Source organism: Aotus nancymaae, unplaced genomic scaffold (assembly GCF_030222135.1).
Source record: "Aotus nancymaae isolate 86718 unplaced genomic scaffold, 86718_ANA_hifiasm-v0.15.2.pri h1tg000040l, whole genome shotgun sequence".
Taxonomy (NCBI): domain Eukaryota; kingdom Metazoa; phylum Chordata; class Mammalia; order Primates; family Aotidae; genus Aotus; species Aotus nancymaae.
In genome coordinates this window covers 125,597,334-125,741,512 of record NW_026988454.1, presented here as the reverse complement: position 1 = coordinate 125,741,512, position 144,179 = coordinate 125,597,334, and the positions used below count along the sequence as shown (strand labels likewise).

The 144,179-nt window shown below is 45.7% G+C and overlaps 3 protein-coding genes and 1 long non-coding RNA gene across 8 annotated transcripts; 3 read left to right on the top strand and 1 right to left on the bottom strand.

Moving 5' to 3' along the window:
- Positions 1-24,485: 24,485 nt before the first annotated feature.
- On the top strand, positions 24,486-33,127 carry CDKN1A (cyclin dependent kinase inhibitor 1A). Its single transcript, XM_012461565.2, has 3 exons — positions 24,486-24,570; positions 29,820-30,251; positions 31,359-33,127. The coding sequence occupies exons 2-3, from the start codon at positions 29,825-29,827 to the stop codon at positions 31,406-31,408; spliced, it is 477 nt and encodes a 158-aa protein (XP_012316988.1). The 5' UTR covers positions 24,486-24,570; positions 29,820-29,824; the 3' UTR covers positions 31,409-33,127.
- An 8,808-nt stretch (positions 33,128-41,935) lies between these two features.
- RAB44 (RAB44, member RAS oncogene family) lies at positions 41,936-77,473 on the top strand. 5 transcript variants are annotated; one of them, XM_064361115.1, is made up of 14 exons: positions 47,827-48,790; positions 57,977-58,088; positions 59,582-59,756; positions 61,422-61,568; positions 62,148-62,238; positions 62,609-62,704; positions 64,163-64,350; positions 64,955-66,528; positions 69,098-69,179; positions 70,513-70,627; positions 71,372-71,439; positions 71,635-71,736; positions 73,890-73,966; positions 75,532-75,617. In XM_064361115.1, exons 1-13 carry the CDS (start codon positions 48,518-48,520, stop codon positions 73,954-73,956), a joined length of 3,090 nt encoding a protein of 1,029 aa, XP_064217185.1. In that variant the 5' UTR covers positions 47,827-48,517; the 3' UTR covers positions 73,957-73,966; positions 75,532-75,617. The 5 variants fall into 5 exon arrangements, with proteins under 5 accessions (XP_064217183.1, XP_064217184.1, XP_064217182.1 ...); XM_064361113.1 differs by lacking the exons at positions 71,372-71,439; positions 73,890-73,966; positions 75,532-75,617 and adding exons at positions 41,936-42,047; positions 47,635-47,810 and having other exon boundaries at positions 48,572-48,790; positions 71,635-72,381; XM_012461557.3 differs by lacking the exon at positions 71,372-71,439 and having other exon boundaries at positions 47,830-48,790; positions 75,532-77,473.
- LOC135268386 (uncharacterized) lies at positions 76,668-93,839 on the bottom strand. Its single transcript, XR_010336732.1, has 2 exons — positions 93,769-93,839; positions 76,668-76,895 (listed from the first exon to the last, which is right to left on the bottom strand). It is a non-coding gene; the product is annotated as an uncharacterized LOC135268386 (long non-coding RNA).
- Positions 93,840-115,852: 22,013 nt separating this feature from the next.
- LOC135268385 (thyroid receptor-interacting protein 11-like) lies at positions 115,853-121,638 on the top strand. The gene is given in 2 exon segments (XM_064361111.1): positions 115,853-121,433; positions 121,436-121,638. Coding segments are annotated over 2 exon segments (5,640 nt in total). The 5' UTR covers positions 115,853-115,925; the 3' UTR covers positions 121,568-121,638.
- Positions 121,639-144,179: the final 22,541 nt, after the last annotated feature.

Below are 144,179 nucleotides of genomic sequence, written 5' to 3'. Positions count from 1 at the left end.
AGGTGTCCTGAAAATGTCAATCACTGCATGTCCCACTCAAATCCCTTCTAAGGGACTTCTCGCTTCCAAACCTGCCTTCCAGGGCTCCAGCTGATTGCTCTGTGATGAACACCTGACCAAGGTCAGTTCAGGTATAATTAGTCCAGCTACTTGTGCTTTATGGGACCTTGCTTAACAAAGAGGAGCTGTATTTTTTTTTTTTTTTTTTTTTTAAGACGAGGTTTCACCATGTTGGTCAGGCTGGATTTGAACTCCTGACCTCAGGTGATCCACCCGCCTTGGCCTCCAAAGTGCTTGGATTACAGGCATGAGCCACCATGCCCAGCGAGAAGCTGTATTAATCAGGTATATTTTTGAGAATTTTCAAACTGGGCACTGATCAGTAGTGGCATTTGTGTCATAGGTTGTGATGTAGAGAGGAAACTAGAAAGTAGAAAAGGGCCTAATGAGCCAGTGAATTGAGGAATTAAAAAACCAAGCCTATGAATGAGAAAAGAATAGAGTATATGTGCAGAGGGTAACAGAAAAGTTACAAATATGTGTATGTGGGTGTATACATACGCGTGTGTTTGTGTGTGTGTGTATATATATACACATATATATGTATACATATATATAAAACAATTGCCATTAGGCCATGCTGTGCAGAAGTTACTCTTCTTGGATTTCCATGAGCCCCTCTGAATCCTTTCATAAAGCCTAAAACCCCGTTTTCCTGAGATAAAATGGATGGGTTTCTTTTTTTCCTTTTTTGAGGTGGAGTCTTGCTCTGTCACCCAGGCTGGAGTGCAGTGGCATGATATCAGCTCACTGCAGTCTTTGCCTCCTAGGTTCAAGTGATTCTCCTGCCTCAACCTTCCAAGTAGCTGGGATTACCGGTGTGCACCACCACACCAGGCTATTTTTTTGTATTTTTAAATATTTTTTTCTTTGAAACCAAAGAGGTTTAGTCTAGAGTATGAGGAAACTTGAAATAATTTACAGGGCTTCAACTTCTTTACAATTGGCAAAGAAACCTCTGAATTAAGCTCCCAAAGGACTCCAACCAACATGTCACATGGAGCAGCTTCTTTTTTTTTTTGATGGAGTTTTGCTCTGTTGCCCAGGCTGGAGTGTAATCATGCAATCTCAGCTCACTGCAACCTCCGCCTCCCGGGTTCAAGTAATTCTCCTGTCCTAGCCTTCCAAGTAGCTGGGACTACAGGTGCCTGCCACCACACCCAACTAATTTTTGTATTTTTAGTAGAGATGGGGTTTCACTATATTGGCCAGGCTGGTCTCGAACACCTGACCTCAAGTGATCCTCCCACCTCGGCCTTCCAAAGTGTTGAGATTACAGGTGTGAGCCACCACCCCCAGCCCTGGTACAGCTTTTAAGCACAGTAAAAAGTGGTGTCATATAGTTATCTATTGCTGTGAATGATAACACCCTAAAACTTGGAGGCTTAGATAACAACCATCACTTCTTTTGCTCATAACTCTATACTTGGGACAAGGCGTGGTAGAGACAGCTTGTTTCTGCTCCACTTGGCATTAGCAGGGAAACGCAAAGGCTGAGGTGGAATCACAGGATGCTCAATCACTCACACACTCGCTCCCATTTGAGGATTGTTGCTGGCTGAAAGGGGCCTCGGCTGGGGCTGTCCGCCAGACACCTACACATGGTCTCTCCATGTGGTTTCTCCCCTTCCTTGTGGCATGGTAATTGGGTTCCAAGAACAATCATTCCTAGAGAATTGGGTGGAAACTATATCACCTTTTATGACCCAGCCTTGGAAGACACCTGACTCTTAAGGAAAGAGCGTAAATAATGGGTGGAGTGTTAACATTATGTTGCATGTTGGATGGGAGATATTGTAGTGCTTGTTTTTGGGAAATATAATCTACCACATATAGCTAATGAGCTACAAATGTTAGGAGGATGGAGACACTGGGGAAAGGCCCTGGCCCACATACAGACAACTGCATGTAAAATGTAGCAGTAGATTAAGAGGCTGATAAAGCTGCTGCTGCAGTGGGGAGACAGGACTCTAAGAATCTTAAAGACGTGTAGGCCAAGCATGGTGGCTCATGCCTGTAATCCCAGAATTTTGGGAGGCTAAGGCCTGTAATCCCAGAACTTTGGCAGATCACCTGAGGTCGAGGGTTCAAGATCAGTCTGACCAACACTGTCACTACTAAAAATACAAAATTAGCCAGGCATGGTGGTGCATGCCTGTAATCCCAGCTACTCAGAAGACTGAGGCAGGAGAATCACTCGAACCCAGGAGGTGGAGACTGCGGTGAGCCAAGATGGCACCATTGCATTCCAGCCTGGGCAATGAGAGTGAAACTCCATCTTGGCTGGGCGCAGTGGCTCACGCCTGTAATCCTAGCACTTTGGGAGGTCAAAGTGGGTGGATCACCTGAGGTCAGGAGTTCAAGACCAGCCTGGCCATCATGGTGAAACCCCATCTTTAAAAAATAAAAATAATGAAAAAAAAAGAAACTCCATCTCAAAAAAAAAAAAAAGACATGTAACACACAGAGGGCAGACACAGTTAGTGCAGATGCAAGCTGCCTAGCTGACCTCAGTAACACCTGAAAGTCTCACTATTCAACAGCACCAGAATGCTGAACCTGAGCCTTCTGTTAGGAAGGTAAGCATGGGGTGATATATTTTGGAATAATCTACATCGGAAATTATTAAAATAATGTTTTGGGTTTTAAATGGATGACATGAGATTAACTTTCCCTTACAATGATAGATAAATATTACTACAGTATCTCATAATTATTTTATGTTTTATCTTCCATGAGAAAGAGCAACCTCCCTTATAGAACTTTTTAAGATATTATTCCAGGCCGGGTGCGTGGCTCAGGTTCATAATCCCAGCATTTTGGGATTCCAAGGCGGGTGAATCACCTGAGGTCAGGAGTTTGAGATCAGCCTGGGAAACATGGTGAAACCATGTCTCTACTAAAAATACAAAAATTAGCCGGGCGTGGTGGTGCACATCTGTAATCCCAGCTACTTGGGAGGCTGAGGCAAGAGAATCACTTGAATCCGGGAGGCGGAGGTTGCTGTGAGCTGTGATCACAGCCCTGCACTCCAGCCTGGGCAACAGAGTGACTCTGTCTCAAAAACAAAAAAAGATACCATTCCATCATCTTCCAGCCTCTATTCATACTGAAAATAAGTCTGTTGTTACTCTATTTGAGTTCCTTTGTAAGCCATTGTCTTAATTCCCCAGAGGCATGTAAGATTTTTTTTTTTCTTTTTGGTGCCCTGCATTTGCTCTTACATGTGTGTCTACCTGTGGAATTAGAAAAATGATTCTGCTCAGGGCTCAATATGATTCTTCATTCTGATGATACATGTTCTATAGTAAAGAATTTGTCTGGTTTTCCTGAAAAGGAGTTTCTAAACCCTTGGAATTTCCCAAGTAACAGAAATGTTTTTGTTAATAATGGTGGGGCCCTCAGACCACACCAGGATTTATGCTATTGAGGGTAAGGGCTAGTCACACCAGAATGCCCAACTATGGGATTACAGGGGTTGGAGGTTTGAGTCATGTGGTATCAGCCCAACCTCCTTCAGGGAAAGGAGGCAGGGTGGAGATTGAGTTCAATCTCATGGCCAATGATTTAATCAATTATGCATATGTAATGAAACCTCAAAACTCTGGACACCCAAAACTCGGGTGAATCTCCTGGTTGGTGAACACATCAATGTGCTAGAAAAGCAGCAAGTTGGCTGGACATGGTGGTTCATGTCTGTAATCCCAGCACTTTGGGAGGCCGAGGTGGGTGGATCACCGGAGGTTAGGAGTTTGAGACCAGCCTGGCCAACATGGTGAAACCCCGACTCTACTAAAAATACAAAAATTAGCCATGTGTGGTGGCGCACGCCTGTAGTCCCAGCTACTTGGGAGGTGGAGGCAGGAGAATTGCTCGAACCCAGGAGGCTGAGGTTGCAGTGAGGTGAGATTGTGCCACTGCACTCCAGTCTCGGCCACAGAGTGAGACTCCATCTCAAAAAAAAAAAGAGAAAAAAGCAACACGTTCTGATTTCACAGGGAGGGGACATGAAAGCTCCATGTTTGGGGTGCTCCCAGACCTCACCCTAAGTTTCTTTTAATTTAGCTGGCCCTGATTTGTATCCTTATAATAAAACTGCAATTGTAAATATAGCACTTTTGTGAATTGTCTCAGCAAATTATGAAAGCTGAGGGGGTCATGGGAACCCTTGAATTGGTAGCCAATTCATGAGAAGTGTAATTGGCCTGAAGACCCCTGAACTTGCAGCCTGCGTATTTGTAGAGCAGTCTTATTGGGGACTGTGCCCTTAACTGGTGGAGTCCGCATTAACTCCAGGTGGTTACTGCCAGAATTGTACCGCAGTAGGGCTTGCGTCTTTCTTCACTTTGGAAAGATTTGTGTTAGACACATCTGCTCAGTAAATACTATACTGGGGGTTACTGAAAAACTTGTTATGACTTTTCATTGCCTGTTGTTACAATGGGAGCAAACCCTGGTCCCTCTGCCTAGCATCAAAGACATGCCGGCCGGGCACAGTGGCTCATGCCTGTGGTCCCAGCACTTTGGGAAGCCGAGGCAGGTGGATCACCAAGTCAGGAGTTTGAGACCAGCCTGGCCAACATGGTGAAACCCTGTCTCTACTAAAAATACAAAAATGAGCCAGGCATGGTGGTGGGTGCCGTAGTCCGAGCTACTCAGGAGACTGAGGCAGGAGAATTGCTTGAACCCGAGAGGCAGAGGTTGCAGTGAGCCGAGATCACGCCATTGCACTCCAGCCTGGGACACAGCGGGACTCTGGCTCAAAAAACAAAACAAAACAAAACAAAAATACATGCCATTAACTATGGGAGAAATAATGTTGTACCTTTAATGCTATAACGAGACAGTATAAAAAGAGGCATTATTGGTGCTCTGCCCAGATCTTCTCAGAGCTCTCAAGTTCCATTCTCTCTCGCAGTTTCTGTGTGATTTTGTTTCTAAGAGTCATGCACCTGTGACTCTTTTTGGAGGATTACTCCAGAGCCACTGGAGCTGCTTCACCCAGGTTCAGAAACTAGTTGCTTATGTCCCCTTGGAGCAGTACTTAGCCCATCTTAAGTACTTAACCAATTTGACAGCTGTGGAAACATGAAAGCCCAGCTTCCTTGCCTTGAGATAAACTCTGAGGTATAATTTAAACTCCAGGCAGGCTAAGCCCAGGACTTTGCCTGAAATTATAGCCTTTCTTGGCTTTGTCGACTTCTCTGTCCTGCTCTCCAAACTCCTTTTATGGATTCTCCTAGGAACACTTCCTTGATAAATCACTTGCCCACAGTCCTTGACTCAAGGTCTACTTCTGGGGAACCTATCCTGAAACAGTTTCCAATTATTCACGACCGAACAGGTCGCCATGTGCCTTGCAATGTCTGGGAGGAGGAGGAATCTATTTCTCAGCCCCCACTGAGTCAAGCTTAGCCATGTGATGTGCTTGGAACAATGGAATGTGATTAAAAAAAACAAACAAACCATATGCTATAGCTTACTTGACTCCTAAGATTCATCACATGCTACTGGGATTGCTCTTTTCTCTGGGAAATACTATGATAGGGGCTGTTCCTTCAGCGTGGGTCTCAGAACAAGACATGTCAAGCAGAACCACAACTGACAAACAGCTAACATGTAATATGAACAAGGACAAACCTTTATTATTTTAAGACACAGATTTTGGCTTTGCTTCTGCAGCCTAACCTAAAAGAGATAATACAGGCAGCATAGCATAGCAGTTAAGAGCCTGCACCCTGGAGTTACACAGCTTGGGCTCAAAGCCAAGCTCTACTACTTACTAGCTGTATCATCTTGGCCAAGTTACCTGAGCCTCAGTTTCTCCATTTGTAAAATGGGGATATACATGATATCCATCTCATAAGGTTATTGTGGTAAATGAGTTAACATATATAAAGTGCTTCAAATAGTGCCTGGCGTATGTTTAATAAATATTAACCAAAGTGCTACAGTTATGAACTGATGTGGTTCATCCCCAAATTTCCAATATTTTCTCCTACAACCACTGAATTTGTTGATTGCCTCCTGTCATGGGTTGAATATTTGTGTCCTCCCAAACCTTCATATGTTGAAATCCTAAACCCTAATGTAATAGTGTAAGGAGATGGGAAGGTTGGGCCTTCGGAAGGTGACGAGGTCACGAGGAAAAGAGCCCTCATGAATGGGATTAATGTTCTTATAAAAGGGATCCCAGGGAACTCTTTGACTCTCTCTTTCTTTCATATGAGGATACAACAAGATCACAACCTGGAAGAGGGCCCTTGCCAGAACCTGACCATGCTGGCACCTTGACCTTGGGCTTGCAGTCCCCAGAACTGTGAGAAATGCATTTCTGTTGCTTGTACGTCACTCAATCTGTGGTACTTGGTTATAGCAGCCTAAATTAAGACACCTCCAGAATCCATTCCAGTCTTTCCACAACCCTCAGTTTGCATTTGGGGATTTATGTGGTTCTGAGGAAACTGACTTCACTGAGACTTAATGTGGCCTCACGTGAGAGAAATAACCAGTAGCGTGCTGGTAAACCAGCTCCCTGGAGGGTGGGGAGGGAAGCCCAAGTTTCCATGCTGTAAATACTCCCTCATGGACAATGTCAGGCTACTAGTGGTTTAATAACTGGCTGGGCAAAGTTCCCAAATGTTTCACAATTGCCTGGTGAGCCAATACTAGCAGGCTCCAGCACACCACACGCCACCCCTCTAGCCTTAAGTGCAAGCTGCTCTAATCAGTGTGACTCTCAGGTCTTTTGCAACTCTCATCAAACACAAACAATTCCCCTGCAAGTTTCATCTGCTTGCAGATGGGTTTGTGCCGCGCTTTGTGCATGCTCCATGTACGGCCGGCAAGATGGGTGTGCAGTGGTGCAGGGGCTTTGTTGCTCGTGGAGAGATGAGTGTCATTTGTGTGCTGTGTGTGAAGATGAGTGCCAGTGTATTTGTGCTAGTGGAGTTGAGTGCTAGTGTATCTAAAAAAAGCTTTCAAAATGTAGTAGGTTGGACATATGAAATTTCAAGTATTTGATCAGTTTTGAGCTACATAAAGGGCAATTTCATATGATTCAACCTAATAGATCAAATACACATGAAAACATGGCAGAAGGAGGAAGGATGGAAAGAAGAAAGTGGAGGTGGAGGAGGAAGTAGATCTTACCAGAAGCAAATCTGAAGTATGAGCATTTGGAGTTTTGTTTTGTTTTGTTTTTGTTTTTGTTTTTGTTTTGAGACAGAATCTCGATCCGTCTCCCAGGCTGGAGGGCAGTGGCGCGATCTCAGCTCACTGCAAGCTCCACCTCCTGGGTTCAAGTGATTCTCCTGCCTCAGCCTCCCAAGTAGCTGGGACTACAGGCGCGTGCCACTATGCTTGGCTAATTTTTTGTATTTTTAGTAGAGATGGGCTTTCACCATGATAGCCAGGACGGTCTCAGTCTCCTGACCTCGTGATCCGCCCGCCTCGGCCTCCTAAAGTGCTGGGATTACAGGCGTGAGCCACTGCGCCCGGCGCACTCGGAGTTTTAAAAGCTATGTTAATCCCTCACTCCAAAAAAGCATTAATTTTGGACAATTCGCTACTTTACTGTCCTAATTCAACTACATACCCTCTTGGAAGTATCATAGTACCGTACAAGCTCACCTAACACCCTCATTCTTCCAGCCTTGGTGAGAAATTCAGAAAGGTCTCTGGGGAAAGATTTCGCCGAGCACCTTTTGACAGGTTTTGCGGGGAACCGCGGGGTCCCGCTATCCAGGGAGCTCGGTTTTCCCGCGGTCAATTCGCTGGCAGCCAGCGGGGCGTTCGAGACCCGGGTGGGGCGGGCCCCCTCACGTCCGGGACCCCCGGGACCCCCGGGGAACTCAGCGGTGCGCGGGGCAGGGAGGGAAATAACGACTCCCCTCTAGGCGGGCCAGGAGGATGAAAAGAGGAAATACACGGACAACAGGTGCCACTATTTTTTTTCTTACAGTTTCTTTACTCATGTCTTCAGTTTTATTCCCAATAGTTCCCTGCTTGGTTAGGAGTCACTATTAAGTAGGAAGAGGTAAACAGTGGCCGGCGCTCAGGAGACGAGCAGCGACCGTAGCGTTGCTGCGGCGGGGTCCCGGGGGCCCCACCAGCCCGGCACAGGCCGCCTCCGGCCTCCCCCGCGGTGGGCGTGGCCGCTTCCCAGAATGCCCCGCCTCCTGCGGCGCGGCCGTCCCGGAGCTGCTGGACTCCCGCCAGGTCACAACGCCTGGGCCCCGCCGCGCCTCTGCCCTCCGCGCCTCACTGCGCAACCCGCACGTGCGCAGCGTGCACACTCGGACACCCCACGCCCGGCACAGATACACTAGCACTCACCTCCACACACAGCACGCAAATGACACCTGTCTCTCTGCGCCCAACAAAGGCCATGCACCACTGCACACCTCTACATCCTGCTGGCCTCACACACAGCATGCAGAAAGCGCCGCACAAACGCATCTGTACGCAAATGACACCCACATCTCAGTCTCCACAGCAAACACAACTCACAATATACACAACACTCAACTCTGCTCACCAATGATACAAATACGTCCCTTGACACACAAAATACAGCACACACCACACACACATTGGTGCTTATACACGCACACACTACAAACGCCTGTATTTAGGCAAGAGACTACCTGAGTCACTAGCACCCACATACTGAGTTTCACACCACACACATACACACCACGGGCATTATTCCCTCCTTATACAAATGACATGTACGTTCCACACTACACCAAATACAAAGCATACATTTACACCGCTGCTGAAAAAACACATTCATCTCACACAAATGGCATGCATACAAAGATTACCCATATACACTAAATCTAACACACTATATACAAGCCTTACACATATTCATGCATCTTACAAACAACAGGGACACATACATAGCAACGTAAATCCAACACACAAATCCAAACATGCCACCAGATCCACACTAAACCCTCTACACCAAACATGAGTAATCACATGCATAACTGCACCTCAGCACACACGGCTTATATGCACCATGCCAAACAATCACACCATCTGACCTACACACCCCCAGGTACACCTAGAATGACCAACCATCGCTGTGTGCCCAGGACTGGCTCAGTTTTAGCACTGAAAGTCCTGTGTCCTGGGAAGCCCCTCAGTTCTGTGCAATCCCCAACAGTTAATCACCCTATACATTATTTAGATGAATTATTCCTGGGACCCCAGTAAACACCAATGATAAAACCTGAGCTCCTGCTGGGTGCAGTGGCTCATGCCTGTAATCCCAGCACTTTGGGAGGCTGAGATGGGTGAATCACCTGAGGTCAGGAGTTTGAGACCAGACTGGCCAACATGGTAAAACCCCATCTCTACTAAAACTACAAAAATTAGCTGGGCATGGTGGTGCATGCCTGTAATCCCAGCTACTCAGGAGGTTGAGGCAGGAGAATCGCTTGAACCTGGGAGGGGGAGGTCGCAGTGAGCTGAGATCAGCCACTACACTCCAGGCTAGGTCACAGAACAGGACTCTGTCTCAAAAAACACAAAACCTGAGCCATTGTGGGGGAATAGAGACAGGAGCTGCAGTGGCCCACAGCTAAGAGAACCCAGGTGTGCCTCCCAGAGCACCATGCAAGTCCCCGGCCTCCTATCTAGAGGGTGAAATGTGTTTCAGGGAGGAAACGCCTTAAGAACAATGAGGAGCTGTCAACACCTTCCAAAAAAAGGAGAGAGGCAGAGAGGCCTAACCACACCTGACTCTGGGGTTTTACCCTTGGCAAAGCACGTTTACTGAACTTATCTCATCTGATCCTTACAAAAACATGTGAGGTAGGTAGCATAGGTGCTGTTACGACAATGATGCCAGGGAAGTCCAGGTCAGGCAGAGCAGGTCTGGGAGGAGTCCTGTCCTTCTGCTTTGCCTACCCAGACTCCCCGCCTCTTGTCAGCTGTCTGTACATCCCTCTTTATTCCCCATCTTGGCTGAGACACCGTGGTTGGAATCAAGAAGCCACCTGTCTTGAGCTACCACCTTCAAAAGCCTTTCATTCCCTCCTAATGGGGCAAGGCGCCAAGGCTGCCCCACCCTACAGGTAGATTAGGCCTCCGCCTCCCTGTTGGGGTTTAAGGTACATCAAAAGAGCTCCCTGCACCAAAATAGCACTTGCAGGCCCTGCCTGGTAGCCTGAAATCACACCAGGAGAGTTCCCTTTTAGGTTAAGGCTTTGTACCTCAAAGGCCCTTGTTCTAAATGCACCAGTGTCCCTGGGAGGGACTCCCAGGCTGCAGCCTCCAGCACCTTCGTTGGCATTGTCTTGCCTGTCACTCTGTGCATTGCACAGACATTGCCTAATACCAGCTTGCTGATGGAATTAGATTGTCTCTAGCAAGGCCTGTGGGAATAGGGCACAGGATGGGATAGTTTTGATCCTGGGTGAGGGAGTGGGTAAGAAGGGTCAGTGACTCAGTGAGGGGGAAACAGGAGAGAAGAGGTAGGGGTGTTGAGAAGGGTGGGTTGTGTCCTTGGCAGGAGTGGAGGAGACCCTGAGTCTAAGAAGGAAGTCAGAGGGAATTACACGAGCTTTCCAGAGATGATGGGAAGTAGAAAAGGGCTGAGTGTAGAGGATAGGTCTATTTTGGGGAGTTAGGGGTCTGCGCCTGAGGAGGAGGCTATTTGTGGGGGACATTCTGGTTCCCCACAATCAAGAGCACTCCTCTGTGGAAGTTGAGGGAAAAAAAATGTAATGGCATGGGAAAATGTTGGTGATCTGTTGATAAGTGAAGAAAAAACAGAACACAGAGTGGGATCCCTGTTTTGTAACAATAGCTGGAAAGACATCAAAACATTAGTGTTTATATAAAGGTAACTATATCAAGGGTGACTTGCATTTCTTCTTGGAACCTTTCTATAGTTTTCAGATTTTCTACAATGAACTTGGAATATGATTTTTTTTTAAATATCAGGAAAAGGGTTATTTCAGAGGAGGAGCCAATTGATTATTTGTTGAATGCTTATTAAATTCTCCAGTGTTGACACCGCATGTGATGACTGGAAGCCATGATTATTGCTGCTCTCACATCTAGTCATGGCACAGCGGTACAGTTCAGTGCAGAAGGACATGGACTCTGGAACTAGACTGCCTGGTTTCAAATCCTTCTTCTGATCCTGTGTGACCTGGGCAAATGGCTTGACCTTTCTGCGTCTTAGTTGCCTCATCTGTAAAATGGAGATAATAACAGTATATGAAAGGATTAGTTGAGCTGATACATGTGAACACTTAGAAGAGCAACTGGTATAGGGTAATCACAACTGAGTGTCATCTGTTATTGTCATTAGTGGTTAAGAGCTTTGCCTCTGGAGCCAGCCTGTCTGGGTTCAAATCCTTGCTCTGTTTCTGTCTGGCTTGGGAAATGATTTCATCTCTATATCTATCTCAGTTTCCTAATCTGTAAAATGGGGATAAAAGTAATGGTGCCTCATTCATGAAATGAGTAATGGTGAAAATTAACCAAGTAACTATGTATAAAGTACTTAGAACAGGGCCTGGCACATAGAAAGTGCTTAGTAAGTGTGAACTACTTTAATTCTTATCATTACTCTTTTTTTTTTTGAGACAGAGTCTTGCCCTGTTGCCCAGGCTGGAGTGTAGCGGCACAATCCCAGCCCACTGCAACATCTGTCTCCTGGGTCCAAGTGATTGTCTTGTCTCAGCCTCCTGAGCAGCTGGGATTACAGGTGCATGCCACCACGCCCAGCTAGTTTTTCTATTTTTAGTGGAGACCGGGTTTTGCCATGTTGGCCAGGCTGGTCTTGGACTCCTGACCTCAAGCAATCTGCCCGCCTCTGCTTCCCAGAGTGCTGGGATTACAGGCATGAGCCACCACGCCCATTCTATTACTCTTGGTGGAGGCAGAGAATGAGGGTGAGGAACTACACAGCACACTGTGTAGTGCCAGCCTGGGGTCCAGGATGCATAAGACTGCTGTGGTGGGCACTGCAGGATGGCCCCATTCTCTCTCTCTTGCCTCTCCTGTGTCCTCCTTCAGCCTGGGTTATTCTGGTTGTCTTCCTGTTTGGAAAAATCATTCTGAATGGGAGTGACTTCATGATGTAGGTGGATGGGTGGGGCAGCTGGTCTGGGAGACCTCAGGAGGTCTTGTTTCTGCACCCCCTTCCCCACTTCTGAGCAGGCTTGGACTTAAACTTTCAGTCATAAACAAGCATTAGGAATGAGATCGCTGGCTGGGTGTGGTGGCTCATCTCTGTAATCCCAGCACTTTGTGAGGCTGAGGTGGGTGAATCATCTGACATCAGGAGTTTGAGACCAGCCTGTCCAACATGGTGTAACTCAATTTCTACTAAAAATACAAAAAATTTAGCTGGGTGTGGTGGTGGGCACCTGTAATCCCAGCTACTTGGGAGGCTGAGGCAGGAGAATCTCTTGAACCTGGGAGGCAGTGGTTGCAGTGAACCAAGATTGTGCCACTACACTCCAGCCTGGGTGACAGAGTGAGACTCTGTCCCAACTCCCCCCCGCCAAAAAAAAAAAGAATGAAGATCCCATTCCTCCTCTGCCTGGCTTGGGAAGTGATTTCACCTCCTCATGTTGTTAGCTGCATGTAAAACTATGTGTGTTTGTAATAACAAAAAAATTAGAGACCTCTGAAATGTTCACCCATGTGATAAAATCCAATGCAACAGTAAAAAGCAAAGGGCAGGATTTCTATGTACTGATGTGGAAAGGCACTAAGATAGATTGAGTGAAAAAACCGTGTGCCCAACACTGTGCTTCCATTCAAGCAGGTTAAACATATACATGTACATTGCCTATAGGTCTCCAGTCCCTCATCCACAATTCCCAAATCCAAAAGGCTCTGGAAACCAAAACTTTCTGTCTTTGGTTTGTGGCAAATTTATGTGGTAGCAAAACCAGAGCTAAAAGGATGTTGTTGGAAATAGATGTTGAAAATAGATGCTCGGTGCCACAAAGAAAAATTCGCACTGAGACGAAGGATCTTTCAGTAACGCAAGTTTTACTTCCTGGACTGCAGGAAGGGTACCCTGCTAGCCATCGTGCCACGAGAGTACAATGAATAAAGGAAAACAGACAAATTTATCCCTTATGCATTTGGGGTCGTCCTTACTACTGTGTCTGATCTCCGTTGGCTGGAGTCAGACCTCACAATCTAAACTAAAACCCGATTGGCTAACAACTTAAAACTTTTCTAAACAGGCAAAAGTAATGGAGAGCTGGGACATGCCTGTGAGCATGTCCAGCCAGCACAGGTATCTTGGTTGAAGTACAAGGACATGGAATGTACTACGTGCCTGTAAGCATGGCATGTCTAACAGCTACATAGGATAGGGCTTAACAAAGTTATTTGCACATTTATAATTTAACAAGAAAAGAAACTTTAAAAAGGAACTTTTCTACTTCCCACAGATGTGAAGCCCTTTGCAGTTTTTAATTATCCCTGTTAGTGTGAATACATTATAGCCCACACCTAGCAGGACCTACTGTCTTGGTTTGCCTGAGACTGAAGGGGTTCCCTGGACATGAAACTGGAACAGTCTGGGGCAAACTGGGGTGACTGGTCACCTTAGGCAGAGCCTGCCGGTGTTATGGAATACATGCTGTATGCACTTTATTACTTGTTGAAAATGCGAAAAGTTCTTGATTCTGCAACCCATCTGTGCCCAAGGGTTTTAGCTGAAGGACCTGGATGTTCTTAGACTATCTCTGGGAAAGGGACACAAGCCACCAGCCGCAGCCTCTGGGAAGGAAATGGGTAGCTGGAGGGTAGAAGTAGGAGGGAGAGTTTTGACTGAATATCCTTTTGCATCTTTTGACTGTGGACCATGTGAATGTATTATCTGCTCAAAAAATAAATACAGGAAACTATGGACAAACAAAACACACTGCACTTTTGACTAAACTACAAATAGAATTTTAAAGATTTTGGAAAAAATAAATTACTGTGATGCTGTCAAAGAAATGCTTGTCTTTCTGATTCTGCAGCTTCCGGTGTATGCTGTTCTCAGAGCCGCTTGTCTATTGATCCCTGGTCTGGGAGTCTGGCTTTTGGTTTTCTGAGCTCAGAGGGCTGTGCAGGTCTCTCCTAGAGGTAACTAAATGAAAGCTGGCAAACTAAAGCTCTTACTTACTTCAGCAGCATGCTCCACAGTCATGGGTGATTTTTTTTTTTCCTGGTTGGTAGTTATTATTATTTTTGAGAAATCCAGAACAATCATGCAAAGCAAGTAGACACAGGCTGGGCCAGCTGAGGTTGACCATATGCCCTGGGTCTCTTGGTGATACAATTAGCTGTTTTTTTTTTCCCCAGCAGTGAGTTGCAGTGAGCAGCAGCTCACTCCTCTGGCAGCTGGCAAGGCCACATGATGATGCAACAATGTGAAAAAGGCAAGCCCAGGCAAGGCCAGCGGGAGCTCTGCCGGCCAGAGTTGCTGATGCCAGAATTGCTCTGCCGGCTACTCACGGGTGTGGGGAGGGTGGGTCAGGACTGCAGGGAAGTGGGGGCAGCCGACTGCCCAGGGGGCAAAACTGGCGTCCTGCTCACTCAGCTGTGAACCTTTCCACTCCAAACCCTGGCTCGCTCCTCCCTTCCCTCCTTCCTGCTCAGTGGCAGAATCTATTCCTAGTTCCCGCACTCTCCCAGGGGTGAAAGGGTCCCTTGAGACTTCTAGAAGTGAGATAGAGGGGTCTGTGCAAGGAGAGACTAAATCAGGCTTCCCAAGCCTTGAGGATGGACGGTGGGAGCTTTCAATCACCTGGGGAGATTTTTCAAAATATCTGTACACTTGTGCAGCTGGCGGACCCTCATCCAATTTTAATTCAGTGGGTTCAGTAGGGCTGGGACTTGGAATATATATTTTGATTGTGTCATTATCTAAGATGGTAGTAACGATTTAAAAATATATATTATGATGAATAAGCCTACTTTACACCCCAAGACTGACAGGTTGTGCACAGCACAATTCCGGAAGTGCTGTCCACCCAGACTTCCTAATGGTACCACGGAGGGGGTAAAACAGTGGACCTGCTCCTCCCTCCAGAGGCAGCCATTGCCACTGTTTCTTGTCTCTCTCTCTCTTTTTTTTTGAGTCTCACTCTGCTGCCCAGACTGGAGTGCAGCAGCACAATCTTGGCTCACTGCAGTCTCAACATAGCAGGTTCCTACCTCAGCCTCCCCAGTAGCTGGGACCAGAGGTGTGCGCCACCACACCTGGCTGATTTTTGTATTTTTGTGTGGAGACAGGTTTTCACCATGTTGCCCAGGCTGGTGTCTAACTCCTGGGCTCAAGTGATCCACAAGCCTCGGCCTCTTGAAGTGCTGGGATTACAGGAGTGAGGCCGTATGCAGCCCCTCTTGTGTCTTCTTGCAGAGAGAATCTATGTGTATACAGGGCCTGAGCATTTGGCAAAAGGGGTTATCCCACCTGCTTTGTTGAGAATCACTGAGCTAGAGGGAGGAAGGCCCAATGAGGGCGATTTCAGGCGTATTCAAAAGGGAGAAAGGAGAATTGGGCTGGCCTTGAAAGGAGAATTGGGCTGGCCTTGAAGTCTCACTGCAGCAAGCCCCACCCTCTCTGAGTCCCACACACCGCATTAAGAAACTGTCAGGGTCTCCGTGCCTGCATTTCTGGCAGTAAAAGAACTTTTCTTTTTAATAATCCTTCTCCCAGGCCTTCAGGGAATTTTCAGATGGATTTGCTGACTAAGGGATTTTCCTGCATTTAAGTCCAATGGCTTCTTAGACTTTGATGTCGACTAATTTAAAAAGAAAAAGGAAAAGCCGTGTACCAGAAGGAGGAAATTGGGTCCCGCTGTGTGACTTCAGTAATCTCACTGTCTCTTTGTGCCCTGGTTTCCTCCTTTGGGAGCTGAGGAGGATCATGCCTACCTCATTTTTCTCAGTCTCTCCGGGGAATGGTGAGATTATAGCTATGAAAGCACCCATTTTAGACACGAAGATATCAAGGTCCAAGTTCATGTTCTGCACAGGTGGCACTGTTCCTCTTGTTGTGGCCACGTCCAGAGACTCAGCAGGAAAAGACCCTCTTACAGGAAGATGAGGGAGAGGAAGGAGTCCCATCTGCTGTGCTTCCGGCTGTGGTGGAGATGGCTAGCATGTCATCACAAACCTGTGCAGCCTTCTGGGGACTACATGGACCTGTGCATCCAGGGGTGCGTCCAAGTTCTCACCAACGGACCGTGGGTGGGAGATGACACCAGTCCCTTCTGAGCCAGGTGTGAAGAAATGCACGAGGCTCCTTTGTGCAGTTTCCCCTCCCTCCTGCTAGAGGCAGACATCGCGAGGCCCCAGGGAATGGTGGAACCACGTGGTGGAAAGAACCTAAGACCCGGAATCACCACATGGAGGGCGGCCACCTGCCCACCAGAACACCTCCATTGGATTCATATGTGAATGAGAAACAAACTTGTATTGGCTTGTCACTGAAATGTGAGAGTTTATTATAGGAGCTAGTGTCATCCTATCACATACCCCGACTTTTCCTCGTAAGTCCAGTCCTAAGCTGCTAGGATGTACGCAGGAGGAGACATCAGCAGTTAATCCTCCCAGCAGTTACAGGGTTGTCAGAAACCACTGAGGATAGGGAAGAGGGAGTAACACCTCCTCCCTGGCTCTGAGCTTGGCTCCAGCATGGCCACTAGCATTTGGGGCTTGGGGGTTGCAGCTGTCGCATTCCACAGTGGCCCTGATGGCATTACAATTACAGATGACACTTAGAGCCACGCTAGGGAAGCAAAGACTAAGGACAAGCAGCTGATGGGAGGGGGAGCAGAAGGGCTGGGGCCATAGACAGAGCCCTGGCTCTGCCCTGATCCCAGTCAGCGTCCCTTCAGCCGAAGCGAGCACTATCTAGGGCCTCCATTTCTCTGTCTGTATGAGAATCTAATTCACCTGTCCTGGATGGGGGAGGGAGGAGGGTGTGGATGGTGAGGAGTGAGAGAATGGATCTGAAACCTCACGCCACTAAGATTCCACACTGCTGTGTAATCAAAGGCCCCGAACCCAAGCCCCTTTGCACTTTGGTGTATGCTGAGGCTTTTTCTTGGGAGGGTCTTAAAAACAATATGTTAGGGAAGAAGAAAAATCAAAGAGCATAATTCTTATTATTTTGGAATCATGAAGAAGGCTGATGTGAGCTAAGGGCCTGGGCAGGGTGTCTTGGGAGCTTTGAAGGCAGCTCACAGGACTGAATTCAGAATCTGTGGGCAGCTCCCTTTGGCGCCAAATGTCCATTGCCAGGTGTCACAGTCGCTGAAACTCCTCCATTAGGGTTTCATTCCTTTGGATTACTTTTTGTTTCTACACAAAAATGCAAGCAATGATAATCCTCAATATGTGTTCAGGGCTTTAGACTTAGCCCAATAATCCTAAGAGACACAGATAGACAGTGAGGCCCGGATACCTGGTGTGGCTACTTCTCCTATCATGCTTCTCCTGACAGAGTGATTATGGGGTAATTCGACTCCTAGGTGTATATCTAGAAACTCTTGCACATGTGCCCCAGAGACATGGATAAAAATACTTATAGTAACCCTATGTATAATAACAAAAATTGGTGATAACCAATGCCCATTGATAGATGAAGGAATAATTGGATGTTTAAAAAATTGAAAATGGGCCAGGTATGGTGGCTCATGCCTGTAATCCCAGCACTTTGGGAGGCTGAGGCTGAAGTTTAAGCCCAGGAGTTTGAGACCAGCCCGGATAACATACGGTAGAGACGGTAATTAAAAAAATAATAATAGCCAGGCATGGTGGTGTGTACCTGTGGTTTCAGCTACTTGGGAAGGAGAAGTGGGAGGATTGCTTGAGGCTGGGAGGTTAAGGCTACAGTGAGCCATGATCACACCACTGTACTCCAGCCTGGGTGGCAGAGTGAGACACTGTCTCAAAATAAATAAATAAAAATAAAAACCTGAAAACGATTGAACCGTGTTTAAATTATGTATTACTGGCTAACAAATCATGTTAAAACACAGTGGCAACCCCAATCATTTATTTGCTCACATTCCATAATTTAGTCGGGGGTTTACCGGGGATAGCTCATCTCTACTTCATGTGGCTCCACCTGGGAAGGTTCAACTGGGGCTGAGAGATAGATTGACTCTCAAGATGGTCCTTGTATGGCTGGAAAATTGGTGCTGACTGTTTGCTGGGAGATCTGCTGGAACTCTTAGCTAGTGGGCCTTGGTTGTCCTGCATGTGACCTCTCCACGGGACTTCTCACAGCATGATGGTCTCAGAGTAATCAATCTTCTTACACGGGGGCTTAAGGTCCCTGAGAATACAAAAGCACCAGGAGTTACTACACCTTCTTAAGGCTTAGGTCTGAGATGGGCACAGGGTTACTTCTGTCCCATTCTATTGGCTAAAAGAGTCACAAGCCAGAAATATTCAAGGGGAGGCAACTACAAAAGAGTGTGAATGCCCAGAGGTATACCTCACTGGGTGACATTGACTTCCAAAAACCACAACCACCCAGAGCTACAAGGATAAATATTAGGTTAGGTTATGCTTCAGGATCAGATAACCTGCACATTTCAGTGACTTCACACAACAAATGGTTACTTCTTTCTTATATACATATCCCATAGCAGTTGGTGGGGCACTCTGCTCCACACGTTCACTCAGGGATCTAGGCTGATGGAGGCTCCACCATGTTGTAGTGGCACCATTGCACCATCCGGGACATGAGACCTCACTTTTGCCACAATTGTGAAGGACAGAAAGGCTAGAGAATTTCACCTGGCCTCAGCTCTAAAGAGACAAATGTCACTTGTGCTCACATTTCATCATCTAGGACTAGTCACATGACCCCATCTACGCTGTAAGTGGAACTGGGAAATGTAGGAGAACACCTGGAAAAATGGGTGAGCACTTCTGTCCTGGCCACATGTGATAGAACCACTTAAAACAAAAGAAAATTAGACATAAAATGCAAGGTAGTGTTTACTTTGGGGTAGGGGTGGAACACACAAGCAAGGGTCAGTGATTTGTAATATTCTAGTTTTTGGTTTCAGCAGTTAGTGTTAATTATTTTTAAAAACAAATGAATGAATGAATAGACACATTAATAAATAAAAGAGAGGGCTCAGAAGCAGCAGCACTGAAGCCTAACCTCAGAGTATAGGCCAAAAATGACCCTTCAATAAACATTTACTGAGTTTCCAGCTGAAGCTGGTAGGCTTCTCTAAAGTACAAAGATGAATAAAGTATGAGCTCAGCCCCTCCAGGTTCCCAGCTCAGAGGATTCAGTAGACGCATAAACCAAGCAGGTGAGCAAAGCACAGTGGAGAGTCTTGCTCAGTGGAAGCTCTGAGAGCCAGAGGGAGCCTCCAGAAGTCCTCACCTTCAAGTCACATGTATTGGGTCATGAAGTCTCAATAGGAGTTCAAAAGGTGGAGAATGGAGTGGAGGTGGGGCAAGTGGGTCAGGGCACTCATTTCACAAATGGGAAGATTTGTGCAAAGGCACAAAGAGGCCTTCACCCCTCAGGTGGCCTGTGTTCACAGCATTTCCTCACTGCCTTTTAGTCCTTAAATGATCTGATCATCTTAATCCCTCTGTACTGCACCACCCAGAACCTCCTGCAATACCCAGGCATTTGTCCTCCCCAACGGCTGCCAGGAGTGAGGAGGAAGCTCTCTTGCCCGAGGTCATACACTCCCCTACTGCAGGGGCAGTCACATCCCAATGACTGTTTGTAAACCCAGGGTGTAAGGGCCTAGCTCTCATGCTTCAATTCAGCAAACTCTGCAGGACCATCCCAGCTCCAGGGCTCCAGGTGGGATCAGCCAAGGCCTCTCTGGGCCTCCAGCCTCCATCAGACCCCAGTTCTTCTCTCTGCCCAATTCTGTTTCTTTTATATCCAGACAAGTGTGGATTGTGAATGCACTCCCCAATAAATTTCCTTCAAGCAAAACTCTATGTCAGAATGTGTTTTCTGGGAAGCTACCTAAGATACCCAATAAAATATAGATAATTACTAAATTCCAGGGGATGCCTTTCTTGGGGATGTTTGTACAGCAATTATCATTATAACTAATATTCATGGACTGATTTCTATGTGCCAGTCTAAGCACTTTGCCTTTAAGATAGTATTTAATGAAGAACAGAGCCTCACAGTAAATGAATGAATTTCTTTATTCTTTTTCTTTTTTATGTATTTTTTGGGACAGAGTCTCACTCTGTTGCCCAGGCTGGAGTACAGTGGCACGATCTTGGCTCACTACAACCTCCACCTCCTAGGTTCAAGCAATTCTCCTGCCTCAACCTCCCAAGTATCTGGAATTACAGGCCTGTGCCACCATGCCCGGCTAATTTTTGTATTTTTAGCAGAGACAGGGGTTTCATCATGTTGGTCAGGCTGGTCTCGAATTCCTGACCTCAAATTATCTACCTGCCTCAGCCTCCCAAAGTGCTGGGATTACAGGTGTGAGCCACTGTTCCAGGCTTATTTATTTATTTGTTTTTTGAGATGGAGTTTTGCTTTGTCATGCAGGCTGGAATGCAATGGTGAGATCTCAGCTCACTGCAACCTCTGCCCCCCAGCTTCAATCAATTCTCCTGCCTCAGCCTCCCAAGTAGCTGGTATTACAGGCACCTGCCACTATGCTCAGCTAATTTTTTTCTTTTTAGTACAGACGGGGTTTCACCATGTTGGCCAGGCTGGTCTTGAATTCCTGACCTCAGGTGATCCACCCGCCTCAGCCTCCCAAAGTGCTGGGATTACAGGCATGAGCCACCGTGCCTGGGCAGGCCTATTTATTTTTATTTATTATTATTATTTTTAAGGCTAGTCAAGTGAAGCAGAGTAGAGAAGGAACAAATAAATCTGTAACTGTTTGTGATCAATTAGTTGTAAACACCACTGCACTCAGACCAGTCTAAAGGAATGAATTTCTAATGGTGAAATTTCAGGCTTAGGCAGTAGCAGGCTTGGGAATCTGGAAGTGTTTGTGTTGCACAGATTCCATCACAAATTTCTCTGCCTTAATGTATGATCAGTCCTGGTCCTTGTGTTGATTGGGTAAAGCCCCCAGCAGGTCATGGTATTAGTTCCCAAAGTTATTCTTCTAAAAAAAAAAAAAAGCCAGACATGGTGACTCATGCCTGTAATCTCGGTACTTTGGGAGGCTGAGGCAGGAGTATCACCTGAGGTTAGGAGTTCGAGACCAGCCTGACCAACATGGTGAAACCTTGTCTCTACTAAAAATACAAAAATTATTTGGGCATGGTGGTGGGTGCCTGTAATCCCAGGTAATTGGGAGGCTTAGGCAGGAGAATCTCTTGAACCCAGGAGGTGGAGACCGCAGTGAGCTGAGATGGTGCCACTGCTGACACTGTCTCAAAAAGCAAAAACAAAAACAAATGAACAACAAAAACAATCCCAACAAAACAAAAACAAAAAGCCAGGGCTGCTTCTGCTCACTGCTCTATGTTCGTTCCACCTCTTCTCTAGGGTCTCACTTCTTGGGAGCCTGTGTGGAGGTGAATTCCTCTGAAAGCCGACTGCCCCTATTTGGGACTCCCCAGTCCCTTTCTGAGAAATGGTGACATTGTTCCCAGCACTTCCTCTCCCTTCTTAGGCAGCTCCTGCAGCCACTGCTGAGCTCTTCTCAAATCCTCCTTCTTGAGGCTTGGGCTTTCCACCTTTCCCCATTCCCCTACCCCACCCTGCTCCACCCCACTCTGGGGGAGGGCGCTGGTCTGGGCACTCTTGTCCCCCCAGAGGCTGAGCCTCCCTCCATCCCTAAGCTGCCTGCTTCCCAGGGAACATGCTCAGGCAGCAGGCTGTGTGTGGCTCTGACTGGTTTTCTGGCCATCAGGAACATGTCCCAACATGTTGAGCTCTGGCATAGAAGAAGCTGGTGGCTATTCTGTCCCTGGGGCTGGCTGTTTTCAGGTGAGGAAGGGGATGGTAGGAGACAGGGGACCTCCAGAGACCTCAGGTAGACCTTGGCCTCTTTCTCTGAACAGGGTTTGTGATCTGCTAGCAGATCCTTGGGACAGGGCTGGGATCTGGTGTATGTGTGCTTGTGTGAGTGTGTGCTGGGAGTCAGATTTTGTGCGTGACTTCTAACAACCTGCTCCGTTGCCTGCTGCAGGGCAGAGGTCCTCCCTTAGAGTGTCTGGCTACACATTCAAGTGCATGGTTGCAAACTTTTTTTTTTTTAAGCACTGAATAGTACTAGATACTTAGTAGGTACTTAAGAAATATTGAATATTGAATGTGGTGGTGAGCCAGAAGCTATAAAAAAATTGTTTCCCAAAAACAACAACACAAAGAATTATTTCATTGTGAAGCTCAGTACCACAAAACTTTAAATAATTCATTACAGGCCTTTATAAAAAAATTTTTCCCCCAAAATAAACAGACAGACAATGTCTCGTCTATTTGAAATACCTGAAAGCAGAGGGGCTTCAAGGCGGCGAGAGGAGCTGCCTGTCCTCTGCTGGACGTTTGATAACTCACTCTTCGGATGGTTTGGATGTATAGAGGGGAAGGTGGAGACAGCAGTGGGTCTGAGAGTGGGGTCCTGAGGCCGTGCCGTGGACTTTCTGGGCTTTAACCACAATCCTGGCCTGACTCCAGGGCCAGGCAGGCCAAGGGGATCTGCTCCTGTGTCCTCCCACCCCTACCTGGGCTCCCATCCCCACAGCGGAGGAGACAGAAGCCTCCCTCCCTGAGGCCAGCTATGTTAGAGGAAGAAACTATGCACTGGACACATTTTTCCCACAAAGTGGGCCTCAAGATTTTTCCCTCAAAGTGAGCCTTTTTTAGTTGGAGAATCACTTGGCACTCCCCAGGAGGGCACAGCACTGTTAGAATGAACCCCCTTTCTGGCCCACCACTGACCCACTATGGCAGGCAAGGATTTACTCAATGTAGCTGAAAAGATCAGGAGGATGACATTCGTAAATAAAAATCCATAAATAATAAAAAACGATGTGCAAAGAATTATTTCGTTGTGAAGCTCAGTACCACAAAACTTTATAATTCATTACAAGCCTTTATTAAAAAAAAAAAAAAAGGCTTGGGGCATGCCTGGGCAGAGATTTCCAGACTCTGAGCAGCCTGAGATGTCAGTAATTGTAGCTGCTCCAAGCCTGGGTTCTATTTTTTAGTGGGATTTCTTTTCAGATTAACAATCCATCCTCTGCAATTTTTTCAAAGCAAAACTGCAAATGTTTCAGGCACAGAAAGGAGGCGAAGGTGAAGTCCAAGGGAGGTCAGAGGTATGGGGTAGACGGGAGCAGATAGACACGTTACTCATTTCTGTGTCTGTCAGAAGCACCAGTAGACACTTCCGGAATTATCCTTTATTTATGTCATTTCCATAAACTGTCTGCAAATGAGGGTTATTGGGTATTTTTGTCATTCCGGAGCCACAGAAATAAAGGGTGACAAGCAGAGAGCCTTGGGCTGGAGGCAAAAGTCCTGTGTTCCAACCATAGTAATTTCTTTGCTGCATGATCTGAGTCAGGTCACTAGACTTTTCTGAGCCTCAGTTTCCCCAGTAGTGTATATGGGCCATGTGGGGAGTATTTAGGAGGCAGACAACTCACTCATCAAATCCTCCGCTTCCTGGCCAACAAAGCTGCTGCAATCACAGTGTTCTTCTGTTGAGGTGAGTGTACGGTGTACGGAGATTGGTTCAATGTCCAATTCCTCCTCGGTTTTCTGATAGTGTCTCCAATTCCCTCCTTCCTGGAAGCATGTGACAATCAACAACTTTGTATACTTAAGTTCAGTGGACCTTCAGTTGCCTCATCTGTGAAATAAAGGGGACTGAAAAATCATTCTGGCCTCAAGATGTTTTGTTGGGGTGTCTAGGTGCCCCAGGTGTGTCTGGGAGAGGTGACCTAATGAGGGATCAATGGGAATAGAGGTGGTATCGTGGGGCTTTTCTGGAAATTGCAGAGAGGCGCATCGTTTTTATTATTTATGGATTTTTATTTACGAATGTCATCCTCCTGATCTTTTCAGCTGCATTGGGTAAATCCTTGCCTGCCATAGTGGGTCACCGGTGGGCCAGAAAGAGGGCTTATTTTCTCAGTGCCCTCCTGGGGAGTGCCAAGTCATTCTCCAACTAAAAAAGGCCAAATTTGAGGCTCACTTTGTAGGAAAAATGTGTCCAGTGCACCGACGCACATTAGAGACAACGGGAGGAGGGAAGCGCCCTCCTGCAGCACGCGAGGTTCCGGGACCGTCTGGGGCTGCTGGAACTCGGCCAGGCTCAGCTGGCTCGGCGCTGGGCAGCCAGGGCCCCGGGCCTGGGGGAGGGCGGTCCAGGGGCGGCGCGGTAGGCCGAGCGCGGGTCCCGCCCCTCCTGGGGGTAGGTTATATTAGCGCCCGCAGAGCGGCACCAGTTGAGGTGTGAGCAGCTGCGGGAGTCAGTTCCTTGTGGGGTCAGAGCTGGGCGCGGATTCGCAGAGGCACCAAGGCACTCAGAGGAGGTGAGGGAGCGGCCGCAGCCAACAGGGGACCCCAGGCCGCCGGCACAAAGCCGAGCCGAGCGTGCCTGCTTGTGTCCGTGCGTGTCGCAGGGATGCGTGTCTGCGGGTGTGTGCTGCGTTCACAGGTGTTTCTGCGGCAGGTGAATGACGGGCGTGGGCCTGTGCGCGCTCGGCTTGCGCACACGGTGTCTGTAAAGTGCTCGGGTGACGGGGATCGGGATGTGCCGGACTCCGGGCGGAGAGCGGGATTACAAGTACAGGGATCCCGGGCCACGCTCCCCGCCCCTGGAAACCCAGCTGGGGCGAGGGAGGGCGTGGACGCGGCCGCTCTGGGAGCTCGCCTTCGGCAGCGGTGGGCTCCAAGCCCCAGGCGCAGTTTGCTCCTGGCGTGGGAATGAAGTCCGTGTCCCTGGAGGGGTCCAGGAGGGGCGAGGAAAGCGGAGTGGAGTAAGTTCGTCTGGGATCGGTCCCGGGCGGTTCTCGGATCCAAGCGGCGCCGCCCTGGCCCACGTTCCGGGGTTCAGGTCCTCTACGCCACTGTGTCCACCACCTGGCTGGGCGCTGAGGTAAGTGCGGGCTGTTTCCCGGCCCTTGGGAATGTGCCAGGACACGTCCCCTAAGGACAAGCGAGGAGCTGACTCATTGTGACAAGGAGACCCCAGGGAACATACTGTATAATATAAGGTCAGAACCTCGCCCGGGCTGGGGTACAGTGGGACCCCAGAAGCCCCCTCCCTGTCCCTTCGGGTCTCGCCCTCCCATCAGCACAGTGACCTATTTGGCTGGCACAGCGTGTTCCCAGGGAAGCCGGGCACTGGAGGTCCAGGACGCCGCGTCTGATCCCCGCTCCTTGGCGCGCCCTAGGGGCCGGGGAGTCAACGCCCTACGCTGGGCGGGCTCTAACCAGCCTGTCAGTCGGCGAAGGGCAGGGGTCTCCTCTACCTCTTTCCCACCGCGGCCGGGAGAACCACGGCCCAGCCTGCCCTGGAGTAGGGGCGCTGGACTCCGGGGCGAGAGCGGGACCCATGCCTGAGTGGGAGTTGGGGAGAGATCATGTCTTTGCGGGGTGGGTGGTGTTTCTGGGGGGCACGACGCTGCTCAGGGCCTCCATCAGCTGCCGCGGGGGCTCGGGGTGCCCCGACCTAGCCCAGATTCCCTCTCCGAAAGCGACAAGGCTGAGCGGAGCAGGGGGGTGAGCGCCGCCGCCGGGCGCGGACCACTGCACGTCCTCTCAGTCCCGAACCCCTGGGGGACACTTGCGCCCTCTTCGTGCGGAAAAACATCTAGGGGCTGGGTTTGGAACTTGGGGCGCCCAGACAGCTTCCCCTCTCCTTCCCTCCCCCCACGTCGTGTTTCTGGGAGAACTTCCGAGCGGTTTTGTTTTCGTTGCTCCCGTCTATTTTTATTTTCCAGGGATCTGACTCATCCCGTGCTTTGGGCGTGGAGATAAGGTGGAGGGGCCAGCTCCCGGCGCGCGGGGGCGCGCGTGTGTGTGTGTGTGTGTGCGCGAGCGCGCGCGCGTGTGTGTGTGTCAGAGACGGCGCAGGAGCGCGCAGTTTCGCAACAGCGGCGGGAGTTTTGGAAGCCTGGCCGGCCCAGCGTGACGTGTTTTAGGCCCTCCGGTCCCCTCCCATTCTCCCTCTCCCCACCCCAGTGTGACGCGCAGTCGGAGTGGAAGCGGAGTTTTGGCGGGCGGGCAGCGCCTTGCGGGAAACTGACTCATCACTACTCCCCCGCTGTCCAATGCTCTGCCCACGTACCTCCCACCCCGCGCATGATTTCCTGGAGGCCGGCGCCCCCTCCCGGCCCTGGCGCGAATGGCACACCCGCTTTCCCGCGGAGTGGGGCTGGCAGGCGGGAACCACCGCGGGTACCCTGGGCTCATCTGAGATCAACCCCTAAGCCATTCACCGCCTCTTCAAAGGAACACTCCTTAGGTTCAACAGTATTTACTGAGCTCTTACTGGAAATTAAAATATGACTGAAGTCTAAGGCAGGAAGGCCAACAAAGGAGGCTATTAGGCTATTAGTTATTTGTAAAACAAGGGTTTTCGTTTCTGAGTTTTCTTTGGGCTGAAAGTTATGAAAATGCGCATGAGAGCAGATTTGGATGGGGGAGGAGAGGCCTGTGAGAGCCCTAAGGGAAGGGGTGGTAGAAGAGGAGAGGGTGCCTGCCTAGATCCTAGTCCTGTCTTGAGCTCCTGGGAGCCAGGGAATATCCTTGATGAAGCCCTTCCTTGTGCCTATGATGTATTGAGACCCAGAATGTCCATTTCAAACACATCAGTGTCGCCCTTGTCTGGCACCCCAAGAGTGCCTATCTGAGGAACTGTGCTGAACACTTGCTTAAATCTTCAAACACCTACTTAAATCTTAAATCTTCAATCTGGATTAAGTTGGTCTCAAGTGGCAGGGCCTTGAAAAAGCTCCCTAAGTGATTTTTTTTTTTTTTTTTTTTTTTTTTTTTTTTTTTAGACAGGGTCTCACTCTATCGCCCAGGCTGGAGTGCAATGGCTTGATCTCAGCTCATTGCAACCTCCACTTCTTGGGTTCAAGCGATTCTCCTGCCTCAGCCTCCCCAGTAGCTGGGACTACAGGTGTGCACCACCACGCCTAGCTAGTTTTTATAATTTTAGTAGAGATAGGGTTTTGCTGTGTTGGCCAGGCTGGTCTTGAACTCCTGACCTCAAGTGATCTGCCTGCCGCAGCCTCCCAAAGTTCTGCGATTATAGACGTGAGCCACTGCGCCCAGCCCACCAGCTAATTTTTATTTATTTTTATTTTTAGTAGAGATAGAGTCTCTCTGTGTTGCCCAGGCTAGTCTTGAATGCTTGGGCTCAAATCATTCCCCCATCTCAGCCTCCCAGAGTGTTAGATTACAGGTTTGAGCCACTGCCCGTGGCCTCCAAGTAATTCTGATGGGACTCTCTGGTTAAGAAATCTAAAAATTAGAGAGGGAGTGGGTTCAATACTAGAGCACAGGACTCAGGGCAAACAGGCCTGTGTTCAGATCCTGGCTCTGCCACTTATGAACTGTGTGACATTGGGCAAGTTACTTAACTTCTCTGAGCCTTTGTTACCTCTTCTGTAAAAAGGGAGCTAATAGCTATCCACTTTTTAGTGGATTGACATTTTTAAACTGCTTAGAACAGCCCCCATACATTAAAATATACAAATAAATCCCAACTCATGCCTAGGAGAGGGTAGACAGAGGTTCCTTGAGGGCTCTGTCCACTGTACTGTGTGAACCCTTTACGGGGCAGTGGCCTTTGGCCTTTTTAGCTGTATGACTTGGGGGCAAGTCTCGTATCTCTTCCATCTCCTGCCCTTTAAACTCAGTGTGAGGTTACCAAGCGCCTCCTCTCCCAACCAGCTGGGACGTGAAACTGTGGGCTCCACTGATCACAAGCAGTGGGGTGAGGTGGGATGGAGCAGATGTGGCATGTATCCCAGGCTTCCTGCCTCAGAAACACTCAGCAGAGATTTCACCCCCCAGAGCCTGCAAGTTGGGACTTGTCCCTAGGAAAACCCAGTTGCTGCCAAGGTCGTGTAGTCACTCAGTCCTAGAGTCAAGCCAGAGTGGGCAGCTAGGTGCCAGGGCTCCCTCATGGGCAAACTCACCCTTGGTTTTCCCTCTCCTGAAGTGGGAGGAGAGGAGCCAGGTAGATCAGCCACCTTTAATTTTCTTTGTCTGCAAAACGGGTTCCTTGGACGCAGGCAGCACCGGGCAGGGGCTGCCAGGTGTCTAGACTTCATATCACCTGATGTGCCTGGCAGGATGTGGCTCAGCCTGGGAGAAATTCTGCCCCGCCCCGCCCAGCCCCGCCCAGCCCCTCCTTACCCCTAGGCCACCCGCCTGATGACATCCTTGGGAAAGGCCTTCAGCCTACAGCACCTGTCAGCTGCTGTCTGAAGGGGATAGTTGGCAGGGGGAAGTGATAGGGAGGAGGCTCAGTAAAACTGAAGGCAGAGAGAAATAATCACACTTCTATTTTCCAAGCACTTCTGTATATGAAGTGCTGCTGGCACCTTACCTACATTAACTCGGTTAATCCTCACAGCTATCCTCTGAGACAGTCACCATTACTATCTCCATTTCACAGACGAGGAAAATAGAGCCCAGACAAGTTAAGTTGCTTGCCCAGGGACACCTAGTAAAACCTGGACTTCAACCCAGGCGATCGGGCTCCAGAGCCTTCCCACTTAGCCACCAAGACACAGCCTTTCATTCAGCTCTGCTTCATCTGCCTTGCTGGATGGACTCCCCAATCAATTGCTTGAGTATGTGTCCACAGCCATGCTCTTTTTTTTTTTTTGAGACAGAGTTTTGCTTTTGTTGCCCAGGCTGGAGTGCAATGGCGTGATTTTGGCTCACTGCAACCTTCACCTCCTGGGTTCAAGTGATTATCCTGCCTCAGCCTCCTGAGTAGCTGGGATTACAGGCATGTGCCACCACACCCAGCTTATTTTGTATTTTTAGTAGAGATGGGGTTTCTCCATGTTTATCAGGCTGGTCTCGAACTCTGGACCTCAGGTGATCCGCCTACCTTGGCCTCCCAAAGTGCTGGGATTACAGGCGTGAGCCACCACGCCCGGCCCAGCCATGCTCTTTAAACTTGCATATGGCCCCATTTATGGGTGAGGAAACTGAGACCTAGTGGCTTTTTAAAACTTAGGTAGTAAGTGGCAGAGCTGGGACTACAACCCAGGTGCTTTTTACCCCAGAGTCCAGGGTACTTTTACTTGGCAGAGCAGGGTTACCTTACTTGGGCATCTGGGTGGGGGTTCAGGAGGCTGGAGGAACTGTCAGACCGTTTATTTATTTGGGAACTGACCTCCTGGCCAGGGCTGGGATTCAGAAACTGCTGGACTCTGGCAATTCACACGTATTTGGGGACATTCACACCCATGAGGGACATCTCAGGGGGGAAAACAAATTGATTTTAGCTGATAATACCTGGTGGTAAACAGGACCCTGATCCTCGCTTTTGCAATAAACTTGACTTTGTTGACATTACCTTGCCCTTCAGCTGCCTGCTCCCCCAGTGACCTTGGAGTGCCAGGCTGGCTGAGCTCTGCTGGTGGGGGTCAGGCCTCCTGTGGGAAGGAGGCAGGAAGACCAGCTGGAAGGAGTCAGAGAGACCCTGTGGTAGGAAGACCTCACCTAAGGTGACACAGTAAAGCCCGGTCAGGTAGCGTAGTGTCCAGTCTCCATGGTGACCAGGGCCTTCCTTGTGTCTCTGCTGCAGGCGCCATGTCAGAACAGGCTGGGGATGTCCGTCCGAACCCATCCAGCAGCAAGGCCCGCCGCTGCCTCTTTGGCCCAGTGGACAGCGAGCAGCTGAGACGTGACTGTGACGCGCTGATGGCAGGCTGCATCCAGGAGGCCCGTGAGCGATGGAACTTCGACTTTGTCACCGAGACACCACTGGAGGGTGACTTCGCCTGGGAGCGTGTGCGGGGCCTTGGCCTGCCCAAGATCTACCTTCCCAAAGGGCCCCTGGGAGGAGGCAGGCGGCCTGGCACCTCGCCTGCTCTGCTGCAGGGGACAGCGGAGGAAGACCACGTGGACCTGTCGCTGTCTTGCACCCTTATGCCTCACTCAAGGGAGCGGCCTGAGGAGTCCCCAGGTGGACCTGGAGACTCTGAGGGTCGAAAACGGCGGCAGACCAGCATGACAGGTGAGGACAGGTGCAGGGAAGGACACTGTAAGGGACCAAGATTCTCAGAGTCCATGGTCGAAGGGCTGACCTGTCCGGTCCTGGTCTAGTGTGCTCCTTAGGTAGAAGGAAACGGGCCCAGAGGTCACACAGCAAGTAGGCAGCCAAGACCAACTAGCTAACATTTGTGGGGAACTTATGTTATGCCAGGCCTTTTGCTAAGCTTCTAAGGTAGATTTATTTAGTCCTTATGCAATGTTATACCATAAGACATTCTTGTCACCCTCCATGTCTTTCTTTTTGAGACGGGTGTCTTGACCAAACTGGAGTGGAGTGGAGTGATCATGACTCACTGCAGCTTCAACTCCTGGGCTCCAGCGATCTTCCCACCTCAGCCTCCTGGGTAGCTGGGAAGCTGGGACTACAGGTGCATGCCACTATGCCCGGCTTATTTTTTGAATTTTTGTAAAGACAAGGTCTCACCATGTTGCCCAGGCTGGTCTCGAACTCTGAGCTCAAGCAGTCCTCCTGCCTTAGCCTCCCAAAGTGCTGGGATTACAGGCATGAGCCACCATGCCCAGCCCCTTACCATCCTTTTAGGAAAAGGAAACCCGGTTCAGAGAGGTAGAGTGATTCGTCTAAGGTCCCAAAGTGAATTTGCGTTTAGGTCAGGACTAATGGTAATAACAACAACTACTGACGTTTACATGGGCCTGGAATTGTGCCGAACACTTTCATGGATTTTGTAACAGAATCCCTAGATCAGCACTTTCCAGTAGAACTCTGCAGGGATGGGAGTGTTCAGTCCAGGGGCCACAAACCACATACGGCTGTTGTGCACTTGACACGTGGCTCGTGCGACTGAGGAACTGAATTTTTCATTTTATTTGATTTTGGTCAATTTAAACAAGCACACAGAGCTAGTGGCTCCTTTACTGGGCAGCTTGGCTTAGAGCAGACCCGTGGGTGCAGGTGCAGTGATGGATAAAATCACGTCTGTGAAGCACGGCGGGACGCTCCATAAGTACCCCCGCAAGAGGCAGCGTGGACGTTTCCCGAGCTCTTCCTGTCCTCTTCCACCGTGTCCTCTTCCTCTTGGCCTGGCTGACTTCCGCTCTCTCTCCTCAGATTTCTACCACTCCAAACGCCGGCTGATCTTCTCCAAGAGGAAGCCCTAATCCGCCCAGTCCTGGAAACGCGAGGGCCTCTACACCTTCTGCCTTAGTCTTTCAGTTCGTGTGTCTTAATTATTATTTGTGTTTTAATTTAAACTCCTCCTCATGTACATACCCTGGCTGCCCCCTGCCCCCCAGCCTCTGGCATTAGAATTATTTAAACAAAAACTAGGCAGTTGAGTGATAGGTTCCTCGGAGTGCTGGGCATTTTTATTTGATGAAATACTATTTAAAACCTTCTCATCCTATTTCTCCGTGTCCTCTCTCCTGGAGGTCGGGTGGGCTGGCTTCCCCCAGTTACTTCCTCCACCCCACTTGTCTGCAGAGTGGCACGGCACCCCCTGGAGGGACGTGGCTGCCTCCCCTTGCTGTCACAGGGGGTTATGAAATTCACTCCCTTTCCTGGACACTCAGACCTGGATACCTTTTAATTTGAGAAGTAAAGAGATGGCACTTTGAAGGGGCCTTGCTGAGTGGGGGCATCATCAAAACCTTCCCTGCTTAATCTTAGAGGAGGGCCCCTGACCTCTAAGGTTAGGTAGGGTGACCCTGAAGTGAGTGTGGCCTAGGGCAGTGCTGGGGACCTGGTACCCTCCTGCTCTTGATGCCCCTCTCTGTCCTGTGAAGGCAGGGGATCTCCCCGCCTGCCCTCATGGCCCCTCTGACCCGCACTGGGAGGCCGGACTCAGTGTTGGGCCTTCTCCCTCTTTGGCTCCTCCTGTACTTTTTGAGGCACCCCAGCTACCCCTCTTCTCCAGCTGGGCTCTGCAGTTCCCCTCTGCTGCTCTCCCACCCCCTGTCCTTTCCCTCCAGTACCCCCTCAGCTCCAGGTGGCTCTGAGGTGCCCATCCCCACCCCCCTCCCCCGGCTCAATGGACTGGAAGGGGAATGGACACACAAGAAGAAGGGCACCCTAGTTCTACTTCTGGCAGCTCAAGCAGCGACCGCCTCCTCCTCTTTTAGCTCTGGGGGTGAGGGTCCTGTGTGGTGGCACAGTCCCCCTTGAGTGGGGATCACTGTATGTTGGGGTATGTGATGGGGGAGTAGATCTTTCTAGGAGGGAGACACCAGCCCCTCGAATCGTCCAGCAACCTTTCCCATCCATGCCATCCCTCCCCAGTTCATTGCACTTTGAGTAGCAGCTGAACAAGGAGTCAGGCTTTTTTTTTTTGAGAGAGAGAGTCTCACACTGTCTCCTGGGCTGGGCTGGAGTGCAGTGGTGCAATCTCAGCTCATTGCAACCTCTGCCTCCTGAGTTCAAGTTATTTTCCTGCCTCAGCCTCCCGAGTAGCTGAAATGAACTAATTTTGGGTATTTTTAGTGGAGATGGGATTTCACTATGTCGTCCAGGCTAGTTTCAAACTCCTGACCTTGTAATCTGCCCACCTCGGCCTCCCAAAGTGCTGGAATTGCAGGTGTGTGTGCACCCCCACCTGTAGTCAGGCATTTTAACAAGGGGGCAGTAGAGGTTCTCGATAGGGCATGCCATGTGGGCTCATATGTGATGGGGGTGACCCCAAACACCTTCCAGTTCTTGTAACATCCTGGCCTCGACTGTTTTCTCTCGGGCTCCCCAGTTTAGGTGGTTCTTCTGTGTCTCCACCTAAACCGTAAACCTCTCGAGGTCAGGGACCAAACCCTGTACTGTTCCGTGCTGTTCACAGCTCCTCCTACATGCTGAATGTACAACAGGTGCTCAATAAATGATTCTTGGCAATCCTACTTGTAATATTACTATTGTGGTCATTATACCTTGTTATAAGAACAAATAAATGGGCTTTTGGGAAGGTTTCATAATTTAAAAACTAATTTTAAAATTAAACATTTCAATTTAGAAAATGCAGAAAACTTAGCAAACAGAAAGACTGTGCTTCAGAAAACAACAAAGCAAAACCTACCGTCACACCTCCACAAAGATCACCACGGTCAATATTTTGGTTTGTTTAATCTTTTTGTAAAGAATATAGCTTAACATCATTACTTATCAGAAAAATGCAAATTGAGATACCACAATAAGATACCACTGTACACTTACCAGAATGACTACAATTAAAAAGACTGTTAATGCCAGGTGTTGGCAAGGCTGTGGAGGAATCGGAGCTCTTATTTAAAAAACTGTTTGGGCTGGGTGCAGTGGCTCACACCTATAATCCCAGCGCTTTGGGAGGCTGAGGCAGCCAGATCAATTGAGGTCAAGAGTTCAATACCAGCCTGGCGAACACGGTGAAACCTGTCTCTACTAAAAACACAAAATTTAGCTGGGCATGGTGGTGTATGCTTGTAATCCCACCTACTTGGGAGGCTGAGGTGGGAGGATCGCTTGAACTCAGGAGGCAGAGGTTGCAGTGAGCTGATAACGCGCCACTGCACTCCATTCTCTTCCAGGGCAAAAGAGTGACCAGTGGGACAATTTCAGAGACTTCTAGTTGGTCTTTCTTTCCACAATGGCTCTTATTCCATAGATGAGTGAGAATGTGGCAGAATGTGAGAGTTCGGCCATCTGCAAAGTTATGCATCCCAATTTGCACTCAAGGGCTAGGAAATAACCACAGAGTACATCCACAGACTCATCGGGAGATGAACTTGGCTAGAACTCTATTTATCACCTGGCCTTCTATGTCCCCCCTCTCTAAAAGGAGGCTATAATGGTATTTGGGTCACCTGGAAGCAGTGAAAGCTCAGACCCTGTATCTAAGAGACCTCAAATGATCTGGTTATTCCCTGTTCCACACTGTACAGCTATTCTGGTAAATAGCCAGAGGGCACTTTAGGGAAGAATCAAGAAAACCTTTATTTTAGATATTGATAGTGGCATTATGGATCTTCCATCAGTGCGTCCTGGGTCAGAGCTGTAGCTCAAATCTGGAAACTAGGTAAGAGATTGTGATTTTCTATCTCAGCAGCTGACATCAGCCTCTGCTCACTCACCTTGATTTTGTGGTTGAGTCAAGCAAGACTCTCATTATGTGCTCCCTCTCTTGCCCTAGGGACACCACTGCTGCAGAGCCCTGGAGATCAAGGACCCCTTGGTTACCATTCAGGCCTTGCTGCCTGTCATTGTAATTGTGTCCACCTTGCCTCTGATGATTAAGTGGCCCTATGTGGTCTCTGCTGTTCCACTTAATGTCTCCATTGACAGTGGTATTCCATGGCAGTATCTCCTCTGTCAACCTGGGCTATAGAGGACAGCAGCACTGAGCTCCTTTCACTAGGGACTTGTTTTTTTTTCTTTTTGAGATGGAGTTTCACTCTTGTTGCCCAGGCTGGAGTGTAGTGGCGCGATCTCCGCTCACTGCAACCTCCACCTCCCAGGTTCAAGCGATTCTCCTGAGTATCTGGGATTACAGGCGCCTACCACCATGCCCCGCTAATTTTTTAAATTTATTTTTAGTAGACACGGGGTTTCACTATGTTGGCCAGGCTGGTCTCGAACTCCTGACCTCAGGTGATCCACCCACCTCGGCCTCCCAATGAGCCACAGCACCCAGTGGGACTTCTTTATTGCTTTGCAAAGGGAAGGCCTTCTGGGCCCTCCTCTCTGAGCATTCTGATCCCTCATTAGTACACATCCAAGGCTGTTTCAGCATTGCCACCTCACTACTGTAAGCCATCATTGGGTCTAAACCTTAAGGACGAATTCAGCAGTGTGTTAAGACCAGCTCCAGTGGTCTCACCAGGATGTTGAATTCCGAGTCCAAAGACAGTGCCTCCATAGAACACTCTTTACCTACCTTTGTATTCCTCGGCTCCCCCCAGCCCCAGCCCACATCCTCAAGATCTCTTCCTATATGTGTTTTCCTGGTCCTACTAATATGTATCAACCAGACCTGTAGCTTTTTTGGTAAATAAGCTATTTCCTCCAGCAATGGGGATGATATACTTTCTTGCTTGGGCAATGCTAAGACCTGACCCTAATTACTGGTCTAGAGCAGGGGTAGGCAAAGCATAGTTCCACGGACCAGCTGCCTGTTTCTGTATATAAAGCCTTCTTGGAATGCACACACACCTATTTGTTTCCCTATTGTCCATGGTTGTTTTTGCACTGTCGTTTTAAGTGCAAAAGTAGAATTAAATAGTTGCAACAGAGACCACATGGCCTGCAAATCTAAAATATTTACTCTCTTGCCCTTTAAGGAACTGTTTTTTGACCCTGGTCTAGAGGCAGTGAGGGAAGGAGGGATGGATCTTGAGGACGATAAGCATCATCTTGTGAGGCATCCACTTTAGGTGCGTTCTTAGTGTGGTCTTCAGGTCATGGGAGAATTCTCTAGTAAAAGAAGGGGGCACTTCTGCAGGCCTAGAAGGCTCAGAGAAGCTGAGGGTACAAGCTTCTCAAGTGCATCCATCCAAATGCCCCATTCTTTTCCTATCAGAATTCTGACCCTAGCATAGTAGGTCTGCTGAGGCTGTGCCTTTAGTCTCTCTTGAAGCTTCACCACTCTTACCATCAGATCCTGGGCCTGATTTTCAGCACAGCCTACACTTGGGCCATGAGAGATAGGGTCACTTTAAATGCTGTTATGGAGTTCTCCTGTCTTCACGACATACCCTGAGTTCTCTTTCTTCAAGGCTTCTAGGGCAATTAACAAAAGCCAACCAACCCCACAATCCTTGTTGTTACTATTTCCCTGTATCTTTCAAGTGTTAGACTTATGGCATAAGTCAATGTTGCCCCTGGAATTTCACCTGTACCTCATCCCAATCCACTGCACACGTTGTGGACACACTTTGTGATGCTGTAGTCTGCCAGGGGTTATCACCACCTTAGTCATTACCAGCATTTGGGTCTGCCTTGTCACTTCCCTGGTGAGGGATCTGTTTTCAGAAGCCCATCCTGCTTCTGCCATTTCTGGTAAGTGTCCTAGTCACTCCCCCACCCCCATCCCCCAAACAACTTGAGACAAGGACTTGTGTGCAGGTTGATTACCTGGGAGGTAGTCCCTGGAAGCGCAGCAGGAAAGTAGAGAATGTGAGAAAGAGAAGGAGAAGGCCATTGAAGGTGTCGGTGAGCAAGTTCCACTGTGCGTGACTAGGGCTGAAACCTGCTGGGGAGCCTCGAGGAGACCGTGTGGAATGCGCCCTACGATTGTCTCTCTAGAGTACTTACCTGGGTACCTGGGCTACTTACCTACCGACACTATCTGTGTCGGGGCTGCCTCTAGGGCCTAGTCCAGATCGCTCCTCACAGGGTGGAACAAATTCCTGTGGTGCTGAAGAAAACCAGAGGGATGAAGGCATTTGAGATGAGAAATTACTAGCCTGCCAGGAACGATCTACCAAAGCTTTGGGTGAACACAGATATGGGCCAGATAGTGCCTGAGTTCACGCCCCTAGAAGTGGTGAGGGGCCAGGATGTCCACGCCGATGACTCCAGATCACACTGCCTGCCCAATACACCAGAAAGGGGAAGTGCCTCGCCCAGGGCCACTACCACGTGACAATTCTAAGAGGAGGCTTGCAGGGACCCATCTCTTTCTGTGCCCCTCCTCAGTCTTTGATGTAACTTAGGTTTTCTCAACCTTACGTAAAGTGCTACCCAAATATGGCTCTGAAGCAAGCTCCCTGGGCCTGGTTTTCTGTGGGATTGCCCATCTGCCTAAGCAACTCGAGAAATTTTGGAGCCAGTAGCTGGAGGGAGGGAGGTCCTAGGTCACACCTCAGGTCCTAGGTCACGCCTCAGCTCTCCCTGCAGGGCCCCAGAATGGAGAGTATCTTGCTTCAGGACTGAACAAACTGTGAAGTGCTTTCAAGCATCGGTAGGGAATTAAATATTAGTGTGAAAACTGCCCTAATTGTAAAACAGTTTCACTGCCCTCGATCCTTGACCATTGATTCTATTTTTGTCAAACCTAGCTCTGAGCACAGTGTTTTTCAGTTCAGCAACACCGTATTTTTCAGTCAGCCTCATCATTTCTAAAAGTGCCTGGATCTAATCTTTTTCCTAGCACTTGGTATGTCCTGGCAGGTTTCTTCCCTGGGGCTCGTGCCGAGGATGAGGCCAAGCTGAGCTCTCACCGCCTGCAGGACTCCATGGCACTCCGGCTCCACCCGAGAGGGTGTGACCACTCCTGCCTTCTCCGTGTCCCTTTTATTTCCATGGTGGGGAGCAGGGCCGGTCAGGGTAGGGGGGCAAATAAACTGAGGATGCCTTGAGATCCAGAGGGCTGGGTTTTAAAAATCCAACCTCACTCTGTTCTCAGAGGAGTGGAGAGAGCCCTTTGCTGGAAAGAAGGTCCTGGATTTGTTGCATTTGCCCAGATCCAGCAGCAAGCCCTGTTGGCCCTATTTTCAGTCCATGACCCGAGTCCAGCCACCTTATCATGTCCACCGCCCCCCTCCGTGGCCAAGCCACTGCCTCTTGTCTGGATTATATTAACAGCCCCCTCACGGGTCTCCCTGCTTCTTTTTGCCTAGTCGGTCTCTTCTCCAGAATGAAAGCAGCAGGGGGCATCCCTTTCAAACCTAAGTCGGCTCCTGTCGCCCTCCAAATGGGCTCACACGGCCTACGGGTCCTGCCTGGTACCTCTTTATCTTCGCTGCTCTTCCCTCTCCTGCGCTCCCGCCACAGGGCTCTCCTCGCTGTTTCTCTTGTACACAAAACGCGCTCCTGCCTCGGGGCCTCCGCACTCACTGTTCCCTCCCCCTCGACACTCTTCTTCCAGATCTTCTTTCTCACGTGTTTTTTCCAGCATCACCTCCTCAGGCCTCCTGGGAGCACCTCATCTAAAACACACCTCCCACCACCATTCTAGCCCTTCAGTCTGCTTTGCTTTTCTTCAAAACAATTACCGCTGCTTGGCATTCTATTACATATGGCTTTCCCCCCTACATTTTTCTACATTTTCATATTCTCTGCATTTTGTATTCTACATTTTCTACCTTTCGTATTTCGTAGCAAAGTGTCCATCCAGCACATAGAAGTGCTTAATAAATATTTGTTGAATAGATAAGCCGGGCACGGTGGCTAGTGCGTGTAACCCAGCACTTTGAGAGGCGGAGGTGGGTGGATCACTTGAGTCCACAAGTTCCAGACCAGCCTGGGCAACATGGCGAAACCCCTGTCTCTACTAAAAATACAAAAATTAGCTGGGTGTGGTGGCGCATCCCTATAATCTTAACTACTAGGGAGGCTGAGGTGTGAGGATCACTTGAACCCGGGAGGTTGAGGCTGCAGTGAGCTATGATTGTGCCATTGCACACCACAGCCTAAGCAACAGAGTGAGATCCTGTCTAAATAAATAAATAAATAAATGCCTTATTTAGTTCACTAACACCTCAGAAACTCTAAATATCAGTTTCCTCAGAGAGTTGATTGTGAGAATATTCATTTTTTTAGAAGTTAAATTTATTAATTTTTAAAACTTCTTGTTTTGAAATAATTTTATACAGCCAGAAAAGTTGCAAATATAGTAAAATAATCCCCATATACCCTTAACCATTGTTCCTAAATGTTAACATTTTACGCGTTCCCTTCGTCAGTCTCTCTTTGTATATGTACACATTATTCTTAAATCTCTTTTGAATAGGTAATGTATACAGATGGTACAAACATAAAATATATTAAAAGTAAACAGTGAAACATAAATGTACCCCCTCCTCCATCCCAACACTTCTCTCCAGACCAACTCGACTAGTTTCTTGTATATCCTGTCAGAAATATCCTATGCATTTACAAACATAGACGAATGTGTGTGTGCTTATCTATTTTTTTTTCTTTTTTTGAGACAGGGCCTCACTCTGCTGCCCAGGCTGGAGTGCAGAGATGGAATCATGGCTCACTGCAGCCTCCACCTCCAGGGCTCAGGTGATCCTCCCACCTTGGCTTCCCGAGTAGCTGGGAATATAGGCATGCGCCACCACGCCTGGCTAATTTTGTTTATTTTTTCATGGAGACAAGGTTTCCTCTTGTTGCCCAGGCTGGTCTTCAACTCCCGGGCTCAAGCAATCTGCCTGCCTCGGCCTCCCAAAGTGCTGGGATTACAGGCGTGAGTCACCCCACTTGGCCTGTATTAGCCCATTTTCATACTGCTATAAAAAAATATCGGAGACTAGGTAATTTACAAAGGAAAGACGTTTAATTCACTCACAGTTCCACATGGTTGGGGAGGCCTCAGGAGACTTACAGTCATGGTGGAAGGTGAAGGGAAGCAAGGACCTTCTTCACATGGCAGCAGGGGAGGGAAGTATATAAACACAGGAAAAACCATTTATAAAACCATCAAATCTCGTGAGAATTCACTCACTGTTTGAGACCAGCATGGGGAAACTGCCCCCATAATCCAATCACTTCCCTCCTTTGGCTCATAGGGATTACAATTTAAGATGAGATTTAGGTGATGACTGAAAGCCTAACCGTATCACAGCCCTTATATTTCATACACACACACACTTTTTCCTTCATAAACAGCACACTATCCTCACTGTTCTGTACTTTACTTTTTTCATATGACACAATATCTTGAAGGTCATTCCATATCAGTCCACCTGGATCATTTTCTTCATGGGTGCAGAGTATGCCAATGTTAAGATTATGAGAGCTCACTTAACCAGCTCCCTATTGATGGAAATCTAGATAATTTCTAATCCTTCACTACTACAGACAATGCTGTAATGAATATCCTTCCATACGGTCATATTGTATATCATCTGTGGAACCGATGACTGAGAGTGAAATTGCTGGGTAGAAAGATTTTTGCATTTTGAATGTTGACAGATATTACACTTTTCTTTTTGTAAAAGATGTACCAGTTTGTATTCCTGCTAACAGTGTGTGAATGTATTTCCTACATCCTTTATGATATAGTATATCCTGTTTTTGTTCTTACTAACTGAATAGTTGAAAATGATATCTCTACATAGTTTTATTTTTTATTTTTACCCTCATCTTCTTTGTGATGGCATGTAGTTTTATCTTTTATTTCTCTTATTATATTTTTATAAACAGAAATGTTTATTTTTATAAACATTTTTCATATGTTTAAAAGTCATTGATATTTATTTTTCCATGAATTGTTTATTCATATTGGTGCCAATTTCTCTAATGCATTATTGGTTTTTCATTGATCTGTGGGAGTTCTTTGCAGAGGGAGAAAATTAACTTATTTTTTATAATATGTGATTTTTTTTTCACAATATTTGCCTTTTGACTTGTTAATGATGAACTTTTTTGCCATTCAGTTTTATTTTTAAAAAATTTCCATATAGTTGAATGTCTCAATCTTTTCTTTTGTGGTTTCTAATGCTTTGTGATATCTGGAAAAGCCTTGCCTAATCCAAGATTATTTAAAAATTATCCCATGATCCCTCCGTCTTCTTCCTTTTTTTTTTTTTTTTTTTTTAAATAGAGGCGGGATCTCACCACGTTACCCAGCCTGGTCTTGAATTCCTAGGCTCAGTCAATCCTCCTGCCTCAGCCTCTCAAAGTGCTGGGATTACAGGTATGAGCCACCGCACCCAGCCTATCCCATGACAAACTTTCTCTTTCTTTCCCTCTCTCCCTGCCTCCCTCCTTCCCTCCCTCCCTTCTTTCTTTCCTTCCTTCCTTTTTACCTTCCTTCCTTCCTTTTCTTTCCCTCCTTTTTCGGCAACCATGACAAATGAACTATTCCATGATTTTTTATGGCATTTGTTCAAACATACACAAAAGTAGAGGAATGTAATGAGCATGCAGTATCCTCATCAACTCCAGCAGTGATCAGAACAGGGCCAGAAACAGTCTTTTTCATCTATGTCCTATCTATTCTTCCCACTCTTCAATAATTTTGAAGTAAATCCCAAACAACATATAATTGTGTGATTTTGATTTGTAAAATGCTTATGCCTTTTAGCCATCTGGAATGCTTTTAGAGTTAGAGCTCTAGCTATTTTTTGCAGATACCTAGCCCATTCTCCCAACACAGTTCATTGAATAAACCATCTCTTCTCCAGTGATTTGAATGGTGCCTTTATGATACACCAAATTCCCACACATATTTGAGTCTATTCCTGTCTATTCATTATTCTGTTCCACCAATTCATTGGTCTATATTCATGCTCCAATTCCATACTGTTCTGATGGCTGTAGCTCTACAGTGTATTTTGGTATCAGACTAGATTTTTCCCTAAAAGATGATTTAGATGTAAGCCTCCCCTGGGGCTCAAAGACACTGTCTGAGAGTGAGGGCCTAAAATGAGGCAGGGTGGGCGGTTCTCCCAGTGCATCCCATACACTTAGCTTTAGTCACAGCTGTGCGCATCAATCTGCTGTCTGAGATAAGGCATTGCCCTGGCAACCAGAGACTCAGGCCCAGTCCTGGCTGTGCCACTAAGGGCTGGGTGATCTCGAGCAGTCCATTTCACTCTTTGGAGCCTCTGCTTAGGAGGGCCTCCCTGCCAGCTCCAGCATTCTCTACTTCCAAGACACCAACAAGGGTAAGGGTGCCTTGGGGTGCCAGGCAAAATTGTGAAAGCGCCGCCAGTGGTCACTTCCACAGGAAGTCCTGTAGATGAGCATAGGAGATTGGCTCGCTGGGGAGCGGAAAGGGCAATTAAGCAAGATAAGACTGTTAACAGTCCCAGAGCTTGTGGGCTCTGCAGGGCAGTGGTCACCCCACCACCAGGTCCAGGAGCCCAGGGCTGCGTGTTCTACTGGGAGCCTTGAGAGGTAGGAGCCATCCAAAGGTTGCAATGCTTCTTTTTCTTTGCAAGGATGAGGATGGGGGAGGGAGCTGGGGTCCCCATTTAGCTCCTATGTCAAGAGTGCAAAGGGTGGAGCCCTCTTTCCCCCAGCATTTGGAGCTCTCTGCGTAGCTAAGGGAGGGGACAGGAAGGCGTTTGGCCCGGAGGCTGGGGTAGATCACTACCGGTAAATGGCCGTGTGACCTAGGACAAGTCACCTGGCTTCTCAGAGCCTCAGTTTCTCTATTAGGAAGGGAGGATTGAGGATAAGTAGATTGGAACAAGACACTGGGTGGTCTCTCAGGCCCTCCAGCTTGGACAATTGGGGATTAGCAACTATTGCTATTATTTATAGCTATTGAAGCCAGCCGAGTGCAGAGCAGACCCAGTTCCGAGCGCCCTTTGGTGAAAGAGTGATGGAGACCCAGAGGCCCCAGGCAGGGCCCATGCCAGGTTGTAATCTGCCGCTGTCCCCCACACCCTTCTTCTCCGGCTTCCACTTCCTTGTGGGCGGCCTGTGGTGCCTGCTGCTTAACAGAATACCACAGTCGGAGGGGATTCCTGAGATGCCTGGGAGCAGGATTCATTTACTCTCATGTCTGCCTTCAAACTTTATGTGATTTCTTAGGTGAGAGATGTGGGGAGAGGTGGTCGTGCTGAGGGGCTGTGTGTGTGTCCTGGCCATGAAGGGGTCCCCCACTGTTTTTTTTTTTTGAGACAGAGTCTCACTCTGTTGCGCAGGCTGGAGCATAGTGGCAGGATCTCAGATTACTGCAACCTCCACTTCTTGGGTTCAAGTGACTCTCCTGCCTCAGCCTCCCTAGTAGCTGGGACTACAGGCATGTTACCACACCCAGCTAATTTTTTGTATTTTAGTAGAGATGGGGTTTCACCATGTTGGCCAGGATGGTCTCGATCTCTTGATCACCCGCCTCGGCCTCCCAAAGTGCTGGGATTATAGGCATGAGCCACTGCGCTCAGCTGGGTCCCCCATTCTTAAGGATGTGAGGCATGAGGAAGCACTAAGAGGAATGTGGTGGAGGAGAGGGTGCTGGCAGGGGTGGCCCTGCTGGCTGACTTGGAGGGATGTGTGCTGAGCAGTGGCATTCATACATGCGGCATGGAATGATGGAATGGCTGTGAGAGGTGCTGGGTCTGACCGAGAGGCTGTCTGTGAGGGAGTGGAGGGCGAGGGTGATGGCCAAGGAGGGCATGTGTGCGTGGACGTTTGCATGTGTACATTTGTGGATGGACTGAAGGATGTCCTTGCTGTCTCAGGTGCTGGGCCTGGCCTAGAAGGGGCACAGACTGTTTTAGGGTGTGCTGTCAGAGATCTGAATGTGAAGGTGTGCGGGGTGAACGCACGATTTCACCTGATGGTGCTAAGTGACTGATTTTGAGGTGGCGATGGCTGGAGGGCACCTGCTGCTTTCTGCCCCACGCCACCTGACAGGCACGGAGCGGGTGGCTGAGTGTCCCTCCTGGGAGAGAAGGATTGACTGGCAGAGAGGGCAGATGCTGAGGTGGGGCAGGCGAGGTGTCTGGAAGGTGCTATTTTCTTATAAAATGCCAGGGGACTGCTGGAAATGGGCTGTGGAGGTGCAGCTTGGCTAGGAACTCCCTGAAAGAAATGTCAAGAACCCCACATGTCCTAGGATGTGGCTGCAGGGAATTTCTTCCAGGATTCTAACTTCCGACCCTTGTGGGAGCCCGACAGGCAGCGATGTGACGCTCACATCACAGTGGACTTTGCTTTGGCGGCTTCTGCACAGGGAATCTTATCTTGCTCCCTCAGCCGTGTTGTCTCTTTCACCGGAAGTACACGAGGCACTGCTCTAGTTTCCCAGTACCACGACTGGGCGTCACCACAGGAGCCAAGCCTGTCCACGCCCGCCCTGCCCCAAAGCCCTTGTCCCACCGAGGGCTACTCCACTGGGCATTTGTCATCCCCAGAGGGGCCTTCTGCCCAGAGCGGAGTCACCTCTCCAGGACGTGGCCTTGGGGAAGTCCATCCCATGACCATCCAGGAGAGCAGAATCTGGTGTAGTTCTGACATCACAGCGTGGGCAGGCCACTCTGCCTCTTGGAACCTCCCTCAGTGTACTCATCTGTCAAATGGGATCAATTGTACCTCTATGGAACCTGGCTTTCATGCGTCTCAAATAAAATTCACCTTTTTTTTTTTTGAGATGGATTGTTACTCTGTCGCCAGGCTGGAGTGCAGTGGCACAATCTCAGCTCACTGCAACCTGTGCCTCCTGGGTTCAAGTGATTCTTCTGCCTCAGCCTCCAGAGTAGCTGGGATTACAGGCGCCCACCACTACACCTGGCTAATTTTTGTATTTTTAGTAGAGACAGGGTTTCACCAGGTTGGCAAGGCTGGTCTCGAACTCCTGACCTCAGGTGATCCACCCGCCTCAGCCTCCCAAAGTGCCGGGATTATAGGCATGAGCCAGCGTGCCTGGTCACTTTTTTATTTTTTTGAGACAGAGTCTCACTCCGTCACTCAGGCTGGAGTGCAGTGGTGAATCATAGCTCACTGTAGCATTAACCTCCTGTACTCAAGTGATCCTTCCATCTCAGCCTCTCAAGTAGGTAGGACTGCAAGCATGCCACCACGCCCAGCTAGTTTTATTTTATTTTGTAGAGACAGGGCCTCACTATGTTGCCCAGGCTGGTCTTGAACTCCTGGGCTCAAGTGATCCTCTCGCTTCAGCCTCCCAAAGTACTGAAATTACAGGCCACCATGCCCAGCTTATTTTGTTGTTGTTGTTTTATTTATTAAGCCCCTTCTATTCTACAGGGAGTCTTCTCTGAGTGTAACCTACAAGGTTGGAACTGCCAGGCCAAACCCCATTAGCCACTGAAGAAGGGTCATAGGACCATGGAAGGAGGGGGCTCCCCTCTTCGGGGTATGGGGAATGGAGACAGATGGTGGCTTTCTAGGTGTGGAGGGCCTCCAGGCTCAAGGAGGGCTGCCTATCTGGTCATTGTTTCCATGGGGTGAATTAGGGGTGGGAGATACAGGGTGAAGGCCAGTTAGATTAGCATGGGGACATCCCTATTCTAACCCGGGAATCTTCTTCCTCATTCTTGGCTTTTATGCCTCCCTGCTTTTTATTAGAAAGCCTTTTCTTTTGAGACAGTGTCTCGCACTGTCGCCTAGGCTAGAGTGCAGTGTGATCTTGGCTCACTGATACCTCTGCCTCTTGGGCTCAAGTGATTCTCCCACCTCAACCTCCTTAGCAGCTGGGACTACAGGCACACACCACCACGCCCGGCTAATTTTTTGTGTTTTTAATAGAGATAGAGTTTCAGGCTAGTCTTGAACTACTGACCTCAAGTGATCCACCCACCTTGGCCTCCCAAAGTGTTGGGATTACAGGAATGAGCCACTGCATCTGGCCCTGACATTTTTTGAGTCTATTCAGTTGTCTGGTAGAACATTCCACATTCTAGGGGACAGTGAGTCAGCAGAGGAAGTGGATTGAGAGCCCACTACATATCCAGAGCAAGCCTGGGCACTATGAGGACATCAGGGTTAAGTATAATCTCTCCTGCCCTGGAGCTCACTGCTGAGCTATGTCACCACCCCCAGGAAGCCCTCTCTGATGCCCTGATCAGTGAGTTGCTCCTTTTTCAGTGCTCTCCCAGCACCTGACACACAGGCGTGCTGCCCCTTCTGTGCTGCACTGTAATTATGTTTGTGTCTCCTGCATGAGGCTGTGAGGGCCCCTAGGGGAGACCAGGAGTTAAGTCACACCTCTACCTGCAGGACCGGGGACTCTGCTGGGGAATGCAGGGTGTGTCCTGCACAAGGGTGCCCAGACAAGGGGGTGCATGGAGACTGGAATTCACTCCATATTCCACTTGTCAAACCATGAGCCCCGGCACTGGGCTGTGTCTGCAGCAGGAAGTACCTTTTCCTAATTCGCTTAAAGGAAACATGGATTGTGGCAGGCCTGCTTGGCATTGTACCGGCATTCAGTTGATACTCAATAAATGCTTATTGCTCAAGTGCATGATAGAAGGGTTAAGGCAGATGCAAGTCTTCAGAAGAGGTGTGCTGGTAACTATTCTTTGGTGGGGGCAGGAGACTTGATTCATAGCATTTGCTGGTTCCCATGGTGCCAATACCCCCAGGCTGATTCCAAGCTGCCGAGATAGGAAGAGGTGTGCACAGTCAGCTCTCAGAGCTCCTAATACTGGACTCCAGCACGCCACTGCGGTTTTACATTTATGATCTTAAAACTGCATCTGAAACAGACTTTGAAGTGGTGGGGGAGGGGAGGGGGAGAGAGAGAGAGAGAGAGAGAGAGAGAGAATGAAAGTGTACTTCTGTTTGAAGTTTGGGGCCTCCTCAGGATGAGAAATTGCTTCATCCAAGTTCTGTGCAGCCTGTGCAGTTCTCCTTGCCCAAGAAGAGGCCGTGGGATGACGCCCTGGAATGAGCCCATTATGCCTAAAGCAGAGGCCTCTAAACACTCCACTCAGCCTGTCTGTGGCTTTGGCCTCAACAGAGAACTCCCAGGGGATGTGTCTCCTCCATCTCCTAGGCGTGAGCCTGGCTCTTCTGCCTCGATTCCTTCACACACACTGTTTATTGCCTCCAAATCCTACATGCCTCCTGTAGAATCTGCCCACATCCCATCACCGCAGGAAGCTGGCCTGTCTGTCTGGACATCAAGTCCTTCTCATCCCACAACTTTATGGGCCCCAGACTTGTTCCCCCAAGGCAGGCTCAGACACTATCCCTTCCAGACCACAGCCTCTCTTTTCCTCACCCCAGGGGCCTCACCTGGATGAATCCCCATCCATCAACATCCTTATCAATTGACTGACTGAACTAAGACATTCAGTGACAGATGAATGAATAATGAATTTGACACCCCTTTCTTAAGCACCTAATTGTGCTAAGGGACAGGGAGTACGGACCTAGATACACAGTGATATCCTCAGCCCGGGCAGCTTGGGGCCTGCCTTAGTCTGTTTTGTGCTGCTATAGCAGATACCATAGAATGGGAAGTTTACATAGAACAGAAATTTATTTCCTCACAGTTCTGGAGGCTAGAAAGTTCAGAACTGAGGAGGCAGCATCTGGCGTGGGCCTTCTTGTGGCGTCTTCCCATGGTGGAAGGCAGAAGGACGACAGATACCATGAGGGTCCGAGTCCATTCTTTTACAAGGAATTCATTTTATTATTATTATTTTTTTGAGACAGAATCTCACTCTGTCACCCAGGCTGGAGTGCAATGGCACGATCTCGGCTCACTGCAACCTCCGCCTCCCGAGTTCAAGCAATTTTCCTGCCTCAGCCTCCCAAGTAGCTGGGATTACAGGCACCTGCCACCATGCCCGGCTAATTTTTTGTATTTTTAGTAGAGACAGGGTTTCGCCATGTTGGCCAGGCTGCTCTCGAACTCCTGACCTCAGGTGATCCACCTGCCTCGGCCTCCCAAAGTGCTGGGATTACAGGCGTGAGCCATCGCGCCCGGCTGGAACGCACTTTTACAACAATGGCATTCATCCATTCATGAGGATGGTGCCCCCATGAACCAAACACTTCCCAACAGGCCCCACAGCTCCACACCGCCTCACTGGGATCAAGTTTCCAACACATGAACTTTGAGGAACACATTTAAACCATAGCAAGGTTGAGACAAGGGGCCACTGAACCCAGCTTGAATGGAGGAGTGACCTCAGGGAAGGCTTCTTGGAGGAGGCAGCCTCTAAGGCCATGAAGCAAAAGGTATTAACTAGGGAAGGGGGTGAGAGAGTTGTGGAGTTTGGGGGAAAGGGAGCAGGGTGGGAGGGAGTCAGGAATTCCAGGAGCTGTGGCTGGTTCAACAGCATTGCCATGGACCCTAAGGGCACAGGGCTAGAGTTGATGAAACCGAGGCCATGTCATGTGGGTCCCTAAGAGCACATCAGGGCGCTACTGATTCCATGCTGCGTGTGTCGAAGGACTAGAGACATGCTGCTGCTGAGAAAAGGCTGGAGGAGAGGTGAGACTGAGGGGGAGGAGGCATCGGTGGAGGGGTCCTTGATGCAGCTGAGATGAGTCAATGAGCCAGAAGAGTCGCCAGGGAGAGAGATGGCTCAGGAAGCTGCTTCTGGCTCTTCAGATCCTGGAAAACCCTGCGAACCACCCTCCAGGTCAAAACACAAGATAAATTCTGCATGGGGTGAAAAGGATATACTCGCTAATGGTCAGAGGAGACTTTGATAGTTGAGTAGCAGCCTGAAGAAATGAGGGCATGTGGGTAGCTTGGAGAAGGGCATTCCAGGCAGGGGGAACTTAGAAAGGGCAAAGGCGTTGAGCAGAATGGATGAGAGGCCATGAGGTGGCTAGGCCATGAGGTCAGAGGACCCGGCGGGGCACCATCAGGCCGGGCTTTGGCAGCCATGGTGGATTTTCTTCCACGGGTGATGGGAGCCAGGGGAGGGTTTTGAGTCATGAGAGCGTGTGACTGTCCAGCAGCCCAGTGCCCCTCACTCCTCTGTCCCCAGGGCCAATGCACCATGGAGACTGGACAGAGAGGGTCTCGAAAAGTCCGGAAGCTGGGCTCCAGCAGGCGGCGGCAGACGAGGGAGCCAGCCGACGGCGAAGATGCTGCGGTGGCCCCGGAGCCAGAGTCCTGGTCATCTCAGGCAGCGGCAGAACTGCAGGCCTTCTTCCAGGACTGCGGTGCCAAGGAGAGGGGCTTTGTCACCCGTGAGGACCTGGCGGTGAGCCCAAGGCCCCCATTTGAACGCTGAATCCCTGTTCCGCAGCTCCTGAGACCCTCCATCACAGGAAGGCAGGGCATGCCCACCCGTCCCTTTCTCTCATTTAGAGCTCTCAGAAAATGCTAGGGATTTGTTGGTATGAATGTGTAAATGACAGGTAAGGCTTTATGTGTTGCTCTCTTCCAGAAACATTTATCTTTTAACCAGTGACTTTAAGCCAAAGAAGTAATTTGCAAATGGTATAATTTTAGTCTCATTGAGCAGGGACATTTATCTTCGGAAGCAGTCAGAGTCCTGGAAATCAAACCATGTCAATGACTGTAAGCGTCAATGAAACATGAGATCAGCCACGGTTGTGTGTTCCCATAAAGAGGCTTAGGCTGGCCGGGCACAGTGGCTCATTTCTGTAATCCCAGCCCTTTGGGAGGCCAAGATGGGCGGATCACTTGAGGTCAGGAGTTCTGGACCAGCCTGGCCAACATGGTGAAAGCCCGTCTCTACTAAAAATATAAAAATTAGCCGGGCATGGTGGTGGGTGTCTGTAATCCCAGCTACTCGGGAGCCTGAAGCACAAAAATTGCTTGAGCCTGGGGAAGCAGAGGTTGTAGTGAGCTGAGATCACGCCACTGCACTCCAGTCTGGGGAAACAGAGTGAGACTCCATCTCAAAAAAGAAAAAAAAATTGATCTTGAACCTTCCAGCAAAAACAAACAAACAAACAAAAAAACAAATGAGGGAAGAGGGAACCAGTAAAATGTTATGACTGGTTCAAAGAGCATTTGAGAAGCAAGCAATTTGACAGAAAAGTATTAAGATAAAATTACTGAGCTCAATTTTTAAAATGGCTAATGTCTAATAGGCCATAAATCTTTCAGGCTATCTGTTCTACTAGAAAAAATGATTTTCATTTCTTCTGGACAAAAATCTCCAAGTTAATAAGTAACCTCAGTAAGTTTGGGACTTTCCATGGAAGGTAAACAATGGATCGTGCTAGCATCCTTTCTGCCTCATTTTCTAAGTTTCAGACTTCCTTCCTTCCTTCCTTCCTTCCTTCCTTCCTTCCTTCCTTCCTTCCTTCCTTCCTTCCTTCCTTCTCTTTCTTTCTTTTTCTCTTCGGCAGAGTCTTGCTCTGTCACTCAGGCTGGAGTGCAAGTGGTGCGATCTCAGCTCATGGCAACCTTTGCCTCCCAGGTTTAAGTGATTCTCCGCCTCAGCCTCCCAAGTAGCTTGTAGCTGGGATTACCATGCCTGGATAGTTTTTGTATTTTTAGTAGGGCGGGGTTTAGCCAGGTTGGCCAGGTTGATCTCAAACTCCTGAGCTTGGGTGATCCTTGGCCTCCCAAAGTGCTGGGATTACAGGCATGAGCCACCGTGCCAGCCAGGTATTTTTTCTGTGATCATAGATAATCTCCAAAATTTTCTTGGAGTATGAGGCTGCTGTCATTACATTGGCTTATTTCCATAGGTGCAACAAGGATATAATTAAACACGAATCTCTTTAAATTCCCCTACAAATAGAGACAGTATTGAGACATTTTAGCTTCTGTCTAGAAGCTTTCATACAGAATCTTAGGTTGTATTTTTTTTTTTTTTTTTTTTTTTTGAGAGATAGGATCTTACTCTGTTACCCAGGATGGAGTGCAGTGGTACAATCATAGCTTACTGCAGCCTCAAACTCCTGGGCTGAAGCGATCCTCTCGCCTCAGGCTCCTAAGTAGCTAGGACTAAAGGCACATGCCACTACGCCTGGCTACTTCTTAATTTTTTTTTTTTTTTTTTTGAGATGGAGTCTTGCTCTGTCACTCAGGCTGGAGTGCAGTGGCACGATCTCGGCTCACTGCAACCTCCACCTTCCAGGTTCAAGCGATTCTTCTGCCTCAGCCTCCCGAGTAGCTGGGACTACAGGTGTGTGCCATGCCTGGCTAATTTTTTATATTTTTAATAGAGACGGGGTTTCACTGTGTTAGTCAGGTTGGTCTCGATCTCCCGACCTCATGATCCACCTACCTTGGCCTCCCAAAGTGCTGGGATTACAAGCGTGAACCACCACGCCCTGCCTGATTCTTAAAATTTTTATAGAGATGAGGTCTTGCTGTGTTGCTCAAGCTGGTGTCTAACTCTTGGCCTCAAGCAATCCTCCCACCTCAGCTTCCCAAAGTGCTGAGATTACGGCTATGAGCTGCCACGCCCAGCCTGGCTGGACTTTTAAAAATCTGTAGTTTGTTGTTCTATTGAGTGACCAATTGTTCCGGTTTTCCAAAGACTAATGGGGTTCCTGGGATGTGGGACTTTGAATGCTAAAATTGGCAAGCCCTGGGCAAACTATGGTAAGTTGGTAATCCAACTTCTATCCTAAGGCTAGAAAACCAAGCCCAAACTACTGTCTTCACTAGACGTCACTTGCATCACCTGTAAATATAAATGACTGCCTCTCTTCTCGAGGTCTCTGATTTTTCTAAGGTCCCTCTTCTGCCAGGAAGCAACCCATGTAGTTCCAGGCCAGCTTCCTGGCAGGGTTTTGTAGGGATTGGTTCCCTGGGCATTCCTTATAGTAGGCTTGTCACACCTGATTAAATGAGGATCATCCCATCAAAAGACAGTCCAGGTAGGGCCTTGATTGCACAATTGATTTATCCAATTATATCTTCATTAAAAAGGAGGACAGATTCTGTTGAACCTGTGCAAATAACTATACTGCCATGGAAAGTAAGGAGAGTCTGTAAAAGTAATTTTTTTTTTTTTTTGAGATGAAGTCTTGCTCTGTCACCCAGGCTGGAGTGCAGTGGTGCCATCTCGGCTCACTGCAACCTCTGCCTTCCAGGTTCAAGTGATTCTCCTGCCTCAGCCTCCTGAGTAGCTGAGATTACAGGTGTATGCCACCACGTCCGTCTAATTTTTGTATTTTTAATAGAGACGGGGTTTCACCATGTTGGTCAGGCTGGTCTTGTACTCCTGGACCTTGTGATCCTCCCACCTCAGCCTCCCAAAGTGCTGGGATTACAGTTGAGCCACCGCGTCTGACCATCTATCTCATTTTGTTTTTTGAGACAGAGTTTCTCTCTTGTTGCCCAGGCTGGAGTGCAATGGTGCCATCTCGGCTCACTGCAACCTCTGCCTCCCGGGTTCAAGCAATTCTCCTGCCTCAGCCTCCTGAGTAGCTGGGATTAAAGGCATGCGCCACCATGCCCAGCTAATTTTCGTACTTTTAGTAGAGATGGGGTTTCACCATGTTGGCCAGGCTGGTCTCAAACTCTTGACCTCCTGATCCGCCCCCGTCAGCCTCCCAAAGTGCTAGGATTACAAGCATCAGCCACTGGGCCTGGCTTTTTAATATTTTTATTTTTGAGACAGGGTCTTCCTGTCTCACCTAAGCTGGAGTGCAGTGATGTGATCTTGGCTCATTGCAACCTCCACCTCCCGGGTTCAAGTGATTCTCTGGCCTCAGTCTCTTGAGTAGCTGGGACTACACGCATGTGCCACCATGCCTGACTGAGGTTTTGTATTTTTTATAGAGGCAGGGCTGTGGGTTGCTCCATGTTTCCCAGGCTTAAAAGTATTGGTTTCTGGATCATAAGGGGGTTAATGAGATTCAGATACCACTTGAAATGTTGAATTTCAGTTTACAAAAGTGTAATCTGGCAGGGCATAGTGGCTCATGGCTATAATCTCAGCACTTTAGGAGGCTGAGACAGGCAGATCACCTGAGGTCAGGAGTTCCTGACTAGCCTGGCCAACATGGTGAAATCTCGTCTCTACTAAGAACACAAAAATTAGCTAGGCATGGTGGCATTTGTCTGTAATCCTGGCTACTTGGGAGGCTGAGGCAGGAGAATCGCTTGAACCTGGGAGGCGGAGGTTGCAGTGAGCCGAGATCACACCACTACACTCCAGCCTGGGTGACAGAGTGAGACTCTGTCTTAAAAAAAAAAACTTCTTGAGTTAGAGACAGCTCAAGAAGACCAGGAAGAACTTCCTCGCAGATCTATTAAAGTAAAGCAATAAAAAATAATATCAACAATATTGCCCACAAAGAGCTGTAACTAGATTTCCTTCAGCTGTTCAATCAATGCCATGTAATTAATTAGTGTTCTGCTGGATCTTGGGTAAGCTGTCTGCTTTTGGACTCAAAAGAGTTGTAGGAATCCTCAGTCTGCTAGCCCAGTCAGGTCATCCAGTGTCAGCTTGGAAGCCTACACCCAAGTGAAGCATAAATAGTTCATAGAACCTGGCACCGTCATTTTTCTCTAGACTTTGAGTTTGTTCTTCTTTGTTGAAGAAGACCCAAGTGAAGCAAACAAGAACAAACTCAAGGTCTAGGGAAAAAGGACTGTGCCAGGTTCCATGAACTATTTATGCTTCATTTGGGTGTGGGTTCTCTGTTATAAGGCCTGCAGCTTATAACAGAGCTTCAGGGAGGCGTAGGAAAGGAGAAATGTGTCCAGTAACGAGACTGAAAGGCTGTGGTTATTATTACACTACCTAATAACATCAGGCTGGTCTCAAACTCCTGACCTCAGGTGATCCACCCATCTCGGCCTCCCAGAGTGCTGAGATTACAGGCGTGAGCCACTGCGCCCAGCCTATTTATTATTAATTCTTAAACCCACCAAAACTGGGCCAAATTTGGCAAAATGTTAATACATTGCACAGCTTATTTTCAGACTCAGGTATTATAAGTCAGGGCAGATAAAATTCTCTTTCAGCAAACTCTTTGTAACATTCTATAGCCATTCAAGTTTTGCCTTTTCATCCTTTTTCATGTTCTAGAATAACCACTTTCACACAACACTGCATCCCATCTTCCTTGTAGACAAAGTTCTGTTTGTCACTACTGCTCCTAGTAAAACCTCAAGCATCTGTAGTTAATTGAACTTATGTTGTTGTTGCTATTGTTTTGAGACAGGGTCTTGCTCTGTCGCCCAGGCTGGAGTGCAGTGGTGCAGTCTCAGCTCACTGCAACCTCCACCTTCCGGGTTCAAGCAACTCTTGTGTCTCAGCCATGCGAGTAGCTGGGATTACAGATGCCCTCCACCAGGAGGATTTTTTTCTATTTTTAGTACAGACAGGGTTTCGCCATGTTGGCCAAGCTGGTCTCGAACTCCTGACCTCAAGTGATCCACCTGCCTAGGCCTTCTAGAGTGCTGGGATTACAGGCTTGAGCCACCATGCCCGGCCTGTATTAATTGCGCTTTTAACCAGTGTAATTAACCTCTTTCACTGAAAGAACTAAGGGTAAATAATAAGACAGAGAACTGTCTTATACAAGCATGTTAGCAGACAAGCAGAGCTCACAAATACACATAACCCAAGGCTTTCTACAGCCTTGCATATCCCTAACACAACTTAAAAAAAAAGCGGTCAAAAATAAACGGAACATTTATCATTTTAAATATTTTAAAATGTACTATTCAGCGGCATTAAGTACACTCACAATGTTGTACAGCCATTTTCCCCATCTGTCTCCAAAGCTGCTTTCTTCTTGCCAAGTTGAAACTCTGCACCCATTTGAATGGTAACTCCCATGCTTCCCTCTCCCCAACCCCTGACTCTCCCTATTCTACTTTGTGTCTCTACAACTTTGATTACTCTAGCTACCTCATAGAAATGGAATCATAGTTTGTCTTTTAGTGATTGGTGTATTTCCCTTAGCAGAATGTCCTCAAGGTTTACCTGTATTGTAGCATGTGTCCAGATGTTTTTCTTTTTAAAGACGGAATAATATTCTGTCTTTAAAACAGCAACATGAAAACTCACCAAACCAGATTTCAAAGAGCTGTTCTCCTTCCCAGTGGATATGAAATTTTTTTATTTGAGGTGGAGTCTCATTCTGTCGCCCAGGCTGGAGCAGTGGTGATCTCTGCTCACCACAATACTGTACATATGTCACGTTTTGTCTATCCTCTCATGTGTCAGTGAACACTTGGACTGATTGCATCTTTTGGCGACTGTGTATAACGCTGCTATGAATACGGGCATGCAAATACCTGAGTCTCCGCTTTCTTTTACACAACTTCCTTTTTTTTTTGAGACGGAGTCTCACTCTGTTGCCCAGGCTGGAGTGCAGTGGCGCGATCTCAGCTTACTGCAACCTCTGCCTCCTAGAACCAAGTGATTTTCCTGCCTCAGCCTCCCAAGCAGAGTAGCTGGGACTACAGGCATGCACCACCATGCACGGATAACTTGTATTTTTAGTAGAGACGGGGTTTCACGTTGGCCAGGCTGGTCTCAAACTCCTGAACTCAGGTGATCCACCCACCTCGGCCTCCCAAAGTGCTAGGATTATAGGCATGAGCCACCACAGCCAGCTTTTTAAAGCAGAAAAAAATGAATCCACTTATTAACATGACCCAAAGATATAGCCACTTTCTAGCATGTGAAAATAAGAAGTAAAAAATATGTCAACTTAAAATTATGTTTAGCAATCACTGTCTCTGCATTAATTTTTCTTACAAATTATACAGATAGCCAAAAATTATTTATTAATTAATGTACCTCAATAATAATTCAAAATTTTAAAGTTACCTAAGAATCTTAGAAACTGTATTTAAGGTGACACCCTAGAAAATATAATTACTGTTGATACAACATTTATTTGTTTGAATGATTAGTCTATTTAATGGGGCACAAATGTACAGTTTTGTGATCTTAAACATATGTAAAGATAATGCTGACTTATTTGATCTGAAACCTGAAATGAGAAGTATAAGAAATCTAGATTCACTAGTTTCTTTACAAAACAAATATAGATCTTGAGAAATACAGAATGTATACTTGTATTATACTTAACGTAAAGCACAGAGAAGACAGATCGATATTACATGTGTTTTGTCAAAACAATTATTAAACCAGTCTAATTTGTTCAAAGCATCGTGTTAACTATATAAACCTGGCTCCTGAAAAATTTTCTGAGCTAGCAATTTCTGTAAGAATTGATTTGAGTTTAACACATTTAAAGCATTCAAATTTCAGTTATTTTCTCTTATTTTTAGGAATATTAGATTTATAAACTCACTTATTTGTCTCTATAAACTAATCAACACAGAACTCCTTTAAAAGACATAGTACTCTAAGTTATTAATACCTTCCAGATGTACAAGAGTATTTCACACTGACAGTAAGAGTTAAAGACCTTTTGGGCATGGTGGCACATGCCTATAATTCCAGCTACTCGGTAGGCAGAAGCAGGAGAATCCCTTGAACCCAGGAGGTGGAGGTTGCAGTGAGCTGAGACAGTGCCACTGTACTCCAGCCTGGGAAACAGTGAGACTGTATCAAAAAAAAAAAAAAAAAAAAAAAAAAAAAAGCATTAAAGGCCTTTCTATTACAGACGTATAGATACACAGACACACAGAGAATGTCTGGCTTCGTTTCTACAGTTCCAGCCACAGATGAAAAGTAAACGCAGCAGGCTGGGTGTGGTGGCTCATGCCTGTAATCCCAGCACTTTGGAAGGCCCAAGTGGGCGGATCACTTGAGTTCAGGAGTTTGAGACCAGACTGGTCAACATGGTGAAACCCTGTCTCTACTAAAAATGCAAAAATTAGCCAGGCATGATGGTGTCCACCTGTAACCCCAGCTACTTGGGAGGCTAAGGCAGAAGAACTGCTTGAACCTGGGAGGTGGAGATTGCAGTGAGCCGAGATTGTGCCACTGCACTCCAGCCTGGGTGACAGAGTGAGACTGTCTCAAAAAAAAAAAAAAATAAATAAAAGTAAACACAACAACATGAAAACTCACCAATTCAGATCTCAAAGAGCTGCTCTCCTTCCCTGTGGATATAAAATTCTTTTTTTTTTTTTTTTTGAGATGGAGTCTCATTGTGTCACCCAGGCTGGAGTGCAGTGGTGCAATCTCGGCTCACTGCAACCTTCACCTCCTGGGTTCAAGTGATTCCCCTGCTTCAGCCTCCAGAGTAGCTGGGATTACAGGTGCCTACCACCGTGCCAGGATAATTTTTATATTATTAGCAGAGATGGGGTTTCACCATGTTGGCCGGGATGGTCTCTAATTCCTGACCTCAAGTGATCCGCTGGCCTCGGCCTCCCAAAGTGCTGGGATTAAAGCAACAACAACAACAACAGAACGATCAGCAGACCAGATTTTCCGTTATTTTTCAACCAACAGGCATTAGGTCTCCATTATGCATCCCCCAGAGGTCACCAAACAGAACATAAAGACCATCACTGGTTTAGACCAGAGCATCACTGCTGCCACTGATGGGGAATAACTTACCAGTCATGTGCAGCCCCAAATAAAAACATGACATTCACAAAAAGGAAAAAAAAAGTAACTAGAGAAACAGAGAATCAGTAAACTCAAAGTTCTGTTATACTTGGGATTCCCGCTGAGAGCCAAAGTGTGTGAGCAAAGAGCCCATGATATGTACTTGTCCAGCCATGCAGGTAACTTAGTTCTGCTGGATGAGTCCACTGGGCCGTCTCCATAGACCTTAGTCCGAAACGTGTTATAATTTTCAAAGGTGAAATCATGACCTGTGGGCCATGATATAGAAAATGAACTCTTATAGGAGATTTTATTTAGTTCATTGGCTTTTTTTTTTTTTTTTTTTGAAATGGTGTCTTGCTCTGCCACCCAGGCTGGAGTGCAATGGCATGAGCCCAGCTCACTGCAGCCTCTGTCTCCCAGGTTCAAATGATTCTCCTGCCTCAGTCTCCTGAGTAACTGGGACTACAGGTGCTTGTTACCACATCTGGCTGATTTTTGTATTTTTAGTAGAGACAGGGTTTCACCATGTTGGCCAGGCTGTTCTTGAACTCCTGACCTCAGGTGATCCGCCCGCCTTGGCCTCTCAAAGTGCTGGGATTACAGGCGTGAGCCACCGTGCCTGGCCTCAGATAACTTTTGGACACTGATCACCACATTCTGGGGAGGATTGGCTGTCCTTTATTAAGCTCCTAAAGACATGGAACTTAGGGCAGATACGTCTTGATTTTGGATGCAGAAAGTGAAAAGGGGTGGAGCCAGTTCAGGGCTCTGCTGGAAGGAGTGCCTTGGATGGGGTTGGGAACATCAAGCTTAGGCCCTGGGTCAGGCTATTGGGTGGGGGGGGACTCTGAAACTGGGGAGAGGTGAGGTGGGGGTGGCTGAAGACAAACACCTCTCTTTTTTGGAGGGTCAGAGCCTTCCTTGGTGGGAACACCTGCTCAACTTGCCCATTCCTTCCAGGTGGCCAAGTTCAGCTTCCTGGGTGGTGAGGAGGAGCCAGAGATGATCTTCGACTGGGTGGACGTGGAGCGGAAGGGACACCTGTCCCTGGAAGAATTCAGCTCTGGACTCAGTATGCCTGTCCTTGGAGGGCCTCTGTGCAGTGTGCCCTGCATGGGGCTAGGCTGGGTCATCAGAAAGGCAACCCTTTTCCCAGGGACTTTCACCCCCCATCTCCTGCTGCCAGAGTGGTCCGGGCCCTCCCCTGTGCATCCTCCTTCAGAAAGGCCTCCGGGCTTGCCTTCTGACTCCTCCCATGTCTTCTCCCCAGTAAAAGGCTTCTCCTGAGCCAGAGGTCTTGAGACCGCAGATTTGTTTCCGCCTGAGGAGAGCTACACTGGGGCTTTGGTTAAGGGAATTCCATGGGCCAGGGAGCAGCGGAGGGTGATATTTAGGGGTAGGCGCTTTCCAGGTGCTGAGCCCCCACTGAGCAGGGCCACACCAATGCCTGCCTCTCTAGACGGGGTGACAAGACTTCGGACCAGCAGGGCACAATCCTTTCTTGAATCCTCTCCCTGGGAAGACCTTCCAGCCCAGGGCACAGAAGGCGTGGTGTCCTCTCAGAGCCTCTGCAAGACACAGCTCAGCCTTCAGTGTCCACAAAGCCACCCAGAGTTCTCAGGTCAGCTGAGTCTCCAAAACCTTGGAGGCCAGCAGAGAAGGAGGCCAGGAATCTGCACTTATGGGTGGGGCCACTCCAGGAGGCAGCTGCTCCAGTTCTGGCAGTAGAGAAGCTTTGAGTGGGGAGGAGAACTCAGGGGCCAGGCAGGAGGAATTGCCGGTGGGGTGCAGAGGGAGCACTGCTGTCCACGCAGCCTTGGGGCCATCTTCATTCCCGAACTGAGTCATGTCCGCCATGCCGAGGACTTCTCAGTGGGACAAACTGGAACCCCCTTCCTGGGGCCTGCACCATCCAGACGCTGCCAGCCTCTTTAACTCACTCCGTGCCATTGACCTGTCCACCTTGCTAGCCCAGCTCCTGCCGCACGGCCCCTGCAGTGCTGTTCTCTTTGCCAGGAACACACATCTCTGGAGTCCACATGGTTTGCTCCTTCTTCTTGTTCACATCTCAGTTCCAATGTCACCTCCTTAGGACACTCCTAGCCACCTTATCCGAGTCGATCCTCCCAGTCTCTCAGTGGAAATTACCCTGAGTTTTCCTTTGGCTCACTTAGCAAATTGGCTTACAAAAAAAAAAAAAGTATTCGTTTCAACTGACACTAGAATGTCAGCTCCATGTTAGGGATTTTGGCTAATTTTGTCCTAGTAGATGTTCAATAAATATCCCTTGATTGAGTGCATGAAGAATCCATTCAATGCCATGGAGGTGCTGTGTAATTTCTAGCAAGTCTTTTGGTGTCTCTGGGCCTCAGGTACTCATCTGTAAAATGGGGACCTTAAGTAGACTCTTAAGGTTGATATGAGAAATATATGAATGTAGCCCTGTATAAATGTGACTGGCACAGGTAGAATTACTTCTCCAAGGGCTGGAGCAGGGCTGGGTGGGAGGTCAGGCGCCTGGGCCCAACACCACTCTCTTTCCCTCTGTCTGCCTCTGTCCCACAGAAAACATCCTTGGCTCCAGCCAGAGCGCCCACAGGCTCCGCAGAAGGAAGCCACTGCCTTCTAAGCGGGTATCTGCTACCACCAGCTTCCCAGCACTGGAGGAGGCCGATGATGAGGAGAAGGAGGCATTCCTTGCCTTCATGGAGCAGTTGGGGACTGGACACTTACTTCCCAAGTAAGGCCAGGGCAGCATGTGCAGAGGGACAGGCTCTGCCAGCCATTGACGGTGGGGGTTCTCCTGGACACATCACCAAGGGGTCAGGCGCCGGGTAGAGCCAGGTGCAAATCCCGGCTTGGCCATGGCTAGCTGTGTGACCACAGGGCTGGCTTCACTTCTGACCTCTGTTTCCTGGGCTGCAGAGTGAGCCTAAAAAGCTGTTGTGGGATCAAAACCATGTGCAGAGGATGCCTGCTCACGGGGAGTCTTTCCCACCCCCGCACCTCCCTGCCCTGTCCTGCCCTGTCCTGCCCTGTAGGGTCACTCTCCAGGAGGACTAGCAAGTGGGCTTTCAGCTTCTCAAGGGTACTTGAATTCTTAAAACCATGGGAATTCCAGTGGAATCTGATTGAATTTCCTTGGTTCCTTCTACAGCTGGGCCTGTGAGCTAGGCATGGGAGTCCCTGAGGGTGCCTTTCTTAACTCAAAGTGAGGTTCCCTGGAGTTGGGGGGGATTTCAGGCATGGTGTATGCCCTGGGTTGAACAGGTTTGGAGACAGGAGTGCATTTCCTCCCATTCATCTCAGGCTCTGGGTGTAAGGCGTTTGGCTTTGTTTAGAGAAGGGGAGCACAGGCCAGCACGGTGGCTCACGCCTGTAATCCCAGCACTTTGGGAGGCCGAGGTGGGCAGATCACCTGAAGTCAGGAGTTCAAGACCAGCCTGGCGAACATGGTGAAACCCCATCTCTACTAAAAATATAAAAACTAGCCGGGCATGGTGGCATGTACCTGTAATCCCAGCTACTCGGGAGGCTGAGGCAGGAGCTTGAACCCAGGAGGTGGAGGTTTCAGTGAGCCGAGATCGTGCCACTGCACTCCACCCTAGGCAACAGAGCGAGATTCTGTCTCAAAAAAAAGAGAAGGGGAGAAGTGTCCCCTCCTAGGACCCCCAGGGCCTGTTACAATCATGGAGGGAATCGCCCTCACCTACAGGCCCAGGTTTGCTCACCCCACCTGCGGGGTTCTGTGAGGACACGATTCCTCACACTTGGCTCCCAGAGGGTGGGGCCAGGTGCTGTGAGGCAGGCAGGGTGGGACTTAGGGTGTAGACTGGCGGGGCAAGGGGGTGGGGAGCCTTTTACTCACTTGGCAGCTTGGCCTAGGCTCAGCCCCTGGCATCCATCCTCAAGACTTAATTAGATCCATGTGAAAGCAGTTTTTATTGGGTGCCAACCATGTGGCAGGTCCTGAGCTGGTACATTCATCAGGCGTCTCTCATTCCCCAGTGATTGCGTGGCAAGTATCAGCCCCCTCCTCCCCATTTTACAAATGAGCCCAGAGAGGGCTTGGGACTTGCTGAAGGTCACACAGCCTCACAGTGGGAGAAGAGAGAGGTCAGGTGGAAGCCCTGGGCCATGAGGATCCCAAATCCCCCCATCCACTGTTAGGGAGTCATAGAGAGACAAAGTGTGGCAGGGGTTTAAGAAGGGAGAGGGTACATCTGGGAACCGTTCCTGGAGGAGGTGGCATTTGAGTTGTATCTTGTAGAGTGTCAATAGGTTTGGCCCAGGTGCCAAAGTCTCTCAGAGCCACTGCCGTGAAAACTGAGGAGTGGGACTCCCCTTGCTTCTCTTCCCACCTCGTGTCTGCCCCTCCCATCTCTGGCTATCCTCCCCTCCCCAGGCAGACGGAAATCTGGCAGCTGTGGGGGAAGCTGCGGCAGGAGGAGCCCCAGCTGGCAGGCAACCTGGCGGGCTTTGTGGCCAAGATGACCAGCTGCCTGCAGGAGGCCCAGGCGGAGAAGGAGGCCCTGGAGCTGACCCTGAGGAAGTGAGTGGGGACCCCAGCCAGGTGTCTGACTCCAAGGAGGCGCTCTTCACATCCAGTGGAATCTGATTGAATTTCCCCGGCTCCTTCCACAGCCGGGTCTGTGAGCTGATAGGGCAGAGCTGCACTGGAGGAAGAGTGGCTCAGGGGACCTGGTGGGGGAGGACAGAGTTGGTAAAGGCGGGAGCGGGAATGGCAGGTGTGTCTTGGTACAGGACCCACTATGACGCCCAACTCCAGGGGTCCTGCGCCTGCAGATTGCAATGCATGTTGTGACCCTGGAGTCGGGTTATAGGGGCAGGAGGATGGTGACAGAGGGAGGTGGGGACTGAGTGATGGGGACAATGTGACAGGGCCAGGGGAACTGGTGATGGTTACAGGGGTCGGCATGGTGGGATCAGCAGGACTGATGTCAAAGTCATATGGGTCAGGGGTTGTTCTCAGGGTGGCAGGGGTCAGTGGCTGCTGGCAGAGTGAGGCAGGCAATAGGATGGATCCAAACCCAAGCCCAGACCGCCCCTGCCAGCAGCAGCTCCCAGAGGGGCTGATGGGCTGCCCGGCCCCACCTCCTGCTCCTCCCAGGCGAGACTCTGACCACCACCGAGAGGTCCAACAGCTCTATGAGGAGATGGAGCAGCAGATCCACCAGGAGAAGCGGCAGCTGCAGGCTGAGGTGGGCTCCTGCTGGCAGCCTGCTCCTTCCCGCCGGCCGGGATGCCTCTGCTGGCTAAGTAGTGGAGCCAGTGACTGGCCAGGGTGGGGCGCAGGAGGCTGCTGGAGCGAGCCCTCTCCCTGCCCTGAGCGGCTTGTGTTTCCCAGAGAGATGGGGTGGGGTGTTGAGCCTGGGCCCCTTCCCATGTCTGCCAAGTCTCCTTGTTGCCACAGTCTAGGCTGGAACTGGGGGAGTTGTCTGGAGAAGCCTCCCTGCTGGGACACCCTGGCCCAGGAAGCCCAGGTGGTGGAGGTGGAGTGTAAGAAGGGCTGGCCTGTCCGGCTGGCTTTTAGAGTCTGCAGGGTGAGGGCTGAATCTGCCTATTCCACAGAGCGACTCCCGGGGTCTGGTCCTCACCTCCCAGATGCAGGATGTCCTAGAGGCCAAGGAGCGCGAGGTGCAGCGACTAGCTGAGGGCCAGAGGGAGGTGAGTGACAGGGTTTCCCGGAAGCCCACTTCCAAACAGGTTTTTAATATCTATGAGCCTCAGTTTCCTATCAGAGACATGGAAATCAGAACTCCTGCCTTAGAAGGTACTGTGATGATTAGAGGTGCTACATGTGAGAGCCTGAGACAGTGCCTGGCACATAGTAGGTGGTTTATGCATCAGTTGTTCCATCTCTGAAACTGATCTAGCTTCCTGCTTAGGGTCAGGTTACCTGCTGCCTTGATGCTGCAGGTCTTATAGCCTGTAGTCACTTCCGGGTGGCACTGTGGTTGATTGAGTGTTTGGGTCTAAAACCCTGCCCCCACTGTCTCCTTCTTCCTCAACTTGAAGACCACTGACCTTGCTAAAATTGCCCTCTGCTGTAACCAGGACAGCAAGCAGCCCTTCAACCTGGGACAAGAATCCCCGAACCTTTCCCACCATGGCCTGGGCTGGCCCTGTCACCAGGTTGATTTCCCAGGTGCCTCTGCAGCTGCTCCTTGGAAATCGAGGCAGGCCCCTCCTGCCAAGAGAAGAGATTGGGCTTTACATGTGAGGCCATTTTGTCCTGTCCCCTGTGGCCGTAAAGCCCCTCCCCTCCAACCATTCATTCCTTCACCCCACAACTACTTATCCAGCACCTACCATGTGCCAGGCACTGTTCCAGGTTCTGAGGTTCATGATCGACACAAACCTCTGCCCCAGAGTTGCCATCTCGTCAGGGAGACAAGTAACACACATGGCATATGAGATGGTGAGCAATGCTAAGGAGAATAAAGTAAAACAGGGAAGCGGGAGAGAAGAGTAGGGGGAGTTAGAATCGTAGTCGAAGTAAGTTGAAAAGAGAGTCAAGGAAGGCTTGGCTGAGATGACGACATTGGAGTGAAGACCTGAAGAGGTGTGGCGTGTGGGGGAAGGGCAGCCACTGCAGAGGCGTGATATGTGAGGGAAGGGCATCCAGGCAGAGGGAACAGCAGGTGTGAAGGCTCTGAGCAGACGTGCTCTGTGGAAGTTCAAGGAACAGTAAGCAAACCTGTGGACTGGAAGAGACTGAGAGGGGACAACCGCAGGAGAGGAGGTGAGAGTTGCGAGCAGAGGTGAGGAGGCTTCAGGGAGACTGTGCAGGGTCCCGGAGTCCATTGCGAGAGTTTTGCCTTTCCCTGCACCTGGCCAAGCAGTGCTCCCTCTCTGGTCATGTGATTTGCTGTTGGATCAGAAGCCCCTGGTGGTTTATGTTTCTCACACAGTCTCCCTGCCCTCCCCGCCACAGCATTTCCAGTGCCCCTCCTGGGCAGGCACTAATGAGCTAGTTAGGCCAAGGAGGAATAACCGCCCACAAGCTGGGTCTCCAGGAGCCTGGACAGGGGGTGGGGATCTGTGTCCCGCAATGGCCTTGGGAGGCTTTTTGCTGCCCTGAGGGCATCTGAGCTTCTCTCTGCCTCACCCTCCACCCTGCAGCTGGAGGCCCAGCTCTCCCACCTCAGGAGCACACATCAGGAGGCTGCCTCAGAGAACCAGCAGCTGCGGGAGGCCAAGCGTGACCTGGCTGGGAGGCTGGAGGAGGTGCGGGGGCAGCTGCAGGTGACCAAGGGGCACCTGGACACCGCCAGAGGCCGGGTGTCCTGGCAGATGGAGGAGAAACTGAGGCAAGTGGCTGCTCTCCCTGGACTGGGGTGGACTCCAGGGGCTTCCTGGAACCAGCGGGGAACTCTGAGTTCTCTAAGGCTCTAGCTAATGCACGGTGCACACACAGCCTCTTTCCTTAAGCCCCACACTCTGCAAAGCTGGAACTATCATGCCCATTTCTCAGATGAGGAAACTGGGGCACAAAAAAGGGAAACACCTGTGCTCAAGACCACATGGCTGGAATTAAAACATGCACGTGTGTGTGTGTACATGTACACACATACACACACACAGATACACACGCGCACACACACACATACACACACACACACTCCTAGCAGGCACTCCCTCTACTTGTTGTAGCTCAGAGAAGTGGGATGGGCCAGAATGATCAAGGAAGGCTTCTTGGAGGAGGTGAGACCTCATGTGGGCCTTGAGCATGGGCAGCATTGGATGAGGGGAGGAGTGGGGAGCACAGGCCAGGTGAGAAGGACTGCCTGAGCAAGGACCAGGAGGAGGCCTAGCCATGCGGGGAGCAAGGGATGCTGAGGGATGCCGGTGGCATGGGTGTGACACCACCTACCTGTCCCTCTCCTGATCTTTGCTTCCCTGCTTCTTTTTCAGTGTTCCTGGAGCGGGTGAGAAGGCCCCAGACCCTCAAGCTGTCTCCCCTGAGGAGGGCCCCCTGCCTGGGCTGTTTGGGGACAACGATGACTGGGACCGGCTCCTGAGCAGCTTTGGCAGCCCTCCACACGGAGCCCTGCAGCTCTGCTGGAGTCCACCCCCGAGCCCAAGAGCTGCTCCAGGCCCCCAGACACCCCGTGTGGTCAGGCAGATCTCCATCTCGGAGCCACACGCTCTACTGTTTAGTCAGGAGCCGTCTTCAGATCCAGATAGGGTTCCAAGGACCCCCCCTGGGGTGCCTTTCAGTGCCAAGGACAGTAAAGGAATGGACCCAGATGAGCAGGACGTTAGTGCAGAGCAGCCTGTTGAGACTCAGGACCAGGACCCCAACCAGGAGCCGGGGTCCAGACCTGAGGGCTGCCTCCTCTGGGGTCTCCCGGGACCCCCAGCTGGGGAGTCAGGAAGCCGGGTGGCAGCTGCATTCAAAGTGCTCATTCCTTTGGAGGATGGGCTCCCTCCCCAAGTGAACGCTCCCCCTCCCCAGGCCCCAGCTGGGTCCAGCAAACAGATCCAGGCCTCAGACTCAGATGACAAGGGCCCTGGGTCTTGGGCTCCTCCCAGCGAGGCTCAGCCTGGGACTGGAGCAGGACCCCAGGAACCCACACAAACCACTCCCACCATGACTGAGTGGGAAACCCAGCCTGGACCCTCACCCACAACTGTCCTTGAAGGAATGGGCCCAGCCAAGCCACCCAGGCAAAGAGAGGCCCTCCAGCAGGACCTGCGTGCCACTGGCTCTGAGCCACGATTGGGGTTCCAGAAGGCCAGAGCCCTTACCTTGGGGCCAGCTGAGCCCTTCCAGGGCCTGGCATCTGTGGGTCCGGTGCCCACAGAGAGGCTGGAGCAGGGCCAGGCAGGCCCAGCGGTGCAGGAGGACCTTCCTGAGGGGCTTAGAGAAGCTCATGGCTGGGTTCTTGGGCTGGGTGAGCTGCCTTCTCTCCCCCGCCAGGGGCTGGAAGAGGAACCCAGGGCTGAGGAAGGAGAACAAGTGGACCGAGGTAGGCAGGACCTCGGTTCAGAGCGGTTAGTTGAGGCTCACGGCCTGGAAACTGCGCATTCGGAACACCCCCATCAAGATTCTCTGCTTCTTTCTCTCCCGTCTGCCACACCCCAGGCTCAGGCGGACGAAGAAGCCCCTGCTCCTGGAAAACCAGCACCTCCTCCCATGAGGGCTCAGCCTGGGGCAGGACCCCAGGAACCCATGCAAACCCCTCCCACCGTGGCCAGGCAGGAAGCTCAACCCAGGCCATCACTCATGACCACTCACACAGAAGAACAAGGCCCCCCTCACTCCAGGGAGCCAAGGGCGGAGAGCATGCTTGAAGATCCAGGAACGGACTCCAGGGAGGCTGGGCTGACCCCACCCCCGGGTGACCCCATGGCCGGAAGGCCCCAGGCCAACCCTGATTACCTCTTCCATGTCATCTTCCTGGGAGACTCCAACGTGGGCAAAACATCGTTTCTGCACCTGCTGCACCAGAATTCCTTTGCCACCGGATTGACAGCTACCGTGGGTAAGGGTGCTGGGGAGGACGGCAGGGAGTGAGGGGGGGAGTGAGGGGAGACGCAGGGGCCAGGGCCAACGAGTGGGAGCAAGCCCAGACCAAGCCATCCCTGGGGAAGCTGCAGGTTCTACCCTGGCCTCGGGCCCTGCATTAGACATTGTTTTATATGGGCATAATCGTACTATTTCACTAATCGTCTCTAATTATAGGTAATTTGCTTTTTCTGCATTGATCTGATTAGCTTACAATGTGCTACATCAACAAAGCACCCTGCAATTTAGGTGCCTGCTAAGTTGATGGTGAAAACAAGCAAGTCTCCACTCATGTGGCCTGTGGGCAGGCCAGAGCAGGGTCTGTGCTGGCTGGATTTGCTCATGACTAGCTCCAGGCTGGGCAGCCGTGGTCTGCCAGGAAGTCACGCTGGGCACGCTGGATATTTTACACAGAATGTATTTGTCAAGTGTGGTAAATTAGGAACCCGGCTGCCTGAGTTCAAATCCTAGCCCTGCCACTTATTAGGGGTCTGAATTTGGGCAGATGATGTAACCCTTCTGAGCCCCCAAATCCTCATCTGCATAATGGGGACAACAGAAATGCTGCCTTCCTAGAGTAGGTGAAGGATTAGTTGAGTTAATATGTCAAGATCTTAGAAAAATAACTGACATGTAGTGAGTACTCAATAAATATTACGATTATTATAATTAAATATTTGATCGTATCTAACTCAGTGGCTCCTGCAAGAAATGGCGGAAAGCAGAGAGCCTTCCCACCATCAAAGTGTCAGGATATGCAGCCACCGAACCTTGTACAGAGCTACAGAAAAGCAAACCTGAGGGAATGGAGGGAGACCCACCTAGGGACAAAGATGGAGTCACGCCTATCTTTGTGTTAGACTAGGGCACGTGCCGACTGGGGTCAGTTCCCAGCACCTGGGGTATAGGCCAGCACAGCACCTGGGGTATAGGCCAGTTGGTAATTGACAGCCCCCGACAAGAGAGGCCCGGGACAGGTCCTCGAAATTTTCTTGCCCAAGAATCCTTACCTGGGGAGCTAGTTAGAAATGCAGTTCGCCCAGGAAGAAGAAGCCTACAGCAGGGTGGCCTGATGTTGAGGGGGCTCACAGGCTGTACAAGGCTACCATTATTTTACTTGTTTATTTATTTTTTGAGACGGAGTCTCACTCTGTCACCCAGGCTGGAGTGCAGTGGCACGATCTCGGCTCACTGCAACCTCAGCTTCCTGGGGTCAAGTGATTCTCCTGCCTCAGCCTCCCGAGTAGCTGAGACTACAGGAGTGTGCTACCACACCTGGCTTATTTTTGTATTTTTAGTAGAGATGAACTTTCACCATGTTGGCCAGGCTGGTCTGGAACTCCTGACCTTGGCCTCCCAAAATGCTGGGATTACAGGTGTCAGCCGCCGCACCCAGCCAAGGCTACCATTATTAATCACCTAAGCTACCGTTTACTGACAGCCTGTCATGCACCAGGCGTCTTCCATACGTGTCTTATTCCTTACAACAGCCCTCCTTAGAATGGAGCCTCCCCCTTCATTATGTGGTAAGAAGTTCCCACAAAAATCAATCAAGAAAAACACAAGCTGCACAATTGTGAAAAAAGAAACAACAAAAACAAACAAACAAAGCAAGCCTGCATACACTGCCAGCCTGCAGGGCATACTTGAGATCCAAGCGCTTGGTCTAGACCTGTCCCCATCCCAGCTGCGGTTTGCTGCCCCCTGCTGGCTGTCGTCTATTCTGGTTTAAATATCACAGGAAACGATGCTGGCTTCATGAGTCCCTATTTCCCCACCCAACATCACCCTCCCTCCTTCCCATCCCGCTTTTGCACAAAATAAGAACTCTACCCAGCCTGCATTTGAGGAAAGGACCAGATAGAGAATCAGAGCCAACGGAGTTATATTTGAATGTGCATTTTCCATACCAATCCCCATTTTACAGATGAGGAAAGCAGGGAATTGGAGACTTTAAAAGCCCTGCCCCCACACCAGAAGTTGTATCCTTTTTTCAGTTCAGAATTGCCTGTTCTCTGGGGCTGCTCACCTAAAACAGCACTTTAATCCTCCAACCACCCTGCAGTGTGGCTTTTTCTAATTTTCTGCTTTGCAGACTAGGAGAGAGAGGCTCAGAGAGGTGAAGTGACTTGCCTAAGGTCCTGTAACCAGTCAGCGGTGGCCTGAAGCCAGCACTCCTGACTCTCTGGGCTGCTTGTCTCCCCTGCTGTCTGGTTGACAGGGGAGGGTACATGCAATAATTATGGAATGGAACAAATAATTAGGGAATGGAAAAATGAAATAATGAAACTTGTATTCTGGGTGGCCTGAGGAGTGCACAGCGCAGACAAGGTGCCTCGTGTTGGCACACCCTGCCAGTGTGGCAGGGAGGTCTTGGAGGAAGTGGGTCCTCGAGGACGGATGGGATGCAGAGCCGAGGGAAAGCCTACAGCCAAGGCCCCTATCACACTGCAGCAGGTATAGGGGACAGGTGTGTATGGGGGCAGGCCTTGGCTAAAGTCCTTGATGGCAACTTAGTAGGCTTCACCCCTCTCTATGCGTCCTAGGAGTCGATTTTCGGGTCAAAACCCTGCTGGTGGACAACAAGTGCTTTGTGCTGCAGCTCTGGGATACGGCTGGCCAAGAGAGGTAACAGGCACTGTCTATATCAGTGGCGGCAGGAACCTAGGCTAAGCACAGGGGTGCAGAGGGACAGAGAGTAGCCGCAATGACACGGGCAAGAGGCAACCATGTACAGATGAAGCAGCTGCCCCCCGAGGATTCAGGAGGTCTGGGAAGGAGAGATGAGTCAAGCCCAAGGTGGGGGAGAGAGGGCAGCAGAGCCAGCCAGTGGTCCCTCAGCCTGGCAGGGCTTATATTAGGGGTGTCCCAACGTGGTCATTAGGGGACAGCTACCCAATCACCTGTCCTTCTGAAAATGCTGCCTTTCTGCTTTCAACCTAAGCAGTAGTGATCAAAACTTAAAGGGCATCTCTTATTTGATTCTGCAATTCCATTTCTAGAAATTCATTCTATAGATAAGGGACAGGACCATTTATAGTGTCATCGCTTGTGCTATGAAACATAGGAAACAACCTAAGTGTCCATCAATAGGGAACCAGTTCAATAAAGTAGGGTCAATCCACTCCACAGAACACTATAAAGCCATAAAAAGACTGAGGACTCTATGTACTGATAGGATTTTTTTTTTTTTTAGACAGAGTCTTGCTCTGTCACCCAGGGTGGAGTGCAGTGGCGTGATCTCAGCTCACTGCAACCTCTTCCTCCAGGACTTAAGTGATTCTTGTGCCTCAGCTTCCTGAGTAGCTGAGACTATAGACGCACACCACCAAATTCCAGCTAATTTTTGTATTTTTAGTAGACACAGCGTTTCACCATGTTGGCCAGGCTGGTCTGGAACTCCTGACCTCAAATGATCACCTGCCTTGGCCTTCCAAAGGTCTGGGATTACAGGCTTGAGCCACCGCGCCCCGCCTGATACAGAAATTTCTCCAAGACATCCTGTTAACTGGGAAAAAACAAAGTGCAGAACACTGAATATTAATGAGTATGATGAATGTTTTACACTGTATTTATATAGAATAGAGAGGGAAAGATGTATGTGTATGGGTGTATATATGTGTGTGTGTGTGTGTGTGTGTATATATGTACATACAGAAAATATCTCTGGAAAAATATTTAAGAAACTGATAACCTGGTTGCCTCTGGGGAGGGGAACTTGGTGGCTCCAGGATGGGGCAGAGGGAAGGAGACTTTTCACTGAGTTCTCCTCGAGACCTTTTGAAATTTGAGCCATGAGAACTGTCACCTAGTCAACAATAACTACACTGTGGGAAGGAAAGCGTACGGACACGCCCTGTGGGAGGAATTAGAAGTAGGATAGGTTACTTCTCCCAGTTTGCAGAGGCCAGGGCCTGGGGTCGGGATGCCTGGCGTGGCCTCATGCAGACTCTCTGGGCAGGTACCACAGCATGACACGGCAGCTGCTCCGCAAGGCTGATGGGGTGGTGCTCATGTACGACGTCACCTCCCAGGAGAGCTTTGTCCACGTGCGCTACTGGCTAGACTGTCTCCAGGTGAGCAGATGGCTGCTGGGGTTGGCTCCAGTCCCCCCAGTCAAGAGGGACCTTAATCCTGCCCACTCCCTCTTTTCTCCCAGGACTACAAGTGACATGACAGACATAAGGGTGACACCACCCACTGAGGGCATGTGGTTGGATGGGCTGGGAATGCAGTAGTACAAAGAAACCACAACCACATGGTATAGCCTTCAAACCAAACTACTTCCTTTATCCTATGCACATTTTCTCCCTACATCCGGCAGCTCTGTTTGTAATGTCTTCTCACACTTGAGGCTAATGTCGTTCTAGTACCATTCCAGGCGATAACTTCTCTGTTCACACACCTCTAGTTTTTCCCCTGCATCCTTCCTCGAGGCGTATATACTGCAGTTCCGCAGTGTGTGCTAGCACAGCAGAGGAGTGTGAAGCTAGCCATGCTGTCTTTTCTCTGGACGTTTCTAGTTTAGCAAAAGAAGCAGGATAAGGTAATGTGTGAGGAGGGGAGCTGAGCACTGAGGTCTGACAGGACCTAGATTTGAATCCCACCCACCCCAACTCTGTGACTTTGGACACGTGAATTGACTTCAGTGTCCTGACTTCTCTCATAGGGGAGTTGTGAGGATGAACTGATATCCTTGCTTTCAGCACAGAACCTGGGGTATAGCAATCACTCATTAATCAGAAACTATTATTATTATTCATGAAATGATTGGGAAAATGTACCAGGGCAGCCTGTACAATCAAGCACTGGACTTTCAGCACAGGCAGGAAGAGAAGGCACGGGCAGGAACAATCCAGGAAGGCTTCCTGGGAGAGGTGTTCTTAAGGTTGGTCTTGGAAAATAGGTGAGATGTTTACTGGCAGAGAGGAAGGATCGGGGAAAGGGTCCAGGTGAGAAGGCTATGGAGTGGATGTGGCCTGAGAGGGGAAACATGAGGGGGGCACATTTCCGCTTCTAGGAGGGCAAATGTGCCCAGGGCCTGGCATGCAGCAGGTGTGACTGAGACATGTTCTGTGCCCAGGATGCAGGGGCAGATGGGGTGGCGATCCTTCTCCTGGGAAACAAGATGGACTGTGAGGAGGAACGGCAAGTGCCCACTGAAGCTGGGCAGCAGCTGGCCCAGGTAGGCACTTGGGTATCAGCCCGTCTCCCTGCGTGGGCAGGGCAGACACCTCCCTGGCAGGAAGTGGGTAGGCATCACCCGACCTGGGCAGCTGAGGACTCGTTGCCCATTCCTGCCCCTGCCCCAGCCAAAGGCCTGTTCAGAGTGGACAGCAGCCTGGCCGCCTCTGCCTCCCGCACAGCCCTGGCCTCTGGAGACCAGCCTTAAGCCCGCCCCCGAGCCTGCAGTGGTGGGCGTGACACGGAACCTCACTGTTGAATTAGCACATTCCCACACCATGTCCCCACCTACATAAGAAATAGCTTCAGAGTAAAAAGGTTTTAAAAGCTTTGCTTAAAATTCCCAATCAAATTTTAATTTTATCTCTGGTCTCTAATTAATGGGCTGCCTTCTAAGTTCTCCTATTTTAAGACTCAAATTCTCCCTTGGGATGATTACATCAAAAGCCCCACTGCCAGACAGTGAATCCTATTTATTCATGAATAGCATTTAACCACATTCCAGAAAATCTGGAGAGTAATAGAGGAAAAAATCACTCCTCGCCCCACCTCTCACGCAGTCCCTCCTGGCATTTCCATCCTGTATTTCCTTCCTGTTTCTCTTCCCATTTCTCATAAATCATGACGTCATCGTTGTAGCTCTGGCTTGAAGGGAATTTTTTTTCTTTTTTTTTTTTTTTTGAGATAGAGTCTTGGTCTGTCGCTCAGGCTGGAGTGCAGTGGTGCAATCTCAGCTCACTGCAACCTCCACCACCCGGGTTCAAGAGATTCTCTCACCTCAGCCTCCTGAGTAGCTGGGATTACAGGCATGAGCCACCACACCTGGCTAATTTTTTTAGTTTTAGTAAAGATGGGGTTTTGACATGTTGCCCAGGCTGGTCTGGAACTCCTGACCTCAAGTGATCCGCCCGCCTCGGCCTCCCAAAGTGCTGGGATTATAGGAGTGAGCCACCATGCCCAGCCTTTTTCTTAAAAGTAATAACTTATCCCTTTGACACAGTAATTCCTCCTCTAGCAATTTATCCTAAGGGAAGACTCAGAAATAATAATCCCTAAAGGAACACCTAATGGATACCCACATGTAATGTACAATCGAACACGTTTATATGAGGGTTTTCAAATACTATTTACAAGAACAAACATTTGGCAGCAATTGGTGGTTAAATTGTGGACGTTCATATGAGAGGTCAGTATTTGCCATTCAGAATCCTGTCTTGGAAAAATATTTAAGGGTGTGGGGGAAATGCTTACAATGTAATATAAAATCATATAAACAGCTGCAAATCTAGATATAGGTGAGGCTGAAACATATGAAATTGCTGATATTTGACTGGAGCATGCCAAAAACAGCAATTTCATATGGTTTAACCTAACTGTGCAGGACATTTAGCCTCCACCCCCTGAAAGGGTTGTATAAAACAGAAGGACAATATCTATCCAAATGCTAACAGTGGTTTAGATATTGAGCTTCCACTTTCTTTCTTTTTCTTTCTTTTTTTTTTTTTTTTGAGACGGAGTATCACACTGTCACCACTCTGGAGTGCAATGGCACGATCTCGGCTCACTGCAACCTCTGCCTCCCAGGTTCAAGCGATTCTCCTGCCTCAGCCTTCTGAGTAGCTAGGATTACAAGCGTCTGCCACCATGCTGGGCTAATGTTTTGTATTTTTAGTAGAGACGGGGTTTCACTATGTTGGCCAGGCTGGTTATGAACTCCTGAGCTTGTGATCCACCCGCCTCGGTCTCCCAAAGTGCTGGGATTACAGTTGTGAGCCACCGCGCCTGGCAGAGCTTGTACTTCTTATACTGTATCTTCCAATATCCCCCCAATTAAATATTTTTGAAATCAAAAAACATAACTAACATTTATAAAATGTTCCCAGAGGCATCTCTCCAGGTTGGGATGCAGGCTTCCCACGTCACTCTGAAGGCTGTGAAATGTCTCTGGAGTGGATTCCTTGACACCTTGGCCAGCCAGGGTGAAGGGACAGTGCCAGGGATCATGGCCCATACTGAGACGGGGCTGCCTCGCCACTGAGGTCGGCTTAGGGACGCATTGGGACTCTGATAGCTAGGACTTTGGTGGTGAGGCCTGGCCTGGCCTCTCAGTGTTCTCCCCCAAGGCACATATATCCCTCCCTGTCTGGCCTGCAGGAGCTGGGGGTCTCTTTTGGGGAGTGCAGTGCTGCCTTGGGTCACAACATCCTGGAGCCTGTGGTAAACCTGGCCAGGTGAGTGCTGCCCGCCCCCGACCCCCTGCAGAACCTGCTGGGACAACTCCAGCTCCACTCCTGACTCCCAGGCTGGAAGGGGAGGCCCATCCTGAGGAAATGGATCAGGGAAGCACCTAGTTAAAAAGACCAGGGCTCACCGGTCTGAGGAGGGAGAGAGAGCACTGCACTGAGAGTCTCCCGACTCCAGCTCCGCCATTCCCATTCGCTGAATCACTCCCCACAGGCACGAATGCTTTGAAGCCTCAGTTTTCTCGTTTGCAAAGTAGGTTGAGAAAAGGAGTGTCTCTCTTCTGCTCCCAACCTTCTAGTAGCTTCCATGGATTTAGAATAAAATCCAAATGCTTTGGAATGGCCTGCAGCGTCTCCAGTGCCATCTCTCCCCCACCCCTACACACACACACACACACACGCACACACACACAGTCTCATACACTCTCATAGTACCCCACACACATACACTTACACACTCATACACACAGGTTCACACAGAAGTACACACTCACACCCACAATCACACACACCCCCACACACATTCACACACACACTCCCACTCATACACATACACACACACTCATATACACACAGACATACTGATATACACACTCATACACTCATATACACACCCATATACATATACACTCATACACACATAAACACACGTACACACTAACACACACTCATACACACCCTCATATACACTCACACACATATACACTCACTCTCACACACATCCACATTCACACACACATGCACACACATACACACTAAGTTCCAGCCACTCAGAGACCCCCTCCCTGATCACCTACCTCCCACCACTATTTTGGGTCACAGCCCGTTTGTGTCTTCATGGCCCTTCTTGGCACAGCACATATATCACATTAATGATATATGCATTTATCTGTTTTCTTGTTGTCCAGGAAGTCAGGGCCATGTTTGTTTTGTTCAGCCCCTCCCCATACCTGGGGCCTAGGTGCTCCATAAATGAATGAAATGAGTCAGGGATGAGGGGCGCCAGATCAGATGAGCTCCCTCTGGCACACAGTAAATATATCATGAAGAAATGAACGGCCGTCTTTTTGCTTCCCCAGCCCCCAAGCTCTCTCTTGGCACTGAACCATAGCCCTCTGCCTGGGATGCAACCCACCCCCCCACCCATTCTGCTGGCAAACCTTGACCATGGCTCAGGTCTCAGCTTGGACACCATCCCCTTCCTCCCCAGATCCCTCCAAGACCTGGTGCGAAGTCCCTGTGTGTCTCCCCATCATTCCTGGGTTGCAGTCACCCTTTTTCCTGTCTGTCTCTCTCTCACTACTCAAGGGAAGGAATGGTGGCTTCTTTGTCATAGTCAGAGTCTTGCACAGGGCTTGGCACACAGGCCAGAAAGAGAAGGTCAAAGTCTCCGTGACTCAATTCTTCTGGTCCCACGTGGAGTTCAGGGCAGGGGCAGAGCTGCTGTAGGGGTTGCGGGTGCAGCCTCCCAGCCCCAAGCTGCACCCATGGGCCCTTCCATGCTGGCCCTGGGAGATGAGGGGGAGTACTGATGCCTGGCCACTATCACGCAGGTCACTCAGGATGCAAGAAGATGGCCTGAAGGGCTCGCTGGTGGAGGTGGCCCCCAAGAGGCCACCCAAGAGATCTGGCTGTTGCTCCTGACCACCTGTCCTGTCCCGGGTAGGATGGACACCCCCGGGGTTTCCTGTCCCTCAGCTCCTGTCCTGCCTTCCTGGACAGCAACGACAGAGAGGACCGGCTTGGAAGTTCAGGAAAATCCTTCTCAAATCAGGACTCAGATCCCAGGGCCGCATCGCCTCTGCCTTTCAAGCTCCAAAAGAGGGGCTCTGCTGAGTGAACAAGGCGTGGGGGGGCAGGGGTACGGCAAAACTCTCCAAAGAAGGGAAGAGTCTAGAAAAACAGCTTAAGGAAAATACACCAAAATATTGAGCACACATCTGTGGGTGATAAAATTATAGGGTGAATGTGGGGTTATTTTCCATTTTACACATATTTGTATTTTTAGAGTTTCAACAATAACTGGGCCTTCATTACATAATCAGAAAAAAGAGATGTTGAGGAGGAGGAGAGAAACTTTCCAAGGAGCTCCCTTGGGTGCTGCTGGCTCCTAATTGGTGTAACCTGTTAATCACAAATCGCTCGGTGTTAGAGCAGTCCCTGTGTGCTCTGCCCGGCAGGGCACTGTTAACTGATGTTTTGATAAATCTGATCCATGTTTGTGCTCAGAAAATGCATGTTTGAATGAGTGGGGGGATTCCTGGGAGCCGTCTGGACTGCTGGAGGTGAGCTCAAGCTCATAATTGGGTTCTGTAAATGTCAGGGTTCTTGGAGGGGAGAAGTAATTACAGTTCTGACATTTGGAGCATGAGGCAGAGCTCGTGGAAAATGATTGGCCCAGCGAATTATTAGGGAAGCTGCTGAGTGGAATGGGCAACAAATTTTATCGGGAAGGTGCAGGGGGCATTCTCTCACTTTCCTATTGATACTGCTTTTCCTCCCAGCCTTTCCACCCATAGAAAGGACCACCACACTGCTATACCGTAAATACTTGTTCACAAGCTGCCTTGATTGTGAAGGAAAAGAGTAGGGTAAATTCAAGGAACAGAACGCTGAGGGTGGTTGGAGGGAGGCAGTCTAGCACAGAATAGATGTGTTAGCATTCTCTACAGAGACAGAACTAATAGGATATGGGTGTATATGAAAGGGAGTTTATTAAGGAGAATTGATCCACACAATCACAAGGTGAAGTCCCAAGTTGGACTGAGCAGCTACTGGCTTGTTCCAAGCAGGGAAGTGGACAGTGCAGCCTTCAGTCTGTGGTGGAAGGCCCGAGAACACCTGGCAAACCACTGGTGGGAAATCCAAAAGCCGAACAGCCTCGAGCCTCATGTTTGAGGGAAGAAAGAATCCAGCACTGGAGAAAAAGGCCAGAAGACTGAGAAAGTCAGCTCTTTCCACCTTCTTCCACCTGCTTTTTGTAGCCGCACTGGCAGCCTGTTGGCTGGAGCCCACCAAGATTGAGGGTGGGCCTGCTCTCAGCCCACTGACTCAAATGTAAATCTCCTCTGGCACCCTCGCAGACACACCTAGAAACAGTACTTTGCATCTTTCAGTCCAAACAAGTTGACACAATATTAACCATCACTGTAGAAATATTCACGACACTTCTGAATGACTGTATAAAATTAGGGTCACTTTCTCTTTTTTTTTTGGACCTAGCCTGTCATTTTGTATTTACAGTGTTACCTGCCTACAGCAAAGACAGCCTAGCTCCAGAAAGCTCAGGCACTCGAGTCACCAATTTTTTCTGTTAGCAAGGAGGAGGATGTTCCACTGTCTTTTTTCCAAGATCATCTTTGGATAATTTACTAGATCCTTTATTTAGGGACTTACCTAAAATTCATCTAAAACCTCCAACCCCCTCCCCACCACCAAATGAGGGATAGTTTCCGTCATAATCTTACCCCCTTGAGGTGGTTGGTGGTCAGAGCTGCTTCTGTGCCTGAACAAGTTTTATAACAAGGAATGGCCTGAAGTTGTAGTAGGAGTGAACATACTACTTCAAACCCTAGAGTCCTGATTTTTTGATTCAGAAAATAGGGGCCAGTGTTAAAGCTACTTAGTCTGACATCTGGAATTCCATGAGCTACCCCAGTCTTATCCACCCAAATTTTTGATGTCTGCATGGGCTTAAACCCTGGAATAATTTCTAGAGAGGGCTCTGAAATTAAAGCAACCAAATAGTCTATATTTTATAGGGCCATCCTTGAGACTAGAGATGGTAGTTCTTTTAACCAGAGTTTCTATTCCTTTTGTATATCCTCTTCCATCTCCACAGTGCTGGTATTACAGCTATACCATAAATACTTGTTAAAATTCCATTAGAAATCATAAGCCAGGAAAATAGTACATCTTAGAATTTCATCCATTGTGGCACTTCTGTCAAAGTCTGTTTTGTGTTGGGAAGCAGGAGTCAAATCCTAGAGTATCGCCCAAGCCGTTTCTTAAATACCATGTGACTCTCAACATGTTACGGTGGTTTGTCTCCATTAGCCCCATTTGTCTCATACTCCAGCTCTCTATCTGGGCTCTATGGCTGGATCATAACTTAAAGTAGAAATGTTCCTGAGAGGGGCAAGTGATTAACCAAAACATTCTAGACACAAAGCTTTAGTTCCTAGGTGCAGCTGGAGAGAAATGAGGCATAGTCTAGGGCACAAATAAGTGTATTTGAGGGTATGTGGGGCTACTGGAGGCTTTTTCCCCTATAAAACTCGTAGCTTCCAAAGAATAAGTCATTTATCCCCAGTGTCTGGCATTTAAAACACAATTAATGAAATCTTACAGCATAACTGACTCCCAGTCAGTTGCTGCTAACCATAAAAAGTTGGTCAAAAAAAGGAACGAGCCCCCTGAAAGTGCTTTTCCTAACTCCCTACTTTCCTCCACCCTCACTGCTCTGTCCCACCTTGTGCCAATGGCCCATGTCCCCAGATCTAGTCTTGCTGACCTAATTGAGGAGGAGGAGTTTACAGCTGTGGCCGAGTCCATAACATGCAAGTCTATTAAAAGCATCAGTTCATCAAAGTTCATGTTAACTTGCTGGGTAAGGGGTCCCATTGGATTAGATTTTTAATTGGTATGAAATGCAGCCCAGAAAACTGGGGTCTTGGGGAAACTTTATTCCTCAGCCTGGCAATAATTAACCAACCTCCTCCAGAGTTACTGCCCCCTGGAGTATTGGAGTTGTTAAATCACCAGGCAGGAGGAAATTCTATTATCTAGAAGCCCAACCCTTACATACTCAGTTCTCTCCTCTACTCCCTTCCCATCTTGCTGTGAAGGAAGTTGTAAGTGAGCTATTTCTGACCCAAGGCTGCCAAGGAGACTAGGATCCTATAGAACTGGTGACCATAAGTGAACACCTGTTCCTCTGGGTATCATCTCTAACTTGTTTTCAGGGGCAAATACATAGAAAACTTAGCATGTTCAAACTGCTAAGTTCACACAACAAAGTAAAAGCCCATAAGCTTAGGGAAAAATCTCTGGAAAGGGTCTAGGAGATAACTTGGTGACAAAAACAAGAGTTTATAAAAGACAAAGCATTAAAGGAGTAGAATGTCCAGTTCAAACTATTGCAGCAAGTTTAAAGTTCCATGGGTCAGCACGCTTATGGTTGGGCTTGTCTTAGCTGGATTTAAGGTTGAGAAATTGAGGTGATATGGACGGGAATCTCAGTATGCCATTCAATGGGAATGTCACAGGGAAATGTAAGTTTCCCAGGCATTTTGGGCTCAAGCTCTGCAGATAAGCGACTTTCCTGATAAAGACATCAAAATGGCAATGAGATGACAGGATATGGGCTGGCACTGGCAGCTTTTGCTACAGTGTTCAAGGTAGGTAATCACATAAACCTGCCCTGGTCTGAATACTTTAGGTCACTCCTATCACGGGGAACCCTATGTACAGCATGTAGTCAGTTTGAGACTTTGCAGGCATATGAGGTAAGAAGGTAGATCGAAAGGCTTTTGTACTTAGAGTTGAGGCCAGCCATCAGTCTTCTGAGGAACGGGACATGGTCATACAGTATGTCATGTAGATTTCAGGATGGCTGTTTGACCCTGGTTGCAAACACAAAAACCAGCTCACTATTGTTACTGCCCACATGAGCGTGTGGAAAGGTCGATTACTGTCAAACTAGATTCTAAGTGGAACTGCAATTTTGGGAACTACAGTAATTAAAGCTGGTTTGTGTTGGCCAAACACTTGAATGTGCTACACTCAAGGGATGGTCTACTCTGGCAGATTTATGCTTGGCGTTATATGGGATGGAGGAGTAATGGGCTTCATACTCATTCGTTTCACTTTCATCTAAGATGAATGGTAAGGGGCTCTTAGCACTTCAAACAGACTCGAAAGCATTAGTCTTATCACCTGAGCTGTTTGTCTTATGCCTTTATGCCCAAAAGAATGAATATGTTCAATTCATACATCCTGAACTAGTTGTATGGTTTCCATCTTAAATTCCAGCTACCATGGAAATAGGTCTCATACTGGCGGGTAAGATGCGCTTAAAGCAGAAGTCATCTTCTAATCTTCTAGAAAGTTATCTGGAGTTGGTCTACAAGTATTCCAAGGTTTTCTCCCTGAATTCTGTGCTTTACTATTCAGCATAGCCTAACAAAATTCCCCATCGTTCAGGGAGAACCTGGCCTCTGGAGCCTGTATACTGTATGGAGAGATCTCACGACTACTAGGATAATCAGCTCTCTGCTCCTATGGGGAGTTGTAAAATTCTCCATAAGACTAGTCAAATGGGGAATCTGAGGCAATGAATATTGTGTGAAGGTTTTTAGTCCAGTGTTTGGAAGCTCTGTTACATCCAAAGCTGAACATTGTGTTACTAAGAAGTCAGGCGATGTCAAGGTGACCTGAAACCCAAAAGATTAATGGTCAATCAATTCTGGCAGTAGTGCTGTGAGCAGGGATAGCCTCACCCAAGCTGGGCAGGTGTCGGTGGGGCTGAGGGGGTTCTAGATGAAGAGGCCATGGGTCAAAATTTCAGTCCTAAGTAAGGCTGATAACTAAGGGCAAGACCAGTGTTGGCTATGAGATTTGGTTAGTATTTCAGATCTTGTGCTGGCAATAGCAAAGATCAAAAACCCGAAAAGAATAAAAATCCCATCCAACTTAATAGCAGCACTGGCAAAAAGATGTACAAAGGCTCATAATCAAGCCCTATCAATAGTGTGGAGACAAGAATGCATCTTTGTAGGGTGTGAATTTCTGTGTATTCACTACATTAGGCCTAGTGAATCATTCTTTTCAAGACTCTGATAGCTTATATTTGAGTCTCTTAAGGAAGTTTATAGGAATTCTCACTTTATACCCTAAACAAAATCTATAATCCACTAAGATGCACTTCTAAAAATCATACCATTCTGCCACAGCTTAATGCTTTTGGTCTGTCTTTGCTCAATTTTTAACCCCTCTTAGTACTTAACAGGTATGTTTTGGCTAATCCTGTTTCCAACACTTCTGCCACTATTAGGCATGTTTCTTTAAAAAACTGGATTAAGTAAAATCCAGCTGAAACCTGTGAATAGAAAATGTCTATTCTGGTACCTGGGTGATTTGACTTGGATGTCTTACTACATTCCTTTCTCATGCTGTCTGGGATGCTTGCACCTGTTATGTGCCACTTCACATCCCCTCTTCCTCACTGCCTCTGTCCGTTTACAGCTGCTGGTATAACCCAACAGCACTTCAACTGGGCTTCATGCCAGCTACCTCCCAGTTCCTGCCCCAGGATTTTCCTCCAATTTGTAGGCATGGGATGATCTTGGGGATCCACTGGGCTGCTTTCACTTCCCACTGGAAGTTTGGGCACGTGGGGCCAAACTTGATGGATGGGAGCTGGGAGCCAATTGATAATGCATCCTTCTATCATCTGAATCTGAGATGTTTCCTCTAAGGCTATCACTTCTGGGATGACACTGGAGTTCCTAATAGTGGTGGCCAACTCCATAATGCAGACTTAGAGTGGCCTTCCCTCTGTCTTTAATCTTCCTGTTCCTTAGGATCATGTCCTCAAACTGGAACACCAAGCTTTTGCTGGTTTCTCAAAGCAGAGTCTGAGACACAGTGGCTAGATCAGCTTTCTCCCCACTCTCCTCTACCAGTTACTTCGAAGCTTTTATTTTCTAACTTTCCTTTGGTTAGGGTTACCTTCCCATGGTCGTATCCAATCTTGTACCTACTTTAATAGCCACCAGGTAGATCGTCAGGTATCTATATCAACTCTAAAATATGGGGTGAAGTGGAAAGTGATGGGATAAAGCATTTTGATGAGACAGTCCTGCTGAGGTGGATGTCTCCATTACAGGACCAGGTGCTACTTGGCAGCAGACTCAATCAAGTACCTTAATGGAGCTAGCATAGCCACAGTGAACTTCCTAGTGAGGTCAAAATTCTCAGTTGAATCTCAGCTACTTGGGAGACTGAGGCAGGAGAGTCGCTTGAACCCAGGAGGTGGAGGTTGCAGTGAGCCAGGATTGCACCACTGCACTCTAGCCTGGGTGACAGAGCAAACTATCTCAAAAAAAAAAAAAAAAAAAAGTCTTAGTTGACTTGTGGTCCATCGGCTGGACAATCTGGGGAAGCCAAACTCGAGCTTGTTCTTTGTTAGTGTGTCCTCTAGAAAGTGAGACAGTATTGTGTTGGACCCCTAACTTCAGTGGAGATGGTACCAGGTTTGTGTTAGCCCATTTTCACACTACTAAGACATACCTGAGGCTGGATAATTTATAAAGAAAAAGGGGTAATGGACTCACAGTTCCATGTATCTGGGAAGGCCTCAAAATCATGGTGGAAGACAAGGGAAGAAGAAAGGCATGTTTTATGTGGTGGCAGACAAGAGAATGAGAGAAGAGGGGAGCCCCTTATAAAACATATCTCATACTACCACGAGAACATTATGGAGGGAACTGCCCCCATGATTCAGGATTCTTCCACCAGGTCCCTCGCACAACATAGGAATCATGGGAGCTACAATTAAAGATGAGATTTGGGTGGGGACACAGTCAAACCAACAAGGTTCAAGAAGCCAGAGACCAAGAGCCAGCAAACAAAACATAGGATTTGAGGGAACTTAAAGGGCAGTCCAGTGGCAGTTGGCTGGAAGGAAAACTTGCAACCACGTGTAAAGCATGAACTTGATAGCACTTAACACCCTTCAGCAGCCTCCACATGACAACTCTCACTTAAATTATTGCTGTCAGGTGTGTCTGCCATAAGGATCGGTTTTGGGGGTATGCTGGTTGCTGTCAGGTGTCTACCATGTACCTCCACCTCAGCATACCCTTGAATGACCCTCATAGTTGTACACTGTCCTGTGACTTCCCTGGGGCCAGGTATGTGGAAGAGAATTGTGGCCAGATGCCTGAGCAGCAATACAATGAATGTAATCAGACTATACGGAAACTCTTTCCAGGCATTTGGGAGTTGATCAAACCATGCAGTTCTGGGGTTGTAAGACTGATTCTAGGACCCGCATGGCCTGGGTTATATTGAGAGTGCAATCAGGAATATATACCCGACAGTCAACTTCAATGAATGCACAGCCTCCATCCTAGGCGGGGTTTTGATGTCCAGGGCTATGTGACTTTACAAAGAAGGATGCATGACCCCACTACCCATGTCTGCAGTATCATCCACCCTAGCCCACCATATATAGCATACCCCACAGTGGGGATAATAGTAACTTGCTCCCATGCTAAGAAAATATCCCATCTTGATGGTAGACAGTTTTGTTCTGCAGAGACCCTCCTGTGCCCAAAGGTTTCCTGCATACTATCTATGGGTGGAAGGTGAGGTCTTTAGTCAAGAAAGGACAAATCATGACCATCTAGCAAAACGCGAAGTTGTGTGGATAGAGCACCACCTCTGGCAGCAACCTGGTGCCTAGTCTACAACACCAGATGGAAAATGTCTGGTGTTGATGGGATGACATTTCCCACCATGGGGTATGCTATACATGGTGGGCTAGAGCAGATGATACTGCACCCTTTGTTCTTTGGCCCGCCTCTGGCACTTTGCAGGAGGAAGACAATGGGGACATTCCATAAACAGGATCCTTCTCTTATATAAGACAGAACCAAGGTACATTATTTTTGAAGTATGAGGGTGAGTATAGTATAAAATAGGTGGGACCTGGATATCTGGTGGTAGGACCTTCCCTGCTGCCAGATTGAAAAATCATGGGGTGCTGGTTTACCGTTTCCAGGACCATGTAATGTACTCCCTTGAGGGTGGGTCCTGTGGCAAGGGCAATAACAGCTTACCTTGAGTCCCAGGTTGGGACAAAGGGATACTGTCCCTTATGCTGTCTATTATGCTGTCCATCTGGATCCTGATAGTGGTATCAGGTCCTTGCATTGGTGTACACACCCTGGAGATGAGAATGCACACGTTTAGGGTGCAGGTGGCCACTGGTAAGCAGTGTATCCAGAGCCAGTGTCTTGAGTTGATTTGACAATCCATTCAGTCGGCCCTACTGTTGTAGAGTTGTACAGCAGGTGCAAATGCCAGTGTATATCCAGGGACTCCTCTGATTTCTGCACTTTGTCCATCAAAGTTCATGCCTTGGCTACTATTAGTGAGGACATTGTAGGCTGTACACAGTTGCTCATCCTTTTGTGGAGGCTGTCTTTCTGGCATGCTTGCTGGAATATGCCTGCAATAGCCCCATGTAGATGTCTTCAAAAGTCAAGGCATGATGGCAGCCACAAAAGGCATAGGTCCTATGTAGCCTACATGTAGCCATTGCACTGGGCTCTGGCCCTAAGTGGCCTGTCCAGTATCATGTGGCAAGAGCTTTGTGTGTTCTTGTGCTAGGGTAAGACACTAAGAGGCATGTAGCATGTTTTCATGTCATCGTGGCAGGCCTCATGCTCTAGGTAGGGCCCAAAGGGTATGTTGTCTCTAATGTCCTGTCCTACATAGCCAGTGGGTTACATCTTCTGTGACTTCCTCAATGAATGATGGCAAACTTACCTGCTGGTTTTCCAGGTGGTGTAGATGCAATGTAGGTATTCACATGATAGACCATTATGTGTCCCCCAGCTGTTACGGAAAACGTCCTTCAACATGTCAGCAATCCAAGGGGGATGGCCCACTACCATCCAATCCTGCACTTCACGTGGTAGTAGCCACATGCTTGAGGTCCTGGAAGATGACCCAGCTATCAGGGCACAGCGCTATTAGGTCTGCCTCATAGAGGACCATCGAGGCAGCTTGCAGCTCAACCCATTGGCTATTATGTCCTTTATCTGTATTAAGCCAGACACTCTCAGTGGACGGCTTGGTGGCCATGGCTGTCCAAGTGCAAGGATTGCCTTGTGATGAGTCATTTATGTACCAGGCCTGCTTAGGCATTGGGCCCTGTTCCTTTTGTACAAAACATGGCATCTGGAGGTCCAGTGGGCCTTCATCGAAAATCTTCAGTTGCCACATAGGTGACAGGGCCGAGCTCCAAATGGAGCTCTGTACTCAAGGAGGTGTTAGCCCATGTGCTCCTGTTGCAGGTATGCATGCCACTTGGTCAGCGTGTGTCTGGGCATTCCCAGGCTTTGGTTTCTGGAAGGTCTCCTTTAGCCAACCTACTATAGGGTATTTGGGTGTGTACTGGCACTGAGAGCCCCTCTGTAATGTTCTCCACTTATGGTAAGGCATAACATAGTGCAGAGGTGTTACACTGAGTACAACTTCAGCCCCCTTCCATATTTGGGACCAGAATCCTAAAGGCACGCATTTTTGTCCTTGCCTTTGCCATAGTCGATACCCATACCCCTGAGGGTATCTGGCTACATTCAATTCATAAGGCTGTCTCTGCACTAGAACTCCCAAGGCTTGTATTCAGAGGCTTATTCAAAGGCTTCATTCTCCTTGGTGGACCAGTCCCAGTAGGCCCTCTTCTTGACTAAGCTGTATTAGGGTCCTAAGGAATTGGGCCCAATGGGGGGACTAAAAAGACTCCAATACCCTAGGAGGCCTGAGAAGGTTTGTAACTGCTTCATTGGTAGGACGTGGGTAGGCCTGCACCCTAACCGTAATGGCAGGCAGAATAACTTGAGTCTTACCTGACAAGATGACATCCAAGTTTTGACCGATAAGCCTGGAGCCTGGACTGTGTTGACTTTCCATGCTGTTTGCCAAGTAAGAGCAAGGTGAAGGCTGCAGTTCCCAGTTCAAAAAAGACTTGGAAGGTAGCAAGATATTCTCCATGTAATGGAGAACATGTGCCCTCTCCATAGTGGTCAATTCACTGAGGTCTGTGGCAGCTAGACTGACAGTGATGCTATGTAAACATTCTTGGGGAAAGATGGCAAAGGTCCATTGTTTGCCTTCCCAAGTGGATGCAGTGGGCCATTGAGGGTGCTGAAGAAGGCATTAGCTTAATAAAATGGTATGAGCCAAGCACCTCTCCTAGTCTCTTCAGAATGGTGGTGATATTGGGAATAGATGCATACATGGGCGGGGGAAGTGGATTATTTAATTCCTAGTAATCATTCTCCATGTCTCATTAGGCTTCCACACTGCCCATACAGGGCCATTGTGTGAGCTGTGTGCTGGCTTTATGCCTATCTGGTTTAACTCCTTAAGTACCTGGGATTTCATCATGCCTCCCCAGCAGGCAATATTGCTTCAGTGGATATCCTACTGCAGGAATACCCTACTCACTGCAGGGATGGCAACTCTACCAGTGTCTATTTTATTTTTCATCCTGATCATATTCTTCACCACCCTAACTCCTTGTCAGAATTTACCAGCTGCTGTTTATCTGTCCATCTGGTTGTCAAGATGGGTCACGCCTAAGAGACCCATTCCCAAGATGTATTCTGAGATGGATGCCTTGTATACTAAATAGGGTTTTGGGAGCAATTTCCAAATTTGTAATACTTCAGCCTGTCTTTCATGGACCCTGTATAACCATCTGTTGCCCTTGGAATCAATGTTATCATGTGAATGCACTGAGCTTCAGTAGCCAATGGGGCAAGCACAGCCTAAGTGAGCAGTATGTACTTCATGTGGCTACCGGTCCCCAGACACCCTAGCCACCATTGCTGCTATTGGGATTCTGGGGCCTATGGTTGACATCCTAGCCTAAAGGGGCTGGTGCTGGCCACCCCTCTGCAGGAAGGGAAGTGGGCTGAACTTGAGGCTCCTTCACTGAAGCTCTGTTCTAGCTTGAGCTGCCACAGTCCAACAAGAACAGCATTAGGCTATTTAGCAGTAGGTGTCCCTGCCAATACCAGGTCATACCACATTTGTTGGTGGGTTACCTTGATGGGCCCCTTGGCTTTCCCCTTTCCTTTGACTCCCTTGTCTTAACTAGTAGCACACACCCCTCAGTTTCTCCATTTCCCCCAGGGTTGGCAGCTGCCTGAGACACTGGTTATCCACCCAAGAGGTCCAGGATAAGCCCTAGCAATGCCATACCATTATTTGGGTGCTGACTACAAGGTAGCATCTGTTCTGGCAGTGAAAGCATTTTTGGGACCTCTAGTGCTCGGCAGAGATAGCACACTCCATCCTCTAATTCTGAGGATGTTCTGCAGTTCCTCCAGTCAACACAGACATGAGGATATGTCTCCCTCATTTGGCCAGGACACCTTGCAGCCCACAGCCACCTGTTGGGGGATGGCCAGATCCTCATTGGTACCATAGAGATGCCTGCCTCAGGGCCAGGTAGTTCATGATGGATGCCATTGTGCGAGTCCAGAGCATAATACCTTCAGTCTCCATGTTTCATAGATGGATACCACCCCGTGACTGACTCTGCCCTTCTGCCTGAATCTCCTTCCCAGCTTTGGTTCCACAGTAGTGCAGCTCCACACTAGTGTGCTGCCATTTTTCAGGTGCAGGCTGGTCTTGCGGTGCTACCTTACGTGGGTACGGTTGGTCCACTTTTATTTTGGTGACAACCAGATGGACAGATAAGATGGGAAACCTCTATGAACTCATCCCAGTCCTCATTCTTCTCCCTAGAGCTCTCCATGGGGTCCTGAGGGCTTAGGGTCTTTGGACAACTTAATCATGATAGCTCTTGATTCATCAATATGGCTCTCAGTGGCCCTTCAGATGGTCTACCCACCAAACTAGGATGTACATTCTGTGACCCTGTTCCTGCCTGTGGAAACAGTAGTCTCCATTTCAGCTTGAGCTAACCTGGCATCTTTCTAGTTACAGTTGACTTTGTAGCTGAAACACCCTTGCCTGTACTAGAATCTCCACTTCAGTAGCTACTTGAAGTGCAGTCAGGAACATCCAGCCAACTGTGACTGCCACAGCGAAGGCATCTTTCACTTGGATCCATTCCCTACAACAGCTTTCAGACCCTTCAGCATTTTGTGGGGACATCTCCCTACTCACATTGGTCCCCAAATAGATGTGGATGGTCGGCCCAGGATTTTCCCCAGATTTCCCTTGCCCTGATCCCATTGTCTTGGCACTTACAGGATTTTCTTACCTCTGCAGACAATATGTAGGGCATATTTAGGGGAAGCTTACTAAGAGGTCTAGGAGCAGCAGGCTCAACAGAACTGCCGCTGCTTGTTTAAAAAAGCATGCAATTATACAACACTCTCCCTTAGCACGCTCCCCCGGCAATGTCCACATGACAACCCTTAGGTTGTTGCTGTCAGTACATTGCCATGAGGGTCATTCTTCGAGTATGCTGAAGTGATTACTGTCAGGTTTCCACCGTCAGACTCCAAGTCTCATGGTTATGGCTAAACAAGACGGCTTATCCTGTGGATGACATCTCATTCAGATTCTAGCAGGAGAGACAAGCACCCAGCTGTAGAGGGGTGAAGTATTATAATGGGCTCCTTGTGACTTAGATGTGCTGGTGCTAACTTGCAGTGGTTTCCCAGTGCTGGTTGGATTTCTTGGGACTCCTCATAGTGAACTTTGGATGGTTCTTCTGAGGAACCTTGAGTCTCAAAGTATCCACCCAACTAATTTCATTACAAATCGCTATCACCCCAAACTCAATCAGACCATCAGTACCAGCTCTTAGAAGCCTGTCTGTTTTGCCCCTGGAGGAGAGTGAGAGGCCTTCAAGTTTTCCTCAATTCCTGGAAGACACTCTTTATAGCAGTCAAGATGGTATACTAATAGACAGACCTATAGCAGCTTAAAACTTTTTCCTCTAACAGTCCAAGCATGAGCAATTCAATCTGACACAGAGGATGTGAGGTATTGATGATCCAGAAATTTTCTACCTTAATGATCCAAGGTAACTTCTCTGGCTTTTATCTGTTACAAGTCTACCAAATTAAGAGGGAAATAAAGGAAAAGTATACATTTAGGGAATGACTCAACTTGTGGTTAGAGATACATTAACCGGTGCCTAGTCATATGGCTATGGCTAGCTGCAAGCAGCTAGGAAAAATGGTAGTCTAGTTATTATGCATCCAAAGGGGGTTGGCCAGAGCTACATTGCTTGAGGCACAGAAAGCCAGTGAGTGTTGGGACAAGTATTGCAAGGGAAGAAAGGTTTTATTATGGGTGACCTCACCTGGGAGATAGGAGATAAGTCTCAAATCTGCCCCTCTACAGTTAAGGCTCTTAACAGATGGATAAGGAATGTAGCTGTATGTGGAGACTGGAATTACACGTGAACTGTGTGAGGGAGTGAAGGTCAGGGGATCAGCAGGTAGACAAATATGGATGTCAAACTTCCATGGCAAATGGAAGATCTTGGTGCCATGGAGTCAGTAGTCAAAATATCAGTCCCTTTATATCTTGAAAGCTAGTGGTCATTTTCTGGGGAAAGAGCTAAAAAGCTAGAGTTAGCAAAAGTTAGATTACTTAGCTCTGTCTCAGGAATGTTCTGAAGCATATATTTATCTGCATAATGAAAGCTTAAGGCCCCTTTCATGATCTCAACTCGTTACTTTCTTGGAATTGGCCATCTAGGGGCTAGGCAATGATTGAGGGAATACGCACAATACAAAATGCAAAGGCATTTCATGGGCCCACATCATCTGTCTAGAATAAATGTTACTGCAGAAGAATAAACATTGAGGCAACTACTCGTGGTTTCTGGCACACTGTTTGACCCTGACTTCATGAGCACCTTGCCACTTCAGGGAAGACAAAGTGTTAATTGACTCAAACACATTTAATAGATGTATCAGTCAGGCTGACATGCACAGGGTAAACACGAAGTTCAAAAGCAGGATTTGTGTAGTTGCCAATAACCAGTCACTGACCTGGGTTTAAATCTAAGAGCAAGGACTGACTTCTAACAAGTTACTGGACCTGAGTTCACTAAGAATTTTCATGTTGACAAGGATGCAAAGAGTCTTGTTTGTTCTACTTGTGAGCTTAGTTCCATCATTGGCCCATTTATCTGGGTTCTTTCAAGGTTTATAGATCTTATCTACCCGGGTTTGACTTTGTGTGGTAGGGAAGTCAAGTCTTGCTAGTGACTAACTTACCACTAGTTAATTGGAGACTTGTGCTGATGGCCTAGTAGAACTTCATAACCAAAGGCAGGAAAGGGACAAATGTCTAGATGACTTGCTGTAACAAATCTCTACATTCTTCAAACCAGCAATTGTACTTCTAGAAACTCATGAATCTGAGGTGAAGTATGGCTTTGATAGCACCCCCATCCAAGTGAGCAAAACGTAATGCAATCCTGTCCCTAAACCATGGTGGTAGCCTTTCTAGAGAATGTCAGTAGTCAACATGAATTTGAACCATGCCACAAAACAACTTTGCGTTTTTCCCTCCTTTTCATACATAGTACTAAAATACACATATATTAAATAGCATTGAACAAAAACATAGTATTAAATACATAATTTCATACATAGTGCTTTCATAGTTTTTGCTACTAAAAATGATGACAAAAATGGCAATTACTCTTGTGCCAACCCATGGTGTAACCAAGCAGACCTAGGAAATAGATTCTGACTTACTAATTTTAAAGGTGGTCATGAAAATAAGTCTGGACTTCAAGTTTGTTTGATATTACTGACACCTTAGTCTAAGACTAGACAGGCTGTCCTGTCATTTACATCTTTGAATCTGGTATACTGAGAGAAGCAGAGGTGCTTAACAAAATGACAGCAGGATGAGGAGGGGGATGAGCTGCAGGCCCTGTTCAAGTTTGTCTTGAGATAATGATGAATACTAATCTCCCTCCTTTATTCTCACCCACTTCACATTCCATTTACTTCTTGTTTGTACTTTGGCTGGCCTGGGTTGCTTGCCTCTTGGGATAACCCAAAGACTCCTGTTCCAAAAGAATTGGGCCCTGATACATTGTCTTTATAGTCACTGCAAATACCTACTGAGTTATCCAAAACAGATGCACCAAGAAGCATCCTTTTATTTTCCAGACAGACTTATCCCTAGTGTGCAGCAGCAATCTTATAAGTAAGCTATTCCTCCCAACATACTAAGTCCTTCTTCGCCTGCCAGTCTGCCATCAGTTCACATTTAGTAGATGCCTCTCTGTGCCTCCTGTAGAGACGTTCCTTTCACTTCCCTTTCAGGGAACCAAGAAGTTCAAGTGCAACAGAACTTAAAGGTTTGTGGTAAAGAAGTACAAATACTTCAGATTGGTCTAGTATGGTAGAAAGGAGATATTCCTTCCACACTTTGCCTCCCAGTCCCACAAACTGTAGTTACTGGGGACAGGCCTTCATAATAGTCATTGGTTTAAAGTATATACTTCATTTGTGCTTCAGTGTTGCAGAATTGTATCTAAGTTGGCTCCTTGGTGTCTTAGCTTTTTAAGATACCATTCTAATATCTTGCTAGGCTTTAAGATCTTTAATCTGGTAGGACCAGTAGCTCCCTTAGTCATGTGCCTATTCTGCAGCTGTTCACTATAGAATCGATTCCTTGGAGACAATGCTACATAATTGATATTTCATGTCACTTGAGTGAATGAGTCCTTGGACAGTGCTGTTGGCCAGAATACTGGGCCAGAAGTGAGCCCATACTCCAAATATTTCCAATAAAGATGAATCACTGCTCCTAGGGTAGAAGGAATCCAGTATTCAACTTGTCTCCAAGTGGCTGTTCGATCTGAATAATGGTGCCATAGAGTTTCCTATAAAGATATAAATTGGTGCTGCTTATAGGCTATTCAGCAGTGGCAATAGTTGGAAGTGTCTTGGTGAAAGCTCATACTGTCAGGTCCATGCATAGCTTCCATTCCTGCCACAATTAATATCTGATTTATGGGTAACTTGAGCCACTAGGGTAGTCAAGGGCAGAGGCTGGCTGGCTTCAAATGGACAAGTGTCAACCTGTTTATCTTCGGTATTTTTGGATGACTTCTGAGTAATATGAGACAGATGATTCTGTCACTTTATAGTTCCAACTGCTTGTTCCTTCTCAGACCTTGGTATCCATTCATTCCATCTCATTCCTTTCAGGCACCTGAAGCAAAGCTCTGTGCCTACAAGTCCCTGCATATCCTTAACTTGGGTCACCTCGATACAAAACTAGATAACTTCTTGAAGCTCTGTCCAATAGAATTTTCCCTTATCACTGTTCTTCAGGGATTTTTCCATAGTAGAGCTGTAATGTAGCAACAGCACCTTCACTGGGCTGACACATCTGAAATTAGAGTTGGGTTTTTCCCTCCTCTTTGACTGTAGAAAACTGTTTCCCCTGAGACAATATGTATGAACTGAGTGGGGTGGGTAAAAAGGCAGGTGACATGAGGTCTGGATGCCTGCTTTGTATGTGTGCCCTCAAGACCTCATACTCCACTAAATACTGTGTTCATTTGAGTGACTTCCACTGTGCCCACCCAACCTTATGATTTGAGTCTGTCCAAATCTAGCTCATAATTGACAGCTCTAGATAGTCACACAATGTCCCAAAGTCAGCCTTCTGTCTCTACTAGCAGTATGTTAGAAGGTATCTTATGGCTAAATCTATACTACAGGTGGTAAGACTTCCAGAAATTTGAGGGTCATACTGTGGCTTGCTAATTAATCCTCCTATGCCACCTTTAGTACCAGAGAGATCTCTGCAACATTGGACTAGTTGTGTTATATGGACAAAGTTGAAAGAACAGATGGCACAACCTGCATTTCTTAAGGAGCTTGCTTGCTTCGGGCCCCATTTGAAACCAAAAGCCTTCAGCATAACCTGACAACTCACTGAATCTTGTACTTTCTTGATAATGGCAGAGGGGTGTACAAGATGCAGTAATCAGTTAACCTTAAAAATGTTATGAAATGCATCATGTGACTAGAATCAGTCTCACATGTGAGAACATCCTGAATTTTTATAGGGGTCCTCTCCCTTGGCATGTATGTCTTTCTAGGGCAGGCAGAGAACTTGCCACTCCTCATCAAGTCCAATGAGCATGACATCTTCAATACAGAGGATCAGCATAATGTCTTGTACCAAGGGGATCAAGAGTCCTGTAGTCAGCCAGGGCAGTGGCTCACACCTGTAATCCCAACATCTTGGGAGGCCAAAGCAGGTGGATCACTTGAGGGTCAGGAGTTTGAGACCAGCCTGGCCAACATGGTGAAACCCTATCTCTACTAAAAATACAAAAATTAGCCAGGCAGGATGGTGGGCACCTGTAATCCCAGCTACTTGGGAAGCTGAGGCAAGAGAATCACTTGAACCCAGAAGGTGGTGGTTGTAGTGAGCCGAGATCGTGCCACTGCACTCTAGCCTAGGCAACAAAAGTGAAACTGTCTCAAAAAATAAAATAAAAACTTTCTGTAGTCTACACAGTAAAAGCAGAAGCATTAAGACTTGCAAGGCTGTGAAGTTGTCCTGTTGTTCTTCCCATGTAAGTGTAAACTACCTTTAATGAAGACTGTAAAGAAAATGTTGATCAGACTTCATGTAAGCTCTATGAAGTGAATATCAAATTGATATTGAAGATGTTGCATTAAGCAAAGCAGCTGCAATTGGGGATATCAGATCTATATTATCTGTCAATATTTACCATGATGCATGTTCGTGAAGAGGTTGTAAATGTGATAAAGGATCAGTGCTAGAAGAATTTAATATTACTTGGAAACCAGTATTTTAGGAAGCACTAAGTCCAAGCCCCCAAAACTGCTCCTCCTTATTGCGTAAATACAGGCCAAGAAACCAAGAGTCCTGCCAGATTCAGTCTATCCTAAGTATGTACTGAGGAACTTCAAACAACAGTTTAAGGAGGCAGGGAGCAGGTCTCTTTGGACCCACTGGACTCAGACTGCCTTAAACTGCATAACACTTACCTGGCTCCTGTTTCTGGGCAATGAAGATCACATTGAGTCTCTCCATGCTTCACCCTGGACCTTAAATCCACAGCCTCTTCTGGCTCCCCAGGATACATTTCTAGTAAATGAAAACAGAATTCCTTGGGCAAAGGATTGGTGGAATACTCTTGTGTATACTTCTGACAGTGGTATTCTAGAGCCATCTTTCAATGGGATCTAGTTTCTTCAAGCAGTGGGCTATGGGTCTGAGAATTGATTTAGATCTAGAAACTGGTGTGAAGGATTATGATTTCACATAGGGCTAGCCAACACCATCCTTCTTACTGGCTTTTGTTTACAAGTCAAGCGCTCAAGTCAGCTGCCCATCTTCCTCACCCACTATGAACATGATGGTGTTAATAGCCATGGTCAAAGATCCCTGTATGTCAAGATACACTGGCTGACTACACCAGACTTGCTGCCTATTATAATTAGATTCACCTAGCCCCTAAACAAGTGCCAATTCTCGTGTCTCATCTCCATCTAGGGAGCCCTATCTTGCGGCATCTCCTATTGTCACTCTTGGCCTACAGAAGACAGCTGATGCTGAGTTTAAATGATTCACTCTTCTCAAATGCATTTCTTTACTGCCTTAGTGAAGGATGTGTCCTCTGAGACCACCCAGAAAAACTGGTGAGTTCTCTCTAAGAATGTGCCTATAAGATTGCTCCCACCCTGTTGAGCATCTGAACTCTACAGCTGCTAATATAGTTCTAAAATTTATACCTTGCTTGTAAAAGCCATTATAACATCCAAGCTTTGGGGGAGGGTTGGAGGTGGGTAGAAATCCCAGCAGTGTAAAACCAGTCACAGGTGTCACCTCTGGGATGTTAAATCCTTAACCACAGGAGAGTGCCATCCCGTTAAACATTCCCTTGTCCAGACTCATTTAGGCTACCCCCAGTCTAACACCAAGAGCTACCTCCCAGTTCCTGCTGGTATATATTAGGTCATGCAAGTCTTTCAGCAAATAAGTTCCTCCTGAAGCAGATACATAGTCCTGCTCAGGCTGCTGAGACCTGACCCTAGTTATTTGCCTTGATAAGATTTTGACAAGCATTACACTGTGTCTACCTCAGGTTTTAGTGGGATCTTCAGGCAATGGGCAGTGACCTTCCACTTGAAGGAAGTAGAGGCCTGCTTCTGTCATCCTGAATGCCTCAAGGTAATCTGAGTCAACATCTACTTAGGACTGAGACCTGGGTCAGGGTTATCCTGCTGTATTGGGACCTTGGCTTTAGTGTAGAAGACATGTTAATACTACACATTGTCTTATCTACTCTTGAGGCTCTGCTACTCTTCAGGCTCGGTCTAATTAAACCCTTCAGCTTTAAGACCTGTCTCTTCCAAGGTTGTCATGGAGGCCTGGCTATCTTGGCATGCCTTGTGTTGGTTGATAGTTGGCTACTCTAAGTCTGTCATCTTTTTTTGGACTTCAGAAGCAGCAAGTATCTGCCAACTCCACAAAACCATAATTACCATTGAACCCAGAATAGAACTATGGCATATCCCATAGCCAAAATGTTTTCCTTTCAGCCTGTGCCATATCCAAATATACCAAAGGTGAGTCTTAATAGGTGACACTGCAGCAAGCTGGGACTTCCCACCAGCACTGGGATATCTGTTCTCAAACTGGTTCAGTTCTAGGTTACCATCTTGAACGTGTTCTAAGGTCTCATCTACAAACTACCATAGGTTAGCTTCTTTGAAAGCAGAGTACAAAGTGGCCTCGTTGAGAATCCCAAAGAGCAGAGACCAGAAAGCTGAAAAAATGAAGGAAAGCATTATAGAGACATTTTCCAAGGGCAAGGAGAACTTGATTCCAGTGAAATTTCCTGAGGCATACAGAATGCCTTGCAGTGTTGTCAGTGGTAAGCTTGGCAAGCTGGGCATTGATCTTTTGTATTCCATTGGTAGATTAGGTATCAGCCTGACAGCTCCTAGGCTGCTCTTACTGGAACCAGATCTAGAGCAAATGTGGAACACTACCTCAATCTTGTTCCCTGCATATCTCAGCTTCTATGGAAATTACAGCTGAAACTGGACACAGAATATACAGATACTAGAAGCATCTTTTATAGCAAAGCATTTAAAATAAATTAAAGACTACCTCTAAGTATAACTTTGTTACTTTATCATGATCTTTATTAAGCTAACATTGAATAAGAATGTTCTCAGTCATTAACAATATGTAAGCCATTCACAGAAGAAATTAAGTTTGTTATTAGGATGCTACAAACCTTACAGTGAGAAAGCATTTAAAGCCAAGGACTTCAGTTTTTGCCTAAGAGTCATGAGGGACTTTTCCAAAACTGACTTAAGAGACAGGGAAGCCTTATTAAAGAATTGAACCAGCTTCATTTGCATTTTCCCAACCTCTACATAAACATGTCAATTCAGCATAAATGTAGAAACTAGATAATTTGCCCTGTTTGCACCAGGAGTGGAAGGAACTCCCTAGACAACTAGGGGAATGGAAGAACTCTGAGGACTAGCATGTGATGGGGAGAATCTCCTTCGGGACCTGCAGTGTGTTAACCTCTCAGAAGATTGAGGATGCTGGGCTCCTTGCAGGCTTATTCGAGGTTGAGAGAAGTTATGCGCCTTCGGTTTTTCCCAGCTCTGATCTTACGGCCCATATAAATGATTCATCTGGTTTAAGGTTACAGTTAAAGGCTTTACAAACTAAATAGGGGAGAAATAGCCAAGATCCTTAGTGATCCCAGTGTGACCTTCGCCAGAGCCTTTGCTCACTTCCCTGGGACGATTGTGGGGGAGAAATATGTGAAAAGGACCTTGGTGCCAAGAACCAGGATAGAGGTTCCTTGCTCTGCTTCCCAAGCTGTATATAAGGTGGGCCCAAGGTACAGGCGATGCGGAGAGGCCAGAGGGCTAGAGTTAAGATACTCCTGACTCTCACCTGCTCAGTTTCAGCTCCAAGCTCTGCTCACTTATTCTGAGCCTTGCTTAGCTACCACAGGCTAGTTACAATGTAAGTGCAAGGACTGCCCTTGAATATAGTATCCCTATCTGATTGGCCAGTGCCCATGCTTACCTGGGACCATACTTCTTGGTATTTGTTGCTTGCTTTGTTAGGGTCTTGAACTTGTGGAGCTTCTGTATCCAGAAGGGTCCAGAAGCTTATGGAGAGGCACTGCAATTGCCTGGCAGATAGGCATGGGATTTTTGGACCTTGAAGCCAATTCATTATTCCTGGTCCTGACTGTGAACTACACTCCTTTACCATGGTACAAGTTAGCATTGATGGCAGGCCCAGTCTGGGTTTCCCCATACCTGATACTGCTCACCTGCTATAGTTCATCTGGCAGACAGGCATGGGATTCTTGGAACTTGAAGCCAGTTGATTATTTCTGGTCCTGAGGAGTGTGAACTACACTCATCTGTCATGGTAGAAGCACGGTAAAGTGATTTGGGGACCTCCAATTGCATTTCTTCCCCTCCGTCTGTCCACTGGGACAGAGGCTGTGGGTAGAACTCAAGTTAACCCTGCTTGCTTGCCTGCCTGCCTGCCTGCCTGCTCACTTCCATAGAGAAAACATTTGTACATGTAGATGCGAATACTACTTACAAATCTTGCTGTATTAGCTATGACCTCTAATATGGTGTGAGGAAGAAATAGTAGGATATTCTTGCCTTCTATCTAGAAGTAATATTTCATAATCAAGGGCAATAAACTATAGTTAAAAATTCAGGTCATTTTCTGTTCCCAGTTTGAATTATATAAACAGGTATTAAACTTTACCATGTTGATTCTGTATTGATGACTTTTCACTTTGCTAATGTAACAAATTAATGATTTAGTGTTTAACCTGGTATTCGTGGAATAAATGCTACATGACCATGGTATTGCTTTCACATCTGCTGAATTTGGCTTTTTTCTAAAAGTGTGAAGACTTACAATATCCAGGTTTATGAGACAGATCCACCTATAGTCTTCTGCAGCTAATGATATCAGGGTTATTCCAGCCTTAAAACAACCTGGGAAATGTTCTCTTTTTGAAATCTCACTTAAGATGACTTAAGTGTCAGATAATACAGTGAATTCTGTAAGTTTAGGTAGTACGGTAGCCCAGGTCCTGCAAGAAAGATGACAAAACTACTAAATATGCAAAGTATTTATTATGGGATATACCTGCAAAAATGGTGATGGTCCAAAGAGGTTGAGGGTAGCTGCCAGATTACAATGTAGCTCTAGAACAAACAGAAGTTGGGTGGAAGTATCTTGGCTTACAGTGCAGCTCTAAGAAGAATCTTCAAGACAAAAATGCATGTTGGGAGTCTCACATCTCCCAAGAACAGACCTGCATTAGTCTTATAACCAATGACTGACCATGGCAGGGAGTAGCAGTGAGAAGCATGGCCTTGGTACAATACAACAATGGATTTTAAAACATAACAGTGGGGGACAATGCTTGATCATACTCCCTGCAGTTAGATCTGTGTTCCCGTGTAGCCACGGAAGACTCTACAACCTATGTCATACCTGTCTGTCATGGCCTAGGAGTTGAAGGGCAAATCTGAATGTTGTGTTAATTCTCAAACACCTCTCCCTGCCCTCCACTACTGAGCTGGAGCAGATGCTTGGGAAGTGAGACAACTGAATGAGTAGAGTAGGCTGACTAGCACCAACTTGCAAAATGATGCCACAGCCCTGAAGCACCAGATCTCCAAGGTTCTAGGTAGTTGGTGTGGATCCATGATCAGGCCTGGGTGATTGTACTGATCTGGCAAGAAAAGGGAAGCGTAAAGGTGGTGGTGACTTAGGACATTGCTGGAGCCTTGGCACTGAGGTAGGGTCAGGCAAAGTTAGCATTGATGGCAGGCCCAGTCTGGCTTTCCCTATACCTGACACTGCTCATCTGCTATAGTTCATCTGGCAAACAGGCATGGGATTCTTGGACCTTGAAGCCAATACATTATTTCTGGTCCTGAGGAGTGTGCACTACAGAGAGCTGCTGCTTACAGCTCAGATGGTGGGTCTGGTTCATGTGGCTCCAGGCACCCACAAGGCCTGCATGATAGAAAGGCAGTAGCCAGACTCTACATGCAACCCTTACTTTCCTGACTGGCTGCTGGTTCTTGTTTCATCTGTCATGGTTGCAGGTGATCATAAAGAAAAGCTGATCTGTCATTATTCTCTGGCTTTCTCTGGTGTTACCCTTTGTTTTCCTCTTCTGAATAGTCAACACTTGTTCATCTCTGGTGTTACCCTATGGATCTTTTGGCATAGACCACCCAAGGCCTCTTGCCAGCTCCACTTGCAGACATTAAACTTGAACATAGTGAATTGCTTGCCACAATTTTGCTCTGCCAGGAGTTGGCTTGGTTTGTAGACTCCTACCTTGAAAGATAAGTAGTAATAGTTGGAAGTCAATGTCAAAGATAGGACGTGTTCATCCCCCTTTAGGCACTGGTTCATATCAATTTATAGATGACATGTCAACGTGAGGAGTACCCGATGATGAAACACATACTGTGTATATCCTTGTGTATCTAGTCCATCTTCCTGCTATGTGCAGGATTATAGTATGTGCCCTGACTTATCCTTCTTGGTCAGATGGTGGAAGGTGATGGAAGCACCTAGAATGTGTCTTCTCTATGCACTGCTAGGTGCAGCTGTGGTTCCAGAGAAGCTACTCTCTGAGGCCCTGTAGTTGAATTTTGACTCTTACAACTAAAACCAGTGGATAGCAGGCTGTACTTTGTTCTGGAAGGAGGCTGTCACTGCTAGGAATGAATGAGTTGTTCTGACAGATTGGTACAGGGAATGAAAGGTAAGAAACCTAGAATGATCCACGGCTTTTCTGGCCAGACACCCAAACAGCAGTCTAGCTCTAGAGAGTCTCGGCTCCCTTTACAAGGATCCCTAGCATAAAGAATGCTTGCTGCTCCATTGGGCAGGACTGGCCAGGGCCTGGTGTGGCCTTCCCTGCCCAGTTGTTGGCAGGAATCTACCTGGATAAAATGCATCCTTAGTTCTAACACTGGCAGATCCCAGAGATAGTGCAGCTCGAGGCTCCAAGGCAGATTCTTCAGAGGGAGACTGGAATAGTACATCTCCACGGCTTCCACAAGGACCACCTGACTGTGCAAACTAGGACACTTAAGAGTAAAGAGCATTGTTAGCACTAGGGCAGCAGACAAAAACTCCAACTGTCTGGACAAGTTGGTATATGTGGTCCCTGAGTGTAATGGCTGTGATCTGGAACAAAGGGCAACTTGACAGAGCTGTGAGGGAAATTAAGGTGAATTCATCCCTTTTTGCCTCTTAAGCATAATTGCTTGTTGAGGATAGGCATTGGCTGAAACTGGTAACCCTGTGTGCTAATGGACTGGATAAAATCAGGTTAGCATGAAAATCCTGAGGTAAGGAGTTGATGAATGATGGCATTTATACCTCCATCCTGCCCCATCTAGGGCTGGTGGATTCCAGTCTGGGGAGCCTGCCTCCTACCAATGCTGCTCCTCAAGAAGGGAGACCCCGACCCAACAGGCTGCTTTGTGAAAACTACAGTATGTTAAGGTTTTTCTTTCTGTAAACTTACTAGGGTTGAAACTAAAACTATGCCTTTAATCTTGAACCAAGAATGCATTACTAGGTAAATCATACTCCTAGTAGTACTCTCACAGACTAAAATAAGACACTGGAAGAATAGGAAGAATATACCTATTTTAAAAGGGAAACACTGAAAGCCTAAATATTAAGACACTCAGACTATCAAGTACAATAAATACCTAAGATTAAGACACATTCAGAAGTGAGAACAGAAATGTAATAATACAAGCTGATAAAGTACAAGTAGATATAGCTGAAGAACAAATAAGTGAATTGGAAGATCAGAGTAAATCACAGAAAGATGAAAGATGTTAAGTGTAAACATGTAGATAATAGTCTACAATAATGTGAAGGTAAATGTCCTGAAATGACTAATGAGCTCATTTTGAAAAGCTTCATGAAATGTACAGAGAAACTGCACAACTAGATTCAATATAATAAACTTTAAAATTTAACTATGACGGCTTCCAAGGGATCATCTACAAAACAATCATTATACTCAAGAAAAATGGTGAATGAAATAATTCTAAAGAATTGTCCTTATAGAAGTCCTCAAGTATACATAAGTAGAAAATCATATGAATCGTGTACCTGTTACTCAGATTCAACTATTTCCATCTTCACTTATATCCCCCAGGTGTCTCCTTATTCTGCTTTGCTGAAATTCTTTAATCCTTTTAATCACTATATTGATTGGTAAGGTCTCTCTGAAATCACTGCCACGCATAGCACAAGCAACACCCCTTAATGTCCAATAGTTCTGTCAAATTTTACAGCTTGCTTTCAATGTCCTATATCTGGCTTATTCAAAGTCCAAACAAGTTTACTATTACGTTTAGTTGTTGGCTTAACTTGAGTTTAGTAGAAGACAGAACTGAAGCAAGACTTTATTCCTAGTGCTTACTTGAGGGGCACAATCCTGGAGCAACAACAAAAGGAATATAGGATGGAAGTCTGGGAAATACAAGCTTAAACTAAGTCAGCCACTGCTTCACAAAGATCACAGCTGACTGAGGCCTGTTAAGTGACCAGTATAGAAGGTAGAAGTCACCTGTGGGCTCCCATCTTCTAGCACTTGCTGGTCAGTTTCTTGGAGTAGACTTCTGGGTGTCTAATTAGCCTGTCTGGCAGCTGGAGGGAAATACAAATCCATCCAAGCAGTGTGGCACTTCATCTGAGCCCAGAAGCCCTGGAAGGAGCTGGAAGCTCTGACATGCAGCTAAGCAGCATGGTGTATAGGTCAGCATATTGTTGGCCAGTGTCCACTGCATCTGAAAAACAGGTGACCCTGAGAGAATCTGAAAGGACTTCTAAAACAGCTAGTACTTAAGCTGCTAAGTCTTCCTGTAACAGTCATTGATAAACTGGAAACATTTCGTCATGTCTTACAGAATGTCCTGTATCTAGATTTTTCTGTTTCTATGTCTAACTTGTTCCTCTTTCCCCTGTATTTACTATAAATTCGGAGTCTCACAGATTGACTAGATTGCCAGCAAAGTCTTGCCAACAAAGGCTATCTGTACTTAACATTGTATCACACTGCAGGCCACTACACCTGGCTGCTCCATTTACAGTGGTGCTAAGTTTAGTGAATGGCTCAGCCTGATGCCACCTGAAACCACTGGGTTTCTCAGCCTTTCACTGAAGGATTTTAGTTCTTATTACTAAAAACATTCTGTACTTTTTCCGCTGTCGATACCTTTTACAATGCGACTTCACCATTATTCCAATCAAGAAAGATTGTTAGCTCACCTTGAATCTGAGTAAGCCTGGTGACCCTAATTGGAAAATAGCAGGTGGTAGAAATGAAACTCATTTCAAGCCTGTGCCTTAATGGTCCTTGTGTTTTTTTTCTTTATTGCCACTGTAATGAGAATGAGCCTAGGCTAGGATGAGTCTGATCAGACTGAGGGTGAAAGTCGTATTGTCCCAACTGAGGTCATTCTAGACCAGTCTGAGCTCACCTCTAAATGTGAGCATAGCTGCCTACCCACAGTTAGCTACATACTTTGACTTACTGTAAAGGGTGCTTGCAACTGGAAGGTAGTTCAGGGGGCCAGAAGGTGCCCCTTTAAGGTACTGTTACAACTTTACAACCACTTTGGTCCCCATATACCTGGTAACTTCCTATTCCTGCTTATCCTCAAATAGGATAATACAGGGGAAAGGATATAAGTGGGTGGTGGCTACCTTTACAAAATGAGGCCAGAAATATTACAAACATCAAGGGGTGGAGTCCCAGGGTTATTGGAATCTTTCCTAATGTTCAAAATACTCCCCCTGGGCATGTCTCCTAGGCCTTTCTACTAGGCAGGGATGCTCACCTTAAGATTCAGCACAGAATAAGGTTAGAATCTATGCCCAGATGCTGTAGGAGAAAGTGTGCCAGTGATTGCTACAGGACATGTTTTCTCAGCCTCTACGTTTTTACAAATGTTATCAAAAGGAGTTCCAACAGAAATCTGGTTTTGAGTTATATGCATATAATACCTGAAGGGAACATAGTAGAGGAACTTGTGATTGTTAGAAGGATGGTAAAGTGACATTATAGAGAACACTATTGAGAAATCTAATTTTGAACCACAATATTCAATGATAACTCACCAAAATATTTAGAGCATGACTAGGTGCTGTAGCTGGTCTTCTGCTAGCTCTGTCAACTCCATATGTCTGAGATTTTGTTGCACAAGAATTGGGACAGGGCTTAGAGGTCAAGCATAATGGGTTTAGTTAACATGTACACATCCTGATGCATATTTGCACATACTGGCCTTGGTAAGCCAGTCCCACTTGAGGTACTGTCACTTGGTGGCCAGGGCCCCTAATAACCAGCCAGACTTCTTCCAAGGTAGTTTCCTTTTGGTGTTAAGGATATTTCAGAAATCAATACCCTTAAATTGGTTCAATGGGTTTATCATACTCCATTCACACCCAAATGCTGGGTCAAGTCCCCCTGATGATAAATTGTCAGTTCCAGGAGAAGCAGAATCATCTATTTCTTTTCCTCTCCAACTTCCTGGAAGCTACTTAGGTGATAAGTGATAGCTGAGGTTCCTGGAACTCTATTCCATAGTTAAAAGGAAGTATGTTATATTTGTAGGAAAGCAAGGAGAGCTCTTTGTTACACTTCCAAGGGAAGAACTTAGCAATATGGATTCCTATTGCATATTGATGGATGCTATAGGCCTGTGAGGGTCAGGGAAAGAAGTTCATTGGGCTGGTCCAGAGAAATTCCTCTCCGAAATGTCTCCTTTCTTTAAAGGAAGTGTTTAGACTGGCAAGTAAACATGCATTATTGGAAGAAGTGAAGGTTCTGAAATCAAGCCCAGGTTTTTAACACCCATTTCAGCTTCTTTACCGTATGACCTTTAACTTAATCTCTGAGCCTCTCCAACACATTTTGAAGATGCTTTCATCCTGAATTGAACCTTTATCTTCAAATGGTATTAAGATAACACACAAAATCCTGAGACTAATCGTAAGTATAAACCATACTGGAATTGTGTGGATTCACTTATAAAGGTAATTACACTGAAAATTGGTTGAAAGGACAAACCCTGGTACCATTATTGTAAGGGTTTCAACCTCACAAAGATCAATAAAACAGTAGGCCAGAAACTACTCCTGTCATCTAAATTGTGATGTGAGAGGTACCACAGATCAATGGGCAATATAGGAAGTGATAGGCACAATTGGTGAACAATTTAGAAAATGGTTAGCAGATCTTCTTTCATATCCCAAAACTACAGAACGGAATGACGTATAAAAATCAGACTAGAGAAACTAAAACTGAATAGTAATGCTTATCACACTCTTGGAGGTAGTTTTTGTTCTATGTATTGTGAACTTTAACAAAGACAATTGAAGATAGAAGAATATTGGTATTCATATGTGTACACTAGAGACATCAAGAAATACTTCAAATACACTGTGGACAGGCCATGACCTACCACACAGTGTTAACATTTCTCCAAGAATGGGCCCTTGAAGCAGCTCTAATCCCATTCTGTCCACTCTGCTTGCCAGAGTAGTTACAAATGTTCCCCGCATCTCAGTAACTTAACACAAATGTGTTTTACTCGTGCTGGAGTGAAGTTTAGGTGGCTCACCTATAAGCATTGGCTTACAGAGCTGAGATGAAAGGAACATGAACTCCGATCTATAATGTATCTTCAAAGTATTCATATTCATGGAAGAGTGAATGACCTTCATAGGGTTGGTGGCCAGACTTACAAAACCATTGTGCAGCCCCTTTAACACTACATACAAATGTTCACTTGCCACTGAAACAAATCTTCACTGAAATATAAACCACATCACTAGGCACTATTCAGTTGGGATTATATTTTTAACAAGGCTTCTTGGAAGATAACATAGATCTATAGTCTGGTACAAGGTTACTTAATCATTATGAACTAACAGTAGTTCAGATTGGTACCAGTGTGTCCTAGACTTGGTAGCTCTGGTGTACAGTCTTTCCATAGTATGAGCAGAATGCAGTCCCGCTCCAATTTCAAGAGAACCTAGAAAACAGAATCGTCAGACAATGCTATGTGCTCCCAAATTTGTTTTCCCCTTTGTGGACACAAGGAAAGCTATGCTGGATCAATGTTATGATTGGTTGTCTAAAAGCCACTAGGTAACAGGGGGTGATATCAGTGAAAGTGGCAGAGTAAGGACCTCTGCAAACACTATCTTCATTAAAGCAATGATAACACTAGGGAAAATCAAGTTAAACAGTTTCAGAACTTAAACTAACCAATCCTATAGCAATCTAGGGAAAAACAAGCAAATTCAGGTAATAGCAAGCTTTGTGATACTTTTAAATTCCCTATTCCCTCCACCACCACCCCAGCTCTGTGGTAGCCTTACAAACCAACACCTTGCAAACAGTGAAAACCAGCAGCCTGGCAATCTGAGTAGGCAGAATGGAATTAAAGCTGCTTCAAAGCCCCCCATTCCTGGAGAAACCTTAACACTTTAACCTATCTGGCCTCAATGGAAGACTCCATTTACAAGGTGGTTCCTGTGATGGATCACCTAATGCAAAAAGCCTCTTCCATTTCTCAAGAACAATTAAAAGTAACTGTTGAACACTGCAGCTGCCTGAAACATGGTAATATTTGGAGCAAACAATAAGTTAAATCAAAAGCTGGAAATATGTCCACAGGGACTCTGAAAAGCTCCAATATATTTCTATGACTCTGGAAGGCCAAGTGCATATGTAGGGCTGTGTGTGCTGGGGAAGGACCCTAGAAGGCCCTGTGTGCTCACCTCTGGCTGACTTTGAGGTGTTCTGCATAAAGAGGAAATGAAGGCCAAGTGTTGGCCTGAGTGTTGGCTGAGTGTTGAAGGCATGTCTTAATACATGCAGGAAATCCACAGTAAGGACTGGGAAACATGGTAGTTCCAGAAATTTAAGGAAATCTGTCTAAGCAGTAGTAGTCTAAGCTGACCACTTTAACCAAATCAACTCCAATGGTCCCACCTAACAGATTATAGACCTTGCAGAACTGTTAGTAAATAAGCTAAGAAGGGCAACGAGCCCCAGGAGAACATGATATCCAGAGTTGCCATAGTAAGATTTCCAGTTTCCAACTAAGACAAATTACAGCCAATACAAAAAAGCAATCAGTCTTGGAGAAAGCCCAGAGTTTAGACTCGCTAGATGAAGACTTTATATCTACCATTTAGACCTAGACTTTATTTGAAGACTTTATGAGAAATGTCTTGCCAAATAGACTATCAATAGAGAAACTTTTTTAAAGAGCCAAATAGAAATTAAGTTGAAGCATAATTAAAATTTAGAAACTCCACTAGGAGAATGACACAGTGGACTTTGGGGACTCAGGGAAAGGGTGTGAAGGGGTGAAGGATAAAAGACTGCAAACTGGGTGCAGTGTATACTGCTTAGGTAATGGGTGAACTAAAATCTCACAAATCACTAAAGAACTAATGTAACCAAACACCACCTGTTCCCCAATAACCTAAGAAATAAAAAATTAAACTCCACTAGAGAGGTTCAAGAGACTTGATACAGAAGAATCAGTGAACTTTAAGTCAATCAACTTGAAGATCAAAATGTCCTAGAATTAGGGGTTGTGGTTGGACAGCCTTGTGAATATACTAAAAAGTGAACTTTATGGTATGTAGATTAAACTGAGTGAAAAGAGAACCATGGGCCTGGGACCACTACCTCAAACTACAGCCAACAAATCCTCAGCTGCATGAGAACAGATAGGAAAACTGAAGTATGGTTATCTTAGAGTGCTTGTATTTCATGTTAGGGTATACTGTAATTGCAATCACCCAACAGATTATTTCTGCCCACTGCATAAGCAACTGACATACCAGGACAATGGCATTACAATAAAGAATTACTCAGTAGGCCAGCTTCTCTGTCTGAGAGACAGTCACTACGCAAAGCTATTACCTTGAGAATCTGGGGATACGGATTTTTAAGGATAACTCAGTGGGTAGGGACTTGGGAAAGGAGAATTGGTTGGGTTGGAGATGAAATCAAAGTTGTCCTCTTGCCACTGAATCAGTTCCTGGGTGGGGTGAGAAGCACAAGATTGGATGAGCAAGTTTATCCATTTGGGTGGTGCCAGCTGATCCATTGAGTACAGGGTCTGCAAAATCTCAAGCACTGATCTTAGGTTTTACAATAGTGATATTATCCCTGGGAGAAATTGGGGGAGGTTCAGAATCTTGCAGCCTGCAGCTGCATGACTCTTAAACCCCAGCTTCTAATTTTGTGGCTAATTTGTTAGTCCTGCAAAAGCAGTCAAGTGTCCAGGCAGGAAGGGTTTGTTTTTGGCAAGGGTTGTTAGCATCTTTGTTTCAACTATAAATTCCTCCCAAAATTCAGCCTACGCACAGGAATGAACAAGGACAGCTTGGAAGTTAGCAGGATGGAGTCAGGTCAGATATTTCACTGTAGTAATTTTCTCAGTTCCAACTTTTGCAAAGGTAGTTTCATAATTGGCCTCACCACACGCAATGGGTGTTGATCTAAGCGGATAGGACGTTTGAAAGGCAGTATCCACTAGCAGGCTTGTTCTCAGTTGATTCAGTAACTTCACCTCTATCACAAGTTTAGAAATGCCAAATAAAAGAAAGCTATTAAGTTGTACCTATTCTTACAAAAACAAGATATTAAATATGTATGCTTCTATTGAATAAATCACAGTATAGCCTGTAGGGAGAACATTAACTTAAGTAACCATAAAAATTACTTCGTTGAAAAGCATAATGTGAAGAGGTGTATACCGCTCACAATTTACACAATTAGAATAGAAAACAAATGCCGACTTATAAAACATGGATAGTATATAACAACTTTCCATATATTTTGTGGAAGTACTTGGACTTGAAAATGAAGAAAACAAAAATGGGATTTAAGCATAATCTAGTCATGGAGTATTACTAACTCACAACTTTCACTGTCAGGCTGCCTGTCCTGTAATCTATAATACATATTAAAAGTTCTTGGATGAACCTGACATACATGTTTTTATGCTATGAAACTGGCCGGGCGCAGTGGCTCACGCCTATAATCCCAGCACTTTGGGAGGCCAAGGCGGGTGGATCATGAGGTCAAGAGATCGAGACCATCCTGGTCAACAAGGTGAAACCCCGTCTCTACTAAAAATACAAAAATTAGCTGGGCATGGTGGCGCGCGCCTGTGGTCTCAGCTACTCGGGAGACTGAGGTAGGAGAATTGATTGAACCCAGGAGGCGGAGGTTGCGGTGAGCCGAGATTGCGCCATTGCACTCCAGCCTGGTTAACAAGAGCGAAACTCCGTCTCAAAAAAAAAAAAAAAAAAAAGAAGACACTGATATCCTAAACATTTAGGTACCTAATAACACAGCTTAAATAAATGAAGCAAAAACTGACAAAAGTTAACCAGAAAACTGACAATTAAAGTCAGACTCAATACTCCTTCTCAAAAACCGATGTAACAAGTAAGCCAAAAAAATCACCAAGAATATAGTGGAGTCAAACAACACTATCAGCCAACACAATCTGATCAACACTGTTAGAACACTCCAGCCGAGAATAGTAGAATATACACTTGTTTTCAACTGTTCACAGAACATTTTCCAAGACAGACCATATTCTGGACCAAAAAATAAGTCTCAATAAATACAAAGAATTCAGACAACACACAAAGTATGTTCACTGAGTAAAATTACAAAGGAGAAGAGAGTAAAATTACAGAGGAGGACAGAGCAAGATGGTGGAACAGAAGCCTACACCATTCATCACTCCCTCTGGAACACCAAATTTTAACAACTATGGACACAGAAAATCACCGTTACAAGAAACAAAACTCAGGTGAACAATCACAGTATCAGGTTTTAACTTCATATTGCCAGAAGAGGCATTGAGGAGAATAGGGGAGTCTTGAATCATCAACACCAACCCTCTCCCACACTCCCAGAAGCAGCCATGCGGCATGGAAAGAAAATCTGTACACTTTGAAGAAGGAGAGCACAGCTATTGGAAAACAGTACATTAAACTCAGTGCTGCCTTGTCATAGCAGACAATGAAGACGTGCTGGGCTCAGCCAACACCTGCACAGGGAGGGAGGATTTGGACTGCACTAGCCAGAGGGCAACTGCCCATCATAGCAGTTGGAACTTGAATTTCTTGGCAAGAATTGCCACCACAGGCTGAAGTGCTCTGGGGTCCTAGATAAATCTGAAAGGCAGTCTAGAACACAGGACTGTACTTCCTAGGCAACTCCTAGGGTGAGGCTGGGCTTAGAGCCAGTGAACTAGGGTAGTACACAACCTAGGAAGACACCAGCTGGAATGGCTAAGGGACTGCTTATGCCATTTCTCCCCCAACTCCAGGCAGTACAACTTGCAGCAACAAAAATGTCTACTTCCTTCTGCTTAAGGAGAGAAGTGTGAAAAGTAAAGACATCAGCTAAGCCACCGAAGGATAAGGTACCAGCCAGAGCTGTGAGGTCCCCATTCCAGGCCCTAGCTCCAAGACAACACGTGTAGACATACCGTGGGCCAGAAAGGAACCCACTGCCTTGAAGGTAAGGACTCATTTCTGGTAGGATTCACTACCTGCTAACCAAAGCACCAATGGATCCTGAATAATCACCAGTGATACCCAGGGAGTATGCAGTGGGCCCTGGGCTCTGACATGTGCTGGATTCAGGGGTGACCCAGCACATTCCCAGCTGTGGTAGCTGTAGTCAAAGACTCCTGTTTGAGAAAAGCAGAGGGAAAAGTGAAGGGAACATTGTATTGTGCTCTAGGTACCAGCTCAGCCACAGTGGGGAAGAGCAAAAAGCAGGCTCTTGGGGTCCCCGAGTCCACACCTCAGCTGGATAGCATTTCCAGATCTAATTCAAAAAGCCCACTGCACTGAAGGGTGAGCCCGTGGACCAGTGGTGGTGTTGGTGGCCACAAGGAGAGGTTCCTCTGCCTGTTGAAAGGGGAGGGAAGAGTGGGAGAGACTTTGTATTATGGTTTGAGGGCCAACTAAGCCACAATAGATGAAAACATCAGGTAAATTGCTAAGGTTTTTGACTCCAATCCCTGGCTCTCAGACAGCATCTCTGGACACCCCTGGAGACTGAGGAAAAACCTGCCATCCTGAAGGGAAGGGCCTTGGGCAAGGCCAGTGCTAGGCTGGTTTCAGATTTGACCCAGAGAAATCCCGGGGATGAAGACCACAGAGGTGCTGGCATCACCACACCCCTAATTCCATGTGTCTTAGCACTCCACTTGTTTGGGAGAAAGTAAGGAAAAAGAACAACAATGTCTGCCTAGTAATCCCGAGAATCTTCCAGGTCTTATCCAAGGCGTAACTCTAACAAGTCTCCAAGAACCATATCATTGTTGGGCTTGGGGCCCAAGTCCCTTCAAATAGCTAGAAAGCCTTCCCAAGAAGGACAGGCATAAACAGGCTCAGACTCTGAAGACTACAATAAATACCTAACTGTTTAAAGCCCAGACACCAACAAATATCTACAAGGATCAACACCATTGAAAAAAACATGACCTAACCAAATAAAGCTCAAGAAATCAATCCTGGAAAAACAGAGATATATGACCTTTCAGGCAGATAATTCAAAAAAATTCAAGGCAACACAGAAAGGGAATTCAGAATTCTTATCAAAGAGATCAAAATTAAAAAGAATCAAGCTGATATTCCAGAGTTTAAAAATGCAACTGATAGCCTGCACGCAGTGGCTCACACCTATAATCCCAGCACTATGGGAGGTTGAGGTGGGTGGATCACCTGAAGTCAGGAGTTTGAGACCAGCCTGACCAACATGGAGACATCCTGTCTCTACTAAAAATACAAAATTAGCTGGGCATGGTGGCACACGCCTGTAATCCCAGCTACTCAGGAGGCTGAGGCAGGAGAATCACTTGAATCTGGGAGGTGGAGGTTGCGGTGAACTGAGATCACACCATTGCACTCCAGACTGGGCAACAAGAGGAAAACTCTGTCTCAAAAAAAAAAAAAAAAAAAAGTGCAGCTGACATGATGCGGAATACACCAAAGTCTATATAAATCTTTTTTAGAGACGTCAACAGTGCAAAAAAGTGACAAATGCACATAATGTTACATAGGTATACATCTGCAAAGACCTACAGATGTTACCACTGAAGGTATTTTTTAGGCCTCAAGTCAGTTTGGTGGCTGGAATGGCAGAGATCTACTTAGAAGTAAATAAAATTAATTAAAATGGATTCACAGTTCAGACTCTGCCGTTTCGAAAGAGCAACTGCCACATGATGGTTAAGAGTCTGTTTTGGCTATCTCTGTCACTAGTATCTACGTGACCTTGAGAAAGTACTTAAATCTCACTTTCCCACAGAGTAAAACAGAGATAATAGTTGTTCTTATCTCACTGGATAATGGTATGGATTGAATGAGATGATACCAAACACTGTTAACAATGATTAAAAATTCATTATTATTCTGGTTTAAACAATTGTTTGCTAAGACAATTATACTATCATCAAATATTAAAACAGTGACATAGAAAGTCATGAAAAGAGAGTTTGTAAAACTAAGTAAAAATATTCTTAGTTAAAACATTCTGTTAGGATAAATTGATTTTATTCATACAAATATACTTCTTGGCTGGGTGTAGTGGCTCACACCTATAATCCCAATACTTTGGGAGACAGAGGCAGGAGGATTGCTTAAGGCCAGGGGTTTGACAACAGCCTGGACAACACAGTGAGACCTTGTCTCTACAAAAAAATTAAAACATCAGCCATATGTCATAGCACAAGCCTGTAATCCTTGATACTCAAAGACTGAGGTAGAAGGATTGCTTGAGCCCAGAAGTTCCAGACTGCAGTGCAGTCTGGGTGACAGAGTAAGATCTTTGCACAAAACAAAACACAAACATATTTCTGTAGTAGTCTGTGAAAATCATGTATTTGTTATTATTTTTTCCACTGACTTATAAACCCGTAAGTTTGTTTCCACTGAAAAATTCTCAAATATGATATAAATTATATTAAAGGATTCTTTTCTGTGTGCTAGGAAACATTCTACCTTTATTGACATGAAACTTGATTAGATATAATTTACAACTTTGATAAGAAACACTAGTAAAATACATATTTATAATAGCAGTATTTGCATATCCAACAAAAACGTAAATATACTCTATTTATAGATTCACTCTATTTTTATGTCTTTACAAACTGTCCTGGACTCTGTGGAACTTGAATCTTCATTTTGCCTGTTCATTTATATGTGTAGGAATCAGTAAAGAAACATAGAAACTCTGTTCAAGTCACTGCACAAGCTACAAAATAATGTAGCTCACAGTTTTCAGTGAACAGGCAAAAGAATCCATCCCTAAAGGAGCTCACAGTCTGACAGAAGAAACAGACAACAGACAAACACAGTATGATAAGTACTCTAAGGCTGTTACAGGAATTCCATAGGCAAAGAGGGTATGGAAAGGCAAGTTTTAAGGGATAATGATTAGATAAGGAAAGTAGAAATTCACTTAGGTAAGAAGGGAAGATGAGAGAAAGACAGTAAGTACAAGCTTTTCAAGGAGTGTAGACACAGAGGCACATAAAACAGGTAACTTTCTGGCAAATGCAAGCAGACCACTGGCAGAATACAGAACACATGAGAAAAAACAGCAGGAAAAAACCACATGACCGGAATTTACTAGAACACCAGTAGTTTCCTAAACCAGAACTTAAAAGCAGCAAACATTTTTTAAAGTAGCTATATTCCAGCCAGAACTGCTGCTAGGAAGGTCACAGACTATCTCACTTCACAAGGCAAATCATTCCAAAGAATCCTTTTTATCCCTAGTGGCAGAAATGACTTGAATATAGTTTCTATGTGTCTTTACTGGTTCCCCTTTCTCTATTCTCTGCTATTGGAGGGAACTCATCCTAATTCCCAAGTAAAATAAGAAACACATGGACACAGGGAGGGGAGCATCACACACTGGGGTCTGTCAGGGGGAAATAGGGGAGGGACAGCGGGGGGGTGGGGAGTAGGGGAGAGATAGCATGGGGAGAAATGCCAGATATAGGTGATGGGGAGGAAGGCAGCAAATCACACTGCCATGTGCATACCTACGCAACAATCTTGCATGTTCTTCACATGTACCCCAAAACCTAAAATGCAATTAAAAAAAAAAAAAGAAAAAAGTCAAAAGAGCAAAGGACCCTTTCATGGGCTCTTGCCTTCTAGGAGCAATGTGACTATCTGTCCACAGCTATTAACTAAAACAAACCTTCTGTTTTCAAATTAGACCCTAACCTAAGGCTGTCCAAGCAAAATTATCAATGAGGTACCCAGGCGTCAAACTGCTCCATTTTAGCAGTCTATCCCTCAGGAAAAAATTTAAGTTCCTCTCTCACATAAACACAAAGATAAATTTCAGAAATATTAAAATGCAAAATACAAAAACATCACAGAAACTTGGCTAAATATCTGTCATATTCCTGTAATACAGAAGGCCTTCCTAGATATGAAAAGGAACCTAGAAGCTATAAAGGCAAAATCTGACAGTTAAAAACATAAAAATATAAAACTTCCATAAAGCAAAACATATCACATATGATACTAAAAAAGAGTCTACATGCTGGGAAAGTAATACATGCAATATGTGAAGACAGGCTAGGCACAGTGGCTCATGTCTGAAATCCCAGCACTTTGGAAGGCCAAGGCGGGCAGATCACCTGAGGTCAGTTCAAGACCAGCCTGGCCAACGTGGTAAAACCCTGTCTCTACAAAAATGCAAAAATTAGCCAGGCATGATGGAGGGTGCCAGTAATCCCAGCTACTTGGGAGGCTGAGGCAAGAGAAGGGCTTGAACCAGGGAGGTGGAAGTTGCAGTGAGCCAAGATCACGCCATTGCAATATAGGCTCTGCAAGAGAGCGAGACTCCATCTCAAAAAAAAAAAAAAAAAAAGTGAAGACAAACTGTTAACATTCAAAAGATAAAAAGATAATATAAATCAATTTTTTTTTTTTTTTTGAGACAGAGTTTTGCTCTTGTTACCCAGGATGGAGTGCAATGGCGTGATCTCGGCTCACCGCAATCTCTGCCTCCTGGGTTCAGGCAATTATCCTGCCTCAGCCTCCTGAGTAGCTGGGATTACAGGCACGCGCCACCATGCCCAGCTATTTTTTTGTATTTTTAGTAGAGACAGGGTTTCACCATGTTGACCAGGATGATCTCGTTTTTCTGTTTTCTTATGATGGAAGCTGAAGTCATTTGAGTTATCTGAGTTCACTCTCCTTTCAAAATATATACATTTGGTGCTACAAATTTATCCCTAAATACTATTTTAGTAATATCTTCTAATGTTGTATTGCTGTTGTCATTTAGTTCAAAATATTTTTTAATTTACCTTTCCTTCTTTTAAACCATAGATTACTTGTATTTTTAAATTTCCAAATATTTGAGATTTCTCAAGAATCTTTCTGTTAATGATACCTAATTCCATGGTAATCAGATATCATTTTTTAATGACTTGAACCCTTTTGAATTCATTTAAGACTTGTTTCATGGCCAGGCACAGTGGCTCATGCCTATAATCCTAGGAGTTTGGGAGGCAGAGGCAGAAGGATCACCTGAACTCAGGAGTTTTAGACCAGCCTGGGCAACACAGTAAGATCCCAACACTACAAAAAAAAAAAAAAAAAAAAGGAATATTAGCTGGGTGTAGTGGCACACATCTGTAGTTCTAGCTACTTGGGAAGCTGAAATGGGAGGACTATTTGAGCCCAGGAGGTCAAGGCTGTAATGACCCATCGTGGTACCACTTCACTACAGCATGGACAACAAAGCAAAACCCCATCTCCACCAAAAAAAAAAAAAGAGTGCTTTATGGCCCAAAATATGGTTTATCTTTGTATATGTTTTCATTGGAAGACAGTAATTGATCACTCTTGGCTTTAATTAAGATGTCTTTTCCCTTAAATAACTTTTGCAAAACATCTTGTTTCATCCCTCAACATGTAATTAAGACTTCCAGTCTTCCAAACATATTAGAAACTACAGTTCATCACAGCAAAACTTGCAAACAACCAAATTTAGTTCTGGCCTGAGCCAGACCTATTTACATATTTGAATTTATTTCATTTTTCATCTTTCTTTGTTCTATAAACGTTTCTATTTTAAAGGCATATTACAATTTACAAAATTTGCAAGAAATGTCTTTTTAAATGTACAAGTTCAACAACTAATAAAAATATGAACATCCAGATACAGTTAAGTCTCAAGTCAGGACATTTTTATGATGGGTTTATTAAAAAATTAAAGAAATAGTCTCTTAAGTTTCAGACATCTGGGTACTTGTGCTATCAAAGTGGTTTCACTGCCCTCAGTGGCCACCATCATGAGAATAGTTAACTCTTGGATTGCTGTACCTCATATATCAGGAAGTGGCACGTTCAGTGATGTTGCTAAGTATACTTATGTAGGTGCAGCTTATGGTTTAACACTTACATGAAAGTTGTATGAATTTATGTAAGGAAACGTTTAGTTTAAAGATGATATCTTTAAATAGATATCTTAGCTGTTAAAACTAAGTGATCTATCTGGAGTATATGCTCAACAATAAAAATCTCAAGGGAGTTATGCTGAGTGAAAAAAAGCCAGCCTCAAGAAGTGAAATACATTCTGCACATGTACCCCAAACTTAAAAAGAAAATTGTTGGCGAGTGTCATGGTGGCTGGTGAGTTGGCAGGAATTGCCCCAGGGAGCTGGGGAGAGTCACTAAAGCAGAAGTAGAACTGGCCCAATCTGGATGGTGGGAATGAGCAGAAGGCCCCGCGTGGGTGACAGCATCACTAGAGGAGGGCCCCTGGTAAAGTCCTAGGCCAGGCCAGGCCAGGCCTCTGTGTTCCTCAGCAGAACCTGGAGCCCACGTTGCCTGGGAACCCCGCTTTGTTACGGAATCCTGCGCACTTGAACTCATCTTGTGAAGGGAGGCGTTCAAGGATATTTGGTCGGATCGTCCGACGGTGCTAAATGTCTTTTTTTCCGAGTGGACCAAGTCGGCCACTAAACTCACCGCGATGTCGTCCTGGTTTGGGGGCCTCGGCTTCGGACGGGACCAGTCTCTGGGTCAAGTCAGGGGCAGCCCGGCTTCCCTGACTGGCCAGATTTCAAGCTTTACAAAGTTTATGCTGACTGGGAGCACGGAGGAAGTGGAAGCAGAATTACCTGATTTTATGACAAACGAAATTGAAGACATTCATGAAATCTTGACATCAGAGAATAAAAGGTGTAAGAAACTCTGTACTGATCTACAAGAGAAACATGAAGCATCAGAGCTTCAACTGAGACACCGATTTACAAGTTACCAAAATCAACTTCAACAAAAAGAGGTAAAAATCCACCATCCTAAAGCCAGACATACTGTGCTCCAGGACCAGAGGCTGAAACTGCAGTCGGCTGCTCAGTCAGTACCTTCAGGAGCTGGCGGTGTACCAGCAACCACTGCATCTTTTTTCACTTATGGGATTAGTCATCATCCTTCAGCTTTCCATGATGATGACATGGACTCTAATGTTGTAATTACATCCCAGCAACAGATAAACCGATTGTCAAATGAAGTTCCAGGACTTAAATCTGAAGTTGTCTATTGGAGGGATATTGATCACACTTCAACAGCACGAAGAACACACAGCTCTGCTCAAAGAGAAATAAACAAACCACAAAATATCATTAAGGAACTGAAACAGAAACAAAGTCAGGAAATAGACGACCATCAACATGAAATGTCAGTACTGCAGAATGTGTACCAACAGAAATTGACAGAAAAAAGTCAACGACATCAAGCAGAATTAAGTGACTATGAAAAACGAATTGAAGAACTCACAAATCTGTTACAACAAGGTGGCCTTGGAGCTACAGAAACCGATCACTCCAAAATCTATGAGATGCAAAAAACTATTCAATTTCTACAAACAGAAAAAGTGGAGTCTACCAAAAAAATTGAAGAACGTGAGGATAAAATAAAAGATATAAATAAAAAATTATCTTCTGCAGAAAATGATAGAGATATGTTGACGAAAGAACAAGAACAGCTAAATGTGGAAAAGATACAAGTAATAAAAGAATGTGAAAACTTGAAATTGGAGTGTAGTGAATTGCAGCCCTATGGTATGAAGCAAAGTGATACTGTGACAGAAAAGGAAAGAATTACGGCACAGAGTGCATCAGTGGAAGAAGTGTTCAGACTACGACAAGCACTGTCTGATGCCAAAAATGAAATAATGAGACTGAGTAGTTTAAACCAGGATGACAGTCTTGTTGAAGACAATCTGAAACTTAAAATGCATATTGAAGACCTAGAAAAAGAGAAGTCATTGCTGAGTCAAGAAAAAGAAGAACTTCAGATATCACTTTTAAAATCAAACAATGAATATGAACTAATCAAAAGTACAGCTACAAGAGACGTAAGTTTGGATTCAGAATTATATAATTTAAGACTTAATTTGGAAGCAAAGGAACAAGAACTCAATCAGAGTATTAGTGAAAAGAAAATCCTGATAGCTAAGATAGAAAAATTGGACAGAGAGAATCAAGATTCTAAAATGCACATGCTTTTGATAAAAGATCAGCTATCAAAACAACAAACTGAAGGAGATTTCATCATCAGTAAACTGAAGCAAGATCTAAATGATGAAAAAGAGAAAGTCCATCAACTTGAAGATGATAAAATGGACATTACTAAAGAGTTAGATGTGCAAAAACAAACATTACTTCAAAGTGAAATGGCCATAAATGATTTACATTTAACCAAGCAGAAACTTGAGGACAAAATAGAAGATTTAGAAGATCAGCTAAATAAATCACAAAAAAATAACGTAAGCATCCAGAAGGAGAATGTGGAACTTAAAGAGCATATTAGACAAAATGACGAGGAGCTTTCTAGAGTCAGGAATGAGTTAACTCACTCTTTAAATCAAGACTCTAGTAGTAATTTTAAGGACAACTTAATTAAAGAAAAAGAAGCCGAAGTCAGGAACTTAAAGCAAAGTCTTTCAGAATTAGAGCAGCTCAATGAAAATTTGAAGAAAGTTGCTTTTGATGTCAAAATGGAAAATGAAAAGTTAGTTTCAGCATGTGAAGATGTGAGGCATCAGCTGGAAGAATGTATTGCTAATAGCAATCAGCTTTCTCTTGAAAACAACACCATTGTGGAGACTCTAAAAATGGAAAAAGGAGAGATAGAAGCAGAATTGTGTCAGGCTAAAAAGAAGCTATTGGAAGAAGCAAACAAGCATGAGAAAACCATTGAAGAATTGTCAAATGCATGTAACTTGAATACCTCTGCCTTGCAGCTGGAACATGAGCATTTAATTAAACTCAATCAAAAGAAAGACATTGAAATAGCAGAACTCAAAAAGCATATTGGACAAATGGATATTGATCATGAAGAAATTAAGGACATTTTGTCATCTAGTCTAGAAGAGCAGAAGCAAATGACACAACTTTTAAACGAGACAGAAATTGTTATTGAAAACCTTCAAGAAAATAGTTCAAAGTTGCAAGAGGAGTTGGATAAATATTCTCAGGCCTTAAGAAAACATGACATTTTAGGACAGACCATACGGGAAAGGGACAGAAGTCTTGGATCCATGAAAGAAGAAAATAATCATCTGCAAGAAAAACTGGAATGGTTTGGGGAACAGCAGAGTCGAACTGCACCTGTGGCTGATCCAAAAACCCTTGATAGTGTTACTGAACTAGAATCTGAGGTATCTCAACTGAACATGATCAAGGATCATCTTGAAGAGGAAACTGAACACGATCCAAAGATAACTGAAGATCAAAACCAGAGTAAGATGCAACTACTTCAGTCTTTACAAGAGCAGAAGGACATGGATGAGTTGAGACACCAGCATGAGCAAAGGCACGCCACGCACACCCAGCTCTGTTTGGAGAACAATGAGCAAGTTAAGTGTTTGCAAGAAACAACTGAACCAATGAAAACCCAGTTTTACAAAGAAAAGCAGAAGATTCAAACAGATAACTCTGATGTTTTTCAAGAAACCAAAGTGCAGAGCCTTAATTTAAAAAATGGAAGTGAAGAGCATGATTTATCTAAAGCTGAAACGGAAAGATTAGTGAAAGGAATCAAAGAGCGAGAACTGGAGATTAAACTTATAAATGAAAAGAATACAGCTTTAACTAAACCGATTGATCAGTTGTCCAAAGATGAAGTTGGTAAACCACCTCAGATCATTCAGCAGAAAGATTTGGAGATACAAGCTCTTCAGGCTAGAATGCCTTCAGCTTCCTGTAATCAAGATGTTGTTTACCTTCAACAGCGACTGCAGCCCTATGCTATGGAAAGAGAACAGCTTTTCACTGTTTTGAATAAGAAGATTAGGGAAAATAACGATCTAAAAAGAAAATATCACAAAATGATGGACAGAGTTGCTGCCAAAGAAGCAGCTCTCATCAAACTGCAAGATGAAAATAAAAACTTGTCCACTAGATTTGAAAGTAGTTGCCAAGATATGTTTAGAGAAACTGTTCAGAATTTATCACGTATCATTAGAGAGAAAGACATCAAAACAGATGCACTAAATCAGAAATGTCAGACCTTATTGGCAGTTTTACGAACATCCAGCACTGGTAATGAGGTTGGAGGTGTTAATAGTAATCAATTTGAGGAGCTCTTACAGGAACGTGGCAAGTTAAAACAGCAAGTAAAGGAAATGGAAGAGTGGAAACAGCAGGTGATGACCACAGTACAAAATGCGCAACGTGAGTCCACCCAGCTTCAGGAAGAACTTCACCAACTTCAGGCACAAGTTTTGGTTGACAGTGACAATAATTCTAAATTACAAGTGGACTATACTGGCCTGATCCAAAGTTATGAGCAGAACGAAACCAAATTCAAAAATTTGAGGCAGGAATTAGCACAACTTCAGCACAGCATTGGGGAGCTCTGCAATACCAAGGATCTTCTTTTAGGAAAACTTGGTATTATTTCACCCCAGCTGTCTTCAGCATCATTGCTGACTCCCCAGTCAGCAGAGTCGCTTACAGCAAGTAAGTCTGAGGTACTGAATGAATCTTCTGAATTGCTACAGCAAGAGCTGGAAGAGCTCGGAAAAGCACTACAGCAAAAAGATGCAACAATTAGAACGCTCCAGGCAAATAATCAGAGATTGTCTGATTCAATTGCTGCCACCTCAGAGCTAGAAAGAAAAGAACACGAAAAAACTGATTCACAAATTAAGCAGCTAAAGGAGAAACAAGATGTTTTGCAAATGTTACTTAAGGGAAAAGATATTTTAATCAAAGCCAAAAGTAATCAATTACTTTCTTCCAATAAAAAACTCACTAACAAAGTAAATGAAAACAAACTTTTGAGGCAGGGAGTCACAAACCTGAAGGAGAAAATATTAATTCTAGTGACGGACATTGGCAAACTAAAAGGAGAAAGTGAAAACATAGTAGAAACATCCAGAGAAAAGGAAACAGAATATCAAGCATTGCAAGAGACCAACGTGAAGTTTTCTATGATGATGCAAGAAAAAGAGTTTGAGTGCCATTCAATGAAGGAGAAGGCGCTTGCTTTTGAAGAGCTATCAAAAGAAAAAGAACAGGGCAAGATTAAGGAGTTAAATCAGCTCGTAAAGGCAGTTAAATTAATGCAGGAGAAGACAGCTGTGTTTCAACAGGAGAGAGACCAAGTCATGTTGTCCCTGAAACAAAAGCAAATGGAAAACACTGCCCTACAGATTGAGCTTCAACATTTACGTGACAACAAATTTTGGTCAAACCAGGAGCTAGAGAGATTGCATAATCATCTTCTAGAATCAGAAGATTCTTATACCCGTTCTGCTGAGCTAGAAAAGCACATACATCTTAGAGCTGAATGGAAGAAAAAGGAGGAACATCTGGAAAGAAAAGTGTTATCATTACAGGAACATTTGGATGTAGCAAATGCTGCACTGGATTCAGCATCAAGACTTAAAGAACAAATTGAAGAACTTAGAAAACAAAATGAGATCCAATCAGAAAAGCTGGATGATGTACAAAAGAAATTGATGAACTTAGCAAACACCTCAGAAGGAAACGTGGACAAAGTCCTAATGAGAAACCTCTTCATCGGTCATTTCCAGGCACCGAAAAATCTGCGTCATGAAGTGTTACGGTTGATGGGGAGCATCCTGGGTGTGAGAAGGGGGGAGATGGAGCAGTTGTTTCATGACAATTAGGGCGGGGTTACCAGGTGGATGACTGGGTGGCTTGGAGGAGGATCAGAAATTGTTCCCAACACACCTTTGAAATCAATTCAGCAATCTGTGCTTCATAGTTCTTTTTCAGAACTTTCTGTTAAATTTCTAGAAACAGAATCTCATTCATCTGTTCCACCACCAAAGCTTTCTGTTCATGATATGAAACCTCTAGATTCACCGGGAAGGAGAACACTAGATACAAATGCACCAGAAAGTTTTAAAGATACAGCAGAATCCAGGTCTGGTAAAAGAACAGATGTAAATCCATTTTTGGCTCCTGGCTCAGCAGCTGTTCCTCTTGTTAACCTAGCTGGACTTGGGGACTTGGACCTGGTGAGCCCCGGCATCACCTTTTGAAACCCATCTCAGATGTTTGGCCCACATTTACACCTTTGCCAGTGTTACCTGATAACCGTGCTGGAGTTGCGTTGAAAGACCTTTTAAAGCAATAGAGGATTCAGCCAGAGACAATCTAGCACTTCAAATAAACCGTGAACACTATACGTATGTACTTTATCACAAAATGGCCTTTTGCAAAAAGTCATGTATTTGTTTGTAGTTGTGCTTCTTCTGAATTGAATTAAAACATTCCTAATGTTTTTAGACACTGCAGGTGTCAGGAGCAAGTGTTTGTTACATAATCTGCTTTATTCCTTCTGATTTGACCTAATTTAAGCTAGGAAGATTTGATTTATCTTTTATCTTAACTTACAAAATACAGAGAGACAAAAATACCAGTAGCTATATGTTAGCTTTTTATTTCCTTATGTGATTTCCAAGCCCATTTAAGCTAGAGATTGTGGTTTATCAAAAGAGTTTTGTTTTTCTTTTCAATGAAGAAGTGGCTTCTCTGCATAGTGTGAAAAGTTGATCTGAAGCATATATTGATCATCTTTAGAGGACTTTGTGGGAAAAGGCCAGTAAGATTGCCCCTGAAAGGTTATAGGTGCCCTGACACAAAGTACGTATTTGGTCCTGTGCAATGTTATCATGTGTGTAGATTCTTTTTTTGTAGTTGTTTGAAATAGAGATGGGGTCTCACTATGTTGCCAGGCTGGTGTCAAACTCCGGGGCTCAAGTGATCCTCCCTCCTCAGCCTCACAAAGTGCTTGGATTATAGGCATGAGCCCAGCCCTGTATGTAGGTTCATGTGATTACCACCATAGTCAAGATACAAAACACTTCCATCACAAGCATCCACCCCTCCCGCTCCGGCTGCCCTCTCCTAATCATAGCCACCTCTCTCACTGTCCCTCTCCTGAATCCCTGACAACCACTAACTGTTCTCCATCTCAGTCATTTTGTTATTTTGAGAGTGTTATATAAATGGAATCAGTATGTCACCTCTTGAGACTGGCTTTTCTTCACTCAGCATAACTCTCTTCAGATCCATCCAAGTTTTTGGATGTATCACTTGTTTTTTCCGTTTTATTGTTGAGTATACAGTCCAGATACATCACTTAGTTTTAACATCTAAGATAGCTAAAGATATCAACTTAAAACTAAAGGTTTCTTTACGCAAATTCATACAACTTTCATGTAAGTGTTAAACCATACAGCTGCATCTACATAACTATAATTAGCAATATCACTGAACATGCCACTTCCTATATATGAGGTACAGCAATCCAGCCTGAGATTGGGTAGTTTATAAAGGAAAGAGGTTTAATTGACACAGTTCCCCATGGCTGGGAGGACTCAGGAAACTTACAATCATGACAAAGGCAAAGGGGAAGCAAGGCACCTTCTTCACAAAGTGGCAGGATGGAGAATGAATGCAGGAGGAACCACTAGACACTTAGAAAACCATCAGATTTCATGAGATCTCACTCAGTATCATGAGAATAGCATGCAGGAAGCTGCCCTCATGATCCAATTACCTCTACCTGGTCTCTCCCTTGACACTTGAGGATTATTGGGATTATGGGAATTATAATTCAAGATGAGATTTGGCTGGGGACAAAAAGCCTAACCATATCTCTCTCTCTCTCTCTCACACACACACACACACACACACACCTCTCTCTCTCTCTCTCTCTCTCTCTCAGAGGGAGTGTACACTATAGAAAGTATATGAAGTGATCAAAGACTAAGCAAGACCATTGCATTTTAATGGAAGAAGGACCGTATGAAGAGCCAGAACTAATGGGTGCTAATTCTAACCATGCCTGGGCTCCCCTCATCTTCATGAGTATTTTTCCTGAGTTATTTGCAGGTTAATTTCCCTTGTGTAGAATAAAATGATAAATTTGCCCTGAGTATCAGTCTAGGTTTTACTCTAACCCCACACTACCTTCCCATCTGATTTCACATATGTCCGTGGATGCAATTGCTACCTAAACACAGAATGCTCAGCAACTGAATTCTCTATTCCAGACCTCACCCTTAATTTTCCAGCCCCTACATCCAGCTGCCTACTTGACATCTCCACCTGCATTGCTTTGCCTCACATTCAGCATATTCAAAACCAAACTTCACTGCTTCCACATTTCACTCTCTACTTACGTATCCCTACAGGAAAAATAGTGGAAAAATCCTGGTCCCTTTCTAAAGTTCCTCCTTGCAACAATGTCAGCACCATTCATTAGCCTGTGCAAACCAGCCACCCAAGAGTCACCCTTGACCTGTTACCTCTGCCCCTTTCTCCCCTCAATCTGGTTCATCTGACTTCCTGGATGGCCTGTGCAAGTCACCATTTTCTCTCGCTTGAACTCCTAGAATTACCTGACTCTTGGTCATTTCACATCTACCCTTGATCCTCTCCAGTCAACCTACGGAAAAGATACTAACTTAAACCAAGATGTATTAAAATAACATTTCAGAAATTTCTCCAGGTGAAACTTTGTTGATCGGTTGAGTTATATTGGATAATGTGCAGTGCAGCTAATTTAGATAATTAACAATGAATCTAGTATGAAATACCATCTTCCGTGATGGGCATTTCTCATGAAATTTATAGAACAATTCAGCTAAGCCCCCTTCTAAACAATTTCCTACCCTAATTTACTCCTCTTCTGTTTTATTTGCATGTTTTTGTCTGATAAAATGTACAGCTTCATTTCACAGCTCTTTATTCACATGTCTGTTTCTCTTAGCAGACTATGGGTTCCTTGAGGTATGTAGCTGTCCACACCAACACATCCAGCTAATTTTTATATTTTTTGTAGAGATGGGTTTTCACCATGCTGTCCAGGCTGCTCTTGAACTCCTAGGTTCAAATGATCTGCCAGCCTTGGCTTCCCAAAGTGCTGGGATTACAGGCATCATGCCCAATCAATTATGAGTTTTAAATATATTTCGACTATTTTCAACTTACAATGGGTTTAACAGGACCTAACACCATCATAAGTCAAGGAGCATCTGTACTTGAGTCTTGCTTTTTTATATAATCTGACAATCTTTGCTTTTTAAATTGAGTGTTTAAGTCATTTATATTTATTATAACTATCAATATTACTAGATTTACATCTACTGTTTTGCTCTATTTTTGTCCTGTTATTTGCTTATTTTTTTCATCTTTGTCTATCTTCTTTTGGACTATTTTTTAGTATCCATTTTATATCCTACATAGGCTTACTATTTTTATTTTGTTGTATAAGAATGGTTCTAAAACATACACAGCCTACCTTCAAATGTCATACCACTTCATATATGATATAAGCACCTAAAAATTCTATATTTCCCCTTACCCCATTCTTTATGCTACTGACATCAATTAATTTCTATGTATAAGCCCTCAAAGCATTGTTAGTATTTGTGTTTTAGTCAATTATCTTTTTAAGAAGTTAAAAATGGGCCAGGCATGGTGGCTCAGGCCTGTAACCCCAACACTTTGGGAGGCAGAGGTGAGTGGATTTCTTGAGGTCAGGAGTTCAAGACCAGCCTGGCCAACACAGTGAAACCCCATCTCAACTAAAAATACAAAAATTAGCTGGGCATAGTGGCTCACACCTGTAATCCCAACACTTTGGGAGACCAACCTGAGCAACATGGCGAAACCCCTACTCAACAAAATATACAATAATTATCCAGGTATGGTGGTGCATGCCTGTAGTCCCAGCTACTTGACAGGCTGAGGTGGAAGGACTGCTTCAGCCTGGGAGGTCGAGGCTGCAGTTAGCCATGATAGTGCCACTGTACTCCAGCCTGGGAGACAAAGCAAGACCCTGTCTCAACAACAACAACAACATTTTATTTCAATACCACCAATTTTAAGCTATTTGATTATGATGTGCCTTGGTTTTTTGTTGTTTTTTTTTTTTGCAACATTTTTTTCTCCTTTAGGTTGACTTCTGCTTATCATCTATAGGTTTATAGTTTTCACTAAACAGAGAAAAGAGGTTTAAAGTCATTATTTCTTAATGGCATTCACAGCAACCTAGATGGAAGTAGGAATCTATCCTAATTGAAGTTAACTCTGGAATGGAAAAACCAAACATCGTATGTTCCCACTCATACCTGGGAGCTAAGCTTATGAGGATGTAATGGCATAAGAATGATATAGTGGACTTTGAGGTATAAAAAACTACACATTGGGTACAGTGTACACTGCTTGGATGATGGATGCACCAAAGTCTCAGAAATCACTACTAAAGAACTAAAAAAATTCACTATGGCACTAACTACAATAAAAACCTGTCCAACAATAAGGGCTTGGTTAAATAAATTTTAGCACATCCAAACTAATAATTATTAAATCACTTCAAAAACAGTACATACTGTCTAATCCTAGTTTTTAAGAAATAGCATATTCACATAAAAACATACCTGCACAGAAAAAAAATCTAGAAGTATACACCCCAAAATGTTAACGGTAACATTTTGTTACCGGTAACATCTCTGTAAAAGAAGTGGAAGTTTTTGCGATTTTTTTCTTTTTTTTCTTATCTATCACACCTAATTTTCTATAGTAAGCACAGGTTGCACATAGATAATAATAACACACATTCTTAAAAGGCAAAACAACAACTAAGATCACAATTTAAAGGCGGAACAGTGCCACTATTAGAGCACGGAACGTCCATGTTCCATGATAATACTAAAGTCAGGCAAAGTTAATATCACATAACTTAGTATTCAATAGCCTAGTTTTTAATTAGTTTTAGTAATACATATGGAAGAATCTGTTATGACTAAAAAAGCACGTAATTCAGGTATTTTAACAAAACAAAAGACTTCCCAAATAAAAATGTAGTACTAATCCTACAGACGATGTTGAAAAATCACATAGTAAAAATCTCAACTGTTTCAAGTTGAGTATCAACTTAAACCCCCTTTGCATGCCTAGGGTCTCATTCTGTTACCCAGGCTGGAGTGCCACAGTGGCACTATCACAGTTCACTGCAGCCTCAGCCTCCCAGGCTCAAGTGATCCTCCCACCTCAGCCTTCCAAGTAGCTGAGACTACAGGTATGTGCCACCATATCTAAATTTTTTTTTTTTTTTTTTTTTTTTGTAGAGATAGGGTCCTACTATGTTGCCCAAGTTGGTCTCAAAATCTTGGGTTCAAGCAATCCTCTTGCCTCAGCCTCCCAAAGTGTTGGGATTACAGGCATGAGCCACCACACCTGGCTCTTTTATACATTTACCTTGAAAACCCTCACTGTTATGAGAAAGCGGCTGCTGAGAAAGTAAGATTTAAAAATCACTCATGAGTTTAAGAATTCAACTCTATGTTTAGCTGAAGAGAAACTCGTTATCTCAGACTTGAACAATTTGGGGGATGACAATTGAGAGTCAATAACAAGAGGGGGTCTCTTAAGTTTTTCTAGGACTACACATCTGCTACAGGTTGAGCATCTCAAATCCAAAAATCTGAAATCCAAAATCTTCAAGATTTCAAAGTTCTTGAGTACCAACATAATGCGCAAAGGAAATGCTCATTGGAGCATTTTGAATATGGAATTTTTGGATTAGGGATACTCAGCCAGTAGGCAAAATTCCAAAGTCAAAAAAAAAAAATCTGAAATCCAAAACACTTCTAGTCCCAAGCATTTTGGATAAGTTATACAAAACCTGTACAAGCTAAGAATGTATATCCCCAGGCACTGGGTACAATTTCTAGCCAATATCCAGGGAATTGCTTATGGCCATGTAGAACATTACCCAGGAACTGTCTGCAATGCCTATTTCAACATGACCTGCAACACAGCCAGTTAGTAAATCCTCATTAGGATTAATCCATAAACTATAATTTTCAATGAAGTTAGCTGGCATAAAATGAATGATCATTTCCAATGTCTGTGGCAGAATATGAAAAATTATTTAACTGCAACCAAATAATTAATAGCAGGTATCCGTGGAAAGTTATTTAATGGCAAATTCACACCTATAACAGTTTGCGAATCAAGTCTCATAATGCCTCCACTGGGATTTGATAGCAGCTGTGAGGAAACAGGAAGCATTAAGCACAGGACAGCTCTACAATTTCTTTAATTAGTAACACTTTTGATGAAAGCAATTTTTGTTGCATAAGGAAAGTTTCCAGTAGAGGAGAAAACTAAGTTAACAACTTTACATGAGGGAGAGTTAGTTGCATTTGTGTAACACAAGCAGCATACAATACCAAAACTGACAACATCATTTCGTAGGTACTGTTGAAAATAAATATCTCCTTGCTTTAGTGACAACTCTAGCACCATTCATACGCTCATACACCCAACAAATAAATACATGAAAACTATTTACATTGTTTATTCTAGGACCTGGGGATGCAAGCGTAAACAAGCATAGTCACTGTCTGTCTTCATGAAACATACTGTCTAGCAAGGGAGACACATGTTAAAACAAATAATTACATATTTGACTACAACTGCAAACGTCATTATGTTATTAAACAAAAGGGCAGGGTGCTATGAGAGCATATAGTAGGACTGCAGTCAAGTAAGCCAAACACAGGGGAGGGGAAGAGAGGTCCAGGCAGAGGAAATCTGTGCAAAGCCCTGCAGCTGGAACCTTACCCAATCTAGGAAATGAAACGGTCTAGTATAACTGAAGCACTAAGATTATTTCTTGGGCACACATCAAGTCTAAGATGTATAAAGACATCCAAGAGATCGAGATAGTAAATGCTACATGAGTTTGGAACTCAGAAGTATAAGCTTAGAAACCATTAGCTTAGAAATAGCATGGGATGCTGTTTACAGAGTCTTACTCTGTAACCCAGGCTGGAGTACACTGGTGCAATCTCAGCTCATTTCAACCTCCACCTCCTGCGTTCAAGCAATTCTCCTACCTTAGCCTCCTAAGTAGCTGGGATTACAGGCGTGCACCTCCATGACCGGCTGATTTGTTTGTATTTTTAATAGAGACAGGGTTTCACCATGTTGGCCAGGCTGGTCTTGAACTCCTGACCTCAGGTGATCCACCCACCTCGGTCTCCCAAAATGCTGGGAATACAGGCATGAGCCACCACACCCAGCCGAGATTACTTTCTTAATCATAGAAAAAAAAATTTTTAATTACTTCTCTCTGGATTTGCACTCAAAAGAAATAAAGCATTTCGTCTGCTTCCTTGTTTTTTTGTTTTTTTTAGCGGGGAGAGGATCTCGCTATGTGCCCAGTCTGGCTCAAACTCCTGGGCTCAAGAGATCCTCCCACCTCACCTCCCAAAGTGCTGGGACTATAGGTGTGAGCCACCCAGCCTGGCCAAAAGTATTTTCTAACACTATAGTTACAATACAATGTTCTATTCAATGGGAAAGGTAAAATTAAATATATAAAGTTCTTGGAGAAACACCAAGAACTAGGAAAAACACTTCTTTCAGGGAGCCTCAGGTATTACATGCTGTAGTTTATCAGAGCACTTCCTTCTAGCATTTTTCAGTGACCTGGAAAATGAACCTTTTCTTTTTTTTAACACAGATACAACTACTTCACAAGATTCGTCACTAAAAATCCTTTGAGTCTGCAGAACTGCCACCTACTGAAGCTATATCATGATCATAAGCATTCTGAACACATCAACAAGTCCTAAAGGGATGTGACATCAAGAACAGACAAACCTTCTACCTTGCACACCCAGAAGTTATCAACTTTCAGAAAATCATTCTAATCCTTAAACAACCTGCCCTACACAGCTTCCAATGATGATTATATAGTACGTAACTGCTTTAAAAAGTGATGAGTCAAGTTAGAGTTACAGAAAAGAAAAGCTGAGTTAAAACGTTCCATAATTTATGGCCAAAGCACCATGTAAGCATGAAAAATGCCTTAACACAAACTCACCCGATTTATTTGAAGCATGTTGAGACACTATTGACCAAACTGCTGTATCCCTCACGGCTCCAATAACTGGAAAACGAAAAGAAAGAAAGAAAGTTCAACTTAGTTGATAATCTCAATGACTGGTATTTTAAACACATGCCCTTGATCAAAATCAAGTATAAAAGTAATTTATCCAGATCTGCATAGAACTTTCTACGACGATAAAAATGTTCTATACTTGCACTGTCCAATCTGGTAGTCATTAGCCACATGTGGCTACTGAGCACTTGAAATGTGGCCAGAGCAATCAAGAAAATACATGTTTTTCTTTTATGTTAACTTAAATAAGCACATGTCACTAGTGGCCACCATACTGGACAGTACAGATCTGAACAAAGCCCCTTCTGCTTCTAGACTTCTAAGACAATCCCAACCAAAGTGAAGCTGTTAAAAAACAAATCTGAAATTTAATATTTAACGTATACACCCCTTTTTGCAGCCATGTTTTAAACAGCTTTCTTCTCATCTTCTATATGATAAATTAATCCTAAAGAAGATGCAACACCACAAGTATTCTCTTAGATGGTATGGAAACAAGCATATAGTACAATCATCTTGCTGAATATTTTTTTCTCTGTCATTTTGTCTGTTATCATTGGTATAAAAATAGTACGCATATTAAAATTTCAGGTCAGGCATGGTGGCTCACACCTGTAATCCCAGCACTTTGGGAGGCTGAGGTGGGTGGATTATTTGAGGTCAGGAGTTTGAGACCAGCCTGGCCAACATAGTGAAAACCCTGCCTCTACTAAAAATACAAAAATTAGCCAGGCATGGGTGGTGCCCGCCTGTAATCCCAGGTACTCTGGAGGCTGAGGCAAGAGAATCGCTTGAACCCAGGAGGTGGATGTTGCAGTGAGCCAAGATCCAACCACTGCACTCCAGCATGGGCTACAGAGTAAGACTCCATCTCAAAAAAATTTTCACATAAAATTTTCTGAAAAAGTCACCATCATGACTATTGTTACATTTGAGTTTACTTCCTTCTGGGCCTGAACCCTTTTCCTTGGTTATATTTCTTTTACATGGTGAATCTCTTTTACATGTAATTTAAAAACAGATACCAATGACAGGAAGGAAAGTCCAAATTATAAATAAATATATCATGGGATCTTATAATGAAAAAAACGTTTATATAAAACATAAATTATGTACAGACCTCTCCCCAAAAAATTATCTACAAAGCAACAACACAGTTGTGATACACAGCAAAAGGGATACACCTAATCACTTGTGTAGAAACTTTTATGCTGTTAAATTTTAATGCTGAACTTTCTCTTAGAAGCAAATGTTTTGTAAGTACACACACACATACACAAACACACACTATTTGGCTACCACTTTTTCAAGATGACAAACTGGAGTCAATTCAAAATGACTTTCAAAACTTTAATATTTTTCTTACAATAGTGTCCTCAGTATCTGCATCAATTTTTATTTCTTTTCTAATTACTTTCACATTTCCTATAAGAATGGGATGCTGTATAAAGAGCACAAGGCCTGGGTACTGGTGAATTTCAGTTTTAGTCGAAGTTCTTCAGGAGATTACCTTCTGAGCCTTGGTCAAATTACTTTGTGTATCTTTTGAGTTCTTCTTTTTCTGTCTTTTTTTTCTTGAATCTTTAAAAAGTAAGCTAAAGTCCTTGTGGTAGGCAGCCTCTAACAAATATAATACAGCAGAAATAATGAGATGCCACTTCCAAGATTAGGTTATAAAAATTCTTGGGTATCACCTTCTCTCACTCATTTGCTCAGAGCGAAGCAGATGCTAAATTGTGGTGCCCTTCGGAGAGGCCCGCATGGCAAAGAACTGAGAAAAGCCTCTGGCCAATAGCTATCCAAAATTGATTTCTTCAGTCCAAGAGCCCCAAGAAACTCAACCCTACAAGAGCCACATGAATTAGTTTGGAAACAGCTCTTCCACCAGTAAAGCCTCCAGATGCAACTGCAGCCTCAACTGACAGCTTGACTACCACCTCTTTTATAAGCTACAGGCACCCAGCTAACCTGCACCCCGATTTCTAGCTCACAGTAACTGTAAGATAATGTCCTTAAATTCTGGTGCAGTGTGTTATGCAACAATAAATAAGACAATCCTATCCAACTCTATCATTCAATACTCCTACGGTGCTTTAGATACCAATTTACATTTGGATAGGCAAAAAAAAAAAAAAAAAAAAAAAAAAAAAAATCCCTGTTCAACATAAGCAAATGAGTAACATTAGAACTTCAAAGTGGCAAATTATAAAACTTAAAACAGTTACATTTTCAATTCAAAAAATGAGGTTTTAAAAAGTGTAGCATTCGTCATGTGGTGTTAAAATACACGTTTTCAATAGGAATGGAGCATCTCATTAAAAACACTAACTATAACTAAAAATACAAACACAACCAATCATCTTTTTTTAACTGAAAACAGTTCATTTGAAAGGTAAAGTGTGAACGACCACTAAAAGCATCTCAGTGATTTAGTGTCCCTTGCTTTCCAGAATTTAACATCACTGGTTGAGTACAGTGGCTCACACTTGTAATCTCAGCACTCTGGAGGCAGATCACAAGGTCAGGAGTTCGAGACCAGCCTGGCCAACATGGTGAAACCCTGTCTCTACTAAAAATACAAATATTATCTGGGTATGGCAACGCATGCCTGTAATCCCAGCTCCTCAGGAGGCTGAGTTTGGAGAATCACTTGAACCTGAGAGGCCAAGGTTGTAGCAAGCTGAGATGGTGCCACTGCACTCCAGCCTGAGTGTCGGAGCAAGACTCTGTTTCAAAAAAAAAAATAGCATTTATCATTATTAATTAGGTACTCACCAACTTTGAAAAACTCCCTTTTGTCTTTATTAGTATATAAGCTTTTAAAGTTACAAGTGCTTATCTACACACTTGTATGTATTTATTCAGTATTAGAGGCTGCTAACACTGGTGGCTGATTCCAAGAAGTAAGCACAGCAAGATACTGGGGTACCTTTTTGAAAGTTCTAATCTTCTGTTTATTTTTTGAGACAGAGTCTCACCTTGTTACCCAGGCTGGGGTGCAACGGCTCAATCTCAGCTCACTGCAACCCCCACCTCCCAGGCTCAAGCGATTCTCCTGCCTCGGCCTCCCAAGTAGCTGGGAATATAGGTGCACACCACCAGGCCCAGCTAATTTTTGTATTTTTAGTAGAGATGGGGTTTCACCATGTTGGCCAGGCTGGTCTCAAACTCCTGACCTCAGGTGATCCGCCTGCCTGGGCCTCCCAAAGTGCCAGGATTACAGGCGTGAGCCAACAGGCCCGGCCTGAAATTTCTAATCTTCTGATATATAGAAGATATTCCATGAAGTAACAGAAACGAAAACTTTATGAACATAGAATTGACCATACACTTTAAATATTCTGTAAAGCTTTCCTTTACAATATAAAGAGCTGTATAAATTAAAACACATGAAACTCATATGTCTACCGCAGCACTCCATAACTGGCTAACATTCTGAAAATTATACTTTTTTAATCAAACCAGTTATATTAGATTTATATCAATTTAGAAATTGTAATTTGTAATAATACCATGGACAATTCAGAATGCCCACAATGGTACATCTGAAAGACTCTGTTTCTACTTTAAAGACATGCCCGGTCTACTGTCATATATTTTAAACAATTTGATAAAATATCAAGAAATATCAAAAAACTGTAGAGCAGTTTTATAATACCTATGGTTAAAATCCATCTCCTTGGCCAGGCATGGTGGCTCACACCTGTAATCCCAGCACTTTGGGAGGTGAAGGTGGGTGGATCACCTGAGGTCAGGAGTTCGAGGCCAGCCTGGCCAACATGGTGAAACCCCGTCTCTACTAAAAATACAAAAAATTAGCTGGGCATGGTGGCACGTGCCTGTAATCCCAGCTACTCAGGAGGCTGAGGCAGGAGAATTGCCTGAACCCAGGAGGCGGAGGTTGCGGTGAGCCGAGAATGCGCCATTGCACTCCAGCCTGGGTAACAAAAGCGAAACTGCGTCTCAAAAAAAAAAAAAAAATTAAAAAACAATAATAATAAAAAGCTACTTCCTCTATGAAAAAAGTTTCCAGCTACAGTTGATTCCAATGACAACTAAGTACTTTCAGAGAAATGTATCCATGTGTCCCAAAAATGCCCTACAGTGATCCGGTCAGGCATATTAGGACAGGCAATACCAGATTCCAAACTACTAAATGAAAAGAGGCAGGGCAGTTTACGGGGAGAGGGCACTACAAACTGGGGAAGATGTGCTCCTCATGAAGAATTAATGATCCAACCTGTAACTGCAATGTACTGCTGATATAAGTCGTACTTTAAATATGAATTACATTTTGCCCATCTGAGAAATTAAAAGCTGTACAAAAAAATCTATTTAATCCCCCATAATGAAACTGCTTTATAAAATTGCAGTTATTAAACTAACATTTATAATTTTTTTATATCAGCACCCATCCTACAGTTGACAGGCAATTCTCACTTAAATGCCTTATTTGAAAACATGAAAAGCAAAACAAAATAAACTATCCCTATTCTTAGACTACAAACTGCTACAAAACTATCAATTCAATGCTTCTTACTCTAAAAAGGTCATAGGGTCCCTTAAAGAGCTTTTTAAAGTGTTTTTCATTTTGATTTTTTAAAGTAGGTACCCCAAAACACTGCTTTTATGTAAGGAAAATATTAAGTCTTACTCCACAAACTATTCTAGTGGAAATAAACGCCACAGGCCAGGAAAAAAAAAAAAAGGAAACTAACATCAGACACCAATTTCATATGTGAGGTACCACATTTTGCCATTTTTACATTAACTCATTTAATTCTCATCATCTTGGGATGGAGGCATTATCTCCATTTTTCTACAGGTTTGGTTATTTGCCTACAGTCACACTGCTAGGATTAAAACCCAGTTCACTCTGGCTCAAAGTCCTATTTTCTTCACTATATACCAAATTATAAAAGACCTGCCTTTTTTTTTTTTTTTTTTCATTTTTTAAGCATCAGCGTTGTGAAAAATAAAATATTTGCCTTCTTATTTTTCCTGTAAAAAGTCAAGGGCTTTTGTGTCCTATAAGGGACACAAATATATTTAAGTGTGAATAATCACACTGTGCATGTCTCAAACTATGCAATCTAATAGAGAATTCAATTTTGCAATATCTAGAGTTTTCCCTCTACTATGATCTGTACACATAAATGATCAGATACCCAGCACCGAACGTGTCTAAAACAAAAGGAGATAATAGGAGTAAAGAGAAGGGTAGGCACAAAGGAAAAAGAAAACAAAAACCATTTGGCAGACTATATCTTCTAGAACCTAAACAGTAATCCTCAATTTCTGGATTGTCTGTATATTTAAAAGCTTGATGACTATCTCAGATTTTTTTTATATTCATATTATTTGTTGAAAAGTTCGTAAGAACCACAGCAGAACTTGCCCGTCACAGGATATATTTTGTCCCCTCGGCCCCACCTACCTTCTCCATTTCCGAAAGTTACGTCTTTACCACTCACCCATTCTACAGAAATAGCCGCCGCCGCCACCCCCCGGCGCGCCCCAGCCCCGTCGCTCCGCCTCCAGCACCCCCAGGCCCATTCCCCGCAGATCCTTCCCGGGTCGCCCTCCTCGGTCCTCCCTCAGGTGCTCCCCCTCCCTAACGGCCACACCGCGGCTGCACTCGCCGTCCCCTCTTCCGGCCGTAACCACCCTAGTCCCCAAGACCCCCGGCCTCCCGCGCCCGCAGCCGCGCTCCCGCCTCCCCAACCTCTGCACCCCCATTTTGCCCGGCCTCCTCGCCTTCTTCCCGGCTCCTCCCCTCAAGACACCTGTGTCGTCCCACGCCCTCCGCCACATATGCCCCCCACCCCAACTGCTTCGCCTCCCGGTCCTCCCTCCCCCGCCGGTCTCCCCTCCCGCTGCTGCCCCGAGAGAGCCGGGGGAGGGAGGGCAGGGGGCCGCTGTTCTCCGGGTTCGCCGCGCTGCGGACCTGCAGGGCCCCCCCAGCGCCCTGTGCCTCCTCCGCCGGCGGGGCAGAAGTCGGGGTCTCCCGGGCGCCCCAGATGAGGGGTATTTACCTTCTTGCCGGGGACACTTTGCAGACGGCTCCAACATTGGCAAACACTACAGAGAACTGACCCCGCTCGGCCGCCGCCGGCTTCCACCCCTCGGCCTCCCTCCGCCTCCCCGCGCTCGCGCCGCGCGCCCCAGCACGCCCGACTGGCGCGCGCGCCTGGCGCCTTTTAGCAGGCACCATTGCAGTGAAATGTTCAAGCATCAGAAAAAAGATAATGCTTTCAAATTCACCATGATCAGATTTGAGCAGTTGAAATGGGACAGATGTCAGAATCACAAACTCCAGTTTCCCTCTATGTTCTCTTCTTTTTATATCTTATGGTGCCCTTTTCTTGACATTTATTTTCCTGTAAAATACATCTAGTGCCCAGTACCCACCATAGAAGTTACCCTGCTTTATTGATGATATCGGATTTTTTTTTTTTTTTTTTTGAGATAGAGCTTTTGCTCTCGCCCAGGCTAGAGTGAAGTGGCACGATCTTGGTTCACTGCAACCTCCACCTACAGGGTGCAAGCGATTCTCATGCCTCAACCTCCTGAGTAGCTGGGATTACAGGCATGCACTAACAGGCCAGGTTAATTTTTTTTTCATGATTTGATTATTTATTTTGATAGGTCCCATGCAAAGGAGGGGCCTAAAGTGTAAGCTTCATTAGCTTTACATTAAATGTGACCCCAACACAACTCTCCCAGACAGGGAGTTAATTTCTTTTTTGAGATGGAGTCTCACTCTGTCACCCAGGCTAGAGTGCAGTGGCATGATCTTGACTCACTGCAACCTCCACCTCCTGGGTTCAAGTGATTCTTTGGCCTCAGCCAAAGTAGCTGGGACTACAGGCGCGTGCCACCTTGCCTGGACAATTTTTGTATTTTTAGTAAAGATGAGGTTTCACCATGTTGGTCAGGCTGGTCTTGAACTCCTGACCTCATGATCCATCCGCCTCAGCCTTCCAAAGTGCTGGGATTACAGGTGTGAGCCACTCCACCCAGCCTTTTTATTATTATTTTATTATTATTATATTTTATGTTCTGGGGTACATGTGCAGAATGTGCAGGTTTCTTACATGGGTATACACATGCCATGGTGGTTTGCTGCACCCATCAACCTGTCATCTACATTAGGTATTTCTTCTAATGCTATCCCTCCCCAGACCCCCACCCCCACTGACAGGCCCCAGTGTGTGATGTTCCCCTCCCTGTATCCATGTGTTCTCATTGTTCAACACCCACTTATGAGTGAGAACATGCAGTGTTTGGTTTTCTGTTCTTGTGTTCTTTTGCTGAGAATGGTGGTTTTTAGGTTAATCCATGTCCCTGCAAAGGACATAAACTCATCCTTTTTTAATAGCTGCATAGTATTCCATTGTATATATGTGCCACATTTTCTTTATCCAGTCTATCATCAATGGGCATTTGGATTGGTTCCAAATCTTTGCTATTGCAAACAGTGCTGCAATAAACATACGTGTGCATGTGTCTCTATAGTAGAATAATTCATAATCCTTTGGGTATTATACCTAGTAGTGGGATTGCTGGGTCAAATGGTATTTCTAGTTCTAGATCCTTGAGGAATCACAGATGCTAGAGAGGATGCTTTCACACTGTTGGGAGGAGTGTAAATTAGGCCTGGCTATGGCCGGGCATGGTGGTTCATGCCTGTAATCCAAGCACTTTGGAGGCCAAGGTGGGCGGATCACCTGAGGTTGGGAATTCAAGACCAGCCTGACCAACATGGTGAAATACAAAAAAAAAACTTAGCCAGGCATGGTGGTGCGCACCTGTAGTCCCAGCTACTCAGGAGGCTGAGGCAGGAGAATCGCTTGAACTTGTGAGGTGGAGGTTCCAATGAGCAGAGATTGTGCCACTACACTCCAGGCTGGGGGACAGAGTGAGACTCGCCTTAAAAAAAAAAAAAAAAGAATACCATTCTGAAAATTCCCAGTGTATTTATATGTTCACTAATAAAATGATTGCTTGAAACTCAACTTGTTTTCATAATAATGTCAAAATAAGTATTAAGGTATTAGCCACCTAAAGCACTGCTAAAAAACAGTAGAAATAAGTTATGTTACAAAGTAGGCTGGGTGCTGTTGGCGCATGCCTGTAACCCCAGCACTTGAGAGGCAGAGGCAGGAGGATCATTTGAGGCCAAGAGTTCAAGACCAGCCTGGGCAACATGGCCAAATCCTGTCTCTACAATAAAATAAAACATTAGCCAAGTGTGGTGGTGCATTTCTGTAGTCCTAGCACTTGGGAAGCTGATATGGGAGGATCACTTGAGCCCTGGAGGACAAGGCCGCAGTGAGCCGTGATCACACCACTGCACTCCAGCCTGGGCAACAGAGAGACCCTGTCTCAAAAGAAAAAAAAAGTAATCAATTAAATATAAGAAACAAGCAGGTATATGAAAAAATGCTCAACATTACTAATCATCTGGAAAATGCAAATCAAAACCCCAATGAGCTATCATCTTACCCCAGTTAGAATCACTGCTATCAAAAGGACAAAAGATAAATGCTGGCCAAGATGCAGAGAAAAGGAAACTTGTGCACTGAGAGTGGGAATATAAATTAGGACAGCCATTATGGAAAACTGTATGGAAGTTTCTCAAAGAGCTAAAAATAGAACTGCCACACAACCCAGCAACCCCACTACTGCGTACCTATCCAAAGAAAAGAAAATCAGTATACCGAAGAGATATCTGTTTGTAATGGGTACAAACATGCAGTTAGATAGAAAGAATAAGTTCTAGTGTTCAATAGCACAGTAGGGTTGCTATAGTTAAAAATAATTTATTATATATTTTAAAATAGCTAGCAGAGAAGATCTGAAACGTTCTCAACACAAAGAAATTACAAATGTTCGTGCCTTACAAGAGCTACTGAAGGAAGTACTAAACAGGGAGAAAAAAAGAAATTATAAATGTCTGAGGTAATGAATATCCCAGTTACCATGATTGATCACTATACATTGTATGCAAGCATCAGAATATCACATGCACCCCATACATATGTACAGATATCATGTATCAATTAAAAAAACTCTCAACTAATAAGAAAAAAGAATAAGGAAACAAAAATATAGTTAATGAAGTGTGGAAAGATATTTTTAAGTCTTTTCTTTTTTTCCCTGAGACAAGGTCTTGCTCTGTTGCCCAAGCTGGAGTGCGGTGGCACAATCATGGCTCACTGCTATCTTGACCTCCTTGGCTCAAGTGATCCTCCCTCCTTAACCTCCCAATTACCTGGGACTACAGGCACATGCCACCATGCCTGGCTAATTTTTTTTATTTTTAGTAGAGACAAGGTCTCACTGCATTGTCCAGGCTGGTCTTGAAATCCTGAGCTTGAGGCCAGGAGTTCAAAACCAGGGCTTAGTGGAAAGTGTGAATATCCCCAAGGAAAAAAAAAATCAGAGACAAGATGATAGATATAAAAGAAAAAGAAAAGTCATTACAAGCATCATCAGGTCCTATTATTCACTTATTTATTTTTTTGAGATAGGGTCTTGCTCTGTTACTGAGGCTGGAGTGCAGTGGCACGATCACGACTCACTGCAGCCTTCAACTTTTGGGCTTAAGAGATCCTCTCACCTCAGCCTGAGTAGCTGGAACTACAGGCATGCACCACCACGCTCAGTAAATTTTTATTTTTATTTATTTTTTTAATTTTATTTTATTCTTTTGAGACAGAGTCTCGCTCTGTCACTTAGGTTGGAGTGCAGTGGTGCCATCACAGCTCACAGCAGTCTTGACATCCCAAGCTCAAGTAATCCTCCCACCTCAGCTTCCTGAATAACTGGGACTACAGGTACATGCCACCATGCCCAGCTAATTAAAAACAATTATTTTGTTGTTGTAGAGACAGAGTCTCATTATGTTGACCAGGCTGGTTTTGAACTCCTGGCCTCAAGTGATCCTCCTGCCTTGGCCTCCCACAGTGCTGGGATTACAGATATGAGCCACCAACCTGGCCCCAATTATTTTTATTTTAAAAAAATTACTGAACATCATGTGACATAACACTTAAAAAAGGACAAGTCCACCTACCTCGACCTTCCAAAGTGCTGGAATTCCATGTGTGAACCACAGTGCTTGTCCTCTTTTAATTTGTTAAAAATAAAAATAGTAGGGATTTCAAGACACCACCAGAAATTTGGTCTTCAGCCAGTCTATCTAGTATTCTAACCCTTAAATTTGTATGGCATTAAGTCTTGATTTCATTCTTAGTTAAAATACAAGATAAGATAGCTTTACAGTCTGCCCTTTCAACTCAATCTGTGTCTTATCATCTGTAAGCTGAAGGTTTTTTAATAGAATATACAAATTCTACAAACCCTGGCTTCTCAGGCAGCCCGTTTGAAGAGTTGTCAGCTGCCGCGTCAATGAGTTAGCGCTTTCATGACTAAGCCATCCTGGGACCCCATGGAGAGCTCTAGTAGGGAGGAGAGTGAGGACTGGCACAAGCCCATAGAGGTTCCCATCCTCTCTGTGCATCCAGTGGTCGCCAACAAGATAAAAGTGAACCAACTGCAGCCACAGGGGTTGGCCCCCAAGACTTGCCCCCACCTGAAAGACGGCAGCACACACAATGCGGGATTACACTGCTTGGGATTGGTGGAGATGGGAAATAGGTTCAGACACAAGGAGAGCATTGATAACTGGGTGGCTGCTCCATCTGTGAGATGTGGGGGTGGAGGGTATTACACTCCCCAGACTCAGGACTAGTAAAACAGCATCCAGAAAGCCCATCAGAAAAATATGTTACATCTTTCTGTAGTGCAAAGCCCTCATAGAAATAGTCTTCTGTTCCATGAGTTCTTTTTCTTTTGGCTTGAGTTCTTCCTTTATCTTTTGAATACAGTATTCCATTTATTTATTTATTTAGCTATAATAACCAAATATAAGAAAGCTATTAAGTTGTACCTATAGCTTAGAAAAACAAGATACTAAATATTCTTCTATTGAGTAAATCACAGTATAGCCTGCAGGTAGAACATTAACCATAAAAACTTGGTTGAAAAGCGTAACGTGAACAGGTGTATATATACCAGTTATAATTTACACAATTAGAATAGAACACAAATGCTGACTTGGAAAACATGAATAGTATATAACAACTGTCCATGTATTTCATGAAAGTACTTGAACTTTAAAATGAAGAAAATAAAAACAGGGTTTAAGCATAGTCTAGTGGTGGCATATTACTAAATCACAATTTTCACTGTCAGGCCGGCTGTCCTATTATCTATATATAATGCATATTAAAAGTTCCTGGACAAACCTGACATACATGTTTTTATGCTTCATGAAACTCTCAGGAAATCCATGCTTGTTCCAAATATGATGAACTTAAGATATGACGCTTGGATTGCCTTCCTCACGAAAGAGCCTTGCAAAAGCAGGTTTCACACATGGCAAATTGGCTCTCCATGTGGTAGAGACAGCACCACCAAAACCCATGACAAAGGGACTAATGGCTGAAGCATTCAGAGTCCAGAATATTCTGCTTAGCTCTGCAGGTAAAGAAAAAGCCTAACATGGAAGCTGCATCAAAATGAGCTTTCATTTCAGCTGTCACGAACAAGATGGCCAAAGTTTAGCAGGAAGTTAGTATGCTCGGACTTCCAGAGTAAATGCATTCGTTTAACTGAGCCCCAGGTAGAAGTCCAAGTTGGTCATAGATAGAGCCTGTCACACTTGCGTTAATCACCCTGCCCTGTGTTAAAGGCCCACATTTTATACTGTGGGGAATCTAGAGTCTGGTGCCATCTTTGAAGATGCCTATACACACCACTATCATTTTTTTTCATACTTCAAGTTCTGGGATACATGGGCAGAACATGCAGGTTTCGTTACATAGGTATACATGTGCTATGGTGGCTTCACCCATCAACCTGTCATCTACATTAGGTATTTACCCTAATGCTTTTCCTCCCCTTGCCCCTACCTTCTGACAGGCCCCAGTATGTGATGTTGCCCTCCCTGTGCCTATGTTTTTATTGTTCAACTCCCACTTAGGAGTGAGAACATGCGGTATTTGGCTTTCTCTTCCTGTGTTAGTTCCTGTGTTAGCTTTCTGAGAATGGTTTCCAGCTTCATCCACATCCCTGCAAAGAACATGAAAACATCCCTGTTATGGTTGCATAGTATTCCATGGTGTACATGTGCCACATTTTCTTTATTCAGTCTATCATTGATGGGCTTTGGGGTTGGTTCCAAGTCTTTGCTATTGTGAATAGTGCTGCAATAAACATACATGTGCATGTGTCTTTATAGCAGAATTTATAATCCTTTGGGTATATACCCAGTAATGGGATGGCTGGGTCAAATGGAAATACCAATAACTTTCTTGACTGCTTTCAGTGACTAGAAGAGCTGTTAAGGGATAGGACCACTTGAATTTACTTCTTGTAAATAGGCACTTAAACGTACTTTTCTTCCTTCTTCCTTTAGGACCACTTTCTAGCCTGTTAATGCTCTGCATAGAAGGGCATCTAACGAGCCGTTGATGCTTCTAAGTATTGCGTTGATATCCTTGATGTGCCATGTTAGAAAACTGCAGCTCAAGCCACCAAACTCCAAAGGCTCTTCTGCTAGAGTTGGAATGGTGGCAATGTATCCTGCTTCTAAGGAGTTTGAGGCTTTCGGGACAGGAAGGTTGGCTATAGGAGGAGCTTGCTATTGGAGGATAAGCTTGAGTTCTCAAGGGCAATACCACTTAGATCTGTTGTGGGAAGATAAAGCCCTAGAAACTTGGTTTTTAGTGACAAGTAGACGCAGAGATAAACAACTCTAAATCCCAGATAGCTATCAAATCTAGCTGAGTTCCACATGATGGGGAGAACAGATTTACATTTCCTCTATTCCCCACCTCTCTCCACTTTGGAGATTAAAAGAAATAACATGCCCTCCAGACTTGCTTGGGTGCTCTCAAGTGGTCTGTTAGCATTACAAGGTAGAAAGCTGCTGTAGTCACCCAGCTTCATGACTCAATGGGTGTGATCAATTCCTTGCGTGGTAGCTCCAGGCTTCCAATACTCTGTAATCAGTACTCAGACTCTGCAAGGACCCAGTAGCAACCCAGGGACTGCTTTTCTGTTGTAGATGGTATAATCTTACTCAGAACCTTAGAGACATGTGCTGCCAAGTCTATTGGGGCTTACCAAAGACCAAAAAAAAAAGGTTATCTGCCCTTGATACCTCTAATTTGTTAATATGGCCTGAATTTTGTAATACAGCATAGCTCTTACTACTTTATTTCTTTGGGCCCCACTTGAAACTGACAATTTCAAGGACCCAAGAAATCCATTAAGGCAACACTCCTGAGGCTGGTACATTCAACTTTGCACTCATTAAAATGGGATTAAAAAGCCAAGAATAGTGTATGCCGTCTTCCAAATCAACATGCTCTTTTAGTGGTAATCAATTACGCCTTTAGATGTATGCTTTTTACCTAACAAAAGATTTCTTCTCCCCTAAAGGAGAAAAAGCATAATCTTCTTCACCCTCATAAGTTTGTGACTGGGTCAAACGTGTGTAACAAGACAGATTAGTAAGAGAAGTTTAACACGTGCAGTGTACATCACATGGAACAAACGTCAGTTAAAAAGTGACTCAAGTGGTGGCTTAGAGTCCTGGCTGATGAAAGTCTTCCATGAACAGTAAATTTTAGAAGTGGCAAGACAATGAGAAGCAGTGCCAGGCTGCCAAAGGCAGGAAAACTGGGAAGGAGTAAAGTCTGTTTTCAAATCTTGCTGGCATAGTGTGAGCTGATGTCTGCTGTAAACGGAGACTACCATCTTATCTTCAAGTGGACATAGGGGAAAGGGTGGAAAGACCTTCTGACTGCACAAATCTCTGCCTGCCACCTGGTCCTAAAAGCAGGACAAAGTTCCCTGTATCTTAATTGCCTTTAGCTCAATTTGTCAAAGGCACATTTTGGCTTTATTTACCCAAATGTAAAATAAAAGACAACATAGAGTGAGCTGGTTCTACATCTAAACCTTTAATCTGGCGTTGATACACACATTGTACACAGTGAGAGGCAGAATCCGTACTCAAGGTTTCACCCCATATGAATAGTGGCCTGCCTTACTCATCTGAGCATTCCTGTCCTCACCTCCCTCCTACCCTTGCCCTGCTTTGCTAGGGCAACTATTTCAAACTTGATATTCGAGTCTACCCTGGGTTCTTCATTCTGTCTTGGGAGTCTCGATTACTAAGTAAGTCTTGATCGGGTAGCACATGCCTTTAACTCACTGTTCAGGGCATTAGCTGGCTTTGTCCCTGCAATTTTCCTCATAAACTTTAAAGCCAACTCATTAATTTCTATGAAAAAGCACTTGGAGTTCGGGATCATGCTAAATCTATAAGATTGAGTGTCTGCTTGTGGTGTTGAGGGTTATAGGATCAGAGAGGTTTTAGTTTTGGTAGTTCTCAGCCTTTCTATCTCTTCATATACATCTTTTCTTTAGAGAAGTTTTGGCTTACAGCAAAACTGAGCAGAAAGCAGAACCCCCCCCCCCCCACCTTTGCCTTTCTATCAAATATCTCTTGCCTCTTTGCTCTTCCTTCTTGGGCCCCAGTAATGTTAAATCATGAGATACCATTGTACATACCGTTCTATACCTCATCAATTCTGGTTTGTAGCATTTCTTTTAATTCTATTTTTCTTTTAGGTTTGGATTTCTATTGATCTTCAGGTTTACTGATGAGCTTCTCAGCTAT

Excerpts from the sequence above, each read along its gene's own strand:
- CDKN1A (XM_012461565.2), top strand. The coding sequence starts at position 29,825 with ATGTCAGAACAGGCTGGGGATGTCCGTCCGAACCCATCCAGCAGCAAG. Across the intron at positions 30,252-31,358 it reads GCGGCAGACCAGCATGACAG|ATTTCTACCACTCCAAACGC; the intron begins GTGAGGACAGGT and ends CTCTCTCCTCAG.
- RAB44 (XM_064361112.1), top strand. The coding sequence starts at position 48,518 with ATGAGAGCGTGTGACTGTCCAGCAGCCCAGTGCCCCTCACTCCTCTGT. Across the intron at positions 62,239-62,608 it reads AGCGGCAGCTGCAGGCTGAG|AGCGACTCCCGGGGTCTGGT; the intron begins GTGGGCTCCTGC and ends CCTATTCCACAG. Across the intron at positions 69,180-70,512 it reads GATACGGCTGGCCAAGAGAG|GTACCACAGCATGACACGGC; the intron begins GTAACAGGCACT and ends CTCTCTGGGCAG.